The sequence below is a fragment of the Meles meles genome, chromosome 14 (assembly GCF_922984935.1).
Source record: "Meles meles chromosome 14, mMelMel3.1 paternal haplotype, whole genome shotgun sequence".
Lineage (NCBI taxonomy): Eukaryota > Metazoa > Chordata > Mammalia > Carnivora > Mustelidae > Meles > Meles meles.
The window spans coordinates 37,121,786-37,265,964 of NC_060079.1; the positions used below are offsets into that span (position 1 = coordinate 37,121,786).

The 144,179-nt window shown below is 34.8% G+C and overlaps 1 protein-coding gene across 5 annotated transcripts; it reads left to right on the forward strand.

Annotated features, from left to right (window-relative positions):
• Positions 1–9,307: 9,307 nt before the first annotated feature.
• On the forward strand, positions 9,308–109,125 carry PCDH17 (protocadherin 17). Of its 5 annotated transcripts, none has more exons than XM_045978230.1 (5): positions 9,308–14,304; positions 46,296–46,354; positions 46,488–46,660; positions 88,850–88,933; positions 104,411–109,125. In XM_045978230.1, exons 1-5 carry the CDS (start codon positions 11,737–11,739, stop codon positions 105,091–105,093), a joined length of 3,567 nt encoding a protein of 1,188 aa, XP_045834186.1. In that variant the 5' UTR covers positions 9,308–11,736; the 3' UTR covers positions 105,094–109,125. The 5 variants fall into 5 exon arrangements, with proteins under 5 accessions (XP_045834186.1, XP_045834187.1, XP_045834188.1 ...); XM_045978231.1 differs by having other exon boundaries at positions 46,491–46,660; XM_045978232.1 differs by lacking the exon at positions 88,850–88,933.
• The last annotated feature ends 35,054 nt before the right edge of the window (positions 109,126–144,179 follow it).

Below are 144,179 nucleotides of genomic sequence, written 5' to 3' on the forward strand. Positions count from 1 at the left end.
ATTACATTTGAAGTACTGTTAGAATGAGAAAGTTGGAAGAGAAGTCTATTTTATAGGAGGAAAGAAATGCACCAAAGTTAGTCACTTCGGTAGAAATAGCTCAATAAAATAGAAATAATTCAAGAAATCAGGAAAATACTATGTTGTTCAGCTGTCTTATAGAAAGAGAAACAAAATAAGGAGAAGAAACATGCAGAACAATGGAAATTGCTTATTTATTTTGGTATAGGAGTGGAAAGAAGCAAAAATGCAGAAGGACTTTGAGTATATGGAGGCAAGGTTTTGTAGAAGACTGAAGCACCACTCCTGGTTCCAGGTAGGAGGGTAGAATGAGTTTATGCAATAGATGAAGTCGTGAAGGGAAAAATGTATATTATTTATAAAATCTGAAATCAAGTGCAAGTATTAAGGACCCTCTGTGTTCTGCAGCACTGATGTTTCTTCCATGGTTTAGCTACAATGGAGTGCCTCCAAGGCACGTTGTCTTGTCCATTTTCCCATCAGCTTGTTCCCTGAAAATGTCACTTGTCCTGGAAATGATAGAAGCTGCATTCTGTGTTGACCTATGGGTTTGGGGCATGAACAAATGTGGCCTACTGCTGCTCATCTTGCTCTTTCTGCCTACAGGGTGGAGCCCAGGTGAAGGAGCGCTGGAGACCAGAACTTAGAATTAACAATGAACAATATATTTTTTTTCATTGTCCTTGAAGTTCAAAAATCAAGAGACTATTTCTATGTTGGTTTGTACATTTTGCATGGTAGTCAATGAGCTATTTTAATTAACAAATCTAGGCCTCTTCTTTTTTCCTTTTTAAACCCCCAAACCCCTTTCATATTTTTATGGTAAGAGATTTTCCTTATTTTCTCCATTCTCTCTTATTTTCTCTTTTCTAAGTTATGTTATTTATTATTGTGTTCTGTTAATGAATATCTAACACTTGTCATGGTGTTTACTTTTCTCTGATTTTGTTGATCTCCTCATTGGCCTCTTCCTCTGAGTTACAGGAAAATAGCTGAACCTTGTCATATAATTTTCCACAGCCTATGTTTTTGGCTTCTTCTCTCTAGAGTACATGATATTTACATTTTTCCAGGTCTTTTCCTCTTTTTCCCAGAAAAGTGGCTATGGGGAGCTATAACTTGAGAAGTTCCCTTCAATCAAGTCCAATCTCAACTGTATGTATAAAACACCTTCAGTTATTCAAATATGTCATTACTGCCCTTTCCACAATGATGAATGATTTTCTATATTTTTGCTTTATTTTTTTAAGATATTTTCAATGGCAGTTTAACAAGGTTTGAGGCAAGAGAGGAATTAGTGACTCTACATGTCACCAATTCACTTGGAAACTAGGACAAGATTTTAGACCTTGATCAATCATAAATATTTCTTTTAATACATGTACATATTTAAAACCAAGTATTTTGGTTTTCTTTCCTTAAATGTTTTTATTCTTTTTTTTTAAGATTTTATTTAGGCAGAGAGGCAGGCAGAGAGAGAGAGGAGGAAGCAGGCTCCCTGCTGAGCAGAGAGCCCAATGCGGGGCTCGATCCCAGGACCCTGGAATCATGACCTGAGCTGAAGGCAGAGGCTTTAACCCACTGAGCCACCCAGGTGCCCTTAAATGTTTTTATTCTTAATAGAAACTACTTGGAGTGATACCCTAAGTTACTTACACTGCTCGAGATTTCTTTAATCAGGAATCCATGGGGCATAAGGAATTCCATGGGTTGCTTCTTCACAAATCTTCCCTTAAAAATATGTAATGTTTTAAATCTATGTTTATAAACACAAATATATTGAAAATAAATTCCAAAGCATTCAGAAGATTCTTGGAAGTGTCCGTGACTCAAGAATCTAGCTACCAGGGGGCACTCAGCTGTTTGAGCATCCAGCTGTTGATTTTAGCTCAGGTCATGATCTCAGAGTCAAGGGATAGAGCCCTGTGTCAGCATCCTAGCTCAGCACAGAGTCTGCTTGAGATTCTCTCCCCCTCAACCCCTGCTCTCACTCTCTCCCCTGCCCCAAATATTTTTTTAAGAGTCTAGCTATGACTTTTAGAATACTGTTTATTTATACTTGTTGAAATGGCTGTCGTAAAATAAAATTTTTAATCCTTACCACTTTTATGCCCCTCTCTGATTATTCTTGACTGCTCATATCAGCTGTGCCCTCTACCTCTGACCAGGCAGAATTATATGTCCATTGTTCATTAATGAGAGTGAGAAAGATCTCTAATCTCAATAGACCCGTTGCTACCAAACCCAAAGGGTAAAGTGGAAGGGCTCCCCCCAAACAATCTTTTCCTTTCCTGCTGGTTTGTGAGATTCACTTGTATCACAATAGTTACAGTCAATTAAGCTTCCACTGCAAATGAAGCATCTGATCATAGTAAAGGAAGTTTCTACTTTTAAAAAAGTGAATCTTTTAATTATTAAAATATATCTCATAGAGTGCAGTGCATCACACAAACTCATCTCACCTCTCTTAAAAATTTCATGTCAGCAGAGCAAAGCTACTTTTTGATAATTTTCCAAAGCAGTTACTTCAGTGTTTGTACCTGAGTCTCCTAATCAAGTATATACAATTCCTATGAGTGTTCATGCAAATATTTATATAGACTGAATTTATAGATCACCATCAAATTTATTGGATAGGCATTCTGTAGCATTCAGCAGATTCTTGAAAGGATCCTTGTCACAAAATGTTTTAATTACCACTATTTGTTATTAATAGACCTTCAGAATATTATTAATTTATAACTATATAAGTGTCTGAGCAGACTGCAAATTACAAAAGCTTTCTATTTAGGCTTTTCTCTGATTCCTGTGCCCCACTCAAATCATACAGAAGGGGAAAATGGGCCATCCCAACTCATCTAATTACTACAGCCAATGTATTTTGGGATTTATTTGTGTTTTTCTAAGATGAGCTGGCTGATATCTACCTACCTATCTATCTATTTATTTATTTTTAAGATTTATTTATTTATTTATTTATTTGAGAGAGAGAACAAGAGCTGGAGGGGCAGAGGGAGAGGGATAAAGAATCTCAAGCAGACTTGGTGCTGAGCAGGGCTCCATCCCAGGACCCTGAGATCATGACCTGAGCTAAAACCAAGAGTTGGATGCTTAACTGTGCCATCCCAAAGCTAGCCAACATTTAGGTAAATACTCAAGAATCTACATTCTTTGAGTTTTCATAATATATTTGTTGTTGTCACATAACAAGTTTATACTCCAATATCTAGTTTTTTTGTTGAATAAAGCTATCTCACTCATTTACTACCAAGTTGGACTTAAGTTCTTCAGTGTTTAAAATATTATAAATCATTCTATTTCTTTTAGTAATGGCAACTTGTAAATGACCATGGCCTTTTTCTGCATATTTGGTTCTCCTCTTTTTGAGAAACAGATGACACTGACTCGGAAACCTGCGGGCCCTCTAAGAATCCGAGGTTAGAAATGAGGTTTCATAGCTCCATGAATCAATCCAGCCATGGTAATTTTAAGGATGATTCAGTCCAGTGATTTAACATTTAACGTGACTTTTAAAACATCATTTGAGTAAGAACAGAAATAATTTTATCAGGTATGCACTTGTTTATGTATGTTGTGGGGTAGGGGAGACTAAACAAAGGTGCTTTACCTAAAACAAAAGCCTGCGGCTTCCAGGGTGACTGACGATAGCTGTTTCATAGTGCTTGGTTTTCAACTGAACTGCTCCAAATTTTTAAAGATAAGAGGAAATAATATGCTTAGCTCACTGAAAAGAGGAATTTACATAAGTAGAACATAATTATCCAAGTAAGACCTTGTCGCTGAGACTTGGGAGGGTTAATGATTATGATGATAATTAAAATGCAGAGGATTTGTAGAGCACTTATTTGCTTTCTGAAGAACCCAGTGTACTTCCCGTATATTCTTCTCATACTTCTCTATGTGATAGCTATATAACAGGACATTCAAATACCTCAGAATAATAGACAGAAATGTGTGACCTGTTATACCAATAAGTGATTATAAGCTTTTGGGTTTTGCCTCACCTGAAAGGCAGGACCTCCAGTGACAAAGCTTTTTGAAACATTTCAGGTCATCACAGTAAAACTGACTCTGAGGAAAGAGTGCCACCTACTGAATCAAGTTGCCCAGGTTCCCTCCAAGGGCTGGCCTTGCAGCTTTAGAATTGTCCTAACTTGCTTCCCTGTAGGAAACAATGAGATTGCTGCACCATACATGAAGTACTAATTATCTATGCTTCTCGCTTAAGCCGTTTTATTTTAACCATCCAGCAGTCACATATATGAATTAACTATTTCATTCATAAACTTTTTATTTCTTTTAAAAAGTTGTATACGAGGATTGAACAAGTCTACCTTTCTTAATGAAGGAAAATTTCAAAACAAATGCCTCAATGTCGCTCTTTATGGTCGAAATGACCACAAGGGGGAGCCAGCATGTAACGTCTCATGGGGCAGGAGCATTGAGGTTTCATAATTAATTGAACCTTTTTATTTCTGGCTAAGTCAGGAGAGGACATGAATATGACATTTGAAATTTATGAAGCTCCGGATAGGTTTTCTCAGAATTACATTTTGCACAATGTAATCCAACTCCGCGTTTTAATTATATGCTAACTAATACATTAGATGTAACATATTTTCTTGTCTGATGATTCTTGTTTCTTTGTGGCCTCTCAAGTATTCGGCACACAACTTCACACACAATTTATTTACACTACACCAAATAACTTAAATTGTCAAATTTAAATATAAAAATTTTAAATTAACTTTGAAATTTGTCTCAGTATTTAAAAATAAACGTCCTGAAATATGTCACTGTTCAAATATTGATCATTTGTGACTAATGTATGACTATGTCCTTTTGACTAACATATTTAGAAATATATGTAAAATAAAATACATGAACACCAGTTGGAAATTTAGTTCATTTCTTGTGTGAGTTTCAAATTAATAGAACTTGTATGTTTTTGTAGAGTTAACCCTGTAACTTTATTTTTGACTTTCTCTAGGAATGCACTTTGTTTGTGTGGGAAGAAGTCACAAGTATACATATAGCATTTCATAACAACATATACATATAATAAAAAATAAAAGTAAATATTCTATTTCCTTATAAATATTTTTCTAATAGCAAGATTTTGTAGTTTTAATAAAAGCTAGAAAAAATATTCAATTTAAAATACTGTTTATTTGTGAAGATATTTTATATTTCTTATTTTGTTGTATAGGAGAGATTGAGTTCTCAAAAACTTTTAAAATTACAAAACATTTCTCCTGAAGCTTAAAAATTATAGTTCACTTGCATCTTTATTATAATTCATATTTATCATAAGAGAGAGATGTTTTAGTGATTGTCCTATTAGTAGCATAGATTTGTCAATTGTTAAAAGAGACGGCTTTGGTTAAAGTCAGCAAATGGCCAAGAGCTGTGTGTTAGAGGTGAGCCACAAGTATCTCGAAGACAATGGAAACTAAGAGAACTAGTTGTAAATGAAATACTATTACTTATTTTAGGATTCATATGTGATAGGGAAACTTTTCTTACTTACATCTAAGATAGTTAACTGTTAAAATTATTTTTGAAGATTCTCTATTAACAAATAAAAATATATGAAAGCAGTTAGTGAAATAATGGTAAGAAGGACAGAAAAGTAAACAGTAGAGAGGGAATTTTTTATTCATCCAACAGTGGTTATGTTGAAAATATCAGCATCAAAATTTCTTCTAAGTACTGTATTGAACTCAAGAATACAGCAAACAGGACAAGTTTTTGAAGAATGTTATAAGTGCTGCCTTTATGGCTGCAAGCATAAATTCTAGGAACTACAAATACAACTAGTACATAGCAAAATACAGACAGTCTCTCAAAGAGATAATTAAATAACTTAAATACCATGAGATTTCATTAAAAAGCATCTTTAAGATTATGTATGAATAATGTTAACTAAGGTATTGATTTAATGTAGAATTCCCAGTCAATCTTTCTTAGTGTATAAAATAGGCCATAATGCTTCTGTCAGTAGCTAGTCTAACATAATAATCATTTTATTTTAAAACTTCCTTGGACTATGGTATCTTATTAATTAAATAATTTTATGTTATATTTATATTAATTAAATAATTTTATAATTATTGATTACATGGTTTTATATTTATATTTTATAATTATATTAATTACATAAGTTTCTTTTTTCAATAAGTTGCATACATATTGTATTTTGATTAAATCAATGATATCTTTGGATGTCCAATATATGTTTAATGAAGAAGTAATAATACAGTCTTGGTTTAAGGTTGAGACTACCATCTGTAATCATAAATCATGATTATCAACCAGTCTCCTCTAGAGAAATGTGAGACTGTAGGTTATGCATAACACTATATTTTTCTAGATTCCTCAACCAGATCTCATATGCCATAGCCTACTATGGTATAGAATATAAAATAAAATCTTTGAACTATTTAATCACATGTATATCAATTTTTTTTAATGAACTTAATATTTTAAGCATACTTAAAAAGAAGTTACTTAATAACTATATATCAAACAAAATATTTGGGAAGAAAAAATAGAACTTATGAGATATTAAAAAATTAATAGTGATTATAGTTTTAAAAAGTGTGTCTTGTTAAGGGAAAGCAAAAGAATTGAAAATATCAGTTGATTCCATTTCCTTTAAAAATAAAATAGGGATGAGGCATAAGGATAAAAATTAGTTAGTTTGGGTACATGTCAGTCTTTAATAACAGAACTGAGCACTACAAGTTAAATAAAATATAAGTAGATATCTGATATAGTTCCATTTTGCTGCCTTTTGCAGATGCCCTGTGGCATGGTATTCTCTTTCTATACACTAGGGGGAAGTGTACATAATTACTCTGGAAAGGGTGGTGGGCAAATTCTCTATGAGGATGTATTAATATCACTGGTCTCTTCCCAGGCACTGTGTTTTCCCCCTCATTTGTGTAACGGCACATTTATTCAGGGCTAAACAATAAACCATGTTCCCCTTTCCTTGAATTTTTTTCCTTCTGTTATTGTAAACCAAATAAGGATATTTTATGACTTTCCCCGAATAAGTATATAATGCAAAAAAAGCCATAGGTTTGTCATATTAAAAAAAGTAATGATTAATAAAGGAGTATGTAATTACTACTTTTTACTTAAGTTAGCTGCTGCTTTTAAAGCATCAAAGCCTCAGCTTCCAATGTACACATATGGGTACAGAGATACCAAGCCTGAGGATACAAAGGTGAGGTTTCACAAAGCAGCATGTTTAGCCACTCACTCAGCAAAACAACCCAGATTTCTACAAAGCTCTAGCTTCCCTGTTTATCAAAGATACATGCACAAACTACCTATTTAGAAAATACAAAGACATTTTAGGATTTGAAGGTCTGGCTATAAAGAGCTCCTCTTTGAATTTTTAAATTGTTAAAGATATCTCTTAAGAGAGTGGTGAATTTTGGCTTCCGATCAGACTGTAAACTCTGACTACAAGTTATCTCATTGAATCCTCCAGGAAATAAATAGCTCCTTTACTTGAATCTTTAAGCAATTATCCCAACAACAATCATCAGAACTTTCTGTAATTGGTCTGGATTTGATTTTCTTTGAATCCTGAATGATTCATGTAACAGACTGGTACGTTAGTCATTCACAATTTATAAATGGCAACTTAACTTTAGTATTTATGAATTGCGATCAATACTCTAGCAATCAAAACACTCACCTTTTCTATTTCAATACTTCAATTTTCTTTTTCCTTCTTAACTCTTTCCTAGAACCGCAGGATCGGGAGCAAACCAGTCTTCACTTGTGAATTTATTTATATCACTTTGTGATAATAGTTTGAGAGAAAGGAATCTCTGAGATTAGAAACTGAAGTTGACAATGTAAATGAAGCAGGAGCCTCTGTGTGTGTGTGTTGGGGTGTGTGTGTGTGTGTGTGTGAGAGAGAGAGAGAGAGAGAGAGAGAGGGAAAGGTGGTAGTAGTAGTGGTGGTGGTGGTGTTACTTAGAAAACATGAATCTTAACAGATGCCCCACTGATCTGCCTTTCACTTTCCGCTCAGCTTTTATGCATAGGAGCTTTGGCAAATGTGATTATCTACACTCACTTGGTTGAGATAAAATGGTTCAGATAGCCATATAGAACTTCAATAACAAGAGTGAGTAACAAAACCGGAAAACTAGTGTGTGTGTGTGTGTGTGTGTGTGTGTGCCCGCGCACATACTTTGTGGGGTGTCCGCTTTACCTTAAATCTGGACTGAGCTGAGGGTGACTGAGAAGGGTAGAGTCCTAAGTATTACTTAGCCAGATTTCAGCTTTAACAAACTACAAAGATTGAATCGACAGTGAGCCTTTCTCCTTAAAGGAGAGTTTTCCCCTGGGGAGACACGGCCTCTCTTTCACTGGGCTTCTGCTTTTCTTCTGAAACACTTTCATAATCAAGTGCCTTTCCTTGCATGGGTGCCTGGGGACAGCGGATTTTTCTCCGAGGATAAAGAAAGTTACATATTGATTGCTGTTGCTCCGGGTATGTTTGCACCAGCTCCGGCTGAAGCGGGCGCGCGAGCGCCCTCGCATTCACACACACTCGCTGAAATTACACATTACATCCCCCCAGAAACACACACACACACACTCTCTCTCTCTCTCCACGCGCGCGAGTACACACACACGCGCACACACACACACACACACACACACACACACACATCCCTCTGCACCACATTTAGACAGATCCACAAGCAGCCAGAAGATCTGCTCTTCTCTTGTTTGGTGCCTGTGTGTGTGTGTGTGTGTGTGTAGAGAGAACCCATCGGGAAGACCGCAGCTACCTTATTCTGCAAGCACTCTGCGATTCAGTTTCCTGTATACATGGAGAAAAAAAAATAATAAATCTCTATCAAACTTTTTTTTCCTTTTAAGTCTCCTTTTTCTGGAGGAAGACGGTGGAGGAGCTTCTCCCATTAGTTTAAAGACTCGGGACACCCGGCGAGGAGGCCCTAGGCGCCGCCGCCAAGGTGGAGCGGGGGGCTCCGGTAGCTGAGCTGGTCTCCCATCTAACTGATCTAATCAATGACTCTGAAGAGCTGGGGCTCCTGGCTCCGCCCCCGCCAGTCTCTTTGCCGTCTCCTATTGGGTGTGGGCCGAGGAGGCAGGGCCTTGTTCCTCACGCGGATTGGCTGGCAGGGAATCAGTATCAATGTTTAAGCGGCGGCGTGAGGTGAATAGAGTCAGTCAGCAAGAGGCGCTGGGGAGAGAACTGGGACTGCGAGCCCCGCGGATGCGGCAGCGACGGAGGGCGGCTGGGGAGACGCTACTCCAACTGTTGAATTTTCACCTTTCATTTCCTCCGATGCTTTACTTGCGGAGATGGATTTATTTGCTTTGAAATCCGCACGTCTTTCGCAGGCTATGAGCTGATCCTGACAGGCACCAGATTAAAAGAGACCACCCGTGACAGAAAAGGAGGAAAAAAAAAAAAACAAAAAACCCTCCACAACGGACTGCACAATTAACTATGCACACCGGTGCTGGACTTTGTGAATAGAGAACATTGAGAGGAAAATCATGAACTATGATGCGGGGCTAAGCTGTGAACAGTCACTGGAATCCTGATTTTTTTTCTTTTTTTTTTTCCCCCAAGACTCTGAAAGATTTGGGGGTTCCTCACGCCTCATCAAAAGGAAAGGTTTTTTTTTTTTTTTTTTTTTTAGACAAATAAATAAAAAAATAAATACACCTAGCAAAACAGACGCCTTGTTTTCCAGACCCTCGGACCCCGGCAGAAAGAGGTAGAGTAAAAGTGCTGCTGCATTCAGCTACACCTTCCTCCTTCCCTCCCTCCCTTTTCTCTCGCTTTTTCTTTTCCTCCAAGACATGAATCTGGCTTTTCTTTCTATAGAGTGAGTCAGAGAGAAAGCGTTAGGAAGAAGCCGCAACTAATGTCTGTGAAGGGAGGACCATGAGGCGAGAGTGAATTCGATTCGTTCCACTGCTTCTGACTCATCGGGCAGATCGGAACACCTGCATTTCTGGATGTGTCATTCCCGTATGTCGAGGCGCCTCGAGAACCCGAAATAATGTGTAGACAGACCTGTGCCTAACATCCCCTCGGAGGTCGCTCTCGAGGGGGTGGGCGCCCCTGGCTGGACCGCCGCGGCCGCAGCTCCTCACCCCTGCCCCCCTCGAGTCGCCCAGAGAGACTGTGTGAGAGCGAGACTGCAGAATGCATCACGCCAAACCTTGATGTGTTTCTTTCATCCAGCCCACTCCTACTATTAAAAAAAAAAAAAAAAAATTGACGGGGGAAAAAAACCTCGCACTTTATTCGCTTCAAATATTCACCACTTTTATTCCTCGCCAAGGTTTTCCTTTCTAGATGAAGAGGACTGGGAGGCAGGGCTATTGGAAGGAGATGCTGAATAGAAAGAAAAGAGAGGCACTTGACAGCCCAGCCCTGTGAATGCAGAGACTGTTTCCCTTCTAGCGAGAGACAGGGAGAGTGTGTGTGCGAGGACTGGGAGGGTGGCTCCCCCTTCCTTTTTATTCCGCCTCCCCCTCCCCCCTTCAAATCTGCACATCCAACCATGAGTTGCCTGTTGATTTTCTTTCGCCTGGGAAGAAAAGCAAACTGGAATTAAACTGCATCGAGAGAAGTCCTTGCTCTCGCGGAGAGAATGGGATGGTAGCGGCGGCTACTGGCTTGGCATAGAGAAATCACAGAGTGTGTGTTCTACGAACAGAGGCGGAGAGAGCTATATACGCCCCCCCCCCCCCCCCCCCAATAGACTCACGCCGCAAACGCTGATCTGGCTGTGGCTTTCCTGACTTCGGGGGAGAGCCTTTTCCGAGGAAGAGAGGGAGGAGCCTGGTGGAGGGAGGAAACTACAAATCCGGACACTAGTTCTTTGCGCTGCATTTCCTCCCCTCCCTTTGACTGCTCCGAAAGGAGAGAGAGGAAAAAAATACGCTTGGCAGGGAGATGCAGTCCGCTGCCGCCTCTGCCTCAGCCAGCAATGCAAGATTAGATCTCTAAATGCAGCAAAACACTGCCTGAAAACCGAACAGCCCGCGAAGCCAGCAGACATTTCACCGGGCTCCGGCGAAGCTTCAAAATATACCAGATTCTCTCTCCGTTGCTCCTCATCCCCATCAATTTCATCCAGGAGACGGGAAACAAGTAAGGATTTCACTTTCCCATCTGCCTCAAGACACACCTCCCCGCTCCCTCCCCCACCCGATGTGAAGAGTATTCCGGTGCCCACCGCGGGAGTGGATTTGCAGCGCCCTAGCGGGAGCCAGGAAAATCTACCGATTCTTCACCACCCCTTCTAGACGCGATTTCCATCTTATCGCTGGCTTCATCGCTCAACTTTGAGTCGCCCCTAGTCCCGGCGGGAGAGACAAAGCCCCGGGCTCGCCCCCAGTCGCAGGGAGCCGCCGCCTTGCTCCGTGCCCCTGCAGCTTCGCTGCGCCGCCGCTTCTCGCCCAGTGCGGATGCTGTAGATCAACAGGTTCGGGGAACTTGAGCGGAATAAGGAAACCGCCGGCTGCCGCAGCCCAGGAGCAGAGGGAAGGAAGGACCCACAGACTTGTGGCTCGTGTCGCGCGCGCACGCTGCGCCCGAGCCCCAGGCTGGCGCGCTCCCACTCGCTCGCCCCTCCAGTCCGGCTGCTCCTGCCCCCACCCCACCGGTCTGGGATGTACCTTTCCATCTGTTGCTGTTTCCTCCTATGGGCCCCTGCCCTGACGCTCAAAAACCTCAACTACTCGGTGCCGGAGGAACAAGGGGCCGGCACGGTGATCGGCAACATCGGCAAGGATGCTAGACTGCAGCCGGGGCTTCCGCCCGCAGAGCGCGGCGGCGGCGGCGGGCGAAGCAAGTCGGGTAGCTACCGAGTGCTGGAGAACTCAGCGCCGCACCTGCTGGACGTGGACGCGGACAGCGGGCTCCTCTACACCAAGCAGCGCATCGACCGCGAGTCCCTGTGCCGCCACAACACCAAGTGCCAGCTGTCCCTCGAGGTGTTCGCCAACGACAAGGAAATCTGCATGATCAAGGTGGAGATCCAGGACATCAACGACAATGCTCCCTCCTTTCCCTCGGACCAGATTGAGATGGACATCTCGGAGAACGCAGCGCCTGGCACCCGCTTCCCTCTCACCAGTGCACATGACCCGGACGCCGGCGAGAATGGGCTCCGCACCTATCTGCTGACGCGCGACGACCACGGGCTCTTCGCGCTGGACGTCAAGTCCCGCGGCGACGGCACCAAGTTCCCAGAGCTGGTAATTCAGAAGGCGCTGGACCGCGAGCAACAGAACCACCACACGCTTGTACTGACCGCCCTAGACGGCGGCGAGCCGCCGAGATCCGCCACTGTGCAAATCAACGTGAAGGTGATAGACTCTAATGACAACAGTCCGGTCTTCGAGGCGCCCTCCTACCTGGTGGAGCTGCCAGAGAATGCCCCACTGGGCACCGTGGTCATTGATCTGAACGCCACCGACGCAGACGAGGGTCCCAATGGTGAAGTACTCTATTCCTTCAGCAGCTACGTGCCTGACCGCGTAAGGGAGCTCTTCTCCATCGACCCCAAGACCGGCCTGATTCGTGTCAAGGGCAACTTGGACTATGAGGAGAATGGGATGCTGGAGATCGACGTACAGGCCCGAGACTTGGGGCCTAACCCCATCCCGGCCCACTGCAAGGTCACTGTCAAGCTCATAGACCGCAACGACAACGCGCCGTCCATCGGTTTCGTCTCCGTGCGCCAGGGGGCGCTGAGCGAGGCCGCCCCGCCCGGCACCGTCATAGCCCTAGTGCGGGTCACTGACCGGGACTCGGGCAAGAACGGGCAGCTGCAGTGCAGGGTGCTGGGCGGAGGGGGGACCGGCGGCGGTGGCGGCCTGGGCGGGCCCGGAGGTTCTGTGCCCTTCAAGCTTGAGGAGAACTATGACAACTTCTACACGGTGGTGACTGACCGCCCGCTGGACCGGGAGACCCAGGACGAGTACAACGTGACAATCGTGGCTCGGGACGGGGGCTCGCCTCCTCTCAACTCCACCAAGTCGTTCGCTGTCAAGATTCTGGACGAGAACGACAACCCTCCTCGTTTCACCAAGGGACTCTATGTGCTGCAGGTGCACGAAAACAACATCCCAGGAGAGTATCTGGGCTCCGTGCTTGCCCAGGATCCCGACCTGGGCCAAAACGGCACAGTGTCCTACTCCATCCTGCCCTCGCATATCGGCGACGTGTCCATCTACACCTATGTGTCTGTGAACCCCACCAACGGGGCCATCTATGCCCTGCGCTCCTTTAACTACGAGCAGACCAAGGCTTTCGAGTTCAAGGTGCTTGCTAAGGACTCGGGGGCGCCCGCGCACTTGGAGAGCAATGCAACTGTGAGGGTGACGGTGCTAGACGTGAATGACAACGCGCCGGTGATCGTGCTGCCCACGCTGCAGAACGACACGGCCGAGCTGCAGGTCCCGCGCAACGCTGGCCTGGGCTACCTGGTGAGCACTGTACGCGCCCTAGACAGTGACTTCGGCGAGAGTGGGCGCCTCACCTACGAGATCGTAGACGGAAACGACGACCACCTGTTTGAAATCGATCCCTCCAGCGGCGAGATCCGCACGCTGCACCCCTTCTGGGAGGACGTGACGCCAGTGGTGGAGCTGGTAGTGAAGGTGACGGACCACGGGAAGCCCACCCTGTCGGCGGTGGCCAAGCTCATCATCCGCTCGGTGAGCGGCTCCTTGCCCGAAGGCGTTCCCCGGGTAAACGGCGAGCAGCACCACTGGGACATGTCGCTGCCGCTCATCGTGACTCTGAGCACTATCTCCATCATTCTCCTAGCGGCCATGATCACCATTGCCGTCAAGTGCAAGCGCGAGAACAAGGAGATTCGCACTTACAACTGCCGCATCGCCGAGTACAGCCACCCGCAGCTGGGCGGGGGCAAGGGCAAGAAGAAAAAGATCAACAAAAACGATATTATGCTGGTGCAGAGCGAGGTGGAAGAGAGGAACGCCATGAACGTCATGAACGTGGTGAGCAGCCCCTCCCTGGCCACCTCCCCTATGTACTTCGACTACCAGACCCGCCTGCCCCTTAGCTCGCCCCGGTCAGAGGTGATGTATCTCAAACCGGCCTCCAACAACCTGACTGTTCCTCAGGGGCACGCGGGCTGCCACACGAGCTTCACGGGACAAGGGACTAATGCAAGCGAGACCCCTGCCACTCGGATGTCCATAATTCAGGTAAGAGACTTTTAGCCTAACTGGGACTGTACTTTATTGCTGGTTTTTGGAGCTGTCCTGAAACCTTTGAAACAGGACAAAGCCACACTGCCAGCCGCAGTGAGAGGGAAACATTTTTAAGTGAAAATGGTTTACACTTTTGCCACCAAGTGTACAACATATTCTATATACATAACCCCTCCCATGTAAATAGTCTAAAATCTAAAAGGTGTGAATGTCTTACTTCTGCTGTATTTTAAAGTTTATTTTTGTAGGCTTAAAATGTTAGCAGTGTTCACTATTTAGAGTTTATTTTACTTTAGTTTTATTCATGGGTCTGCATTTCTCTCCATAACAAAGGATTCCCAGAGTAGGAAAGAAAACATTTTAGTTGAATTTGCTTTTTAATTCTGTTTTAAAAAATCTGATGCCAAAAATGAAAGAAATGTATACTCAAATACTCAGAAGTTAACTTTTTCAAAAACAAAAAGAGCAACTAGTCAGAATTCCAGAGCCTGAATCTGAGCTAAGTTTTCAGTCCTCCACCAGAAAAGTAAGTTTTATATTTTAAAAAGTGTTTTTAAAGAATATGAATCTGATTTATTCTTTACAGCAGAAACTGCATCATGATGTCTTAGCATAGTTTAAGCTTCTAATATGTGAATTATCCTCTGACGCTCTTTCAAAATTTGAATGAATGTAGGCTCTGGATAATGACCATTACCTGTCTATGAAAAGCTTATATTTATTTTGTCCTGATCTGTTTCTTGGAGTCATTGAGGAAAAAGAGAGTGCACCAGAAGGTCACAGACTCACTTTATATGGTTGAAAACTGGAGGCAAAGTTGGCAGTAAAGGCACTTGATGCACCAAAAAGAATTTCAGGATGCATTTAGTTTGTATATTATGTATTTTCAGTATGTCTGCGTGATATTTAATATATTTTAGATAGTATAATGCAAAGTTATTGATATATTTAAAAAAAAAATCCTAGATGACTGACCCACGGACATAGATTCTAACAATAGCTGGTGACTGTACTCACTCCCTAGCTTCTTTTATCCACTATTAAGTTGTGTCACAGAAAAACTTAATTCTTGCTTATTATAAATGCATGTTGCTACAAATTACTCTGGATGAGCACTACTTGAAATTCAAAATTGAGTTTAACTAAAAGTGACACTTTGGGAGGAAGATTAGTTTGGGGCAAATGAAGATAATTGGTTCATAATTTTATGCTTTGAAAAGCAAATACCTTTTAATGACACTTGACTCAGTAATGTTTTTATTATTAAAATGAATAGTAAAATTTCATAACCTTATCCTTTCTAACATAAGTATAGCAAATGCTAAAAAGTTAGTAAAATGTATTTTCTTATAATAGTATAATGCCCTTGTAAAACAGAGTCTTTTACTTGGTGCTACTGAATACTTAAGTATCAATTGTAATATTAAATCCCACTTTTAAGTGTGTCTACTGTATACCAGTAATCATGTTTTTTTGATGTCTATAAAAGATTGAGCAAGAAATATATTCCTTGAAAAATACTATGGTTTCTATGAAAGTCTTTCTGTGACTGCATACTGGTATTTATGATAATCTCTTTAGGGAGGTATGTTGAAGTATGTATTTATAGATCTTTTGCAATCATTTTATATATATACATATGTTAAATACCTTTTTTCTATTTTCACTATTGACAGTTACAAATATATCACAAGAGTAAATGTTTAATTTTCCATTTCAAGTGCTTTTAGTTGAATTCTTATTTAGGTTCCAGTAAAAATGAAGTTGGTATAGTAGAATGTTAGCAAGCCTGGTTCCTCGGTCAGATTAGTGAGGAACAACTTTGAATGGAAGTATCCAGAAGGTTTCAAGGGACAGGGGTACCTATATTGTATTTACACCATGCTGTTCTTTAAGCTCTTCATTGCTTGAGGAACGGATGATGGTGTTGGTGATGATGGTGATGATGATGATAATGAGGATGATGATGATGATTCCTCTCAGCAGTAAAACCTAAGCCAAAGCAAATCTTACATGTGCAGGGAAAGAGACAGAAAATTTAAAAAGAAAACAAAAGACAAACTTCCTTGTCATTCCCTTTCTTCTAGAATCTTAATCCATGCCATAAAAACACAGAAAAACTTTCAGTTTTTAAGTTCTTGACATTTTTTCCAAGGTGACTCGATGTTACATATTGTTCCTGCCCTAGAAATACCCTCGATTTAAACTGTCAAAACAGGCACTCCTCTTCCTCTTCTTTTTTTTTTCCTACTGAGTTTTTGCAGTCTTATAAAGAATGCTTTGTAAATTCCTAATATGTTAATTTCCTCTTAAATATATATCAGGTTCTTCTCAGTACCCATTGTTGACAACAGAGTTAAATAACTATAGTGACCCTCCTTTCCTCTTTTTCTTTAAACTAGCGTGCTGCAAACACTTTGTGCTGAAGTGACATGCTTAAATTCAAGTGCCCAGGTATCCATAACCTTGTTTTGAAGTGCATTTATTAGTGTGTATATTTAACACAGCCTGCTAAGGAAACACACTACTAATCTCACTTGTACTTCTGAAAGCAGTATTTTAATCCATGGAGTGCACTTGGACTAGCACCTACTAGGTCTGCTTTAGCTTTATTTTCCACCATGTTTGTGCTATTTAGAAGGTGCACAGTGTATTTCTATTGATGGAGTGAAATGTATTTCGTCATTGTTTTGAGATACACTGGTATGAAATTTAAGAATTTCAGGATGTAGAAAACTCATATTGCAGCTTAAATTAAGTTTTTTTTAAAAATATCAAATGATATTGTGTGAGTCACAGGGTCTAAATTTTAAGGTTAAGATCTGTAGTTTCTTGGGCATAAGAGTATTTTTATTAAGTGAAAACAGAACAATCATGTAAGCTGGTTACACATGTAATCAGTATGTAGAAATAGTGGTTTGTGAGAAGAGATTTTATTTCAAGGTTTTTACAAGTTTCTCAGATGATGTAAAGTCAGTCTGAGATGTGTCTAAATAATAGACTAGTGATTAAAATATCTTCAATAATGTGAGTCATAATACATTGTTATAATTAAACGTTTTATTCATTTTAAAGCTGTAACATTCAAATTTAAAAGTAGGATCACAGATTTTGTGGTAGGTAAGGGAAATAGATTATTATACAAATTTATAACAGCACTTTTCATGGGAGTAATTTTCATCTGAATTATCTCATATGTTAACATGAGAATCTAAAATCAAGTAGGGATCATTACTAATTGTCACGAGTTACTGCATATCAAGCCTTATCAAGAATTATTTGTTCAGTCTCGGAGTAACTTCTCAACAGGTGTTTTCAACGAAGGCCTAGCTGAGAAGAGGCTGGGGACTTCTTCACTGTTGGGAGAATTTCCAGTTTTGTTTGAACATCTGTGTTTTCAGATTTTTTTGTAGCATTACTGCAAGTCATTTTAATATGAACTCATAGAAGAAAATATATTGAGCCAGCAGAATAAGATCTACTAAAATAAATTTTAAAAAAGAACACATTCTCATGTGGTGTTTTATAGTTCAATTTCAAAAGATTCACATTAGGATTGACTTTAGACTTTTTATGCTAGGACGAGAAAATCCTTTTGATATATGTGCATGGCCTTTTCAATAAAAAGGAATTAAATGCATGGTAAATACAGTCAGTCCAAATATATAAAAATGAGATTGCAGCATAGAGGAATAAAGTAGCATAGCATAGAAAATAAACTCAGTATTTTAGAATGAAAAGGTGAAAGAAAAAGTATATCTTTACTAGCAACATTATCTGTTGTCTGTCTTTAGTCCCACATCTCTAACGCAAGAGATTGCTGACGATAGGGACTCTGATGAGCTCCCAAGATCGTGAACTTTAAAACTTCATATTCTAGTATGTTAGGATTTCAGTAACAAACATAAAATGTGTGAACAATTTCTTTCTTCATATATAATTTTGAGGTTAATTTTCTGCAATGTTGTTCTAAGATAGCACAATTTGATTAGTTATAAACCCTCATTTTCATAAACACTATATACATCTCTACTTATAAGATGGACTAAGGAAGGGGATGTCTCCCATAGCAGGCCTCCAAGAGTGTCTTCTCCACTTGTCTTTTTTTTTTAATTTTTAAAAGATGGAAGGATTAATTTCTGCTTTAACATGAGTACATAATCATAGCACATTTTTCTGTTTTACCATATATTAAAAATAGTATAAATAAGATACAATAAAGCTAAATTAAAAGATAATCAGCCTCAAGGTGTTTTGCGTTTCTTTGAAGAAGAGTTTAAAATTCAAATTATTATCATCATTTTTAATACATTGTTACTTTTATTCTTAGTTTTGTGTGCACCCATGAAAATCTCAGCTCCAATGTGAATTTGGGTGCATTTGTTTATTTTGCAATAAATGAAAACACAAAAGTATATATTTTTTTAATTATATGAATTCGAAACCTGAGAACCTTATTTTTACGATTAGTTGATACACCTACTCAGAGGTAATAACCTCTACATCCATTAGTTTTTAGTTTTCAACAAAATTTCCAAAATGCCAGCCAGGTAAAATATTTCATCATCCTTTCACCAAGATGATAATTCATCAGTCTTTTAAAAATGTAAGAGTAGGATAATTTTAAAAATTTTCTGAGCATATGAATGAGTTTATAATTTTACTTAAGTTCTATGAGTGAATTTTATAATCTCGATAAATATTATCATATCCAAGTCTACATAGAGGATTTTGGAATTTTAATCTCGGCATCTTCATTTTATTTAAGGCTGTATGTGATAATGAAAATTATTACATCATAGATAAGCATGTCCTAAAATTCCAATCTTAATTGCTTGAACATATTTTTTAGTGAAGAAAAAAATTTCCATGTTCTAAAACATTATCAATCACCTGTGACCATATTGTTCAAAACACATTCAAAAAATTAAAAAAACAAACATAATTCCAGAAGCTTTTCTTAATAAAGTTGAAGTTATATATTATTCACTTTTTTACAGTGCATATAGATTTATATATGAGGTTAAAATAAGTTGGCTCCCTTAAAATAATCTCAATACCTCATTAAAAGATTAAGAAATGCACATATTTAAAATTTAAAAAAACTTAAAAATCTACAGATAAGTATTTAATACTATTTACAAATATAATATTTATATTTTCTAATGTTTCATTACCACTATCGGGCTTCAAAGTTTTTACTGTTAGTGCTGCTTATGTAATACAATGTAATAGAAATATATCTATAAAAATAAAAGTTATAAATTAAGAAAATATTTTGTTAAAATTATTAAAGGATTATATGTACTTATTGCAGTGAAAGTTGGCTCTGAATATATTTATGAAAATGTGAATCAAAAAACTTCTTGGCAAAATTAAAGTATGTATATTCGTGTATCTATCTCTTTATATTTCCCATATCATGTATATAAATACTCAAGCACAGATATTAGCCCATTTTATACTTGTTTAGTTCCAAGGCAGCTCTCCTCTTTTCTAAGATGAAGTTAGACCTTCCTTTTTCTCTAAAAATATGGTAAAACTTGATGATTGCACTGTTTTCAAACTTCAAACATTTTCAAGTTCCTTGAAGTAGAACCAGTCATTCTAGAGCAGAGAATAAGTTGAGCAACGACTGGCCTTCAGTGTACAATTGGTTGGAGTTTATGTAGATGAAGAGAAAAAAATTTTCATCCAAGTTTCTGATTCTTTTGGAAGGATGGTGGGATGGTTGGAGATATTGTGAGAATATACATCTTGATCCTGGTGACAAAACAACCTCAGGGGAAAGATGAGGCCGCTAGAACCATGCTCATGCCAGTTAGGAAGTAAAACTTAACTCCCTTATGCTGAGAAGCCTTGCAATATACTCAATAGTGGGTAAATTCTTACAAATGCACCTGCTAATTATGATATTAGTCATTGCTCCAGAATGTATTCCCTTCAGTGATACTTCTGTTTAATAAATCCCACAGGGCATTATCTTAAAGTCGTATTTTAGTAAAGTCATTAGGGAAGGTTTTTTTTTTTTCCCCTGTACTGAATTCCTTTAACCAATGACTGTATATTTGTTAGAGAATGGCATGAAGTTCATTTTGCCCATCAATTTGAAGATACTGTGACTTCTGCCACCCACCTACAATACACTTTTAAAGTTCATCAGGCCTACACTAATCTATTGTCGACCTATGTTAGCAAAGGAGACATTGACAAGAGTTTCCTTCAGCGGCACACAGTATTTTACGGTTAGTCATAGCTTTCACCACCAGCTTTGACAGTGATATATTGCTATCCTCTGGTCTCCTGAAATAAATTATCTATAATAAAGAAGTCCTTAATGACATCAACATTCCCAGCTGTGACTAAGCAGAAGTTTGCTTGTGCTTCCTAGCTACTGTAGAAATTCAGTATTTTTAAGGTAAAGCCAAAAAAGAAAAAAGAAAAAAGAAAAAAGACACAAATACAGATGCAAAATTGTGGCTGTGTGGGTGGCATCTTTCCCTTGTATGCACAAAGTTCTTCTAGTGATAGACTGTAAAATTGGTTTCAGACAGTGTTTGAGAGAATCTATTGATATACATGTGACACACTTCTATCCTTTCTGGTCTTAGTGACATTCTGATTACTGGTATTTGTAGGCCTTGCCCTGGATCTATTCCAGGCAGTTTTATTGTAGTGAAATGGCTCTTACAGTTCATTGAGCATCCAGCATAACTGTGCTGAATATGATTGGCGCGTTTGCATATATTTATTCAAAAAATAAGGCAGTTAAACAGCATAATTATGGGAAAATGAATCATAACAATAAAAGACCATTTAAGTTAACAAGCTTTGTGATCAAAGGATAAATACAGGTTGGATGAATGAGACTTTAGATGTAACTAATCTACATAAATAGACTTTGGTTTGATTAGAGGAATGGAATATATTAAAATAATTTAATGGTATTAGAAATGCATTTTTTTAGTCATTTTGAAATATTTAGAGACATGTTATTTTCTTTAGATTTCTACTCAATAATATATTCAAGAACCATATATATATTGGATGCAAAATGGGCAAGATACAGATTAAGTATAATCATGTAGGCTTTTTTGGCTCTGGAATCCACCCTGTCTGAACAATATTATTATTTTTTTTAACTTATGTTTCTGATTGATTTTTAATTAGTGGAACACATTAAAAGAACCATATAAAAGACAACTTCTTGTTTACTTTCTTTATCAGCTGAAAGCAGCCTTTGTAGAATTTGAAAGTGAGAACATTAAAACTCTATTTCAAGTTTTCAAAGCTATACCTTTATAATTGTTTTTGTAGATATATATTGTTTTTAAGAGACACTGGTTACATGTTGTAAATTATATTAATACATAATGTAGATAATGACTTTATATTCAGAAAAATTCCAATGTTATTTTAGTGGCATATATATTTTTTCAAAAAACGTATTTAACTTACAAGGTGACTAAATTTCTTTCTAACAAGTATGGTTCTTTAGAGATGTTTTCTTCCATTTCTTTTGGTGGTAACTTTTAAAAAATGTAATTTAAGTATAAGTCAGCAATTGATATACCTCTTTACAGTATTTCTGCCTGAATCATTAATAAACCCTCTGAACAGTGATTGGATTACAATTACACCTAGGATTTTCATGCCATGAAATTCAATAAAACTCAAGTTGAAATATACACATATTTCCTAAATTCCAATAGCTTCCTTTTATAAAGTGACAATGCAACAGGTATTTTATTATAGGCAGAAATGGTCACAGTGGCTTAAATAGCTTTCTTATTTCTATTGCCTAATCTTATACTATCTGTGTCTTAGACAAATTCCTCAATATTTATTTGCAGGATGAACACTTTCATCAGTTTTGAAACCTGAAATGATAGTTTTTACCTTCAAGATATATTTCTTTTCTTTTCAATTCACAGACCCTAGTATAAATGACTTTGCTTAAAGCTGTTTATTTTATTTTTCACACAACATAATTTATCAGAGTAAACTGAGATTGTTTTATGACTGAATATTCAATAGATTTTTTGCCAGAGCAATTCCAATATGCAGAACTGATATCTATAAAAAAAATTCACCTATGATTACCATGAGAAGCATTTTCTTACCAGAGTGTACAGTGGACAATATGTGCTTTTTTTGCCAATATCTCCATTTCAGTAGATGATATGACAATAAGAAATTAGAATGTTTGAGATAAAATGTACTTAAAGTCTCAGCAAAAGTTACTAGGGAAAAAATATTACCATCTAGTATTGGGGAGGGGAAAAAGAGAGTTAGTTCCAAAAGGGGTTATTTTCCATCTCAGACCTGATAATTGCTTAATGACATATCTTTGTATAAAGATTTGTCATAAAAACTTTCCAAACAACCTTAAAAATAACTTGCTTTGATTTCCATGGTTATGTCAGCAAAAAATGGAATATTTTCTAAATATTGGTGAATTTATTGTGGTGTCCTCTTGGAACACATAAGTCTTGCTTTCTATTTTGCTTTTGCAGTTTTGCATCTATTTCAAAATAGTTCATCCCAAATCAACTTACTGCATTAAGAATATAAATAAGGGGAGTTATAAGTCATGAAAAATAAAAGAGAAATCAATCATTTATCTTTATTATTATTATTATCATTAAGATGGAATTAAAGACTACATACAAACTTACCCTCATGTAATTTCAAGGCAAGACACTTGATTGATTTATTTTTATTATTATTTTAAGCTTTGTGTGACCTCCTGTTACATTAATGAATTTTGTTTTGTTTTGTTTTAAGCCAGTGCCTAATGTCTAATTTTAATCTTGGTTGATTAAATCAGAATTTCCTGATTAAGAAAGTTTGGAGGCACACTTGACAATTGGAATCTTACTTGGCATGGTATGCCAGAAATATATTTGCAGTTTTAAAAAACAATGATAATATGTTGATGCTAATGCATGAATCCAACTGTAGAGAAAGATAAAGGGTTATTGAAAGCACGTGTGTGTGTGTGTGTGTGTGTGTGTGTGAGTGAAATAACAATCATTTTAACACAACACATAGATTGAAATAAAAAGTTTATAACTTTGCACTTTTAGCATTGGCAGATACACGGATAATAGTAATTATTAGCTACATTTCCAGATCCTGACCTTCTAGGAAAGCTACTATTTATCTGTAGATGATAATAAGGCAGGAAATAAGTGAATTATCCTATTACACAAATCCCACTCAGAGGAATTTCTTTTTTTTTTTTTTTTCCACTCAGAGGAATTTCTAAGGGTTATTGGCAAAAGCCTATTCTATGGTGTGGCCCTGATATCAGATGGGCCAATACCAACAAATGAAGCTATATGCCTAAGTGGAGAGAAACTAAACTAAAAGACAAGGAATACATTTAAGGAGAATTTCTTTTTTCTGATTTTGAGCAATAGACTTTCTGCATTTTTTTTTTATAATCAAGACAATTACATAGTAATTTGGGTTAGAATGCATGCCCAGTTCCCCATCTCAAAACCCAATTTGTTACCACCTGTGGCTATTTCTATTAAAAAAAAAAAAAAGAAACATAATTACTATGAGTCTCAGCAGTCTTAGAGTAAATTTTTGCAATTACAATACCTCCCTCGGGCAGATGTGTGAAAATGGCAGATTAATTCCTGCCAGGATCTTTCTGTTCCTCGTACATTTTTAGGTTTGGTGTTGCCTGCTTATTAGAGTGGCTCTGTTTGCTCTGGTTAAAGGTTATGTCAGTGTTTCCACAGTAAATCTCTAGAAATGAAGATCCACAAGTCAGCCATTAAATTTTGCCTTAGGCGAAAGTTGACATGTAACGTTTTAGCAAAGGGGTAGATAATATTTTCCCTCACGCTCCTCTGTTGCCTGGTTAAGTTTGAAGTACATGGTAGTAGGACCACTTGGCAGTGTTGAAGAAAGCAGGACAGACTGGAAGTAAAAATAATAAAAAAAGCAGTCTTTTGAACTGTAAAATAATATTTAATCAGCAGAAGTCAGTGCAAGTATTTTTTCTTCTATGCTTGATCCTAAAGCTGCTTAATGCATAGGAATTTTTAAAAGCTGTAATAAAGATATTGAGACTGGATGACGGGAGACTTAACACCCTATTTCCATTCGTTCTTTCTTGGGTTGTGGTACATAGACTTTGTTCCTGTAAAGAACTAATTGATCTACACACAAAATAATGAATATTATTAAATCTCAACAGTTTTAAAACTCCGGATCAATGTTATAACTATAGGCAAAGCTAATTTGTCAATTAGCAGCTTAAATAGCTGAATATTGGAGGACAGAGACCATATATACATCTTGCTTGTTGCTGTAGTTGGGAGAACCTAGCATGTTTTCTAATACATAGTAAGGATCTAAAAATATGGATTCTTTGTAATCCTATGATCACCGATCGGATATGAGCTGGAGATTAGATTCAAACCTAGAAATTACAGAGGTTAAAGTCTAAGATATTATTTATATATAAACATGCTGGTAAACAATTTATTTGAAGGTGGCATGTTTTGATAATTTTTATTTATAATTGTTACCTTCTTAATAACCACAATGAAAATTCTTATACAATTCTATTGATACTAGTACAAGTTCATGGGAAAAAAGTGATCAAAGTTCACAATTATGAGTATCAAGCTTTCAGTGAATTCGTTTATATATATATGTACACATGTATATATATATATATACACATATGTATATATGTGTGTGCATGTGTATATTATAGATACACACAGTATATTAAGAGCAAATGGTGTTGGAAAGAGTATTTGTCTTTTGTCCTATTCCTTAATATGCTTTATAAAGTATTAAAACCATACAATTCAAACGTTATGTCTCTTTGTTAAGGTTTTAAGAATCATATAGTTCTAGTAAATTATTATGAAAAATGTGATTATTTTATCTATGGGACATTTTTAATGAAATGAAGTTACAGATAAACCATAAATAGTAATTTTGGGACTATTTTTATTTGTATTTGATAATATATAATTTTATGATTTAATCACTTTTGTATCAACAATTCACCATATGATAATGGGAAAAGGATATCACTAAGGGCAATTATCAATGTGTATAATAAAAATAATCCAACCTACAAAATTTTTCTCAAAATTTCAGAATTTACTTCATGTAGGTGGTATGACATTTTTATGCACGTATTGAGGAAACATAAGCTAAGCATTTACTTAAGCAGTATGTTGCCCATTTCAGTATTGTTATTTAAAACACATCTACAACCTGCAGGGTTGTTCAGTCCATAATCAATTCAGTTAATAAATAACAAAATAATTTAAAAAGCTCTTGATTGAAATAATTTACTACCTTTAAGCTGTTCTAGGACTTAATTACTATTTATCTGAATTTTAAACCTTAACTGCAAAATCCATATCAAACAATAAGGAGGTTTGATAAAGTTTTCAAGCAGAATGAACTTTCAAACCATATTAAAAATCTAATTATCTCCACTGCCAGATAGTTGAGATACAAAGTGAAAGAAAAAATAATAGGAAGGAGCATTGAAATGCAAATTTAAGTTTAGGATTTATTGTCAGTTAACATTCAAAAATAAGAGAAAGGTTTTCTGAAAGATTATGGTGTTAAATATTATATAAGATAAACCAATAAATATCAAGTTCTCAGAGGGACATTTATACCTACATTTATCCAAACATTATAGTTTGAGCCCATCCATAAATTTACTCTGGAATACTTGGCATTTTGGGGAAAGAAGGCATAGCATCAATGGGTGCTGCTGTCTCCAGATGGGTCTTGCTTTCCTGTCACTAAGAAAAGCCTGAGTACTGGGAGCAGATACCCTCTCAGTAGATCAGAAACTGGGCCTATAATCGTCCGTAATCTGTCTGAATTTTACTCATTTCTCTGAATGTGCTTTCCTTGACCTATCATACATGCTTTCTTTTAAAAGGATACAGCTTAGAAATCTATTGGAAATCTGACTTCTAAACAATGTTGGAAAAACTGTGAATGTCCTACAAATATACCAGGTTTTGTGCATTTATATTAGTCTTCACATAAAACCATAGAATCTGAAAACATATTATTTGTTTAGAAATTTCAAAAAGCTGTTCAGATATTTAAAAATCATCAAAATACATAGTTTGAAACAAAAGGAATGGAATTATTATTTGTGTCTTATGCTGACTTGTTCTATTTGTTTTCTTCTTATTCTTTTCATCTAGTCTCTTTTCTGCACTATCCATTCAGAAAATATATTTTTACAGGGATACCTTAAGAACGTTGTACATTTGCATCTAATGTAAATATTTTTAAAGAATGCAGATATATGTATAGATAGATAGATAGATAGATACAGATATAGATATAGAAGAGCCCATGGTGTTGTTTATCACCTTAAGCTATTTAACATATTTAACTATATATATGTACATTCAGACCTCAGATGCCTATAGTTGATTCCTATAGTGGAGCTATAGAGGGGTGAGTTGAATTTGAGAAGGGTTGGATTAAATAATATTATCTTTAGCATTATTAAAATGCATTTAATACATGAGAAACTTGTTTATTAGTTAAAATAAAAAGCTTTTTGGATTTTCTTTCACCTAGACTTTAAGAGATAACATATTGATTTCTTTTATATAAAAGAAATGAAATAAACCTTTTCATAATTCCTTACTTTTATTCTTGGGACAAGAATGTGCTCTACTGAGATATAGTAGAGATAAAATCCTCCATCTGCCATTCCTGTAAATAAAACATTTATTTATTTATTTATTTTAAGTAAACTCTATGCCCAATTTGGGCCTTGAACTCACAACCCTGAGATCAAGAGTCTAACACTACCAGGTGAGCCAGCCAGGTGCTCCTAGAGCATACCGTTTTTTTAAACTACTTGATAAACCTTCCTTATATATTAAGCCTATGCAGGTCAGAGAAATAGACTAACGTATCAGTTTATAACATAAGGAAAGGAAATTTATAGTTAAACTTATTCAACAAATACCTTTGAACTAACGCGTTTCTCAGTGAGCCTCAGTAAAGTTGGGCTTCATTTTAAGCACTCATCATTTAACTAGAGATGTCAAATCTCCCAGGACACATCTGTTATTTAATGATATTAGAGTTTGGGTTTTGTTTGGTGTAAGTGTAGGATGTGATGGAAAGGCACTAAGGGTGGGAAAGGAAAAGAGCGCTGATTCAATATCCCCAGGTAATATGATATAAATAATTGGAAAATGGAGATATCATTTCAGTTGGTTAATTGTAATAAACCTATTATCTTGTTAGAGCATTAAGGTAGAATCAACATGTTGGGAAACAGATAAAAGGTGCATGAAAGCATTTAAAATTCAATCATTAGGTTTCATTGCACCCATCTGCTCCCAGGAAATATAATTGGAAATTTGATTCATTGACCTTTAGCTGCCATTTTGGACCACAGCTTCAAAAATCTATGTTTTCAAGTTGGACATTTGAAGTTAATTTGATAAGAGCCATATTCAGTACATTTTTAACCCAATTACCTCTTTGAACAAAATTTGAAAACATAAAATCAGGCTTAATGGGCTGGTGTATATTTGACAAAGAGTCAGCCTAGTTATTTAATCCTGGATATGGTTAAACCAACTGATGTTCAAATTCATTAAGGTTTCGATTAACTAGAGGGACTGCTGAACTTTTTTACTGTTATTTTATGCACGAACTCCTGCCTCTCATTAAATATTCTCTGGGTCCATATTATACTACTTTATGCTTACAACATCCAATTACTCTAGAACTATATACCATGACCCAAGGAAAAAAGGCAATATGTAGTACTTCAGGTGGTTAACCTGAATTTAAAAAATTCTTGCACCTCTCTCAATCTCTTTTACCAATATAAATGTGATGCCACAGAACCTTACCAAAATATTTCTTATGTCTTAACTCAGAAGAGTGATACATAATAAAATTATATGCCTAACATGAGAAATACATCATGTAAATTGATCATTATTTCTTGTCAGCATTTATGTACTGCTCTGCTCACTGAAGTTCATGTAACTTGGAAAAGAGTCATGATTAGACAGGTGTTTCTTCAGCCTATGGGATCAAATTTCTGAAATATTTATATAGTGATGAGCCAGATGTACACAGCTTAACCTTATAATCCCATTTCACAGCTTTTCCAAATACTTGGAAACTTGTTAAGTAGGAAGCTGATTATTTTGGCAGCATAGCTCCATTAATAGGATTCAGATCTTCCTTGTTTACAAGCCAGTGCTGCTAATATAATCTAGTATATTAAATCAACAGGGAAACTGAAAAAGTAGAATCCATCCAAGGGCTAATTGACAGGGACGTCTTTTCTAAAGCTTGTTAATGTGTTTTTTATTGACTTTCTAATATCAGAACACACATAGCACAGGTGAATGATGTAACTGTTTGGGATACTGTGCTACTATTGGTTTGGAATGAAGTAGTTATATCTCCAACTCTTTGTGCTTTTATTGTAATCTTGATATAAGCCACATAAGACCATGCATCTGCCCTTTACAAATATTCCTTTCAATATCATCTCAATTGGAAGGCTTAGTGTCATTTGACATGTGAAATTATTTTAAATGCACTCATCTTTTTTTTTTAATGAATAGAGGCAATACAGAGTAATGTAATAATGTGTCATGATTTTCATTATGCTTATTTATTGGTTCTGCAATAATAGACGGAGAGCTTATTGTTATGCTTTCAACTTGAGCTATTTATGTACCGTGCTACTAGGTGCACCATTTCATATTGTGATGTTCTGTCCTCTTAAGAAAAGGGGCATCAGGAACCTTAAATCAAATTAGACTGCAGGAAGAGTTTTATACCTTGTCTTTTTTATATTAAGTATATAGCTTTTATAAACTACCTAACTCTGCTTGAATAAACTCATGCTCCTTCACAGACAGGAAAAACCTATTTTTCAAACTATATGTGACAACCTGATTCGGTTTTCAAAAGAAGGGAGGAGAAGGCAAGCTATCAGAAGAGAGAAAAATTCTTCCTTTTTTTTCACTTCTTTTTTGGGAAAAATTATCTACTTTGTGTCTTATATTAATACAAAAATGTGTCTAATGTACATACAAGCAGGGCACATAATACTTTTTTCAAAAAACATAGAATTAAGTAATGTATAAAGAAGAGTTTCTCAAGGACAATTGAAAGGTAAATATATGAGATTTTTGGACATTTGGTTTTGTGCTCCATGACAGATATTCTAGATGAAGCTACTCCACTGAGACTGTGCTTCTAGACCTGTGTAGTTGAGATTCCGGCGCTGCTAGTCTATTGCCTTTTGGATTTCAGCTCCTCTAACATTGAACTGGGAATTTGTAGTCAGCCTCTAGGGATGAATTGGCTACATTTGGTTGCAAGGCCAGTTACTTCTTTCCTATTTGATTTTCACCAAGTCAATGGTTTCCCTAGAAGAGATTTTACTGTCGGGGGAATAACAGCCACTATTATAAAACTCTTAGATGCAAAAAATCCAAGTTTTTGCATTAAAATAACTTCAGATTTTTTTGTTCCAGTATGTGTGTCTTCAAGTTTCTTTCTTTTTTAATTTTATTTCCCCAAATTAAGTGATTATGTTTTTATTTATTTGTAGTCACTACAGTCATTTATTATATTTTTAGCCATTTTGTATTTTAATAATTTTTACTGCAAAACCTCTGCTAAAAAAATATACCTAAAACAGCATCTGGTGCGTTGTAAGAACTCATTACATATCTGTGGAGTGAAAATAGAGAAAGTTACATTTATTTTTTTTTCAATTTTTAAAATTTTTTATTAACATATAATGTATTATTAGCCCCAGGGGTACAGGTCTGAGAATTGCCAGGTTTACACACAGAAAGTTGCATTTAAAACGTTATAATTGCTGGGCACCTGGGTGGCTCAGTTGGGTAAGCAACTGCCTTCCACTCAGGTCATGATCCCCGTCCAGGATGGAGTCCCACCGGCTCCCAGCTCCATGGGGAGTCTGCTTCTCCCTTTAACCTTCTCCCCTCTCATGCTCTCTCTCACTGTCTCTCTCTCAAATAAATAAATAAAATCTTTAAAAAGTTATAATTGCTTATGATTAAGTACTCAGAGGTAGCTGTTGCTAACCTTTTGTTGTTAAGATCCACAGTCCCTTCTCTAAATACAAATCCGAAAGACTCGGACCTGAACTGATTTAAGACTATTTTTAACCTTTACTAGTTTCACTTAGTGTTAATATCAACATTTTTTATTGAAGAAATATTAAAATGTTTAAATTTGAGGTATTGTACCATTCTCTGCTGGGATAGGTAATACATGACATGTACAACAAAATGTCATTCTGAAATATGAAAGAGTTAGGGATTACAAAACATGTCTTCTAAGGGCCAGCATTTTGAATAAGGGTTCATAAACTGCTCTGTCTTCCCATGCTGTTAAGTACACACATAAACATGACACACGACTAGATTTTTTCCAGGTATATATAAACATTATATCTTAAGCTGCTTTTTGCCTAAAATTATATAAATATATCACAGGTAGACATCATCCCATGTCAATGATGTAATTTCATAGTACCTTAACAATGCTGGAATTCTGGACCAATTAATGGGTAATTCATTTAATTGGTTACTTGCTAATTGGCAGTTTGATGCTTTACACTGAGATTCAACTCCCAAGGTTCTTGGTTTAAAAAAAAATCTATCTGTAGATATCTATCTATCTATATCTATCTATCTATAGATAGATAGATAGCTTTTCTATCTATCTGTCTATATATATATATATAGCTTTTCAGTCCAGAGCAGGTTGCTTAACCTTTTTTTTTTTCTGTTTTCTTATTAAGTGTAATAATATTTGCTACTCACAGAGCTGTCATAAGAATTCAAGATGCAATATGATTATGCATAAAAAGGATATAATCAATACTAAATGTTGAATAAATATTAACACATGGTTACTGTTGTTGTTAATAGCAAATGACATAAAACACTGAAGCAGTTAGGGTACTGATATGCAGGCATATTTTCCATAAAAATAATATTTCAATTGGCCCAAATGTTAGCAATTGTTTAAGAGTACAATTTTATTCCAGAATACTTATGATATTAAAAATTAATTTTACTGGGATGCTAATTTATTTTATCGTAAATTTCCACTTTGACCTCTCTAAACCAGGTCTGGTCACCTTTGCTTTAAATGTTAAGTAAACATTTCAAAAAATGACCAATTTTTGGTAGACTGTCTTCTGAAGAAATAATTTCCAGATATTTAAAACTTCTTACACTACCAAAGTAAACTCTGAAGTGGAAAGATGTTATTAAATCTTCCTTAAGAATTGTGCTTTTTATGCAGGGAGACCTTGTGGGAAGAAAACTCACACCAGGTAGAAACTGAAGAAAAGTTTGCACAAAAGAACTGTTGTAATGAATGCCAGAAATTTAGAGACATATGATAACATCTGATTTCATTTACACTTCTTTTCATGTGAGAAAACTGAAGCACAGAAATGTTACTCACATATATACAGCTAGCTAGGAATAGCGAATTAGTGTCATCTGACTCAGAGTTTAGGGTTTCTGTTCCTATACCAGTTGGGATATCATGTTTGACATACATTTCTCCTGAGGTATCTATGGAGTATGAAAACATTGTATAGCATGAATAATTGCTACTTCTAGTTACTGCAACTTACTTCCTAGAATGCAGGTCAATTTGGAAAAGAATTCCTTAAGGCCTCCATATACTAAGCTTCAGAAACTCGGCTGGGACCTGTGTACATATGACACATTGCCTCAGGGTCTTTCAAAGTGACAATTGGCTGAAGCTTCAAGAAGTTCTGTAAGTTGATCCTATAGAATGAAAATATTTCCAAATTTTGGAGACTCCAGAAGCAGTCCAGGATCATCAGATTTGATCATGGAACTGGCTTTGATTCTTTTATTTGAATCAAAGTTGACCAGTAGACCTCATTGCTTTTATCTTTGTTTAAAATGATTCAGAGCTGAACAATTATAGGAACAAAGCCATTCAAGGGGGTGTGACCTGGTATCAGAACTCAGTAGGAAGCATTGATTAACAAGCAGTATTAGAATGAAAGTAATAAATCTGTAAAATACATCAGACAGTGATAAATAGGCTAGAAAGCAAAGCATAATACATACGAAAGGAAGATGGATCATTACAGTACTTACAAGTTTTGTATTTGAAATGGTGCAAAATTTTGAGTCAAAAGAAACTTCTTCCTCTTACTTACTCATATTGGGACCTCCGTCTAACCTTTCATGATTTCCACAGGCCTCAGTTTCTCCATCTGTAAAATAAAAATTACAATGGTTCTAGCTGGTGAGGTTGAAAAGAAGGAATAGATTTGGAGAGGTTGAGAAACAATGACAAAAATCACCCTGTAAAATACATAAGGAAGCGCAGGCGATAAAGGACCAAGAACAGAAGTGTTCTTTTTTCTGGGAAAGAACAGGTTACTTACTCTTATTCTAAGTACACTCTAGAGGAACTTGTAAAACACTTCAGGAAACTTAATGTGTTTAAGTGCATTTTGTTTTCAGGTGTTCCCATGATGGTACTGTTTCCATAGTTTTAAGTAGTTTGGAATTGAATATAAGCATTCTATGAATCACCTAACACTGAAATCCACTTAAGAAAAGATATGAACAGTTTTTTAATCAGGCACCTTCAAAATGCAAACTCTGTGAGAGAAGTCTGTCCCACAGAGGATGAAAATGACTTTTGGGTTTTTTTCCCCCCTAAACTATGACCTAATTAAACAGAGTGTATATGTGAAAATGCCTCATTAGTATTTTATCTACAGGAGTGAATGAGTGAAAATTGTAATTAAAAGGTTAAGAACTGAGACTTAGTTTTTCTAAGCCAGGAGCCTGCAACTTATTTCTGTTAAGAGTCATATAGTAAATATTTTGGGGTTTATGGGCCATACAGTCTCTGTCACAACTACTCAACTCTGCCATTGAAGCATGAAAGTGGCCATAGACAACATATAAATGAAAGGGCATGGCTGAATTCCAATACAGCTTGATTTTCAAAAACAGATAGCGGGCCAGAGGCCAGGGTTCACCAACTATTTTTGTAAGGCATTACTAACTGTTAACATTTCTTAATTTCTTTCCATTTGTGTATCTTTAAAAAAAAAACTGTACCATGTCAATTATAAAAAGTCTCTAACAAGATCAAGGTATTTGTCCGTTATTTCAAAATTAGATATGAAAGAATGAAAGCCTATTATCTCTGAAATGATTGTGTAGGTAAGACCGCTGCTTTTACTCAAGGAGAAAAAATTCTTAGAATTGAAGTCTCCAAGCAAAGAAAGCTGGGGATACTTGAATTAGGTATTAAGTGTCAGTCTGATAAAGAGTAGAGATAGTTCATTTCATTTTGTGCTAATGTTTAATTAAAAATCTGTTAACATTGGTAAAGACATTTGGCTTTATTTTAATTTCAGGTATGAATGCCAACCTAAAATAGACTCTTCCCATTGAATCATACATTTTGAATGTGATACTTCTTCCTATATTTCAGTAGGAAAATGATAAATATTCTAGTAATCTAATACTCAAAATTTGATTAATAATTAATTTTTCTTCAAATTTAGGAATGCCTTTTACTTTGTAATAGTCATTTCTGAGGACAGGTCTTCCAAAATCCTTGTATATTAGCTCTTAAATTTTCATAATTGTATCCTCACATTACTCTTGTTTTTCAAACTAGAAATTCAAATACAATGGATAATTTTTTTGAAAATTTAAAATTGTATATGAATTTTGTAATTTTGGAAAACATAGTAAATTATCTTTGAAACCCATGCAAAAGACCGGGGGCTTCAAAATTCCTCCAAAGTATTTACTAATTACTGTAAAATATATTGGTTGGTTAGCTGGTTGCCTGCATTATTGTCCCTAAAGAGTTAAAAATTCTCTATCAAGACTTGGAAGAAGGAAAAAAATGAGAAAGGTGTTGCATCACTCAATTTCACCTTGAATTCCTTCTATTTTTTTTAAATCCTATTAGGACCTGGAATATACCTATACAAGTGACTATTTGAAAGGCAGATGCAAAATCGGACAGGAACCTGATCTTATTGATAATTTTTTTCATTAGCAAAATGAATTACCTGAATAATTGACTTCATCTTATGATTAAAAATTTAATATTTGGGGGAGCAAGACTGGTGAACTCTGTATATCAAAATCAATTCATTCACAATGTTTTTAATTTGAGTGTAGTTTGAAAAAATAAGCTGATGAAGTGGATAACAGGCATACAGTTTGGTTCACCTTTTAAATTAGTTCTTGTTTTTTGGTATTTACATGATGATTGACTATAAGTAATACCTTGAATTTTTTTTGCACTTTAAAAGGTAAGTGTTCAGAAGTGCCTATTTTGGCAATTTATATGTCTGTCATGATGGTAAGTAATCATACAGTTAAGCCTACTGCATGCATTAGAATATTTGGTAATAAATGGCGATAGTTACCTTTTTATGTTATTGGCCAAAGGAAAAGAAATCTGGTTATTGGAGTTATATAAAAATGTTCATCTATTCAAATAATTTAACATGCAAGTATAGAAGGTAGAAGTGCAGACTTTTTCAATGAGTTGTCTTATTATTAGGGGTGTTAGTAACATTTTTTTTCTTAGTGTGTAACAGTAATTTTTAAAAGCACTTCAAGGCAAGTTACATTAATTTCTCATTAACAATTCTGAAAATATTGGGATGGAGCTTTATTTTTCTCTGTTTTTAAGAGAGGCAGTGCAGCAACTGACTGGTCCTAGCAGTCACCGGCAAGGGTTATTGTTCTGCAATGAATTGGTTATATGATGGGTAACTTTATGAAAGTTAGCTGTAGTTTCTCTGTTAAAGAAACCATGTAGATAGTAACACTATTATGTCTTCTAGGTCAGTTGGAAAGAATGAAAAATAAATATCACTAATACTGTTTTGTAGATCCTAATATAAGACAGAATACTCCAAGCCTCGTATCACAGAAAGTGCACAGTGACACAAATTACATAAATTTAGATTCAGTGCAGTATTGTTGTCCATATTAGCTAAATGAATTAGACTGAAAACTGGTTTGAATCTAAGTAAATCAATTTATGACAACTTCCTTTTACTTGTTAGCAAGTTCTTTAACCCTAATAAGATTTCAAGGAAATGTATCTTGCAGAAGACTCAGCATTCATGGGGATAATAAGTAAAATTATGAGTCACAAATTTGTCTCCCTCCCTTTCCTCTCTTTCACTTCATATGTCAGAGTTCCAGAAGTTCTGACTTCTAATGAATGTTCATTCATTGGCTACATAGATCTTTGACTGTTCAGAGAATCCAGTTGTAGGTATTCCCTCCAGTGGGATAATCCTTCCATATTCTTTTATTTTTTTAAGATTTAATTTATTTATAACAGAGAGCGATAGCAAGAGGGAACATAAGCACAGGTGAGCTGGAGAGGGAGAAGCAGGCTTCCTGCTGAGCAAGGAGCCCTAAATGGGGCTAGATCCCAGGACACTGGGCTCATGAGCTAAGCCAAAGGCAGACGCTTAGCGACTGAGCCACACAGGCACCCTTCCTTCCATATTCTTAATAGAGATAGAAAAAAACCACGATAGGAGGAAGGCAGAGCAGATTCTTCTAAGACAACATATCTGGCTGAGTACTAGCAAAAACCAACCAAACAAATAAGAAGCAGAAAGGAATTGAACTCCCGATCTCCCTCCCTCCTCCACCATTATGACCACTACCATCACTGGAAGAAAAAGAAAAAGATTGGGTATTAGTTAGGGTTGAGATGGAGAGGCTGATTGTACTAAAGAGATTGGATTAATTGGAGATGTTGAAGTTAGCAACTCAAATTTTGGATTTTTTTCTCCCTAAGACATCAACTCATGGCATAACTCTATGCCATTGCCAGTGAGAAAGCATATCTAACATTCAGTGGCAACTTGGTGGCCTGTGGACTCCGGGCTTTAGCAAATATGAAAAAGAATGTACAGTATTCTTTATTTTGTGTGCTTTTGTAGGTAACAAATAGCAACTTCTCTTACCTTTTGATTATCTCAATTTTCTTCTTTCTTGTCAGAGATGATTTTCTTTAAGATTCAAAATTACATAATTAAATTCTGGCACACAAGTTGTTATTAAAGTTATCAGTATCCTTTACAAAAGAGTTAACACTTGCAAGAGCTTTTAATATGTAGCCACATAACTTAAAAAAAATCATCTCAGTCATCCTAATTGAGCTGTAGACTTAAAATGTTCTCTTTACAGGATGTGGCTGTTCTTGTCCTCTCATTTTTAATTTAAAGTAATGCTAGTTTTTGCTAAATGTGGTAAGAATTTTTCATGTTTTTATTATACCTTTGGTTGCAAAACACAAATGTCGATCACATTATACTTGTATAAAATGTATTATTTTGAAAATCATTGATAAATACAGTTATTGCCATACCTCATGCTCTTTGAAAATTCCAAAGCCATAGGTGCTGTCAGATAACTTTATAAGTGGTGGCTTAAAATGCTGTTGCCTACTTCAGCAATGTAGAAAGAACCACACTATATATTCTGTTGAAGGCAAAGCTATCAGAAGCAATGTAGGTATGAAAAGGCTTAAAGTGAATTATTCACCTCTTAACTCTCGGTTGTGTTCAGTGTGCTGCAAAGAGAATGCTCCCTATCAATGTGAAAAGCAGTGCCTTTGAAATAAGGGAAAAGTTCAATTTGTTTGACTTTGTTTTCAACCCAATGGCATCAATATATGCAGTGAACTTTATGTGCCGAATTCAAAAGAATTTTGAAAATTCCACTCCCCTGTACTTCTGAAGCAGGATAACACAGATCATCTTACTATAGCTGAAGCTATAATGATATGATTTAACACAATACTCCACATCCAAACCCAAATTTGTTTATGAGAAGTAAATTATCTCAATGAGGACTTCAAAGAGTTAAGGACATACTTTGTTTTTCCTTAACGATTCCTATTCTAAATCAACATTTCTAGAATTAAAACTTTCTTCATTTTTGTATTGAACCTTTGGGAGATCCTTCTTGTATTTGACATACCTGTCTCTGCTTTCTAGTATATTGCAAATTTTAAAACATAATGTTGACACAAATATGTAAAACGTATACAAACATAAAGTATAAATATAATACTATATATATTTATACTTTGTGTTTGTGGGTTTTATTTTTAAGATTTTATTTATTTATTTGAGAGAGAGAGATCACAAGTAGGCAGAGAGGTAGACACAGAGAGGGGGAAGCAGGCTCCCTGCTGAGCAGAAAGTTTCATGTGGGGCTTGATTCCAGGACCCTGAGATCATGAGCCAAGCCGAATGCAGAGGCTTAACCCACTGAGCCACGCAGGCACCCCATGTGTTTGTTAAATATATATACATATATATATATATATATATATATATATACACACACACACTCTTGTCAGTAGAGTATGCAACTCTTGATTTCAGGGTCACAAGTTCACGTTGTACATTGGGCATGGGGCCTACTTGAAAGAAGAAAAAACAAACTGTTCCTTTGCAATAAATGCAGTATGCAAACTTCATCTGAAATATTTATGTTATAGCTGGGAATTGTGTGTGTTGTGTGTGTGTGTGTGTGTGTGTGTGCGTGTATGTACACACACACAATTATTGAGGTAAATGCTTTTAGAACCCAGTACAAAATGTTGCATCTCTTCTTCTTCAAGTGTCTAATCTGCTGTCAGTCCTATTTATTTATTTATTTATTTTTAAAGATTTTATTTATTTATTTGACAGACAGAGATTTCAAGTAGGCAGAGAGGCAGGCAGAGAGAGAGAGAGGAGGAAGCAGGCTCTCTGCTGAGCAGAGAACCCGATGCGGGGCTCGATCCCAGGACCCTGGGATTATGACCTGAGCCGAAGGCAGAGGCTTTAACCCACTGAGCCACCCAGGTGCCCCTGTCAGTCCTATTTAATGTATTTTTTATCTCAAATATTATAGTTTTCACTTTTAGAATTTCCATTTGGGTCTTTTTTTGTACCATCTATTTCTCTCCTTCAGGCCTAAGATGAAGATGATACAAAGGGAGGTACTGAGGGCTCAAAATTTAAGGAGACACTTACTCTCAAGTTCATGCTTTCATGTTCTTGACCATATTTTTAATGTTCGAACAGATTTTTAAGCTTCTTTTTGGTTAATTCCATCATATTTTTTATGCTTGGATCTGTTTTTATTGATTTTCCCCAGCCATGGATTATATTTTTCTAGTTTATTGCATACCTTATAATTCCTGGTCAGATGTCAGATGTGAATTTCACATTGTTGAATGCTGGATTTTTAAAATATTGACTAGGGCCCAAGCTAAATGTACATTTGTGGAGTGAATTCACCCACTAAGTCTCTGTCTCAAAGGCCTCATCTTTGATAAACGGACACAGAAAGTTGAAAGGATATCAAGGATACCAGCGTTTCCATGCCAAGGATTCTGGAAATTCCAGAGTTGTTTGGTTTGTCAAAAATTGTTTTCTCCATAGGAAATTTCCTGACTGCCCCATAACTCTGTAATGGGAAATATAAGAGAATACTGGAAATTAGCACCAAGGTATTTTGTATGTATTTATCATAGTGATTGCCCTAGTCACAGATTGAATTCTAGAATTTACTGAAATAGCATCTAGGACAGTGAAAACTAACCATAAAATCCATTTTCCTAATGCTTGAATTTTTTTCCTCTCCCTGTTGCGGGAATACTTTTGGGAAATAGCATTCTGGTATTTTTTTTCTTAGAAATTAATTAGAAATAAGACTCAAAGTGATAAGGTCTTTATTTTTCTCATCCCACAGTTTTCTCATTTTTTAGAAATCCAAATATTGTTTAAAATTGCTCAGACTTAACACGCACTTATCATTATTTCATGATTATTACAGTGCTGCATGTAGGATTTTTTAAATGTAAAAGTTATAAAAAGAATTGTATTTGATAACCTAGAAGTTTTCATATATTGTCTCATATAAAATATAAAACCACACATTTTAAATAGTATATCCTAATTTTGCCACCAAAGTTGCAAAACCACTTTGAAGATATTTTGCATATACTTTGGTACATCTTAGACACTAACCATTTCTTATTAAATGTCTTTAGAGTCTTTACAAAGATACTCTGTTCACTTCCGAATGCAGAATCAACTTACAAGGCATTTTCTGAATTTAGAAACTCACGGTTCTGAGGATGGATCCCAGTTCTTCACCATGTAGCCATGTTTCTTTCCTGCACTGAAATTTAAAACAACAACAACAACAAAACCTGTTCCTTTGTTGGGGTGCTTGGCTGGCTCTGTCAGTAGAGCATGCAACTCTTGATTTCAAGGTCACAAGTTCAAGTTGCACATTGGGCATGGGGCGACTTAAAAGAAGGAAAAAAAGAGCTGTTCCTTTGCAATAAATGCAGTCTGCAAACTTCATTTGAAGTATTTATGCTATGGCTGGGAAAATGGGAACTGCACACAAGAAAAACATCTTTGAAATAAATGAAAATTTAGCTAAATAATTCATATTAAGGTGGATGTCTTAGAGAACTTTTGCTTGGGTTTGCTAGTGTGGTTAAATAGATCTTTATATCTTGAATCCATTTGTAGTCTGTCCAAATTTCTACATAGATTTTAAAAGTTGGCTTTATATCATTTTAAAAGACAAAGTTCAGAAACAGTGTTTATTAAAGATACTTAATCAAAGAGCTTATAGTTTTATAATCTTCTTTGAGATGGAAGAATCTTCAGTGAAACTTTTTTTGAGTGTAGAGTTCTGTGTATTTTTAATCATGCATGCATAAGAGCTTCATGAAACCACCACCATAATCAGGAGATTAAACAGTTCTATCACCCCAAAAAACTTCCTTATGATATATCTGTAGTCAACTTTAAACCTTGGCATCCCCTGATCTTTTCTTTGTCATCATCATTTTTGCTATTTTCTTTTTTGAAAAGTTTTATAAATGGAATCATCCTGTATGTGATTTTTCGAGGCTGGCTTCTTGCACTCACCAAAATGCTTTTGAGATTCATCCATTTTATAACATAAGTGGTTTGTTTCTTTATTGCTACATAGTTTTTCATTACGTGCATGTACCATAGTCTGTTTATCTGTTCATCTATTGAAAGATATCTGGGCTGACTCCCATTTTGACAAAGAGAGCTCCTGTAAATATTTATGTACAAATCTTTCATGTGAGCCTAGTTTACATTTCTTTAAAGTAAATATCAGATTGCTGGGTCAGTTTGGCTCTTTTTTTTTCCTATGGATTATGCTTTTTTGGTATCATGTCTAAGAACTCTGCCAAATGTCAGGTCACAAAGATTTTCTGCTAAGTTTTCTTCTACAGTTTTATAGTTTTACATTTCCATTTAGACATATGATCCATTTTGACATACACACACACACACACACACACACACATATGTTTATATATAAATGTGAGGTATAGGTTAAGGTTCATTTCTACTGAATTATCTATTGAATTGCCTTTGCAACTTTATCAAAAATCAAAAAAAAAAATTTGGAAGGGGAGGCGAACCATAAGAGACTATGGACTCTGAAAAACAACCTGAGGGTTTTGAAGGGTCAGGGGTGGGAGGTTGGGGGAACAGGTGGTGGGTAATGGGGAGGGCACGTTTTGCATGGAGCACTGGGTGTTGTGCAAAAAGAATGAATACTGTTACGCTGAAAAAATAAATAAAATGGAAAAAAAAATCAATTGGCCTTATTTCTGTGGGCTACTTATGGGCAGTCTCTTCTCTTCTATTGATCTATGTGTCTTTTCTGTCTATACTATACTGTCTTGATTAGTGTGGCTTCTTAGTAAGTCTCAAAATAGTGTGATTCCTTCAACTTTAGTCTCCTTCAAAATTATTTTGCCTTTTATAGTCAGTTTGCTTCTTGTTATCAATTTTAGAATCTCATCTATATTTACATAAAATCATACTGTAAATATGAATATTATTATGTTAGGTGTATAGATTGTTTGAGGATCATTAACATCTTTACCATGTTGAGTCTTCCACTACATTGACACAATATATCTCTTCATCTATTTAGGTCTTCTTTGATTCATTTCATAATTTTTGTCATGTTAAGGGTATAGATTCTGTACTTATCATTTGAAAATATTTATTTGCTAAGCATTTGAATCTTAGGGAACTATGATAAATGTATTGCTTTTGAAATTTTGATTTTCTATAGTTCGTTGCTAGAATATAGAAATACTGATTTTTGTTTGATGACCTTGAATATGGCAACCTTAGCTTATTTATTGGTTCTAAGAAGTTTTGTTTGTGATTCGTTTTGATTCCTTTTTATCTTCTGCCTAAACAATATTATTTGTGAATACAATAACTAAAAAATTTCCCTTTCCTGTTTAATTTACCCTTCATTTCTTTTTCTTGCCCTATTGAACTTACTGGGTCTTTTCATACAGTGGTAAATAAAAGTGGTGAAAGCAAGGGTGAAAACTTTTAGTCTTTCACTAGTAAGTTTGGTGTTAGTTATACTTTTTTTTTTTTTTTGGTAGATGCTCTTTATACAGTTGAGGAAGTTTCCTTCTCGGATTTTGCTGAGAATTTTTATCATTAATAGGTGTTGACTTTTGTCAAATGCTTTATGTATTTTTAAAATTTCCATTTTTACTGTTTTAATAATACAAAATTCTATTTTGTCTCCTTTTACTATCCATTTTCAACTCAATTTTCTTAGCCACTTGTAAGTGGTTATATTAAATTAATCTACTTCCACAAATAAAGAACTTACCCAATTTCAGCCTATGGTTCAGTTTCAGTAGGTGCTTCCTTTTGGTCTTCCTCATGGATGTTTATATTTTTAGATCATGATTTGTTTTCTAGAGTTATAATAGGATGAGCAAACTGTAGAATGTATAAATATATATTCTGATGTACTTTAGGAATAGTTTATTATTGATTGCTGCTGACAAAAAAATTCTGATTTTGAATATCACTTATAAATTGACTGTAATCTGCTGAGTACTTTTGGAGAAATACACAGAGGCAAATAATCAAAGAAACCCTTCATATCATGCAGACTTACCCACTTTGTGTGTCTCTTTAAGTGATTACTTGCTTATTTCTTCATGTTTTCAGTACAAAGGAAAGTAAGGAACATCTAAGTTTTCCTGTTCAGCAAACAAAATAACAATAAATCAAAAAGTCAAACTAAGAAGGTGGACTCAGTTTGATAAGATACTTTAGATCTGTTTTGTTATGAGTGAATAGTCACTAAAAAAATCCCACAGCCTTTGTCTTTTATCTTGACTGAAATAGATTAAAAAGATCATCACCTAAGTTTTTAACGTTTATTTTGGAACTTTTCTGTAATGACCTACCAACTCCAGGTACTTTGAAAAAAAAAAAATAAACAAATTATATGTTTTCAAAGTAAAAGTTACTGCATTCAAATTGAGTTTGAACGGAAAACATTAGTTTGTATGATTAGTTTGTATGGAAGAGGATAGTTTTCAAGAATTACAAATATTAAAAAAAAAGAATTACAAATATTCATATTTAATTACTCTGCTGAAACCTAAAATGCCACAAGTGTCTGACCTCAAATTTTACTTTCTTCCTACACTTAAAAATTAAGATTTAGATATGTGCAAGCTAGAAATAAATTTTTAGAGTACATTATTGGAAAATATCTTAAAGCCCTTCTATTTCTAAATTAAATGATGCTGTGGTACATATGGCTTTTGTTTTGGGTCTGTTTTCATTTTTTTATGCAAATACATTTATTTTATATTCAGATTAGTTTAAATGAGTTTTCTGACACCCTTGGAGCCTGGATAATAAAAATGTTATTTTCTATATTAAAACCAGTGTGGTTTTTATAGTGAGTTAGTTATATGTTTGTTAAAGGCCAAATAGCTATTTCATTATGATAATTATAAACACAGAGAACCTCTCACATTTCTACCTATTTTACTGGATAAATTCAGGCATTATTAGTAAATAATAATAATAATAATAAATCTGCTGTTCCACTACTGATTAAGGTGCAAATTTTTAAAAGTTGTACTTTGTGAAATTCTGCAGTAATAAACCAACCTTTCTTTCTTACTTTTTTTTTTTTAAGATTTTATTTACTTATTTGACAAACAAGGAGGCAGAGTGGCAGGCAGAGACAGAGGAGGAAGCAGGCTCCCCGCTGAGCGGAGATCCAGATGCAGGGCTGGATCCCAGGACACTGGGATCATGACCTGAGCTGAAGGCAGATCCCAGGACCCTGGGATCATGACCTGAGCTGAAGGCAGAGGGTTTAACCCACTGAGCCACCCAGGCGCCCCTCTTTTTTTTTTTTTTTTCTCAATTCCTTTTTACCTCTCTTCACCCTCATTCCTCCACAGTATGTATACCTTTTTCTCTCTTTCTCTTTTCTGTTTTTCTTTTGCCTTTCTCCCTGCTTTATTTTTCTCATCTTTCTTTTCGTCTAAAATCCTTTTAACGATTTCCTCTTGTGTTTCTATTTTCATCAAAATAACATTTGATGGGGCGCCTGGGTGGCTCAGTGGGTTAAAGCCTCTGCCTTCGGCTCAGGTCATGATCCTGGGGTCCTGGGATCGAGCCCCGCATCGGGCTCTCTGCTCAGCGGGGAGCCTGCTTCTCCTTCTCTCTCTCTGCCTACTTGTGATCTCTGTCTGTCAAATAAACAAATAAAAAAAATCTTAAAAAAAATAACATTTGATGGCAACAGTCTTGCTCAGTGTTCATCAAGCACTCTGATGCATTCATGCAAACACACATACACATGCACATGCACACACACACTTAATTTAAAAACAGCTCTTCATTCAGTGGGGAAATGTATTGTATTTCTCAGTTTAAGTCCTGTATTTCATCAGAGCTGTTTAGAACTTTAGCAATAGGCAAACACTTCCAGATATTGTTCCTATTAGAACAGAGGAAGGAAAGTTTCCCAGTCTGTCTTCCTATGTCTAACTGAATAGGGATCCATAGCCTGTGATGCTCCACCTAATTAAAGCCATTAAATTCACAAGGTTACTTGCAATAGCACTTATAAAAACTAGAGTTTCCACTTTCACTTTACATTTTACTCTCTCCTTAATACCCAGGATTCTGTGTTTCTGAAGTATTCTAAGATATTCATGGCTTAGTCTTCAACTGACAACAATCATCGGTTACATGCATGTTTTTGACCAATTCAGCAGATCTTATTAAGTTAAAATGTGGAGTTTTTAAGTAATTGTAGTTTTAAAAATTGGAAAAAATTCTTTTGCAAACATTTTGCCCCAGTATTTTTTTGCCACTATTATTTAATTTAGTTTAATTCAATTTAATTTATTTTTTTTAAAGTAGGCTCCATGCCCAGCGTGGAGCCCAACATGTGGCTTGAACTCATGACCCTGAGATCAAGACCTGAGCTGATATCAAGTGGTGCTTAACTGACTGAGCCACCCAGGTGTTCCCCCACATCCCCACCACCGCTACTATATTTACTAGAAGATCGTTATCCTTAAGAATTGGTAGTTTGCCATTATGAAAAGAAAAATGAAGGTGCTTCACAGAATCTAAAAGCTAGTAAAACATGTTAATGAAAAATGTCTGCTACCAACTACTAGTTAAAGTGGATTAGAAGTGAGATATGTATTGACCTTATTTACCTTCATCTTTGCACTTTGATAAAGGTCAGTTGAACAATAACAGAAAAAGGTTATAGATTAAGAAATTTGTGAGAGTACTTCCTGTCCCCAAACTTTTAACAGTGAAACGTAAGTAGTACTTTAAGCTATTACTCCTAACATATCTTTTTTTTTTCCCTTCCAGTAGTAGTTCAAGACAGCCACAAAATCAAATTATTACATGGGAAGAGAAAAGGGTCCTGTTAGTTTAAATGAGCTTTATTTATAAGGAAAATACATATTGTACTACATTAAGCCTTACCTTGGGCCCTCTTCTTCTTGAATTGCATGCTCCTGTGTCACTGATACTTGCACGGTGGATGATGTTGTATGAATCCGTGGCTGCTTCAGAGCACAATGGTGTGATATGAAGTGATGCAGAAAACAGGAGAACCTTTGTCGCTGAGTCAGCTGCAAGAAGAAGTGATGTGTATGAATGTACAGTATAGGGAGATCTATGAAAGATCTAGTATCTTTCTCCCAAAAGACTCTGTTCCATGATACAAGGAGAATTCAGTTCTTTTTGGCAGACCTCCACATCAGTTTGGAAGCAGTAAAACAACCACAAAAGCAAGCCTGGTTTCTCAATGTCTTTACTCTCAATATTTTAAGTAACATTTTATTTGTTTTCATTTTACTTTGTTTTTAATAAGCAGAAGTAATACCCGTTTCCACTGCCTGCTTTGAGTTCAATGCCATAGTAAGAATGAAGATGAGAATGAATTATAGAGATGAGTTCAGCCATATGTGCCGTGCTTGTAATTGTTATTGGCAAAATTTGAAGTAAATGCCCTGTATCTCTCAATTGAGGAGTGAATGACTTTAAGTGATATTATATCAAGGAGGGCGTAGAATCCCAGCAGATGATGTAATTATGTTTAAAAATGAGTATTATTAAATAATTCACACTTTTAATATGGAGAAATTGGTCATTTTTCCACTCCTCCCACAAATGTTCGATCTTAATATCTAAGTAATGAAACAACACAGACTGTGTTATCCATCCTCGTGGTAACAGAGAATGCCAGTTATGACAGGCTCATTGTTTACTTTAACAGGTAATTTGTGGACCGGAATCATTTAATTGTTCTGAGTACATAATTACATGTCAGCAATTTCCAATTTAATTAAAATGTACAAATCTGAAGATTAAGGGAATTTTTGAATTATTAATCATTTTTCCACTAGGAAATCTTGTTGCTCTGCAGGAGATTTGTCCAGTGTACAACTATACGTATTTTTTTCCTTCTCTTTCGCAGACAGACAATTTTCCCGCAGAGCCCAATTACATGGGCAGCAGGCAGCAGTTTGTTCAAAGGTAAGGCCTATTAAATAACTTTCTCGGCTTCCCCATTTGCATTCGTGTCAAAATTGCTTTGCAAGAGACTACATTTCAGATTCAGACTCCTAGAGACAACACTTTCTCTTCTTTTTCTTTATATGTATTTCAGTAGCTCCACGTTTAAGGACCCAGAAAGAGCCAGCCTGAGAGACAGTGGGCACGGGGACAGTGATCAGGCTGACAGTGACCAAGACACTAACAAAGGCTCCTGCTGTGACATGTCTGTTAGGGAGGCACTCAAGATGAAAACTACTTCAACTAAAAGCCAACCACTTGAACAAGGTGAGTGAAGCCTTCCAATGCTTACAAAGTGTAAAGCTTAAGCAATCATTATAAACCTATTAGTACTGGAGTTGCAGTTTATCACGGTGGAATGGGCCATTGATAATAAATCAAAAGAAACAGCAAATCCAGATCTTGTCCCAGACAGAAAGCAGCTATTCAATTCCTCAGTAACAACAGAAAAAGGAAGGCCATGGATATTAGTCTGTAATCTTCTTAAAATGAGGACTTGACCAAAGTCACTAGATTGTTCTTATCTTTATGGACATTTGCTAACCTTTCCCATTTTGTGTTTATCAACAAGGAAAATAGGGCATATATTAGTTAGGTATGCACATCTTAATATACTAGCTTACAAGATTAAATTTAGTAAATTCACCACATTTAGGTAAAATGAAAACCTGATTGGAATTTTATAGCTCTTCCCAAGGTTTGTTTATTTTTAGCTTGAATTTTAGCCTCAGAGTCGTTGTTCAAGAGTCAAATTACAACAAAGCCAAAGTTTTGGCTCCTTGTTTGGATTTACATCTAACTCTGTAGGGATGTCAAATAAACACGTACTTGTTGGCCCTGATAGAGATATAATAAAGAAACACTTCCTAATAAATACATATATTTTTTTCTAAAAGTCTACCTTCAATTTTTTTGTTTTATTAGTTTTGATGTTTTTACCATTTCAAACACAAAGATATATTCCACCCAAAGAAAAGTGAGCAACTCTTATGTGTAAGACTTAGACCCTGTGATTGTGAATAGGTTTTTATGTCTTATCATTATAAAAAAGGAAAAGAACAACTGGATAAATCAATTTCAGAATTACAAATGCATTTATATTTGTTAATACTAGTTCTCAAAATACTAATAGTATTTAAATATTCTAATGTTTATTATTTCAGTTTTTTAATGAGAAACTACTTTTAAACTGTGTTGACATAGTCATTTATTCTTCTAAGATATTTATTGGTTGACAATTAAGAGAAAATACATTTTGCCTGTAGTGCAATCTGTCATATTGTACATACTTCAGCACATATCATGTCTATTCATTTCTCAGATCATATTGAAATTTTAATACACACATTCACACATATATAAATTCAATACAGACATAAATGTGTATGTTCAGTATAATATATATTTAAATTTCTGTACTACAATTATGCTTTTTTTTTTTAAAGTTGGCCTCCCAAAAGGCCTTCTTTTGATAGGTTTTAACAGCCAAATACATCATAGCAAGTTTTTGTCTAATAATGCAACATTATGTTTTAAATTATTTTCAGTAAAAGGTATTTGAATGCTTATGGAATATTTATAATTCCTACAAATTTGAATATTCACTTGAAGTGACTTAAGTGATCGTGATGGGTTTTGATTATGTCATATTTAATATGTTAATTTTTTAGACAAAGTTTAAATAATGTGTTGTTGGATCTTAATATGTGAATACAGAACCTAACATAGATTCATCTATGTGTGTAATAAAGTGACTGACAGATAATGCATTGGCTACTTTTTGTAAAGCCGCATAGAGTAAGTAAAGAGTTTGCATTTATTATATTTTTGTGGGAAACTTTGTTAACCAAAAAAAGTTTATATGCTGTTCACATTAACTCTTTAAAGTTTTTTAACCATGTGAGTGACGTATTTGATGGGAAGAGGTAAGGATCCTTATAGAAAAAGGAAGAGGTTTTATTCATGTCTGAAGATGTACTTTATACTGAAAGTCTGTTTTTTTCAATTTCGGTATCAGAAAATAATATTTTAGGAAGGTAGCTGTTGTTCTTAGAAGAACATACATTTGGCATATATTTTAGTTAACGTTACACATGAAACAGTTGCTAGTGTAAGAGTGAGAATGCTAATGCAAATGTCTCCTCTAAAACAAGTAGTTTCCACACATCCTTATTAATAAATATGGGAAAGATATTAGGAATCTGAAAGCCACACTTAGATAATCTGTAATAATGAATTACAGGGGAGATATTAACCTCTACTTTAAAACATGATTTTGGAGGATTAACTAAAGTAGTATTTCTTGATTTGTTGACTGTTTATTCATTCATTTATTTGATAAATATCTATAAATCCTTGTAATACATGAGGAGAGTTAGATTCTTTAGGAACATCAAAAATAAATTTGACTTGGAGGGTGCCTTCAAGAAACTGTATGTAACTAGTAGAGATGAGAGATCTCTCTTTCCTTCTCCTCTTTCTCTGTCTCTTGTCTCTCTCCCTCGCCCCCTCTCTCATCCCTCTTCCCTCTCATTTACCTCCGTCTGTCATCTTATCTATCTCAATGTCCATCATCTATATCAACTTTTTTCTTTTCCTTCCTTCCTTCCTTTTTTCCTTCCTCTTTTTATTTCTTCCTCCTCTTTTTTCCTCTTTCTTTCTTTCTTATCTATGTTTATATCAATATCCATTTACCTATCTAGATTGGAGGAGGACATTAGCATTTACTGAGTTTTTACTATTTACTATAAACAGTGCTAGCTGCATTTCGATGTTAGCTTATTTAACCTCCAACTCTCAAATACTTACCATTTTTATCTTGCATTTAAGAAAACTGAGCTTATGGGAAATTTATTAATCTGCTCAGCAGGTTGGAATATTATCCTCGCTCTAGATACAGCCAAAACTTGTGTCTTTTCTACACAACTTTGTCTCCAAATGGTAAAATTTGTTCAAATAGACAATCTGATCCACTTCTATGACTAGATACCAAATAAATATTGAAGGGTAAGTTAAAACCCGAGTTCATGTATGCAAACCTTAGGGGAAAACATCAAAATAGCTCATATGCATTGAATGAATTATTCAACACTTAAAACTTATTATCCTATTTATTTTTCATTGCATTTATAAATAGGTAAGTAATGTTATCTCACATTTAGTAGATATTAGGAAATTTTCCCAATATTCTATAGCTGTAAGTAGTGAAGTCAGCATTAGAAATAAAATGGCATGCCTTCAGAGCCCCCTCCTTATCTAGTGCTTTATACTATTCACATAATGAACAGTTTACTCAGAAATAATTTTAAAGTTTGAAGAAGCAATCAGACATTGTCTTGGTCAATATACGCTGTTAATTTATTTGAAAAGCATCATGAGAAGCAATGCCAAATTAATTCAATGCACACTTATAAAAAATAATTTTCTTTACAGATGAAGGATGATGACAACAGTATTTAAGCAATTATCTCATGTCAGATTTCAAATATTAAACCCATTTTTAATACCTTTAAAATCTCCTAAGAAACAAAAGTAAATTTCCTCTTAGCAGAAAGAAACCAAAAACTAAACAAAAAGAAACCTGCTTATGAGTCTTTTTCTCTTCTAAAAATTTATAGTAGTGCCTTAAAACATTTCAATTAAAAAAAAACAGTAGCGTATTATAGTTTACATTTTTGTATTAATTTAGTTGGCTTCTTTCTTTGTTTAAATTTTTTCTATTAAGAAAGATAATGTTCTATTTCTAAATCAAAATATTCCTTTAACTGAGAAATTAGAATCAATTGCAAGAATAATCTTCACATTTTCAATAGAAATTTCTGTGCTAATAATGGTTTTCCTTTGCAAAAGACTTAGGCCTAAATACTACTTTTTTCTTCTCTTTTGCACAGATTTTCCCCATTAGTTCTGTTCCTGATTACTGTGTTTTTTTCTTCTATCAGCTTAATCATCCCAAATACACATTAGTATATGTTACTCATTATTTTAGCAAAAATATTTGAAAGGGTTCAGTACTTAATTGAAGGAGTGATATAGGGCACTACAGCTGGGGATAGATTTAAGGATTTTATATTAATAAATCCTCTAATAGAAAGAGGTTATTTTAGTTTCTCTTAGTGGAATTTAAAAGATTCTTAAAGAATGTTCTTAGTTTCTTTCTATTTGATTGCATTTTTGTGCCCTTCTCTATTTGTCAATTAGATTTTCTTCATGCTCCCTTTGTCAAATATGAATGATAGGTAGGTAGGTAGGTAAAACAATCCACTCTGACTTCTTTAAAGAAGTGCCTGTATCTCTGTATTTCTGTCCACTACAGAAGTCTGGTAAAGTATTTTGCTTGTTAGCAATAACTTTTTCTTCTTTAAAAAGATTTGGTAAGCCTTCCCTAAAACTCAGTAGTCTGTACCGTTGTCTGTACCATTTCCCAAATAATACATGTGCAGTGTTCAAAATGCTGTCTGATGATTCTCTGAACTCCCTATTGCTGGCTTAGGACTGTTCTCAATTTTTTCAAGGATAATCAGTCTTCTGCTATCTTTATAGTTGACTGAAACCAAGTTCTTGAATTGAAGCCAGACACTAGTGGAATAGCATCGCACATTGAAGCGTTGACAGCCTTTGCTGCCATGGCAGTGGAAGCATCACCATCCGGAAATCTGAAGCCCCTGTTAGGTAGCCAGCTGTTGGTCCCTTCCTCTGTAACTGGCTTCCAGGACTTTCTGATCCTCAGGAGTTGCTTCCTTCAAATTCTTTCTCATTTCTCCTTTTATTTAATTGCCTTATAATTTCTTTCTTTCTTTCTTTCTTTTTTTTCCTATTCAGTTCTGTGCCTCTGCAGTCCTTTCTCTTCCACTAGAAAATCTGACTTCTTAAATTACATTCTGGGTTCAAAACGTTTCACAATGGAATCCCTGATTAAAATCTAATAAAAATAAAATCAATGGAAAGTTGAGAATAATAGAAATACCAAATAAGCCAGGTTTGCTCCGGTGAATTCAGTTTTAAAACTAAATTACATTCTTAAGGGTTGCCTTCCCTCTTCCCAGAGGACATTCTGCAAAACTACAAAAACTAAAGCTAATGGATTTTTGTTGTTGTTGTTGTTCTGGTTTTTTTTGTTTGTTTGTTTGTTTTTAAGTCAGTGCTTGAATTTTGCTTGTGGACCTCATATTCAAACAGGTTTAGGCTAGTTTAAAGGACTGCAGTATTTGTTATGTGATTTCAGTTTGGCAAGGCTCTGAGCCCCACTCTTTCACATCTCCCTCCCTACTTTACTGCATAGTGACTGCAATTTCACAATATTTCTAATTATGCCTGGAAAGGAAACAGTTTAAAGTTTCCACAACCTATACTTTGCTGTGAAGGAATGACTTAAAAAAGAAGTAGTAAGGAAATGGGAGAATAAAAGGTGAAGCTCTTGTCCACCAAAATGGGGGTGGAACCATGCATACAGGATTTGGGAAGGGCTTATTGAGGCAGGATTAGGACACTGAACACAAGCTTGACCTACTTTGCAGTTTTCCCTAGAACTGACCAGGAGTAGGAAAGTAACAGGATGGTACTTTTATATTCATTCTCAAGCTTCCATTCTGTTTTCTATGCTGCACTACGGTTACTGCAGCTCTGACCCTTCCAATCCATCAGTGTCTTTCCCCAGACCTTCCCATAACAGGCAATAGCAAATTGCTTCTACAAAAGTATGGACATGGACGTGATGGCGACATCCAGCCTCTCAGCAGCCATCTCGCAATCTCTGAAAATAATTTTTAAAAGAAATGCTGCTGTAAACTTATTAATAGTCAATTTGTCTTAGGAAGGAAATGGAAAATTACTGCCATATACAGGGGGCGAGAAGGAACTGTTGAATATTTAATGCCAGGAAGAAATCACTTAAAATTTTTACACACTGCTGCTTTATGATTCAAATATATGGCATTTAAGAAATTGTATGATTTGCCAAGAATTATTCTTTTCAAGCCCAATAAATTTTTTTTATTGGACTGCATTTATTTGAGAGCACCTTAATACCAACTTTTTCATCCTCTTGTGCTGTGTTTTAGGACTTGCAGAATTTATCTGGCTTTACATTTTACTGGATAAAATATTCCCCAAACTGTGAGCAGCTTCAGTTTATTTTTGATTACCAAACTTTGCAAATGTCCCATAGTTCACCTAACTTTAAAAGTTTCAATGACATCTCTTTTTCTCGTATGCAAACATCTGCTTCTAGAATCCAGCAGCTGGTATCATGAAAATAGAGAGATTTTATCACCCTCACATTTGTTCTCATCGTAAAGCCTCCCTAACAAGTGTTGCATGATTTACTATAGACTCAATGTGATTTTGAGATTCTCTTGCTTTTAGTAAGCACAGCAGTGACTTTTGCTAAAACACTCCAATTTGGGAATGTTGGGTCAGTATTTCCCAAACTTTTAAAAAATCATTTTGCCTTGGGGACAGGGACACCCTTCCCAGCCTTAGAATCACTGTATCTTTCAAACACTTGGATACAGCCAGAGGTTTTTGCTTTAATGGTTTTTTAGAAGGACAGTATTTTTTTTTCACTTTTACAATTAAAACTCTGTAGTAATATTATGAACACTTCTATGAAAATTAGAGTATGCCCATAACTTATGACAGCCTAGAATGATTATCAGTTCATCTGTTAATTAAGAACTGTGAGAAAATAATGTTAATAGGTCTTAAGCTTCTTCCAAATATTTTCCATTATTTCATTTGAAACTTATGTTCTACTATTGCAGGTTCTCAGTTCTTTTGAAAGCTATATTCAAAACACTAGAGTAGAAAGATTCCTGAAGTATAATTCCCGTTTTGTAAGAAAACAGACAGATTCAATGACTTTTTAATAAAGTCTTCAATTAGAGGCAGAGGTAGTACTAATTCTAGGTTTATAATCTGCTGGACTGTAGCTCTTTGCATTTTTTCATACCATTCCTATAACACATAATAGAGACCTTCGTGTCTCCAAAAAGGTATTTCAGATTTGTCATCACACTTCATTGCCTTATGAATCTAAATACGTAAGCACTTAATGCTTGATTCTTTCATATATATTGAATAGATATTTCATATGTTTATATGTTATATATATTAAATAAATATATTGAATAGAAGCTCCAAAAGGTTAAAAAAATTGTTTCATACCAAATATAGGCATTGACACTACTGTGTTATTTGTCACCAAGTCCAAGGATTCATATATTTCCTGTCTGGGGACAAGATCTACACTAACTGTGTATCTCATAGCTCTGGAAGAGATTTTCATTCACTCATTTAATTAATCACTATTTTTCCTTTTAATGAACAACTGTGCCAGGGATAGAAGATGAGTTAATGCACAGGCTGGGTTCTCAAGGAGCTCATACTGTAGTAAGAGAACTTGACATATAAACCATGAGGTTGGTACAGTGAGAGATATACCCTGAGTATTCATGGAGTCATGAGAAGGAAAATCCAGCCAGGATTTGGGAGAACAAAGAAAATTCTTGGAGAAGGAGACATTTGAACTGATTGTTTCTTCAGAAAATGTGTGTCTCACCTGGCCCAATGACCTTTGGGAAGGGAGGATGACAGGGCACTCTCAGAAACACAGATGAAGTGAAGCAACATGTTGGATGCATGTGAGTCGGAAGGTGTGAGACTCAGAATGGGGCATGTAAGACTGAGACTCTGAGAAGCTCAGTGATGGGACAACTAATGGGAGCCATTGGAGGTTCAGGAGGTAACAGTTCAAAGTCTCATTTAAAGAGATTATTGTTATGTCAATGACTGGGGAGACAGGGATATGCTTAGGAAGCTCGGGAAGTAATCCAAGGCAAGGCAAAATGAGGCCCAGAGTAATAAAGAAGTAGCGAGAATGGAACTAAATGAAAGATTAGAAACTCCTTTTAGTATATGACACTACTTTTATGATTATAATTAATTGCTCAGCATTCATTTAAAATTGATTCTGGAATAAAAGATTCTAAAGAAAAAAATAATTTGATACTCAAATAAATGGAGTAGAACTTGAATTATTTAAGTATGTTTCTGTGTAATTTATACCGCATATATTCAGTTGGCACATAAATATTTGAAACTTTCAGCATTTTCTCTAAATGAACAATGTTTATTTGCGTGCTGGAATTGACTTGCTAAAGAAACTTCACCATTCAAAGATGATAGGTAAAAAGAAAAACAAAAACAAACTTCAGCTAACCAGATCTTTGGGAGAAAGTTTAGAAAACAGTGACATAGTGTAGACATGGTGTCATAATGAATCTTAGCATCATAACTTGGGTGACCGAGTTCAGTTTACTAAAGTGGCAAAGATAGGGTGAGGTCACCACTGGGAAAATACTTGGGAAGTAACAAGAGTTTAGATGAATATCAGAAGAGGCGACTAGAAATTATAGTTTGGCAGTCAAAGTAGAAGTTAGGAGGTGTAAATTTGGAATCCATTGACATAGGATGATACTTAAAGTATGTAAATAAATGAGAAAGATAATTGCAAAAAAAAAAAAAAAAGAATCCAGGAGATTGGAGATTCTGGGATTATTGTAAGGAAAGCATCCAGGACTAATTCCTAAAGAACTTAGAAGTTGGGAAGGGAGAAATTTCAATAATTGAAGTAAAGTTGGATAATACTGCTTTTGTTAAAAACAGTATCTCAGATACTGAGATAGTTATAATTTATGATTCAAGAAATTAGTTTGGTGTAAAGTCCTATATATGTGACCTGGCACCATGGGCATAAATATATAATTTCCAGAGCTCACTCACTTTGAAGGAAGAACATTCATTTGGAACCAAATGTTTTGAATTTTTAATGTAATTCAGTAACACTTTGTATAGCATCATTATGTATCATCATATATCTTAAGTGCTATGTTGTATATTTATTCAACAAATACTCTTTGGGTTTCTGTTATATACCAAGTACCCCCCCAAGTGTTGAGGATTGAATAGTAAGCAAAACTTACATTTCCATTCACAGTGAGCTTACATTCAAATGAAATTCTCAAGTGAACCCTTTTGAAACTCACAAAACCCATTTTCACAGAACTGATAGTCTAGTAATGGAAGTAAAACATACACCCAAAGTATAGTAAGATGTAGAAAATAATGTGCTATTGATTAGGTATATACAAAAGTGTCTAAGAGTTTCAAAAGGAGGAGTAGAATACTGATAATTATTTAATGAAGATTTCACACAAGAGATGAAATTCGAGCTAAGACATAAGGGATGAAGGGATGAAGAAGCTTTTTACTTTCAGAGGTAGAAGAAACAAGTACATAAACACATACATGGGATATGGAAAGTATATATAACATTTAGGGGATAATGAACAGTCCAATGTATCCGGAGGAGAAGGGACAAAAGGAAGAAATGCCAATGAACATAGGAAAGAGGTGGTCAGTAAGGGAGGGAGGAAGTAGGAAAGCCGTATCACCACAATAGCCAGAGATAGACAAGAACAAATATTTTGATTCTTTAAAGAAATCCAAGAAAATGAGGCTCAAGGAATAGCTGTGGAATCTGATAACTGACAGATCCCTCTTGATTTCCACGAGAGAAGTTATAATGGAATAATAAAAAAAAAAGAAAAAGGATTTCAAGATAGACCATGAAGTAAGGTTTGGAATTGGAGACAGCAATTTCTCTGTTATTTCAAGACCAGCAAATAATGGAATAAGGGGAAGAAAGGGGAAATAGTAGGTAAGAAAGATGGTATTATGAATGGAAATGTTTTAATTATTTAGGGTAACTAATTCTTAATATACTGAGACAGAGGATACAATTAAAAGGAAATACTGGAGGTTTGGGCTAGATGCAGAATATTCATTGGAGCATAATGGAGATGCTAGCTTTAAAGTAAAGATAAACTCTTTTTCTGTAAAAGAAAGAAAAGAGAATTAAATGAAAAAGATAAATAGCAATGTAAAGGTAAAGGGGAATTCATAATAGGTGGATCCAATCTTCTCTATGAAGTACAAGGCAAGTTCATCAGTCTCATTATTTCGCATAAGCATTTATGTTATATAAATAACCCCAACTTTGTGAAAAGCCAGAGGAGATCAGGAAATACCAAAATACTCTACTCCAAGATGTGTACCTTTAGATGTTCCAAAAACAGATATAGCTGTTATTTTATATTTATAATTATTTAAAAAAAACAAGAAATGGGAATGTCATATCACAGAATAAATGTATATATTTGTATTTGATAACTGTATAGCCAAATATATTAACATATTCAAACTTGCTTCTCCTATACTTTCTAGTCTCATAGCTTGAGTAAATTTTTGAAAGCAGATGTTTTGTTATGTATGCTTAAAATTCTTAGAACAAGATGCTTTCCAGAATTAAGAGTTTTTCAGATTTTGGAAAGGTGATGTAATGAATAAATCATATATCATGTAATCAATCTCCCCACTGAAATCTATTGCAGTACTCACAATCAAACACATTAAAATTTATAGTAAAGAAGTCTGAATATTTACACAAAAAGGACACAAATAAATAGCTCATGCCAGTTCAAGTTAGTTTTTACCACCATATGAGTAACCACCATTTCCAGATCTGAAATATTTTTGGATTTCTAAATTATGGATGAGGAATTGTAGACTTGTGCTTAATTTGCATGTTGGGGATTTTGCTTCCTTACATTCTTGACAACAGTTATACTGCTGATGACTCAAGTAGTAACAATGAAAAAAATTATTGTCTACCACCTGGAGAAATTATTTAATCCAGTTTCCTATTAGATCAGAAGAGAAACGTACAGTTGGGGTCTTGCTTCACACCAAATATAGAATAAAAGTCTATCACCCCTGTAACAGTTTTAATGTGATAAATATTTACTTTGGGAAGCTAAAAAATAATCTGGAACCTGAAAATATTACTGCTTCATAAGCTCCTTTCAAGTAGTATTTTCAGAATTTGCAGACGGATAACAAATGCACCCCGCTTCTGATACAGGATATATTTTTGAAACAAAATACATATTTCATGGAGATTGATTTGTCTGCCCTGGTTTTTATTTTCTTTGAAGTTTTGAAAATTCATATTGAGGGATGAAATTATTTTATTTTGGGTTCATCCTAGTCATTGCCTTCCTAATATTAATTACTGTGTTTATTACATAATTTCCTTTATAGAGACATATGATCTTTTGTCCCTACAAAGTAACATTATTTACGTATTTAAGAGAATGTTGGCAAGAAAACTTTAGAAAATTTTAATACATGCAGAATGACTTTGTGATATACATAAGCATTGTTCCACACTGTTGGAAAACAATAGACAATAGTTTGAATCTTAAGCAAATCTATCTGATAATTTTTTTTTAACTCATGGAGTTGTATTGTGATTGTTTCTCAGGAGCGGATTTCATAACCATTAATTAAAACATGAGTACATTAATTCAACAAATATTATTTTAGCACTCATTTATTTGACACTCTGCCTTCAAGATGTTTAGACTTTGAAGATGTCAATCTTCCATCCATCTAGCTGTAATTCCATTAGTTAAAAACAATGTTACAGGGGCGCCAGAGTGGCTCAGTGGATTAAGCCTCTGCCTTCCACTCAGGTCATGATCTCAGGGTCCTGGGATAGAGCCAGGCATTTGGCTCTCTGCTCAGCAGGGAGCCTGCTTCCCCACCCCTCTCTCTGCCTGACTCTCTGCCTGCTTGTGATCTCTGTCTGTCAAATAAATAAATAATTTTTTAAAGATTTTATTTATTTATTTGACAGAGATCACAAGTAGGCAGAGAGAGAGGGAGGAAGCAGGCTCCTTGCTGAACAGAGAGCATGATGTGGGGCTCGATCCCAGGACCCTAAGATCATGACCTGAGCCGAAGGTAGAGGCTTTACCCACTGAGCCACCCAGGTGCCCCTAAATAAATAAAATCTTAAAAAATGATTTTATAAAGCAAACAATGATTCATATAAGTAAAATTAATTCTGGTGAGAAATAAGTAGGCAATAACTTCACATATTAGATGTGCTTTAAATAGGTTCTTGAAAGTGGAGTAGAACTATAAGATACAGGGTGAATTACATATTTGAAGCTGGAATAATAATATAATCAAAGATTTAGAGATGTGACAAGTTATAGCAGACTCCAGGCATGGCAAAAAAAAAAAAAAAAAAGGAAATATTCTTATTGGAATATGGGGTGTAGAGTTATAATTGAAAGAAATTGGACCAGATGAATAGGTTAGGGTCAGATTTTCAAAGACCTCTAGTGCCATACTAACGAGTTTGAATCCTATTCTACCGGCAGTTGAAAACTCTGAGTGGAGTTAACTGATCACATTTTTGTTTTAGAGTGATCAATTAACAACAGACCAGAGGAGAGTTGGAAATGAAAGGAGCCCAATGGGCAAACTGATCAGTCATCAAGTTTCAAAAAGGCAGGGGCATGTTTAATTCTCTCTAGTTTTTATAACATGCCATGCAATTTAATTGATGTGCCCCCCAAATTTTATTGAAATCATTCTGAGCAATATAATTCAAAAGGAAGATAGCGCAATTCAAAATACTCTCTATTTATTTTTGTTAATAAAAGCAAAGACGATTTTTCCCTTTCCCTTTTATTTTGTGGTAGAGCTGGCAACCCAATGCTAAATATAAATCCTAACAAAAACCATTGAAAGATTATAGGTATTTGACTAGCTCTGTGAACTTATTCAGAAAACAAAAGATTACTAGTGATAAGGAATTAAAAAGAAAAAAATTATTGAACATCTATATATGGCAAGCACTGCACTAAGCACTTTTTATTTTTTTAAGAGAGCAGGAGGAGGGGCAGAGGAAGAAGGAGAGGATCTTTTTTCTTTTTTTTTTTTTTTTAAGATTTTATTTATTTATTTGACAAGCAGGGATCACAAGTAGGCAGAGAGGCAGACAGAGAGAGAGAGGGGGAAGCAGGCTCCCTGCTGAGCAGAGAGCCCAATGTGGGGCTCGATCCCAGGACCCTGAGATCATGACCTGAGCCGAAGGCAGAGGCTTTAACCCACTGAGCCACCCAGGTGCCCCGAAGGAGAGGGTTTTAAGCAGATTCCACAGCCCAGCACAGAGCCCCATGCAGGCTCGATCTCACAACCCTGAGATGCTGACATGAGCTGAAATCAGTTTTAGTATATGTGCTGCCGAAGCGAGCACAACATGAGCTGAAATCAAAGTCCAATGCTTAACCAACTGCCCTACCCAGGTTTTCCTGTACCAAGCACTTCTAAACAAATTTCTCCTAATGATGAGATGCTCTCTTATCTTCTGTAGTAAATGAAAAACCTATGTGTCAGACAACCAAAGGAACTTGCCCACGGTTGAGGCCCTAAGTAGTGTAGCAGTTGTCTGTCTGATGTCATGTCTTTCCACTCCAGTCCCTCCTGCTTATTTAGTCTTCAGTAATCATGTGCAAAGACTTCCCAAGGCAGTTATGTTGCATGTATTAAGCTCTAGGATCCGTGTTACTTTTAGAACTATGACAGACGACTCACAGATATTGATGTTACATTCACAAATTTAATTCCACTTTATTAATGATCTACAATTTGTAAGACACTATAGTCGCTATGTAGTAAGACATTTCACAGTTCTCTAGGAATTTGATCAAAGGTTTTGCTCCATTAAAACGGAGCAAAAAAAGCTCGAATAAATTCCATTCACTTCATTTTTTTCCTCCATCCCAAACCTGCCAATATTTTCTTTCTACTTTCATAATCTCTTCCCAGCCAGCTCCCTTCTAATCCCCATAAGGACTATCACCGTCTATTTACTCATCCTAGTCAGAAACAGGTGAAGACTCCTTTACTTTCTCTCCAGTGTCCCACTAGGTGTCACTAAGTCCTGTTGTTACACCTCCCAACCCTACTTCCAGGATATTTCCTCCAGTCCAGGCTGCCTCCCTTTTTTAGATCACCCTCCCAGGCACATGATCATGGGCTTCTTTTGTGGTCGCAGAGTAAACTACCAGCCATTAGCAAGACAGTAATTTCCTTGAGATGTAAATTTAATCATTGCATTCTTCCTGCAGTGATTAAGATCCTGCAGTGATTTCTGTAGAGTACTAGGGAAACAACAACAAAAGAAACAAAACCAAGAAAATGCCCACATTACACTTTTAACCTTGGCCTATAAACCTTAACCTGGTGTCACTCTCTCCTGCTAGTTTACTATGCACCAGCCAGGGAGATCTTTTAGTTTCTTTCATTTCTCAATAAAGTGACTTCTGGTGCTGAGACCTTTTTTGCGCTGATTTGTGTCCCCCAGGAGTCTGCAAATTCTGTGTTGTGAAGGACACACTTCTCTTATTCTTGATGTATTCTCAATATATCCCCAATGTTTATTTACAACACACAAACACACACACACACACACAGAGTTTATGGAGGATTAAAACAAGATCAGGAAGAAGATTTTAAAGAACTTGAAGTCACAGGGTAAATATTAAAGGATCTTGATCTGGTAAATCACATGAGAGTGAATTAATCTTTAGGGAAGCCAGTTCTGTTGCAGATAGAAACAGACCCAACAAACATTTAATGACTTCAAAGAACTGAGTTATGCACATTTACTTAAATTATCTCATTTACTATACACAATTTTGAATAATTTTATAAGATAGTTGTAGGATAACTTTAGAGTATATAATTGCCTTTTCCATTTCGAATAGAGAAATAACCAGTCTAAGGTCATCAAGCTTTTTTGTGGCTCTCTGATTACAATTTCGTGGGCCTGTTCATTATCTCACAGTGGCAATTGCCTATGTGAGAAGTAATGAAGTTCTCACTAGTCTAGGTGATACTGAAAATGAGAAGGAGTCATGGGGGTTGCCAATATTTGGAGACTAAAAGCCTCAACATCTTGGTAGGGAGTAAGAGAGGGTCATGAAGTTTTTTCAAAATTAAAAACTTCCACCAGGTCATAACGATAATATTGGGTTATTCTATAGTATTGGCTGGCTAAAACGATGTGCAGAGAAAGCCAATGATGCAATAGGAATGAGTACAAGAGAAATGAAACAATGCAAAAAGAAAGCACAATCTATTTGAAATATATGATGCTCTACTTGAAGTATCTAACTGCAGGCTTAAAGATTAGTCTGTAATGTTGAGGGAAAAGGTAGATAAATTTGGGTTATCTTTTGAGTGTCTGTTATTGATACTGGACTCTAAAGTATATATAAAAATTAAAGCGTGTGGATAAACTGACATGTTCAGGAATATAGTAAAGTGAATTGTCACTGGGAAACACAGGAGACAAATTAGTAAAATGAAAACTTGTCTTGAACTTTCGATGAGTCATGTAAAGATTCCTCAGAGCTCAGAAGTGGTTTGTCCTATATTACTAGATGCAGAAGTCATATTTACAATAAAAATTATTAGATTTGAATACCCAGGAAAGTGGTATTCATTTATTTGTGAGCAATACTGATACAGTCAGCCATATCCATGTACTGATTTTTTTAAAAATCAGTAATTAGATAAGTCTATTTAGAGTGAAAGAGTGGGGAAAATAATGGTTAAAATGAAAGATTTGCCAAAACAAATAATAGACAACACCAAGAAAAGGAAGAGCAGGAAAGTACTCCTATGTGGAAGAGTTTCCAAACAGAGGTGTAAGTGCATCTCTTCAGAACATGATGCGAAAGCCTCTTGAGTTTACACTTTAGTAAGAACATATATTTAAAATAGTAAGGATTAAAGAAACAACCCTCTAGAGGCCAGAGTTTTTCCAGATTTCTTCCTTGCATTTTACTGAGGATACCAATACTATTTCTGCTCCTCTTTACTTCTATAAAATATCGAGATTTTTAAAAACTAGGCTACATAGAACTCCATAGTTTAGAAAATACATCTCCTAGATTTATTTTAATTAGATATTTTGCTTTTCTATATGTTTGATTACTAAACTTATTTTCTGTTTTATACCCACACATAAATGTATGGAAACATATATGAGTTTACACATATGTATTACTTATCTTCAAAATTTGAAGGGCAAAGCTTTAATTTTTTTTAATTACACTTATCCTACATCCATCATAATACCATTAACTTCTGATATACATTGTAACTGTGTCTGGAAATTCTGCCAGGTTACTAGATACTTTCCCTTGAAGTTACAAAATGTTTAAACAATATATAATAATATATTTTCACATAGATTTATTAGCACAAGAATATTTAAAACCCATTAACAATCTAATAATTTTCATGTTCACATGACAATGTTTTATTAAATATCATTTACAAATTATTTGAATGTTGTAAAGAGTGAAAGAAACAGCATTGCAAAAGCTATAAGGAAACTTACTTGTTTTAGATTATGAGCAACATGTTTTATAAATAGAGATTACACATTTTGTCTAATTTGTTTTTTGGAACTATGGTGTTAACGAATATAAATATGTACATTCATTTCAGTATATGTATTACTTACATGTCATCAGTTCATTTAAACACTGGATACATTTATTAATACTATTAATGTTTGAGTGATATGCTATCATTTTCTTCAGATGTAACCTGTCTTTCTCTGATATCAACTCAATAATGTTAAACTGTTTAAATTCACTTTAATAATGTAGCACAGCCATTAATTCTATCTGGGGGAATCTATCTACATCATAAATTACTTTAAAAGGAAGTCAGATTTCTACTTTGGTTTGATTCAAAGACAACAGAAATTCAAATTGAGCCAATAGTACTTTGCCATATAAATCCTTATTGAAATCTTCACTGATGAATAGGAATACAGATAGTTATTAGTATGTTAACTATAATTTGCTTCTAATTTATTTGAGGGAGACTAAAAGTAGCTTCTTCCCTTGGTGTTGTAAGTATCCCCTTGTAATTATGCTTGTGCTGTTAATGTGCAATATCTGTTAAAAATATTGGAAAAGGTAAAAAAATCTACCTAGTAATAATTATACTGATGTATAAAGCATTAGTGATATTTCAAAGTGGCATACATTCTTTTTTATCTTCTCAAATGTAGTTTGAAATAGATGACTCAACATTTATTTGTGCTAGACACTGTAGTAGGCACTAAGGAATAAAATTATATACAAAACAAACCTAAGTCCTGATCTTTGGTAGTTTACCCCAGTAAATGTTTATGCCAGTCAGTCAAATCTCTTGGAACAACATCTAGTTTGACTTTTTGTTATTGAAGCATACAAGTCTGAAAAACATACCTTAGCTCTACCATGTGAAATCAACGAATATATGAGAGTTGACTTTAAAAATTGGGAGGAGCAAAAGTTTATCTTATCTGCAGCTGTGAAAGCTGTAGATTGGAATTTTTATCTCTTTCCTGTAGATAAAAATATTGAGGAACAGGAATTCCTGAACAGAATAAGGACATACAGTGAAAACTAAGGAAATTTTAATATAATATGGACTTTAGTCAACAATAATGCATCAATATTGGTTCATTAACTGTGACAAATGTACTTTATGGATAGAAGATGTTAATAATAGGGCCAGTTGGATGTGAGGTTCAGGGGACTCTGTATTAGCAATTTTTCTGTAAATTTAAAACGATTCTAAAATTGAAAAGTTTATTTAAAGTATTTGATTATTATTATTAACTTTGCAAGAAAAAGTATTATTATTATTATTAAAGTATTATTAACTTTGCTAGAAAAAATTGAGGAGATAAAATCATGCAGAATGTTAGATGTTAACCTAAGAATTTGGGCATTTTTAATGATCTGTAGGAGCCATTAAAAATACTTGGGTGGGAGCATAACAAAAGTAATGCAGCTGTGTAGGGAAACTTTCTCTGTGACTGCACAAACAAACTCTAGAAAGAGAAAGGCAGCATCCAAGACACCAGTCAGGTTCAGTACTTTCAAAGTGATAAAGAGCAGAACTCATATGGTGGTCAGTGTGAATGAAAAGATAAAGTTTTGACACAGTACAGATAAAGTAATTAACAGTACTTGGCAATTTATTGAGTATGAAGTCTATCAGAGAAAAACAATCTGGGTGATTTCGAAAAGAGATAACATAATAAACTGGATATAGAATAGGAAAATATAATTTTAAACTTAGAAACTACAGTTGCTGTTAGGTAGGGCAAAAGAAGATATATTTGAGTTCCCAAGGCTAAATGAAAGTTTAATCATTTCCTCCAGGAATGTCCTGTGTTTAAATAATTTGAAACCTCTTGAACAGAGAACAAGGAATGTTTGGCATTTTTGAGTCTAGAATGTCATTGTGGTCTGTTTCACAATCTTTGTAATGTTAATTGTATTCTTACTTGAAATATTAATATTTTCTCATAAGTGCACAGTGAATCATACTCTCAATACATAAACCAAGAATTGGGAGTAAAATAGGAAAATTTCTAGCTGCCAGGCTATCACTTAATCAGTAATCTCTAATATGTATTCAGAATATTAATTAATAGTTCTAATAGAAGTCTAAAAATGGCACATGGCTACAATTCCAAATTCACTTGATAAAATGAAATTTTAGGTAGTTAACTTTTATTTTATTCTCATTTACATTTCTACTTTTGATTATTAAAAGTAATTTTATGTTCCATATCTCACATGTGCAAAATAAATTACTTCTGAAACTTTTAAAGGGTAAATGGTTGAAATTATCAGATTTGAAAGTGACCCACAAAACACCAGTAATGAGAGAGAGAGAGCTGAATTTATTCCCATTGTGTGGAACAGTCCCCTTGATGTCAATGGATTTTCCTAAGAACGTTTTTGTAGTCAATTTGAAGTGTTCAAATTAGAAATAACTATTAGATTAAACACAATCTCAATTGGAGTTAAATTTTCATTTTATAGATTGACCAGCTCTTTAGGGTCATTCTTACTAAATAAACTACTTTTCATTAAAAAAAAAATCTAACATTGCGTCATCAAATGAATAGCTATGAAATAGTTTTCTGGGCGGGGAGAGGGAACTCACATTCTATCATTGTTGATTTGTACAATGCTTTTCATTGCATTTAGTAAAGTGTGACTTATAATTTTGTGATTAAAATAGATAAAGATGTATAATTTGACCACCAGTTTGCCATGGGTACCAGAAAATGATAATGGAGTTTTTGTCACATAAGGGAACAGATACCACAAACTATCCTTTGATGAACTGTTCTCTCAAACCTCACTGCCTTGCTGTCTAAGGCTGACACTGAGGAGGGAGCTCCCTCAGGGGTGTAAAGTCCTGAGACTGGATAGATTTATTTTTTTCCCATCAGCTACAATATTTTCAGGATGGTTGGAATACTGTGAGAGTATTTTGGTCAGGATAAACTGTGTAGAGGTTGACTGGTCATTGAGATTACCCACACTGCAACGAAGTACAAACATCTTTGGAAATTTTTTCTCTGCTGAGAAAAGCTTAATACAATCATCCCCCATTTCCAATCCATTTTCTCTGAAATTTTCAGAAGTCATGAGCTTTTCTCTTTGGATCATTAAATAGTGCATTTAAAATTCTTTAGGAAAAATTGTGTTTACATATAGCAAGTATAATAAAACTTTATACTAATCAACACATACATTTTTTATTTTTGTCTTGCATTTTTTTATTTTGTTTTATTTTTTGGTGAGGAAAAAAGTAAGGCTAGTGACTATTATATGTAGACTGATCTGTCTTTAATACAGATTTCTTTTTGTTTTTGTTGTTTCACAAACACCTACTGACATTTAAGTATCAGAAGTGTTTGCATGAGTATTTAAAGAAATGCCATACATTATAAGGTTATTTTAATGTATCATCAAATACATGGAAGAAGACTTGAAACTTTTTCCATCATTGTAATGCATGTCATATCTGGAATTAGTAGATTCATTTCTGGTATTGGCTCAGTAATACCAGTTGCTTATCTCTGTCTTTCACGAGGACCTTAACTTGCTAGGTCTTTAGTACCTTACCTGTAAATGAAATGACCCAATTAGGTTTTCGCTATCATGCCTTACCCTTTACAATGCCATATGTATACAGAAATATGGACTCTGAAAAGTTTTGCCACTGTAAGATTGATTTTCCAGCCTCTATTCAAATTTTACCAATTATTTCCTCAGTATAGAAATATGATTAATTCTACATGTGTAATATCAATAACTAAAAATTCATCAAGGGGGAATTGATTTGCACTGTCCCAAATTTTCAGCAGTCCTGTTGTTGCTCATAATAAGGATGGATGATGATATATTAATAATTAAAAATATTTCTGGGCAATAACATTCATTCACTTAGTACTTTTTCACTATCTACCCAAACTTGGCTATATTGTAGAAGGTGGAGACAGGAGTTCTTGTGGAGAAATATACATTCTAGTCAACATGCAGGTCATGGAGGGGGAGGAGCCATGAAGATAGTGAGAGAGTACAGTCAGATTGCTCACTGGGGAAGAGAGTTCTAAGCAGTGAATGACCAGTTCTACCTGCTTATCTGGCATATTGAATGAAAAGCACAAAGACTCTGGACTCTGGGAACCAAACTGAGGGTTACAGAAGGGAGGGGGAAAGGGCAATGGGGTAAACAGATGATGGGTATTAAGGAGGGCGTGTGTGGTGATGAGCACTGGGTGTTATACATAACTAATGAATTGTTGAACATTACATCGAAAACTAGTGATGTGTACTATATGCTGTCTAATTGAACATAATAAAAACAAATAAATGAATGAATGGCATGGAAATATAGTGGGGGAGGGGAGGAAAAGCACAATGTCCAACATGGCTGGGGCAGAGGAGGTGAGTTTGAGGTAGAAGGAGGCATTAGGGAAGAGAAAAGGGGTAGATAGTACAGCACCATATAGTCATGGAAAATGGAAAGGACACAATTTCTGTTTTATTATCTTACGGATAATGCTTATGATCTGTTAAGGAGGGCACGTATTGCATGGAGCACTGGGTATGGTGCATAAACAACGAATCTCGGAACACTGAAAACAAGACAAAATGAAATTGAGTGACCTAAAAACAAAAAAAGAAAGAAAGAAAGAATCATCTAAATTGGGTTCTCTTACATTAAAAGATCCAACTTTGTGGGAATTCTAAATTGTAATTCCCTGGAGACAACCTTTGTAAACATGTTTGTATGTTTCTTTAGTGCCTCTGACGTATTTTGTGTGTGTGTGTGTGTGTGTGTATGTATTGTGTGTGTGCGTGTATGGGTGTATACACACACATACATATATTGCAATTGGAGTAATCCCAAATATATAATCTGTGCATTTCCCTTGACACATAGCATTATATCTTGAGCAAATCCCCAGCCTATAAATCTTCAAAAGCATTAGTTGCATCAACTCAGTATTCAAACTCAGTGTTCAAAACTGTGGTTGAATAAGTCTTTATTGATGCATGCCTCTATTTGGGGAAAATTATATATCATAAACATATACATATACTTTATAATTACTTTTATAAATAATGGGCTAGTTTACTTTACTCTTACAAATAATGTACTGTTGAATTTATAATAATATCTCTTATTATTTCTTTAAGAATTGATCCTAGAAGCAAATTACTATTTCAAAGAACATGAATTTTTTTCAGGTACCGAATAAAAACTAAAACTCCATAAGATTTTTTTTAAGTTTTTATTTAAATTCCAGTTAGTTAGCATTAGTTAGTGTATTATTAGTTTCAGGTGTGCATTATAGTGATTCAACATTTCATACAGCACTCAGTGCTCCTCACATATGCCCTCTAATCCCCATCACCTATTTAACCCATCCCCTCTCCTACCTTCCCTTTGGTAACCAGTAGTTTGTTCTCTACAGTTAGTAGTCAGTTTCTTGGTTTCTCTCTCTCTCTCTTTTACTTTTTGCTCATTTGTTTTCTTTCTTAAATTCCACATAAGAGTGAAATTTTATGGTATTTTTCTTTCTGTACTGACTTATTTCACGTAGCGTATTACTCTCTAGCTTATCCACATCATTGCAAATAGACATTTTTCCAAAGAAGACATACAGATCTCCATAGGAATTTTAAAAAATTAACAGACTATAGATTCCTCAAAATTTTCACATAGATAATTAGTCCCATATCCATAAAGGGGATATTCTTAAGAAGGAAATATAATTGGTTTTTCATATTCCATACTTAGGTTTCAGAAATCATACATGAAAAAATAATTATTTTAATTTTTAGACCAACACCCTAACCATATTCATACTAGGTTTTTTTTATACTGTTGGCATTATTTGGGCAAAAATGTTTTCACAGTTTTAAGAATTACTGTAATGTCAGTTTAATGCAATAAAGAGTTTAGGAGATTGTGCTCAAAGTTTCTTTATCCAATTAGAATGTAAGGAGATCGTTTAACAAAGTAAGAGAGTTCAGGTTTTGGATACAGCAGTTTAGAAAACCTAAAATTATTACCATAATATTCACATAGGAATATACCTTGTTTTATCAAATTATGCAACTGAAACTGAATGGAAAAAACAAAAATGAGCAAAATCATGAATTTTTAGTAGGTGAAATAATATATTTAGTATGTAGCTACAATCAGAGAATATGACTTCTGAATAAAAATGAAAATTCTCATGAGTTAAAAAAATGATTCAGTGCATGAGCCATATTACAAATTCTTTATAGTATCATTTATGTTTGATGATGTGTGATGTGTAAATTGTGTAGTCTTTACTTTGTGCCAGATAGAATTTTCAAAAAAATCTAACCACAGCATGCTCACTAATTGCATTACTCTAACTAGTTATATTGTATGCCCTTCATTTGACAATATAACGATATAACCTTTGAAAATGGTATCCCTTGTGATTTTTAAATGCAGCATCAACATTTTGGCAGAATCGTTTTGCAAGTTATGCATTTGAGTTAAAAATTATATCTTCTGAAAAATGGCTGCATTATACTGTTTTTTTCATTTGCTCTTGCTCACTGGAAGTATAAGGTGTTAATTCTTTGGTGATTATTTACCAGTTCATTAGTCAAAAGTGTTTCCCAAAATTGTGTATGAGGAAATTATAGATATTTAATTATTTTAGCCAGAATTCTATTAAAAATATATAGAGAGTAATGCAATAAATTTTTTGTTCATTTTAAATTAACTTCATTCAAAAAATAAATTAACTTCATTTACTCATTAACTCATAACCATCTTAATACCACTTCGTGACAATTTATTCTAATAACTGTATGATTTATTATCCAAGTGGCTCATTTTTTTAGGGTAAAAGTGGTACCTTTAGTATTTTCTCTGCGAGTGGTGTTTGAGGGCAAATCAAAGCCTACCATAAAGGGGTTTTTAATGTAATAAGATAAACAGTGATTGTGCAGGAAAACTGAAATATAAGAACAATGGAGAGATAAATGAAACAAAGAAAAGCAAAACGTAAAAATTGATATTGTTCTAGTTGGCTCCTCTGTGATTATTTTTTAATGTTAAAGCTTTTAACATTTGCATTTTAATTTTTAAAAAGAATAAAGCTATTTTTGTTACTCATAGATGGAGTGTGTACACATCAATTAAAAGTTTAATAGCTTTACGAATAGCTTTACTCACCTCCCTTGTGTATTTGAAGTGGAAATGCTTAGTTTGAAGGAGAATCCAGGAGAAAGAAAATTATTTAAAATTTAATTCATAGATAAGACAGCCAATCTAGAATAATTTTTGTTCCTCCAAAGTGAAATATATCACCCTTACATATTTTACTTTTTCCTAAGTCAACAAACATGTTAATATTATGCCAACTAACAAAGGTATTTATTTTTAAATTAAAGGCAAATCTATATTTGAATGCATATGAGACTATGACTTTCTATTTTGAATGTATACTAGAGCTTATTAAATTTTAATACAAGTAAACCAATTTAAGGTGACTTATGGTTTAATAAATGCCAGTGAGAACAGGAAGTTAAAAGGCTTATAAAATTCAGGAAGATAATTTCAACTTGATAATATTTCATGGTGCAGGCTGATAAAAATTTCTGTTACTATTTCTTTTCATCCTTTATTTTATGGTATCCAGACATTGATATTTAGCATTTTCATGCTTTGAATAACAGTCCTATGCTTATTATTAAATTGTCTGCAATTTTATGGATAAATAAATGAGAAATTCTCCTTTTCTCAGCCATGCCCAGGGAGCACACTGCCAGCTTTCATTTCTATACAAAGACTGAATGTTACTTTAACTACTTGCTCTCTTCATTTATCAACAGTTAATTTTATCTGTATTAGTTAACCTTTACTTTTCACTTTTGTAATATTGTTAATATGTTTTGAGGTTAACTAGGCTGATATTTGGCAATCTTATTTACAATGAAATAAAACTTTCAAGGCCTTTTATTAAAATGAGTTAAGATGTACCATAAATTAGTCCAGCTAGTTTCTTCCATGATAATTTAAATATTTTATTTAATGTAAAATAATTACATCTGGGAATTCTGCAATGCTGTATGTATTTCATCTCCATTTATTAGACTACATCTCTAAAAGTGACAATGCTCAATGAATTAATATAATCTAGAACAGAAGGGAGAACAAAAATCAATTTGTATTTTCACATTCACTTATTCTAGATTAGTACTTTGTTTCTCTTTACTCTTTTCTTTTTCTTTTTTTTTTAAGTGTTCTTTTCATGTTGTTCCTTTCAAAGGGGAGGGGAAAAATCCTTATTTAATTTTTCTAGCTTATTTTGTAAAAGTAAACCTCATTTTCCAAATTACCATTCCAATTAAAAAGCCAACATTATGTATATATAAGCATGCATATTCATCAGGAATATAATCTATATGAAACAATATCTGATTTTTTATTTGAACTTGTTTTATTTATTTATTTTTGAAATTGTTTCATTTGAACTTGTTTTACAATCAAAGCATTTCATGTCCACTTCTCTAATAAGTAAACTCTTAAGAGGTTTAAGGATTTTTTCAATTAAAGAAGCAGAGACAGTGGAATTTCCTAGCTTTCCCATAGCCAAAAGAAATCCATGACACAGTTTGGAATAGAGAATAAGGTTCCTGATTCTTCATTACAAGGGTTATAACTATTGTCAGTACTTCCACTTTAAGATATGTCCACAATTTTCAAATACCAAGAAAACTACTGCTCTTTAAGGAAAAGGGAGCACTTGAATACAGATCAACATTTTTTCTGCTTCAGTGTTATAAACTCATTGTGAGTTAAAATAGTATTTGAGGAAAAAAAAATTTAAGGAAGCTGATATGTTCACTTACTTTGATAAGTCTATCAAAGAGTTAGGACACAAAATATATTTTCTCAAGTAATACTCAAATTTTCAAATTCAGGTATACTAAAAAATTTTGCATTGCTCTTTCATATTTTATCTTTTTAAAGTTTAAGCATATTATTAGAAGAATTACAGGTTGATCAAAGTAGGGATGGATCCTATATACTTTGTATGGTAATGATAAGTTAATTGCTTAAAATATTCTGTATCTTACTATTTCAAATATTATTGTGGTGATACAATAATTTAACACTGATTTTTTTAATTTTTACTTATAAATATGCTTTATATAAATATGTTTTATATAAATATGCTAAATATGCTTTTTTAAAAAATTTTCAACTACTCAGAAATATCTTTTATAAGATGGATTGAATTATTACACAGCCCTTCACTTCAAATAATCATTTTGTTAATTATGTAAGTCTTTTTATGCTACTTTCTCACACTTTATGATCTTTTATTATGTTTGGAGAATATAGATCTTGCAAAAAAAAATTAAAAGACCACAGTTTTATAAATCCCTGATTTAAGAAGAAAATCTAAAAACCTATTATGTTTTTAAGGTTTCATATTCTATATTCTCTTACAATAATTTAAGCCATGTCTTCAGAGGCCAATTAAAGTCAAAAGAGTTCGTAAAAATACTTCCAATTTATAAACTGTGGATACATAAATTTTAGAGACCATATTGCAGCACTCAGTGAAGTATATTTTTTAGTCGATCTACACAAAGAATGGCATAACAGGAAGGTGCAAATAATCGATGGCAACATGTCCTGAATATTTCATAGCCAAGTTCTATATATTTTTTCTGGGTCAATTTAGATGCAATGATATCAGTCCTACTTAGTGATGTTTCAGAAGTTGTATCTTGACTCAGTTATTAAGATGTAGAGGCTAGAAGTAGGTAAACCAGTCCAAATATATGACTCTACATGCTATGTTTCCTCAGCCAAAGGTGTTTATTGCTCAAAATGCTTGTTGGAGAAGGGTTCTTTCTGCAATATTTTTGGAGCACAGTATAATTCCTACATTATAATAGCTACTTTTTTGTGTGTAAAATTATGTTCAGCAAGGCCTTGCATACTTACCATCATAGAAAGCAGTTGTTAGAATTCAAAAAGTAATGAATATGAAGAGGTTTCAATGAGAATGCAGGACTATCCTGGTGTCAGTCTTCCTCTTCTAGGCAGTGATTCCTTGTGGAACTAATATTCTATATTATAAGAAAAGTGTCATGAGGCATTAACTAATTCAGATGTTAAAAAAAATTTATAATCTTCAAAATGAAGTCTGTGTGAATTTATTGTTGAATAAACATACTAAGTAGAAGTTTGTATCTATGATAAACAATATAAAGGTAAATTTTATTTTGTTTTATATTATCCTGAAATCTCCTGAAATCCACATGTGATTATTTTAAGGTTTTTAGCCTTTTTTTTTTCATTTTGTTTTGCTGCAAACCAAAATACAGTCATGGTATATGGTAGTATAATTGTTCCATTTTAATAGGGTCTATTTTTTCCCCAGTCCTCAGAGAGAACCAATGTAGGCCATTGCCAGATGTATCATTCTCGAGTATATTAATCAAGGATCTGAATCAGGATGGCAACTCCTGTGTGTCCAGAGAGCTGGGTCAGGATGTTTCTATAATTCCCTGATGAAGTGTAGAAAGATATTGGCCTTTGTGCCATATAGACTTTAGTGTTTTGTATGTTATTAACCAGTTGATTGCTGCTTAGCATACCTGCTAAGTAGGACACACTCTTATTCTTGTAAGTGAAGGCCTCAATTATCCAGTTGACTGTAATTTTTAGAAGAGGTTCTTACTGCTTGCAAGAAATGAAATAAACTGTTTTTCTTTTCCAAATAAGTTAAAATTGAGTGTATGCAGAAGAGAAAGTTGAATTGCCTTTTCTCTTTTGTGAGGTACCCAGTATAAAACAATGCCTCTGGGGTGCCTGGGTGGTAAAGTGGGTTAAGCAGTGGACTCCTGGTCTCAGCTCAGGTCATGATCTCGGAGTCCTGAGATTGAGCCCTGTATCCCGTTCTGAGCTCAGCCCAGAGTCTGCTTAAAACTCTCCCTGTGGCCCTTCCCTCTCTCTTATATGTGCCCTCTCTCTCTCTCTCAAAATAAATAAATAAATCTTAGGAAAAAAATGGTTCCAAATATATTGATAATGTACACCTTAAAAAATTCAGTAGTTCTCAAAAAGGAGGGGCATGATCACATTCAGTTTGCAAATTGTCACCTCTTAATATCAATACTAGCTTAGCTCCTTAGTTTTGAGATGCTGTCAGAAGCATTTTGTCATATAAAAGCATACAAGATAAAAGGAAGATTGCAAATGAGAAAGAAAAAAAAACAGGAAAGGAGGAAAGAGGAAAGGAAGGAAAGAAAGAAAAAGGAAGGAAGGAAAGAAGGAAGGGAAAATACTGATTTCTGAAGATAAGTTATGTCTTCAGGGGAAATTGTATTTACTCTGATCATTTCAGTAAAAATCAACCCATTTTTAAGGTATAGTCTGCTGATTATCAGTCCTGTCCCCCAACTAAGCTTTTCTGAAATAAAGTTAATTTTGGATAGGAAAACTGGGCCAGATTTAAGAATTATGGATCAATGCAGTAGAATACCTCTTTGCCATGTATCACATAACTCTTTACATATATCATCACTGTCCTCACAGACAGTAAATTAGTAATTTAGATGTCATTCCCACATTACTAAAAAAGGGATTATGACTTTGCAATTATTCTTGTACTTTAAGTCTGATCAGGATATCTTGGTTCATGTAGAAGTTAACAGTGAAGAAGAAAACCTGAATTCTGGTTTATTTTTGCCAGTTGTCCCTTTAATTCCAGATTTCAGGATCCTGTTGAAGGAATAGCAATGCCCCGTCTTCTTTCGAGATGAAGTTCAAGTGTATTGATAAATGTGAACACAGCTTGTAAACTCTGTACTTATGTGATATTATAACAGTTGTTCTTACCAAGAAATAAGAATAGATGGTTGATCTTTATATTTTATTTGTCACTATTACCTTGGTTTTCTAAACCAGTTACTTTTAACTTTCAATAGACCACATCTTACGAGAATACTATTTCATTCCAGAACACAAAAGGAACACTGCAGATGGCATAAAATTATTTAAATCCTCAGTTTTCGAGGAACGAATTCTTCTTAATTTGTAAATTTTCAGTAATTTCATATAAACTAATTTATTTAGCCCTAACACTGTAAGAAAGAAAATCATATTAATTGAATAGAAGAACCGAAAATAGAATAGCATTAGAAAATGTCAGTGTTACTTCAAATAGATTATTTGAACAGAAGAAAATACAGGTTTGTACTTTTTTGCAAACCAAAAAATAAGGGAAATAATTTGACTGTTTTTAAATTTAGAATTAATTCTTGCACTCAGTCTTAAACAGTATCATGCAAAATATATACATATTTCAAAGCACTCATGGTGAGATTTAAATGTACTGTTATCATTTACATTAGATGAAGGAAGTTAGTGTTTCTCGTTTTTAAGCAAGATATAAGATTTTATGCATTTTGAGTATTAACAATAGAAATTAGAAAAGAATTATAAATTGAAATTCACAGTGAGGAAAAAATGTTTTCCTTCTAAATGGCAGTGAAACTACCCAAGATTTTATCTGTGTTAGTAGAAGAAAGGAGTCAAATATGAAGGTTGGCAGTTCTCTCATCTATTTAAATTCCTCCCACGTCCATAGTTGATTGACACTCTCAACAAACTGATAATTGCCCACTTCATTTGTTTTAAATAATTCTCAATTTTTCTGGATTTTTAAGTAGACTTAAATCATTAGGAAATACTTGTATCAGGCGAGATCATTGGTGTGGCTTTTTTCTTTTTTATCCTTTATTTATTTACTCATTATTAATACTTTACGTTTTTAGAGCAGTCACTTGCTTTTTTTACTGTAGAAGATTCATTTTTTCTGGAGACAATCTTCCATTCATTTCGACACCTGCTCCCATTTTTAGAGCCCCTCCCCCCTTGAGGGCATGCACTTGTTTTCATTAAGTTGAAAACCCCTGAATTCAGGTTGGTTTTCTGCTCTTTCTAGACCTTCATGCTAGGCAGAATAGTTCTTATTTATTCATAAAATAAAATTATTTTATGCACATTAGCCATGTTGCAGAACAGCAATTTAGCAAATTTTTGCATGAGTGTTTCGTGCTAGAAATCTAAGATGACATTCTTTATTCCTGATAGAATATTAGTTTTATAAGCTATCTTTACAGATTTATGTTAATGTAACATGTACTATATACAACTCATACAGAAAAAAAAAAATGCAAAGATTTTGCCAAATAAGCAGAATAGAGAAAATGTTGTTAAGAAGCCAACCATTTCTTATATCCAACATGAATAGTTCTGTTACCATGTTATTTGCTATTAAGGTTTATTATAAACACATTTCTACCCAAAGTGAGCTATGAACCACTTGTTACCAAATCGCAGTGCTTGGATATGAATGACCACCTTTACATGTTCTCTACATAGAATCAAAAGTCAAATATCCTCGAATGTTTTTTATGATTATAGAATACTGATCATGAAATAAAACAGAGACTATATGTTTTTAGCATCCCTATCCTACAGCTCAAAACAAAAGTGAATTGTTTTAAGGTTGCCAAGGAAGTTGGAAAGGGGGTCAGAAACAAAATGGAACCAAGACTACAAGTCTGCCGCACTTCACATTAAATGAATTAAGTTGTCTTCGTTATATGAAATCAAATAGATCATAATCCTACATCTCTTTCCATCATTGTTTCAAATGTGTTAAAACATACTTTAGTATTCCAGATATTCTTCAGTTTCTTCCATGAATAATCAAGTCATAACAGTGGGGCTTCCAAATTCCATGACAGTGAACATCCATAACCTTGAGAAAGCAATAAAATGTATTATTTTGGTGTTAACAGTGTGCATAGGAATTTCATCAAGTGGATTTTTACTTTAACCTGATATATTTTGTGGCATCATTGGCCTATAAAATGTTCTGAATTGATTGAATTGGTTATATCTTTATATATATGCATAAATATGGAAAGTATATAAAAATACGTATAAGAAGAGAGGGTTTTTTGGGTTTTTTTGTTTGTTTGTTTTGCTTATTCTTTTTAATAACATAGGTTCAATCATATGCTTATTTTAATTACCATTACAGGGAGCTACTCATGGGAACTAACTTTTCTTGTTGACCTTAGAGAGAAATTGAGATTACAGAACGTTTACCTATGCAGAGGCACAATTGTGAAGGAAAATCAGGTTCCAACATTGGTCTTTCGTGTTTTGGAAAGATCATATTGCTTTCTCTTAATCTTCCAGGGAAACAGCAGGCAATTATTTCTGCTTATGTTACTGAAAACACCAAAGAGCACCATATTGTGCTCGCTTCGGCAGCACATATACAAAGAGCACCATATTGTGTTTTGAACAGTTTACAATATTAATTTTGAGTACTAGCTAGTGAAATGAATTCACCTGATTTACAGAAATCATTAATGTGACCCCTTCAAAAAATATTCTAACATATTGTCTCTCACTCAGATGCTGATTCATTCAGGTCATAGAGATATAATAATCAGAGATATTGCCTTATAAAACGGCCTTGAATACTGCCAAAGCTAGTTTTCAGAGCTGAAGGACGCAAATGAGCAGTCACCTTCACGTTATGTAGCATATATTTATGAGGGGGAAAAAAGTGATCTTTGGCACCATGTGGAAAGTCAGAATACAATGTACCAGCTAATCATTTCATGTCAACCGCTAAAAGGAAAAAAAAAGTAGAAAAGCCTTGACATCTTTATTTCCTCACTCTGATTCAGTTCTGTGTAAACAGAGCTCCCTTTTGACAACTGTTTAGCTCAAGGCGCAGATTTGAAGTATTAAAGATAATGGCAGATTTATTAGATTAACTTTTGCCAGGATCTTTTAGTGTCCTAGATAATTACTAGCCATGGTACATTTGAATGGTTTCGGCGTGTATTATTGTAATGTGTGCATTCCCTTGTAGGCATTGATGTTGTGTCAAAAGAGATATTAGAGAGTCTTTATTTAGTTATGTTTCATTGATTTGTGTTTTTAAAGTTTGTATGTGTGTGAAATAATTCATATCCCTGGTTTATTTCTTCCCCAAATTAAAGAAAGAGGTGAGGTTTCCTTTCTATTAATTTCCTGAATTTTAAAGAAACTATTCTTTCAGTTATCTTTCTAATTTTAATTATTGATCTGTCATTCTTTGATTACTCAAGTGAGCAGCACCAGAATTGCTTCATCAAATTTGCACATTATATTTCTCCCTTCTGTTTTGTATGATTAATTCATACAGTCTCTTTGCATACTTGGATTTTCATTCCAGATCTAATGCCCTTTCATCCTTCTTTTATTTTTATATTTGTTTTTACAACAAATATATATTTATATGTTTTATATTTTTATATTTATATTTTGTTTTTTATATTTGTTTTTACTGTTTTATTTATTAAATTTTTTTTACAAGGCATATTTTTATCACTACATTTTACAACTTCTAATTTGCTTTAAAGGTTTTTGATTAAAAAAATAAAGGTTTTGGTTAGCTTAATATTTTGTATGGATTTTCCTAACAGTCCCTTATTTTTGTTTGCGGCTGTGTGGATTTTTCCCACAAAAGCAATTAAGATTTTCTTTCTTTCATTTTTCTTTTTCTCTTCTCTTCTTTTCTTTCTTTCTTTCTTTCTTTCTTTTTTTTTGAAAAGGGGAGTGGGGCAGAAGGACAGGGAGAGAGGAAAAATCTTAAGCAGGTGCCATACCCAACACAGAGCCCAACACAGGGCTCCATCTCACGACCCTGAGATCATGAACTGAGCTAAAATCAAGAGTCAGACACCCAATCAAATGATCCACCCAGGTGCCCCAAGCAGTAAAGATTTTCTACTGCATTTTTCTATGTATGCAGATGAAACAGCTTTTAATTCAGTCAATAAATATATGATTGTTTTCCAATTTTAAAGAATAAAAATTCATATTAGTTTCTAGAAAAAAAATTAACATTACTGATCCCAAATAAGATTTTTATTTGTTTTATTTTTTTAAATCACTTTTTCAGAAACAAATCACAGGATGTTAACCTTGATCTTTCTTTACTTTCTGGGTAGATTATCATTTGTCATGATGTATCCAGAAAAATCTCTGTCTACACCTGTTGTTCAGGCATAATCATTAATAGTGGTCTCTATCACTTTCAAAAATACCCTTGCTTAGACAGTATGTCATATGGTCACCTGTTATTTATGGGTGACTACTACAAAAATGTAACATAAAAAGAAAAATACAGAGATACACAGAGTGAGGAAAAATAACTATACTTGGGATCAGGAAAGTAATTTTTATTTTGCTAGTAACTATTCTGAATTCCAATTTTCTCACCTGGAAAATAAAGACATTTTATTGCATGATCTCTAAACCTCTCATCCTTAAAGTATAAATTATGACACATAATTACATTTCCCTTGAGATTGAAACTACACAAAGACTGTGTATATATATAAATAATAGTTGCAAAGAAAGAAGTTTAGATGCTTGGTTTAAGAAATGACCTGATTGTGGGAGGGAATACTTGCTTTCTATTGTTTGGTGTTATAATGAAGTTGTCCAAATATCTTTGGAAAAATATAAACGGAGTGTGTCAATGTGATTATTATTCTGTATATGAGCAATAAGAGACTTGAAATAGGATTTCAATAGGAAATGTGATTATTATTCTGTATATGAGCAATAAGAGACTTGAAATAGGCTTTAAGAAGAGTTCAGGCAAACAATTCTGAAAACAAAGTTCTTTCCACAATGTTCAGTAAAGAGCTAAATAAGATGTAATTTTTCGAGGGGCACCTGGGTGGCTCAGTGAGTTAAAGCCTCTACCTTCAGCTCAGGTCATGATCCTGGGGTCCTGGGATTGAGCCCCTTATCCAGCTCTCTGCTCAACGGGGGAGCCTGCTTCCTCCTCTCTCTCTCTGCCTGCCTCTCTGAAAAAAAATCTAAAAAAGATGTATTTTTTTGAGTCATCATTTATTTGAATGGTAATAACCATAGGTAAATAATGAATAGAAGACCAAACAGGGACGCCTGGCTGATTCAGTTGGTGGAGTAGGTGACTTTTTATCTCAGTTGTGGTTGTGAGTTTAAGTAGAAATTACTAAAAAATAAACTCTTAAAAAAAAAGAAGGGCAAACAAAAAATAAACCTTCTTTGTTATTTTCTCCCCATATTAATATATGGCAGAAAGAATTGTTAAAAATGGAACTTAATTGATTTAAAAAAATCAAAGAAAAACGAGAACTAACTTCACTTTTCATAGTTTATCCAATTAGTTTGTGATGGTAGTACTTTGAATCCCTGACTTTATTTATTTATTTATTTACTTATTTATTCATTTACATAATTGTATAGAAGTAGAGCATGGGGAAAAAACCTGCAGGGTAGCCATGGAACATCATTCTAACCTTCAATCTGCTTCAAGTTTGTGTGGCCTAGGTCAAATCCTTTGCCCTTCTGGTATTTCTCAGATTTTTCCACAAAAGAATCCCTAAAGGTAAAGGACAGGAAGTGCATACGTACCTCTCACAACTGCTAGAGGTATTGGATTCTCATTTCTAGTTTTAAAATACCCACAATTTTGCTTTCTGCTTTAAAATGTTTGTTTTAACAGGGAATTCGTGACTTAAATTGCTTTCCATCTAGTCATCTTATTCTTCAGGAAAATGTATCTTCTCTATTTTTGTGTATCTTGAATACATTTTCCTCTTAGAGAAGCATAGAGACAGAACATCAGTGTTTTGGAATTCTGACTCCATTCATTCCAAAAGTGCCCTAGAGGGAAAAGAATCATATATTTATGGCTTTTTCACCACCACTGTGTAAATTATTACCACCCCCAAAAGATTATGTGTATTACTCCTTATATGCTTGAAGTTGGACTGAGAAGTATTATATTGCGCATATTAAAAACAAAAGTGACAACAGGAATGGTATGTTTTGCTTTGTAATGCTCAGACATTGAGTCCCAACATGAGTGGCCTTCACTTCAGCAGACTCCACATTTACACTGAGTTTATGTGCAAATTTTATTGTACTTTCTTTGACTTGCCAGCACTACCCTGCCATTATAACTTAATGGCAGCCTTCAGTGAGTGGTTTTTGTGAACTCTTCCAAGTGCTTGGCATGCATGTGCGTGTTTCCTCCTCACAAGGGCCCAATGAGGATATCCCCATTTTGCAGATGAGGAAGGGAAAGAATGTAGAAGTTCAGAACAAAGGCGGTAAGACGTTAGATCCAGCTATGGGGTCTGCCAAATTCAATCTCAGCCCTTCCTCCTTATTCTAACTGCCAAGTATTATTTATAGCTGAGAACGCAGTTTTAAAGATCGAAATTTTCAACTCCCCACCCAGAGCAGAGAGCTAGAGTCGGAGCTGGTAGGACTCTCATAGCCTGCATTGTGCTCTCCCGGTCGTGAAAGAGCTCAGCAGTGTCAATGCAGCTGCATGTAGCAAGACAGGCAGTGCCTGATTTATAAATGACCCACATACACAGAAGCACACTCTCCCCTCCTCATTGTCTCCGCCACATTCTGAACCCCTGCTGCTGACTGTGCCTTCAAAAAGTGGGAAAAGGAAATAGCTCTTAGAAGCAGGCACAGCCAGGGATGCTGGCAGGCTCCCATGCGACACTGGCCTTTCTGTCTCTCTGTGAAAGTGTGTATGCATCTGTGTGAATGCAGGTGCACATGTGCATTGGTGTGCTCCTCCCTGGCCGTGGTTTTAGGTCCCCAGTTTACTTTGATCAATTTCCACATATGAGACTGTTAACTGTTTTGTAAATGTTACTTTTTTTTTTTAAGATTCCATCTCCTTATTTGACAGAGATCACAAGTAGGCAGAGAGGCAGGCAGAGACAGAGAGAGGGGGAAGAAGGCTCCCCGCCGAGCAGAGATCCCGATGTGGGGCTCGATCCCAGGACCCCGGGACCATGACCTGAGCCAAAGGCAGAGGCTTCAACCTACTGAGCCACCCAGGCGTCCCAATGTTACTATTTTTGTAAAGACATGGACTCCTTGGCAAAGAAATTCATTAAAAAGGTCATAAAAGGTGCCTTATTTTTTCTCTAAATTTTGAGATTTGGGGGTTTATTAAGTCACATGAGTTTGGATAAATTTAATCGGGTTGCTTTCATGTTTGTATGTGCAACCTGTACCAGATATGCACTGTGTGGCAGGAAAGAGAATTTTCTTGAGGGAGGAAAAATCTTTAGGTAATTTGGGAGCATAGCAAACTTATTGAGGGAGTAAATAAACCCGGTGGGATATTTCTCAATTGGGAACACAAGGGAAGTCTAATAAATTGAAGGGTGGGAGAAAGTGTGTTCAATGGAGGGAAAATACAGAAGAGAGAACAAAGGAGATTGGAAGAAAACAAACTCTTACTCATATATCCTCCTAGAATCACTCCGGTGTCTGGGATGGAGGGAACGAGCTCTGTTCCTCTTCTACTTCCTATTATGTTTTATTGTTCCTTGTTGCTAGGACTTCAAATTAAAGCCAGAGTTAGTATTCTTAGTACTATAGTCAGCTACCCTACAAGTTAAGCAGGTTTTTGTAAACTAAACTAAGAATCTATTTCACTATGGCTTTTTTATGTAATAAAATAATTTTGAATTCCAAAGTCAGAAGAAGGAATAAACTCTCAGAATAGAATGCATTTGTACCTGTGGCATATATCTAAGCTCAGTAATTTTGATTGCACTGTCCTCTAGTGATGTTTGCTTTCTGTCGTAAGAAGAATGCTGACTTGCCTTTTTTTTACTGTCTTTGTTGTTGTTGAAGTAAGGAAATTCACAGAGAATTTTCTGATAAGATTTTCTTCTGACTTAGTTGGATGTTTTAATATTCTTAGATACCTGTCCTCTGACTTCAAGACTAAAATGACTGAGAATTCAGCTACATAGGTTTGAAATCCCTGAAATTTAATCATAATCCAGCCTGTACCTCTCAGTGTACCATTTTGTTTTGACATCAAAGTAACATGGATTAAATAATTTCCTCCTCTCTGTAGCCATCGTCAAAGATAATGATGATTACATGGCCTATTATGCCTTCATGGCTTTTGGTAAGCATTACAGATTATAAAATCTGCTCACTAAAGCAGTCTAATAGTCAGCTGAACTTTTGTAGAAAACCCAAAGTGTATCAAGTATTGTTTCCTTTTGATTATAGTTCTGAGAGTATAAATCAGTTTTTAAAATTTAATTTTGCATTCTTTTTCTAGGTCGTCATAATGATTGAGATCCAAATAGCAAGGAAAAATTAATTTAATAGCTCTTTGCTATTGTAAAGCCCAGCTCAGTGACTCAAATCCCTACCAAGAATTCACAGAAAGCTAAGATACAGGCATGGTACTTAGAAGACATTATTTGAAAAAAAGTCGCAGTGTGTAATTTGCTATGCTGCAACAAAGCATGCATTGATTTTTCATTTAAAGAAACTGAAATAACATGGCAGAAATATTCTACTGTGAACAGTATAACAAAACAATATGAGATAAATTTCTTGCATTTATGTGTAAGATACTAATGTCAGTTTTTACACACTGTTAGATTCAATCACTTTGAGAGATATATAACCTGGGTCGATGCTAGGCTTTGCATTTGCAAAGGGCACGCAAATACTCAGTAACTGATACATACAGAGATAAAACCTATTTTATATATATATATATATATATATACTTGAATATATATACACACACATTTTTTCATTTTTGAGTAGTTCCAAATAGACCAGTTATGAGATTTGGTTCCATTTCTTTGTAGAACTATTTGATATTTAGTTATTTAGTCTTTTCCCCTCCCACAGCATTTGTTTGATTTCGTGAAGTAGAGTGCTGCTGTAAACTGAAGGGATGTGTCTTTCCAAAATTCATATGCCGAAGCCTAATCTTCAGTATGATGCTTTGGGTAGAAGATTAGGTCATGAGGGCGAAGCCCTCAAGAATGGGATTCATAACCTATAAAAGAGGCCCCCTTCCACCATGAGGACAGAGAGAAAAGACAGCTTTCCACTAACTGAGACAGCTTTCCACTAAGCCCTCCAAACACTGAGTCTGTAGGTGGCTGGGTTTTGGACTTTTTCTTAGCCTCCAGAACTGTGAAAAATCAAATTTCTGTTGTTTATAATCACCCAGTCTATGGTAGTTTGTTATAATAGCCCAAAAGGACTACAGTAAGTGTTTCCAGAAAAAAAGATGACTTAATATTAATATGCTGGGACATAAAACCCTAAAGAAACACAATGATTGTATGTGTATATACTAAATAACTTAAAAAGAAATGCTTTTGCTAATAATGCATATAACTTTTGCTAATGTACAGTATATTTTGGTAAAATTTAGTATCATATATTTTTTTAAGATTTTATTTATTTATTTGGCAAAGAGAGAGTATAAGCAGGGTTGAGGGGCAGAAGGAGAAGCAGACTCCCCACTGAGCAGGGAGCCCGATGTCGGGCTTTACCCCAGCACCCTGAGATGATGACCTGAGCAGAAGGCAGACTCTTAACTGAGGCACCCAGGCTCATATTTCTTAAGGGAAATATATTTCTGCCTTATTTTTTCCACTTAAGTAAAAAATCAAATCAAATGCTGTCCATACAAGCATAAAAAGTGACTATTTTAATGTTTATTCACTCATTTCCAAAAAAGTGGAAAAATTTATTAATACATGCCTTCAGATAATGGCTAAGTCAGTTTCTGACTAAAAATATATATGTATTTGAAGCCATATTTAATATATTAAAATATGTTTTTCTCCTTATAAGATACTTTTTTATTTGTTAATCCAAATTCCCACACACGTATGTGTACCTACCTACAGTCACATTTTGTTTAAGAGCCTACTAGGATGCGTGGAAATTTTAAGTGAGGTTTCCATACATATGGTATTGAAAATGTGATTAGTATACAGAAAAATCAAAAGTAATAGAAACTAAAGAGAGAAGTCTTAGCAATCTTAGAAAAGAAGGCAGAGAGCTATTAATTTGCAGGCATTTAAAGAAAATACTCTATTTCCAAACTTCATGGGATTTGCATAATCTTACACGTACACACACACACAGATATATTTTTCCTGGGTGATTTCAGTTAAGCCGTATACTCAGCAGCATCAATTTTACTAGCACATGGACCTGTCTCTTATGCCAAATTTAATTTATTTATGAACCATAATATAGAAGACAACATTTTAATTCATTCATATCAATCTTGTTTTACTTTTCTGGATCTACTTTTTAATTTGCCCCATTGTCATTCTCCATAGCAATTTTTTTTGCCATCTGGGCATTTTATATTTTGAAGGTTGTTTGTTTTTATTTTTGTTTTGTTTTGTTTTGTTTTGTTGATAATCTGTATTAGTTTCCTAGGGTTGCTGTAACAAAATACTGCCAATTGGATGGCTTAAAAAACCAGAAATTTATTTTCTCACAGTTCTAGAGACTAGAAGTTCAAAATTAAAGTAATAGCAGAGCTGTACTCTCTCACAGCTCTAGACAAGGATTCTTCTCTGCCAACCTTGGTGGTTGCTAGCACTTGTGGACAAATCATTCCCATGACCGCTTCCATGATCCTATGGTATTCTCCTTGGATGACTGTCTCAATGTCTCTTGTTTCTTTTCTTAAAGGGAGGCCAGTCATAGGATTTAGACCCACCCTAATATTAACTTAACTGACTTCATCTTACATAATTATGTCTGCAAAAACCCTATTTCTAAATAAGGTCACATTCTGATTTTCTAGGTGGACATGGATTTTGGAGGAGCAGTATTCAACCCAGTCTACCTTCTGGACCCTGATATTCACTTCTGCCCCATTTACAAAATCCATCAACCCCCTCCCAATAGCATTCAAACATCTTAACTCTTTCCAGCATAACTCTTAAGTCCCATATCTCATCTAAATATCAACTAAAAGAGTCTAACATCTCAGCATCTAAATCAGGTGTAGGTGAGACTCCGGGTGTGGTCCCTCATGAGTGACATTCATCTTCTTTCACAGACCTATCAAACTGCAAAAGAAATTATTTGTTTCCAAAACACAGTGTTGGACCAAGCATTGAGTAGACATTCTCTTTCTAAATGGGAGAAAATGGAAGGAATAAAGGGGTTATAATCTAAAAGAAGATGGCAATGATAAAGGCAAATTCTATTAGATTTCAAGGCCTGAGAGTAATTCTCTGTGTTCTGGTGCTCAATGCCATAAGTCCTCTTGACCCTCTGGGAGAGTAATCCACCCTTCCTGGTCCCTGTATCTGTGGCTGTACTTTAGCATAATTTTTCCTTCATTTTGTCTCATCTCTGTCCTTTTCAGTCCACATTAGCAGTGTTACATAAAATTCTCAATGACTATTTGTCTTCTGTGGAGGTTAAAGGGATCCACACTATTAGACAAGCATGTTCTCCACAGATCTTTCTCCTGACTTCTCTTATGATGATGGTTGATTGGATCCATAAATCACACCTTAATTTCTATAGCAAACGGCTGTCTAGCCACACCCTTGCCTTTGTTTCCTGAGCACATTATCTGGATAGGCAGAGAATTTTCCAAACCAGTATTGGTTCCTTTTTGCTTGAAAGTTCATTCCTTAATTGATCTCTTTGTTCTCACATGTACTATAGCCAGAAATGAGAAATCAGGCCGCATCTACTACACTTTGCTCAGAAAGCTCTTTAGCTAAACACACAAATTCATCAGTTATTTTTCTCCTTTTCAACCAGCATTTTGTCCAGGTTTCCTGCCACTTTAGAACAAGGATTGCTTTCCACTGTCCAATAACATTTCCATCTGAGACCTTATGAGAAACACCTTTAACATTCATATTTCTATGTACTTTCTGTTCTTGATGGTAAAGCCACATGTATATCCTTATATCCTCAAAGATGATAGAAACTTTCTCTCTAGCTGTTCTCACTTCTGACTGAGCTCTGAGCAGAATCATTAAGTTTTTCCCAGTAAGTTATTTCCCAGTAAGTCTATATTTTTTCCAAGAGTCTCCTTAAGGCAATCTAGGCTTCTAAAAATCATGCATCTCAAAACTCTTCTAGCTTATTACCATTACCCACTTCCACATTTTTAGGTATTTGTTCCAACAGCACATCACTTCCAGATACCAAAATCAGTACTGGAGGGGTGCCATAACAAAATACTATATTGGGTGGCTTAAAATAACAGAAATTTATTCTCTCCCAGTTCTGGAGGTCAGAAGTCCAAAATCGGGGTATCATCAGGATCTCTAATGACTCTAGAGGAGGGTCCTCCCTTGCCTCTAGCTGCTTCTGGTGGTTGCAATGCCAGGCTTAATACTCTAATCTCTCGTATCGTCACATGACATTTTTCTCTGTTTGACTGTCTCTGTGTCTCAGTTTTCTTTTAAGAACATCATATTTTGGATTAGGGCCCACTCTAATCCAGTATGACTTCATCTTAAGTAATTACATTTGCAAGGACCCTCTTTCCAAATAAGGTCATATTCTAATGTTCCTGGTGGACATGACTGCTGGGGGACAATATCCAACCCAGTACGCAGCCTATAATCTCTTAATTTCAATGAAATATATTTTTTTCTGAACAGAAGAGTTCTATACTTACATGATTCTTGTTATATTATTTTAAAAATAAATGCTATAACTTGAACATATCTAAAATATGTTAGATATTGATTACTGAGTTTGAATTTTTATCAAGTGAATGTAAAGTGCCTTTTGCATAGTAAAATGGTCAGTGGATAGAAAAAAAAGTCCAGGTTAGTAGGATTGAAAACTTAAGAGAATTGTGTCAAATGCAAAAAAGACAAATGAGTCTGGTAACAAAATAAGAATAAATGAGGGTTGTAGACTATAAACTTTTCCTCATATGTCTTTGGTAAAAACTAGGTTATTGCTTCAGAATTTTAAATTGAACATAGTAAGAAGGTGGCTTACAGATTAATTATATTTTTCTGTAAACCAATATTCTGTATATTCTGTATTTTCTTTTCTGTGTTAAATATCACAATAGGCATCATTTAAACATGTGCATGAGGGAAACTTATTTTCAGGTGTTTCCATCTGTTGTGGGAATATACTTTAAGAATAGGAGAGAAACATACACAAATTAAACACAAAGCCAGGGGAGAAAAGAAAAATGAAAGAAAACATCTGCAGGGCAACAGTGTGGAAAAATGTTTGAGCTGCGTGTTATTAACTACTCAACCTGTTTTACATTGGAATCCTGCATAATTACATTCCAGGGGAGGGGCAAACAACAGATGTTGAATAAAGGTTGGAAAATAGAAAATGAGACTATTTAAAAAATAAAACTACTTTGCTCACCAACAGGCTTTTTTTTTTTTCTGGCAGGACTTTTAGATGGCAATCGATTTCATATATTTACTGTGCATTTAGATGCAAACAAAGTGTTCTCTTTTTTTGCCTAAGAAACTGATAAATTATACATCCATAAGTTAGAGGTTCTTAAAAAGCAAAACAAAAACAAAATCCAGCATTTCTTTGAATTTTATAAAAATAACATTTATATGTTGGGTAAAAAAAGAAAAGAGTTGAGATTGTTACAGAAATATATGTATTTCTCATTACTGAGGTCAATATGTTTTTAAAAATTGACGGTTTCTAAGTGACTGAATAAAGAGCTAAGTTTCGAATAGGCTGTTGTTTCAAATTCCAGACAATACACATCGAAATTTCACTAGCAGTGAACATTTTTATTAAAGCCTTATTCTCTAGAGATATTAAAGAACAGACAGTCTGCAACTGATTTGGTGGCCTGCTTCTTTACATCTTCTAGCCAGTATTACAGAAAAGTTTTCATTTTGTGTAGGATAAATAAGTTCATCATCAGAAGCATATTTTTCCCATTGACCTAGGCGTTCATATAGTTACTTTGCATTGTTTCTCTCTCATCTAAACTGAAATACTCTCCTGAAGTAATTTTCTTCCAATGACACTAAGTTTTACATATCTGGGGAAATACCAATGACCATATCTTTTAGGGATTGATCAGTTGAACCGATTTTAATATAAAAATTGCAATCAATAGAGAAGGATTCGTGATTCAATTGGCCCTTTTTTCCCACTTGGTTTTTCTATTTGTTAACTAAAAATATTTTATTTTTCAAGCATTCCCGACTTTGCTTTCCTTTGCTATCCTCACCCTACACACCATCACAACTAGACTTCAGTCTGTTGATCTGCTTCCTCCAGGTGAGCAATTTCTTCATCTGCTAGCTTTCTGCTCTGTGATCCGAATTTTACTTGTTAGATGATGGCACTCGTAAGACTATACACACATAAATGCAGAACTTGTAGACTTTATTTCTTTAAAGAAAAGTGGCATAGTGAATAAGTAAGTTATTCTATTATCTCTGCATCAGTACTATTAGTATTTCAGGAAAAGCTGCGTAACATTAAGGATTGAAAAGAGAATCTAACTGTTCATCTATATCAAGGTTTTTCATGTTTATTGTTCTTCGGTGAGTTTAAGTGCTCCAGTTCTTAATTACTTAATGTAAAAAAAAAAAAATCACCGCTTATTCAAATTTCACTTTGGAGTGAGTGTAGGAAAAGCTAGGGAAGAAATTGGTGGACTGGAGAGACAGCTGGTATAGGAAAGAGGTTTGGTTATTTTCCTTGGATGTTGTGGATACAGAACAAGCCATGTGACTGTTGTAGCCTGAAGAAGAATGTGTGTTTCACCTGAGAAACTGGGTCCACAAATTCTTCTTTCACTTTGGACAAGCAATTACACTCCATATTAGAAGTGTTATTTTATGGAAATATATCTAAGGCTTCTTTACACATTACTTTGTAAAATCTGTACACATCACTCTGATACAGAAAACACATTGAAATTTGAAATAACTAGATGGATTAAGTGAAAGACAGAAAGAAGTATCTATCTCAGGTGAAATTTTAGTTCATCACACTATATTTTTCTATGTCTGAAGTGTATATAGTCCAAGCCTGACTCATTTGAATGCTTTTGAGAGATTTGATTGGTTTCTGTGCAGTTTAATTTCTACACAAGGGACACAAGCCAGTGGAGAAAATTATTTTATCAGAATTTTGTGGTGCTTGAAAAATATACATGTGTGTTATAGCAATCTAACAATTACTGTCATATTTATTTGTGTTGCTTTACCTCATGCCAGAAAAAGAGAACAGGTTGCATTATTTCTGTATGGAAATGAATGGAAATGGAGAGAAAATACAAGTAAAGTCCTTAAACAGATGGTGTTACAGTGAGGGGAGTTTTACTTATTTCTGATTTGGGGGAGTGAGGGGGAAAGTTTGACAATGTGAGTTCATGTGCATATACGTATACTGACACATCTATATAAAGTCATCCCTGTTAGTGATTTCACATTCGTTAAATTAAAATCAGTTGGTAAAAAGTTTTATTTCTTAATTCTGTAAAAATTAAAATTAAATTTAAGGATAACATTTATACCAAAGAAACATTTTGGCTTTTAGAATGTAAATTTCCTCACATTATTTTATGTGTTCTTAAAAATTTCTTTCTCTTAATCTGACATTGACTTTCTGCTCATGTGCACATACATGCTTCTGGTGCATGTTTAGTTGTGTGCACATAAACACCTGGGCACACACTTGGACTTCACCATGACTCTCTACTAATGGGAAACACAGGGTCATCTGGGAGCTAGAGCTGAGTATCAGAAAACTCAAAGATTGTTGTAAGGTGGATTAGGCCTTTATTTTTACATCCACTAAATAGTTCCAGAAGACTTTTGTCCTTAGGTAAGGCTCTTTCCATTCATTTCCATTTGGTATGGCAATGTGTTTTTTCATCATGGGTACAAAGGGTGCATATATAAGGATATGTAAACTTGCCTCTTTAGTTATAGTTCTTTATTGATAAAGTTATCTGACATATTAAAATTTATCTTATTTCAAGAATTTTTTTTCACTTAAAGTATTAAGATAGTGAAGCTCGTGAATATTTTCCATCCACGTATGTACTACAATAAAACTCTTCAGTTTAAAACTCAGTTACTGGAGTCCACTGATTATAATCTTTTCCTACTTTTGCACATATATATTTATTTGTTTTTTAACATACTAGAATGATTGTATGTAATATAATCATTTTGTGTGTGTTATAAAAGAATCATACTTTTTTTTGTTTAAATCACTATTATCTCTCAAATATATGGTTCACAGGATACCACCTTTATGTTTATGGATAATAAGTAGATCAATGAGTTATATGCTAGACTGTGAAATTTTAGAATAAGTGATTAAACTTACAATGAATCATTTATATTTGGAATTTTATGTAAAATTATGTGCAGATATATGTTTTTAAACATAAAAGCTCGTTCCCAATAGATAAGAAGTTTTTATTTGCCAAGTAGTTCTCACTTAATAGTTTTTCTATTTTGCTATACTTTTTACAATGACCTTATTTACCATAATAATTAACTACGTAATTTTCTTTTGTGATCATGTATGTTTTTATCAATTCAGTGAATAAGCACTAAAATACCTCTTTTATTAGAAATTTGCCAAATCAAGTAGTTAAATTCTATTCCATTTTTTATTGGACCTTAGATTTTAATACTAATTAATTTTAGATGAAGGAACATACTCATCTGAACCAGAAAAATTAAAATAAGTCACTTAAAAATTTAAGCTTAGGGTGACACTCTCTTAAATTCAAGTCGTTCTCTCTTTTGGACAGATTTGTGATCCCAACTTTGTGGCCACTAGCAGGTTTCACATTCTCCAGTTGACTCAAGTAATTACACCATTCTAAAGGAATTTTAGGGTCCAGTTAGAAGGTTGCTGTCATTTTCCTAAAGATTGCTATAAAAGAAAGTGTACAAGGGGCGCCTGGGTGACTCAGAGGGTTAAAGCCGCTGCCTTTGGCTCAGGTCATGATCCCAGGGTTCTGGGATCGAGCCCTGCATCGGGCTCTCTCCTTGGTGGGGAGTCTGCTTCCTCCTCTCTCTCTTTGCCTTCCTCTCTGCTTACTTGTGATCTCTCTCTGTCGAATAAATAAATAAAATCTTAAAAAAAAAAAGTGTACAAATTTGACTTGTTCAAATTGAAGTTCATTAATTTTTTTTATGCCAGAACTGCCAAAAAAATTTTTTTGGACCAGATTATGGAGGGTTTTGGACACCAGATTGAGTAGTTCTGATTACAACAGTGCCCCTTATCGACAGTTTTATTTTCCATGGTTTTGGTTACCTGGAGTCAGCAACGTGATCTGGAAGCAGATGATCTCCCTCTGACTTATCACCAGGAGGTCAATAATAGCCTTACATTACATCATTGTGTCTACGTCCCTCACCCCACTTCTCATCACATGGATATTTTATCATCTCACATTATCACAAGAAGGATGCATACAACACAAAATATTTTGGGAGACCTCATTTCATATAATTTTTATTACAATATATTGTTATAATTGCATTATATTATCATCAAATGTTGTTGTTAATCTCTTAATGTACCTAATTTACAAAATTATTTTTTTAAAAAATAAATTTTATTGTAGGAATGTATGTATAGGAAAAAAACACAGTGTATAATATATAGGGTTGGTACTATCCATGGTTTCAGGCATCCACTGGGGGTCTTTGAATGTATCCCTGTAGAAAAGGGAGGACTTCTGTATAACCTTTTTCAGTAATGACCATGGAAATTGTTAGGCAGCTATTCAAAAATAGCTTTGGCAGCACAAAGGATCACTTCTTCTAAGATTGAGCATACGTATTTTTAGGGAGAAAAATTCAAATATAGCATGCCTGAAATTAAAAAAGACTGTCTCAACGAATTCTCCTTGTGATGTCAATATGAATTTCCTCTTAGATTGGATTTAGACTACGAGTCTGAAAATAAGCTGTCATATATTTATTTCCCTCTTAATATTATCATGGGGAACACACTTCATTTTTATCATCTGTTCTTTGCTCCAGGTATGGTTGATTATCAATTAAATCACAGAAAGTACTCTCCAAGATAAGAAAGCATTTAAAACATCACTGTAGACACCTCTCGATGTTTATACTGCATTATGTATGGATAAGCTTTCATATCCTTTAGAAACACGTTTTTATCTTTGCTCTGGTTCAAGGGCTGCATTCTCCAATAGCTTTTTGACTCTAGGTTTGATTACATATCAGGGAGATACAGAGGGACATATCTCCTCTCTTTCTATATATGAATTTCCTGACCTCTTTTCCCAATTTCCCCATTGCTTCAGTGAGCTTTAATGATTACAAAATATTAAAGCTGTTACATAAAAAATGGCTTGTCATTGCCAGTAAAATCCATTATAAGAAACACTTCTGTATATTTACTCTAGAACATGGTATTGAGTGTATTGATTTTGCTTAAATTTTCATTCTTAGGATGACCCAATCATACGGGATAAAAAACATCAGCTTCCAATAAACTTACAGTTTATTCATATTACACTAAAGGTAATACGAACAGAATGGTTTTAGAGAAGTAATGCCAAGAACAGGCTTTCTTTCAAATGTCAGTTATTTTTCCTTTCCTACTCCTTGTGTGTTTTAAAACCATTTATAATAATAGCAGCAATAATTGTGGCAGTATTAGCACTTTGACGGTGGGAATTGTTTTGGTAAGATCAAGGTCAAATTGTATAGGTTCAAACTATCTGTATTTCATTCTAAAGTTACCTTTGGGACACTATCAATTTTAATAACTCTTTAAGACAAACTTCATCTCACAGAGGTATTTTTGGTGAAAATATATGTTTATTGTCATCTCTGTGTGTGTGCATATAATACATTTCCACAAATTTATTTTGTATTGCTTCTTTCTTTAAATACATGATGTTTTTAAAAGTACTGATCAGAGCGAGGTACCCCTCTGTTCTTTCGGAACCATGTCCATATAATTTAAGGTAACTGAATTGAAACTTTAGATCTATCTATAGAGTAGGGTTCTATGAATTTAACAAAAAGCTTTTGGATACTAGAATGTCACTGAAAACATAAAAATATAAAAATCTTTCTGGAAAATCTATCTTTGGGGACTCCCAAATCCTATTGGCAGGTGTTGATTACTAAATAATAAACAAGAGAGGATTAGTTGCAACTGAATTAACTCTATTTTCTGAGAATGTTAAAAATGACACCCGATTCTGTGTACTTGTATCTAGCAATTGAAAACAAACAAGAGCAGGAAATAAGATGAACAATGGGATTTAAACTGGTAAATAATTATACATCCCAATAGAAATCAGATAGCAAGTCTGAGAGAAAAATGCTAATAAGACTATCTTGCTCACTTCTTGCAAAGAGTTTGGCTTAATAGGCATGTTTTCATTGACCTTCCTTACAGGATTACCACTTTGCTGGGAGGATGACTTGAATTTTAGATGTATTCATCCATGTCATCAAAAATGGTGTCATTATCTGAGATGGGGTTAGCTAACACAGGCAATAAAGGCATAAGAAAACATCCTCTTTAAAGATGAAGAATAGTAGCATATTTAAATAGTCTTGGGCCTGAAATTCAGAGTATTTTTTTTAAGTTGCTATAATTTTAAATTTGTCCTTGTAAACCAAACAGCTTTCTCTATGCATACCAGAGCATAAGTTTATCGCTGCATATAAATCAGGTTCTTTTGGAAGCTGAATTAACCCTTTCAAGACTCTAACATTATAAGGACTGATTAATTAATTCATATGTGATGATAGCTGTCAGATAAAGAATGAGAGAGAGACACAGCTGACTTAAACTGTAAGAGAGAAACTGGCACATTTGACACAATGCAGTAGAATCAAAAAAGGACAAAAGGAGAAACACAGGAGTGAAGAAAGAACCCTTTAGATGCTGAGGCTTAGGTTTTTAGAGCACTCACTGTTTTCCGTAATTTAAAAGTATAAAGAGGCCATAGACTTTAATTTCAATAAAGGTGTCACTGATTTTAAAAAGTCCCCAAGGGGAAAATATTCTGACCTCTGTGCTTCAGTGGATGTATTCCAGGCAGATGCTTATCTTATTAAAAATTATAATAAATAAATAATAAATATAGAACTTTATAAGTTCTCAACCATAAGTAGAGAACTTTGAATTTTTATGTAAGTGTGGTACTTAACAGACAGATGAGATGAGACTTTATTTATTTATTTATTTTTAAGTAAGCTCTAGACCCAATGTGGAACTTGAACTCATGACCCTGTGATCAAGAGTCACATTCTCTACCAACTGAGCCAGCCAGGTGCCCCAGAGCTGATGTGACTTTAAATCCTATATATCTCATAGCAAAAGAGAGCCACTATGTATAAGTTTGTTTTCACATCCTGGAATCCTTGTGAAAGTCGACATCACAGCTTCATAAATGAAAGGGTTTTTTATTGCTTGGTTTGGTTTTGGGGTTTGGTTTCAAGTTTTTATTTACAAGTCTAGTTTCAGTGGTTTTGAAATATGTAATTTATATGGAATGGTCTTGCTTATTACAGATTACCAATAGTATTTGGTATCTTTTTAATGTAGTCTTCCTTTACATCAATGACAGCATTCAGGTGTGAATAATGAGTGTATTCTGTGTGCTCAAGGAATGGAGCATGAAAGAAAATACCATGGTATCAGTATCTTGATCCTCAAGGGATAAAAGGATCTCATTGAGGCAGAGAGATTAAAAAATAAAAAGAATAAGAATTAGGGAGCTAATGCTAGAATACATAATTCCGTGAGAAAATGGTGGCATTATCTTCATCCAAAATAGAAATACTTATTTTGGACAATGTTTTCAGGAATTTCCTGTAGTAATTTATTCTTCATGATATCCAGAATCAACTTTGAAAAGTTTCTGAGATTCAACATCTACCTTATTTGCGGCTTTTCTCCTTGTAGGAATACTTATTACCTCTTTCCTAGTTGCCAAAAGGATCTTCTTTCTTCCAAATCTTTCCTCTTCTGGCCTTTTCAAAGACTCATTTAATCTTTCAGATATGTGATTATATGCAATTTTATGGTTTGTTAATAATAATGGCAAATTAGAGGAAGAGTGAGGAGAGATAAATAGATGTAGGAAGAAGAAATATTTTTCTAATGCAGAATTATAAAATACAAGATTTATATAGTTAATAGAAAATAACAGTTGAGGTTTTGAAGGGTCAGGGGTGGGAGGTTGGGGGAACAGGTGGTGGGTAATGGGGAGGGCACGTTTTGCATGGAGCACTGGGTGTTGTGCAAGGAGAATGAATACTGTTACGCTGAAAAAATAAATAAAATGGAAAAAAAAAGAAAATAACAGTTGAATCAACATACATTAAGACTTTCTTTAGTTTAGGAGGAGTAGGATGAGATGTGAGCACAATGGGGTCACAATGAGGTCAGAATGACTATGCCAGTGATTAATGTCATATCCTTTTGTGCTCCACCAGAGATATCCTGGTTGGGGCCCAAACTCTAGCTGTCTGTTTACAGAAATAATGCTGATTTGAATGCTGCTTGCCCTGTGGCTCATCTCAGTTTTGTATGTTAATAAATGTTGTCTAATATCTTTTCAATCAAGCACCTAAATATTTCAAGAATCTTCTGAGACATACCATACATTGCTCAGATATCTGTAACAGTGGTCCATGGCCTTCTTCATTACATTTGTTTTTATTCAGAGAGTTTTCATTCTCTTTTAAATCCCAGTGAATTTTCTGTAAATTATTTTTTTATGTTTTGGCATTGCAACATATGTCCTTTGACTTATAAAGCTGGTCTTTTACTACCCTGTGAAATGCACAGTCCTGTGTGGGTATTATTTCACTTTCTAATCCCTTCACCTGGATCATCCTTTTCCTGCTCTTCACTATTTATTGAAACCCTGATCATCCTTTGAATTGCCATCAAGCACCACTTCTTGTACAAAGCCTTTCACAATATTATAGTCTACATTTTCCCTATATTTCTGTTGCTTGACACTCATGTGACATAATTCAAAATGTAATTGATCATGAATTATTTCCCCTAGATGGTTTTAAACATATTTTCTAATTTCTAGTCAAAATGCAAATGGGGAGATAAAATCTTACCAGCTGGAGAATTTTAGAAGTGAATAGACATAGGTTTATTTACTACAAACCTTTACTTGACACAACCTTATCATTCTACAACATTCTATTCAAGATGCCTTTGCTCAAAAACTTCCAATGCCTGAAGCACAAAGTTGGTGTTTTATTCATTCTTATCTTCTGAATGCTTGAACATAACTTCTTTAAACTAACTACTAGCTGTACATCTAATATTGTCACTGAGTTTGAGCTGTCTTTCCTCTGGTGGCTCATTGGAGTTGTACTGTTTTTCCTTGAGACGCCCTGTCAGAGTCCTTTTCTCAAAACAAAAGCAAAAACAAAAAACAAAAAAACCAAAGTTTGTTTCATTACTGTAGTAAGCTTCAGAGCCAGTCCTCCTCAGCATACCAGTTAAGAAAGTGATGGCTCCATTCATCTGTGCCTTCACTTCCAAGCATCTGATGCTTCCCCGGGTGATGGCTGCACCTACAGTATGGGATTGGGGGAAGGGGGCAGCTAAAAATTGAATGTTAACACCAGAGCAATATACCAGGGTACATAATTATATATTTTTGCTATAGATTCCCAATGCATGGTTTGGATTCTTGTTTTTTAAATATTCTTCATGTGTGCACATCAAATCTCCTTATATTCTTTTGCTTTCATTCCTTAACATAAGCTTCCATTTAATTTAAGGTTTCTTCATCTCAGAGCATTATCTATGGGTTGTTAATATATATGCCAGAAAATTCACTCTGGTAGACATGTTATTATGTCCAAAGAGTCACAAACACTTAAAACCGTCCCTGAAGGCGTGCAGGTGCACTGAATAACAAGTGCAAATGCTCCAAGTGCTCCAAATACCCAGCTGCAATTGGATGCAGTTGAATATGATATAGGCCAGTGGTCTCTGTGTCTGAATGCAGCCGTGGCAGTACATTGGAAAGCATTGTGCAATGCAGGTGCACGCTAGAGGATTGCTACTTCAAAGCTACCACGGTTTGACTATTTGATGGTATTATAATAACTTCCTCTTCAAAATGTGCTTTCCACCTATCAAAAGCAGACAGAATGGTATTTCACAACGGAGGTAAAATCTGAAAGCCTGATTGGCAGTGGATCACCCTAAAAATATATATACATTTCTCTCAGAGTTTTTTACTATGGGAACTGTGTTTCCAAATTCTGATTCCTTATGGCCAATTATTAAGAAGTAATTTTAAGTTTCTGGAATTGTATGTGTTGTGTTTAATCGTTGTATCGCTGCCCATGTAAACAGGCATCCTCATAAGATGAGCACATCAGCATATTATAACAAGAGACATACTCCCCCTTATGTTAAAAGAATAAAAGAAACAAAAACATCCTATATATGTGTGTATTGGTGTATCAGTTATTCAATTAGTAAAACAAGAGGTTCCTGTGCACAAGCAGCATGGGAAATACAATGCAACAGACAAAAGATCACTTAGCTGAAGTAAAGTGGCTGGTTCTCTGATGCCCCATTTTCCCCAACCCTTTCCTTTTTCTTTGCACGAGGGATGCACCAAGCTTATTAAAAATTGTGCTAAAATTAAGCCTGGCTGTCATGTGAACACTAGCACGAAAAAAAAAAAAAACATGTGATAAAATTGTAATGTGCTCCTTTCTTTCTTATTCTGACACAGGGAAAAAAAAGTTTTGAGACAACTTTCCAACACTGTCTCTAGAAGTAATATTGAAAGTGAAATTTTAACTCCTCTCCTAGTCAGAGCGAAATCAGAAGGTTTATTTTTAACTAATGGGCTAGTAAATGGGACATAGAGACCATAAATGGAAATAATTTGAATGAATATAGATTAAGGTGCAGTTTATATGGAATGATTCACCTTCTCATCATAACAAGTATAAGGAGTTTATAAAACGGTAAAGTAAAGCAAGTGAATAATAATCAACTGCCAAAAAAGGAAAGAATTGTTTATGTTAGAAAAGTGTCAGCTCACAGGATCTTGTGAATTATGTCAACTCACTGCAAGGAAAATTTTATTAGAGATCTGTTGGGCTGTATTCTGATGAGATTTCTCTTTTAGCATTGATACTTTTTATCTGATATGTTCAAATATATTGGGATTAAATTGTAATTTGTCGCAATCATGAGGGAGTGTGTGTACACGCGTGAAACTGAGAGTGTGTGCTGAAAAACAGAAAAAGACAGCAAAAACAAGCTGTTTTTGAAAGTAAAATCTTTCAATAGAAAACTGGTACCCAGAAACTTCCAGTCGAAGGTCTTGGCTTGTCATTATTTGCTAGTGGGTAATCTGTGATGGGGCCCTAGTTTAGCTTCTGTAGAGTTAATCTCCAAAATACCAGTGCCAGCCATAAATAGAGATGGGTGCCTGCTCTTTGCTTTTCCAGACAGCTAATTAGGTGTTATGAAAGCTTATGCTGGTGAAAGGAGGTAAATTAGAAATAAAAAAGAAAAATGAGAACAAATAAAAAATGGGCTTCCATTTATAGAGTTGTCTACTTAGAAACAACTCTAATTTTAAGATGCTGTTAGAAACAGTAGCAACCACCACACTAAGAGAACAAAACTATTCCTATTTAAAGCTGTTTACAAAGCATAAATAAACCACTTTGTTGACAGTCAAAAAGCAGAGCAAATTTCTCTCTCTCAAATGCCCTTACCCCACGGCCACAGCATTTTAGAACCTCCTCATTGATGCCCCGACTTGTGGATTTTGGTTTTCGGATTTCTATGACACAGACGTTTATTTCTTCATTATAAAAAATGAAATCAGATGCATATATCAAGTTCTTAAGCTAGAAACTATATGCATGTTTTTGTATAAATATGTGGGCTCCGGAGGCAGCAAGCAAGTGAAACTAAGGGGAGGAAATCCTTTTATGTTTTCTAATAGCTCCTTAAGTAGTAACAAATTAGTTGCCAAGTATCTTTCTTTGGGTAGTGTGGTAAAGCACTTTGAAGACAGGGAAAATAAGCTTAAATTCTGATTTGTGATAAATTCCTGCCTGACAGTGAGAGAGACTAGAATAAATAGGTAGTTTTACTCTGGACTAAGAAATTTTACAGAGACTGGCTCCTTGACACATTCCCTTTGTAGTGAATACCACTGAGTCATAATGCACCAGGATTATTTCCCCTGACTTTTCCCCAAATAAACATGTTTAGCTAAGGCTCCCTTAATCTTTAGTAGTCCTTGCTGATATAAACAGGGCTTTGGCTTCAAATTTTAATCTTATGCATAGTACTCTTTGGCACTTCTTACCTGTTGTTGAGATGGCTGTGCACCCCTAATGATACATCACGTTACAATGTGAAAATCACATGGTAAACACTGAGTTATGGACACCTTTGTAAAAGCTTGCTAAAACCCAGTAATGTAAGGGCAGGTAGTTTGATGTCTTAACTAAATGTTTTCTTTCCTCACAGAAATGTTAACTTCCACAATGACAGTTCCTTTGAAGGCGTATTCTGGCACCAAATGATTGCTTGCCTCCTATTGCTAAGATTAAGTTATTAAACTGCTTAGTCTAGGTTAAAATGGCAGAGCTTTCCTATATGTCAGCAAATATGCATATGCAGATTTCAGACATCTTTATGTCTAAATCAATTTGAATTACATAGAATTCTAAAATCAGGGGTAGTCAAGTTGTTGATTCAGTCATGGATTTCATACCTACAGTAGGGCAAAGGGAAAGATGAAAATGTCCTTGGAGATTTGAAATAAAAAGATTTATACCTGTATATGTACATTATATGTAATGTTTTATATATAAAATATGTGTAGACATATGTGTGCATTTTATATGTATTTATGTTATCTTCTAAACTGTGAATGTAGAACTCTCTTGTGCGCTTGATGTATCTGTATTTCTCTTATGACAGTTACTGATAGTAAGTTTTTAGGAATTCATTGGTTATACATTTGAGTTTTAAAATTTTGTTTGGACTGTATCCTGTAGAAAGCTCAACTGTTTAAAAGATTTATCTGACAGAGAGAGAGAGCATAAATAAGGGGGAGCAGCGGAGGGAGAGGGAAAGCAGGCTTCCTGCTGAGCAGGATGCTGGGCTCCATCTTGGGACCCTGGGATCATGACCTGAGCTGAAGGCGGAAGCCAGACGCTCAATCGACTGAGCCACCCAGGTGCCTGAAAGCTTATTTTTTACACACATACACACACACATATAAAAGTTTGTATATGGATGTGTGTGTGTGTTTGTGTTTGTGTGGTTTATTGTACAGCTGAATTGCAAGTACTAGAGTCATTTGAGTGACTTTACGTCTTTTGCAAAAATATAGTATAATTAGGATGAAAATTAAAATAATTAAGATGAGTGTATTTAGATCCCTTTCTTTGAGAGCTTGTGTAATAGATGTGGCTATAGGAATATAGAAAATTCTTAATACTGAACAAGTATTTAAATTTATCAGATTGTCACGTGATCCTTCAAGGAATCATAACTTTTAAAACTGAGACACTGTAAACTTTCCCTATAGACAGAACTGCCCAGAATCCCAGCTGTTGGCCTTTAGAATAGTTTTCTCTGTGCAGTATAAGTATGCTTATCTCTCAGTCTCATCCACATACCATTTGGATTATGCTATCTTTTTTTGGCAAAGAATGCATTCTATGAAAAGCGTCATCATGTTATATTGAGGAAAAGGTGAAAATGGGCATAAATAATCTCTTTGTAACCCAGATTGGTCCAGAAGAAAAAAAAAAAAGTGTATCTTGGATCCATTATGTTTGCCTTGATTTGGTCTATCCAGGGTCTATGAATTTGTTTTCTGATACAAATATCCAATCTATGCTAATAGCTGCTGTCTACATAATTTGCTGCTTTCTCATTTCTGTGGCATATAATTCAACATACCTAATCTGAGATCTGTTGTCCCTAAGGCACAGGAAAGAGTTTGACCTTGTAGCTCCAGGTCTGGAGAAAATACTCCACACTATTATTTTTATGATACATATTTAGTTTATTGAGGGATCTTAAAAATATATAATAGAAGATACACATGATAGAAATCCTCCTGCACAACTGCCCCTCCCTCCTTTTTCTCTCCCTTCACTTAGCTTTCCTTCTTCCCTCTTTTTTCTTCTATATTTCTCATTTTGTTAATGTTTATGTCTGGATAGTCATTCATTATATACTACCACTGTCCCTTTTTTGTACCTACCTATTCATCTATTTATTTATGTTCCTTCAGAAATAATTTTACTTTCTCATAAATTCTTATTTGAACCTTGGCAGTAATAGTTCATTTTTTGGTCATAGTTTCTGCTGCTTGTGCAAAGGTATCCATTAGATTTTCTTCACTGTCTGGGAACCGCTACCGTCGAAATTACAGTCTAATAAGAAGGTGAACAGCTTATAATGTGTCATGATCAATACTTAGAATTTGCTCCCTAGGTTGTGACATAAAGGAGTCAAGTAAAAAGCTGTAGATTTTCAGCTGTTAAATGCAAACAATCATTTCATGTTGATGGTTCCAAATTCAAGGTCGATTTATACTTTCATACATCTGCATTATTTTGTCTCTTTCACTCTCTTCTTAAATCCGTATTGAATTCATGCAGTGCCAGGCTACCCAAATTGCTGAAATTGAAGGCTAGTCAATATTGGAATATAAAACTATGTTAGCATATTTCAAAAAGAGTATGTGGGTTATAAATTTTTTTAAAAGTTGTGACTCTAAAAGACACAGAAGTATTATCAAATGAAACAGATAGTGAAATTTTCTACTGTATTTTTGGAGGATAAAATTGGTTGAATGAAATGATACGTATTTCTTTTCTAACACAGACTGACACAGTTGTAGAGGTTATGTTTATGATTCCCATTCAGAATAGGTAAAGAAAACAAACACCTGATGTTAAAATTTTCTGACATCCGTTTGTTTTTTAAATGTCTCCTCGACTTTAAATCCATACGGAAAGTCTTCCAAGAAAATTTCTATGTCTAGATTTTTCTGCTGCTCTTTATGTCCATCTGCCTAACAATCTTCCAAGGCACAGATACTATTTGAGTCTCAGGGGTGTGAGTTTTTGAGTTCAGTTTGAGACTGCCTTTCACCATTCTTACCTGTAGTGCATAATAAACTGAACATACTTCATTCATTCATCTGTAAATATATTTTTTGAAAACATGACAAAATTTAAAAAGTGGCAAGCTACTTGAAATCATTTTTAACATTTCACAGGTATGAATGACACATGGGATGAAATACCACAGTATTTTTGTTCTGTCAAGACACTATTCTGACTCCTTTCTAAAAAAATTTAATCTCATAAGAAATTATTTTATTTAAAACCTTTTGAAATAAATCAAGTTGTGGTTTATTTTTTTCCTTTTTTGGATAAGGAATTATTTATGTGTTTTAAATATGAACTCAAGATTTTATATATGACTTTACAAAGTAACTGTATAAATTTACCAGTGCTGTTAAATTCAGTGCCTTCTATTTTAAATACCTCTCATGTATTTGTGGGGAGAGGGGTGCCCTGCACAGGACACTATGAATTTGTAGGGATCCTCTCACATCAATTAAGTAGCTATCCCAAGTGTTCCTAAATGTGTAGGGAATTCTATTCCCATCACACAGAGGTGAATTGTAAATATCCTCTCTTGGAAAAAAAAAAAGTCCCTGATTTAAAAAGAACCATTAAACATAAAGGGAAACAATTATTTGTAGATGAAAGGGACAAGTGGGAAGATGCAGTTCAAAGTTATAGTTTAAAATATTGGGATGGTGGAATTACGCAGCTGTTGTCATAATGAAGGAATTTTCTTTCATATTTTCTGTTCAGCATCTTTGAAATAGGGATCATTAAAGAATGCTTTATTTAGATTTTCTCTATGCCTATTGGCAAAAGAGAGAAGCAAACATCCTCACGGAAAACATTATCCTTTAAAATAGGAAATCATGAGTTGTCATTCATCTGAACTATATCTGTTGACTAAATCCATTTTCACCTACTTACACCAAAAACAAAAGCTGGAGTGAAGAAAACTGATTATATGATCTATCCCCATATCTAATAAAATAGGAATGTGCACTTTTTTGACAAGTTTATTCATAACACATTCTGATAGAAAATTCCATTTTCTCCTCCCAGTAGGAAAAGTAGGCTCTTAAAGGAAACCTTTTATTTCATGACTGTCACCAAAATAACAATTATAAGCAAAATAGGGATAAAACATGGGAAAAAAAAAAAGGCAGCGGCTTAGGACTTGGAAGTATGCGATCTAGTTTTTAACCCCATTATTTGATTTGAAAATTAATCCTGGTAATCCTTTTTGAAGCTCACTGATTCCAGGATGGGTTATACAGAACAAAGCCTAACTGATATCCCCAGGAGATTGGTTTACAGTGATGTTCTATTCTACTGAGAATGATTCTCCAATGGCCACTTTTTACTTCTTCCCAGGCTATGGGAATTCATTAATATCTAGAGAAAAGACTTAAATAAAACCATTGTCTCAACCAGCAGGTTTATGCAACCATCCTGAAATGTTTTAATTATTGTTTTCTTTCCCTTTTTAATTAAGAGACCAGAGGTCAAACAAGCCCACTGAGAGCTGATCACAGCCTCAGTAGAAATTTAAAAGCAACCCTAATGATTGCATTTGCTGTTTTCTTTTTTTGTTTTGCAGAACCAGAAGAGTGTGTTAATTGCACAGATGAATGCCGAGTGCTTGGTCATTCTGACAGGTGTTGGATGCCACAGTTCCCTGCAGCCAATCAGGCTGAAAATGCAGATTACCGCACAAATCTCTTTGTACCCACAGTTGAAGCTAATGTTGAGACTGAGACTTATGAAACTGTGAATCCCACTGGGAAAAAGACTTTTTGTACATTTGGAAAAGACAAGCGAGAGCACACTATTCTCATTGCCAATGTTAAACCTTATTTAAAAGCCAAACGTGCCCTGAGCCCTCTCCTCCAAGAGGTCCCCTCAGCATCAAGCAGCCCAACCAAGGCATGCATTGAGCCTTGCACCTCAACAAAAGGCTCTCTGGATGGTTGTGAAGCAAAACCAGGAGCCCTGGCCGAAGCAAGTGGCCAATACTTGCCCACTGACAGTCAGTATCTGTCACCCAGTAAGCAACCAAGAGACCCTCCATTCATGGCTTCCGATCAGATGGCAAGGGTCTTTGCAGATGTGCATTCTAGAGCCAGCCGGGATTCCAGCGAGATGGGTGCTGTTCTTGAGCAGCTCGACCACCCCACCAGGGATCTGGGCAGAGAATCAGTGGATGCGGAGGAAGTCGTGAGAGAAATCGATAAGCTTTTGCAGGACTGCCGGGGAAATGACCCTGTGGCTGTGAGAAAGTGAAAAAAAAAAAAAAAAAAAAAAAGCATTGGCATTTTCTTGTCTCTCCTGTTGATTTAAAAATGATCCCTCCTGGTGACAACCCATTTTACAGGGATGAAGAAAGACCAATGCTGCTTTAAGGCTTTTAGTGAACATCTGAAGTGCCCACAAGTATGTTCTTTTCACTGCTGTTTCTTTTTCAGAGATAACAATGGTTTTGTTTTGACCAAACTTATATTAGGACAGAATTAACGATGCTGAAAGAGAAAAGAAAAAGAGAGAAGAGAAAAGAAAGAAGAAAAAGGAGGATGAGGAAGCAAGTTACCTTTTGACAATCTGTTAGGAAGGTATGCAGTGTGAGAATTGAAGTATTTCTGATCACTCTTAAGACTGTCCTCCGTGATTTATGCTGACTTAACTGTTTACCTATAAACCCCATACAAAGCAGGGTCATAATTTGTGATCTGTGGTGGATTTCTAGCAGTCACCACAGGCTTCTACTTAAAGTCCCGAAAAGACCTTGCAGTAGTCCAAGCTACACCAAACATTAACACATATTTGTGGTAAACATTTCTGTATAAAGTTACCTGCCACACATACAAACACAAAGAACATTCCATATCATTAGTCAAAAAAAAACAAAAACAAACAAACAAAAAAAAACAAAAAAAACCTTGGTCATTTGTAAGACACTTCATGTCGTATAAAAGTTAAATGTAAAAAGATATAGTCCATTTGTCCTGCACACACATAGACTAATTCACTTCATTAATGGAGAAGAAATTTTAAAAGGTTTAAAATGCCTCTTCAGCATTTTAGTGTCCAACAAACATATAAATAATGATGGATATGTTTTAAATTTGACCTGAAAAATAGTTACCATTGAATGATAATATGCAGAGGAAATTAACATGATTAATACATTTTTTTCATTTGTGGACACTAAAATAGCTCAGGAAAGTGAAACTGTCTTAGGCATACACCAATCACATGACCATTTAAATGTGCAAATGTAAGAAGATTCAATGTGTTTACATCAAATGACATATTTTTATTGATTTATTGCAGATTCAGTGCATATGAGCCAAATTGTTGAGTGTATAAGAGCTATATTGTGTATTTTATTAAATTAATATATAGTTGTGTTGCAAAAATATTTGGGCTTATATTGTAAATGGCAAGTGTTGCCTCGGTAGCTGTCGAACTCTATGAGTTTTGTTTTTTCCTGCTTCCTTTTCCCCATGGAGTGTGGGAAGCAGTGCCTCAGAGCAGAGTCTCTTGTTTAATGTATAGTCTACCAAGTACTACAGTACATAATCTGTTCAAAATGTGTTTGAGTGAGCCAATGGAGCTAACTGAAAGGTCAAAAAAGACATCCGTCAGTCATGGTTATGTGCAAGTCCTTGTAGAAGCTTTTATTAAAGTCACGCTAAATCACAAGAGTTACATTTGTACCGATACCTGAAACGTGTTCACGTTTTTTCAGTAACATCCAGATTCTGCCTATGTAGATATCATGACGTTGATCGGTTTCTCAAAAGTATCTTACGTGGTTCAAGATGTGTGTTCCCATTATATTTCAAAACCATGAGAAATGCTTTAATGCATGTGTGGTACCAGAACTGGTTCCTTGCATTGTGTAGTGTGTTTCAAGAGGTCTGGGTCTTAACAAAATGTTTTTCCTTTTTCTCAATACTCTTCTGCCTCTTTTTATTGGTGTCCTTGGAGAACAATACACCTTCTCTTCCTTCATCTGGTTACACCTTTTCTTGTGACATTTAGCAAGTTTCAAACTTACTTCCATATGAGGCTAGGAAACCTCAAATTTCAGGAATTGGGAAAAACAAAATTAGCACTTGCAGAAGTAGCAGCAGATGGGAAAATGCCTTGATTGACATTTTCCTTCAGCGTTTAAAATTTTTGGCATTTTACAGCTTCATGACAAACAGTTTCCAGCCCATACCTTAGAAAATGTGGTGCTGAGTTAAATAAAGGCTGTTTGTGCACTGGAGCAGAAAAATGCGTTATTTGCAAACTGGTGGAGAATTCTGTGCCTTCTTTTCTGGCCACCAAGCCAGTGTAGAAACAGCATAAATGTCATAAAATCATTATATTAAAAACAAAAGCAAAAGCAAAAACAAACATTGAACTGAATTAAGTTTTGTAATTTTAAACCTCAAAAAATTCAACTGAAAATATTTCTGTCAAATGTCGTCAAGATTTTAGACTGTACCTCGTTTGCAAAACAGCTCTGAAAGGGAAGAGTGGACAACTCCCATCAGCCTTATTCTCTCGAGAACTGTATTTGGTTCCTAGTAACAGCCTTTCCAAAGCTCTACTCTTGGTTTTTATTACTCATAAATGTTTAAATTAGAAAAGAAGGGATCTTGTACACGTGAAACCTAATTGACTCTCTATATTTTGGACAATTTATGTATCTGAAATGTGTTGTCTCTGTTATATGATGTTATTTTTTTGCCAGGAGACTACAGGTTGATTTAGCTTGATAGCTGAAATTTGATGGAAAACTAATTTCCATTTAGTCTTACCAAGTGTTTCCTCTCTCTGACTAGACAGATAGCCACGTAGTACAATCTAAGGCAGTGTGTAAATGAAATCAACAAAGAGAGTAGGCTTTATTTTTAAAACATTCTTAACGCTGAGTAACCAATTGTTCAATTTATTTTATGTGTCTGAAGACATTAAAACACTATAAGATTTTAAGAATTGGTTGTGCCAATGTGTGAGGGATTTACCTTTAGGCTCTCTGTCACTGGTGATTTACTAGTGTTAGCTGTTTAACACATTACCTGTATTTAGTAGTGATTATTTATTTACAAGTTGGTGGTAATTCAGCAGTCAGGACTCTGAGCTTTTTCAGTTGAGTTGAGGGAATCTCGCTTTTATTCATTTGGCTGACGACTGCCTTTATCACAGACCTCTGGTGCTTGGCTTCCGTGGAAGTCTATGAGATGCCAAAATCCCCCCTGTAGAGAGCAACTTGCTCTGAGGGGTGATGCATGATCAAACAGTGATATTTCAAGCAGTTTTGGCACAATTCAGAAGATGGAAAAATTGTCTTAATTCACATCCTTCAAATACTAACACCTCAAAAAATCCCACACATTCAAAAAAGAATAATTTGATAATACTTTGTCTTTTAGGTCCTTCAGTAACTGAAGTCAAGCACAGAATAAGAATTTATAGAAATTTTTGTAAGAAAGTCAAAAAGTTCTAAAAACTGTTCACTGGTGAACTAAAAACAATCAGTAACACAACAATCTTTTCATTAAATGTTAATGAAAGATCTTTTCATCGAAGTTAAAAGTAGTGAGAATCAGTGTTAGTTATACCTATACCAAAGTAAACATTAAAGAGACATATCATGCAAGTTTAAAGAATGCTTTCATATTATTTCTTAACCTTACATACTTATCCTTATTGCAAGCAATATACAAGGATTGGCTCACCACCCCTATGAATTAATTGAATTCCTGGTTGGGAAATTGACTTTGTTTCATTTTCCCAAGATCTTGTAAAACATGACTTCCCTTTAAAATATATAGGCAGTGCTCGATATAAAAAATGACACCATAAAAAAAAAGTCATGTAGTAATAAAGCAGTATGCTTTATTTGAACTAGGTTAAAAGCTGTTTGTTGCCTAATGGAGTAGAAGTTGCTGAGGTCAACAAGTAGACTGAGGTCTGGCATAATATATGCCCACTCATTATTGTCTAATTATATTCTTTTGACAACAGACAGCATTTATCACAGCATTAATTCAAATGAGAGTTTTGGCTATCAAGATGTGTTGATTTGAAACATAATTGAATGAGACCTGATTAAAGTCTGACTTTCCTGGCCCCAGTGTTTTGCAGGTTGGCTATTCCCATATATCAACCCCATCACTCCATAAGGTTCTTAGCTGCACCAAGCAACTGGTGAACAAGGACAACAACAACAAAAGCAGCATACATTGTATGGATTTATCTCAACGCTATTGTTTAATGGCTGTGTTTAATGTGACCTATCTGGAAAATGAGGACTCCAAATAAAAAGCTATTACTAATAGTGGCGTTGCCTTCCCTTGAATTCGTTAACACAGAAGTGGTGTGTTATACACTGTGTACCACAGGGACGCTCCATCACAACTGTTCTGCTAGTTATTTGTTTACCAGTAAAATAAGATTTCTTAAAAATTTATTTAACAATAACCTCACTACGTCTCAACAAGTTAACAATCTTTCAGATAGCTTCGATAAGGTGACTGGTCAAATAATTACCATGGAGTCATGACCTAGACACTTGCGGCTTTTAATAGCCACAGTTTGTTTGAGAATAATTTAGTATGAGAATCAAAAGGACTTCAGAAAAGTGCTTTTTAAAATCTTTCTCATACATGATTGATGAAAACACATATTTATAAATAACATTTTAAAGTAAATACATATTTATCATGGTATCTTAAAATAATAAGCCTCTCTTTCTGCTCATTCAACAAACATCTACTGAATTGCTAGTGTGTGTTTGCCCTTGGCTACTATGTCCCCGAAGTAGAGAGTAAACAGAGGAGAGGTCCCTGGGTCACAGTCTCGCGGGAGAAACAAATAGGTAAGTTCTAATACACCTTGCTCTTTATATAAATTGGATTGGGTTGTTTGCATCTTTCCTTAGTTTCTCCACATACCCCTTATTTCTACTTTCTCATTCTCAGTGAATGGCATCTCCTAAATATATATTAAAAAAGAAAAGAAAACAGAACAATTTGCCCATTTGGATTTTTCAACAGCATATTATATATCAAAGAAGTGTGCACGGCTTTTCCACATTACAGAAGATCTTTACGGTTTAGATTTATGGGATAGACTAACTGGCTTATATATTCATTCTTTTACTCATTTATTTGCTGAATTCTGTTTCTTTTTTATTGAACATGACTTAGTGCTATACAAGGATCCTAAGTTCAAAGAACTAAGCAGATGACAATGATTTTGCCCTCAGAGTACCTGTAGTTTGTGATATACACTAACACAGGAATGTAACTTATGCTGCCTTGACACTAGTTATTTTTTAAAATGAAAATAAGTTCTTGCTTAAGAATAACAAAAACCATATGTCTACCACGTCATTTATCACTTTCAAGGGTGAGGGAAGAGCAAGCTGTTAATTGGTTCTCCTGAACCATCTGACCAGGGTTGGGGGAACTCTGAGTCACCCAAATGAGGAACCCTATAAGGCAATGCTGCAATTAGAAGGAAGTCATGAATAGAACACATATTACAGGTTTACATCATGTCAATAAGCTATTAAGTCCCTCAGATTACATCTTTTTAAGTAAATATGCCCACAAAATACAATTATTTGACAAGGGCACAGAACAATTCTTTGTAGGATTTGAAGAGAATGAATTCTTAAAGGTCACTATAGCATCAATATAGCACACAGAAATCGATCAGCAGGTTAATGGACCATCCTCAAACTCTTTATATATTACGTGCTTTTGGAGAAGGTTGCACATGGTTCACTAAGGAAATATATCATTTTCTGTACATTTTAGACACTAATAGTACTGAACAACCCATTGCACACTAGGACTTAAATTCTCAGTATCCTTAAAAGAGGGTGCAGACTCTGTTATTGTATCAGAAAGAATTACCAAATACTTCAGAAAGAGTTGTCAAAAAATAACTTTATTTTTTCAAACTACTTTAAATGGTAATGAGTAACTTACAAGCACTGATTGAAAGAGGGAAGATTTCGGTGAGATTTTACAAATTTTGTATCACAGAGGTTAACTTATCACCCATTAGGTCGAGAGAGGTATTCTGATTTTTGTCTTAAAAGTAAAACATTTCACTTTGAGAAGACCAAGTTATTACTTGTTCCACTCCCTTTTTTTTTTGATACATATTACATTATCTATATCATATTATAAACTATATATTTTTTTAATTTCTTTCTCTCTTTCTTTTTTTTTAATTAATTAATTTATTTTTTCAGCGTAACAGTATTCATTGTTTTAACACAACACCCAGTGCTCCATGCAATACGTGCCCTCCCTGTTACCCACCACCTGGTTCCCCCAACCTCCCACCCCTGCCCCTTCAAAACCCTCAGGTTGTTTTTCAGAGTCCACAGTCTCTTATGGTTCGCCTCCCCTTCCAATTTTCCTCAACTTCCTTCTCCTCTATAAACTATATTTTGATTATGATTTATATATATATATTTTAAAGATTTTATTTATTTATTTGACAGAGAGAGATCACAAGTAGATAGAGAGGCAGGCAGAGAGAAAGAGAGGGGGAAGCAGGCTCCCTGATGAGCAGAGAGCCCGATGTGGGACTCAATCCCAGGACCCCGAGATCATGACCTGAGCCGAAGGCAGTGGCTTAACCCACTGAGCCACCCAGTCGCCCCTATGATTTATATTTTTAAAGTCTACTTTCACAATATTTTTCAAAGATCACTAATAACAAACAAAACCAAATTTGGAGGTCTTTGTTTACCTTATACAGATAATCATTATATATATATATATATATTTTTAAATATTGGTATTCACTAATTGTATGAAAATTGTGCTTGCTTCCCTAAGGGTTTACAGGATCGGACCAACCAAATAAAAGAACAATTACACAAACCTAAATTAATACTGATAAGTTCTGTTTGTCAAGAACTTTCCAATTCACAGCACTTTCACAAATTTACAAGATAGTAAAGAATTAAGGATTCTGAAACTCAAAATGGTAAAAGGACTTACCCAAGGGCAATTAGCTAGGAAGCCCTAAAACCATACTTAAACTTAAAAGTTCAGCACATCTTCTTGTTTCAGATTTTGTGAATTCTGCAGTCTTGCCCTATTTAATATCTTTTGTCTTTAGTATCTTAAATTCATTACTCGAAAAAATTAAACCATTTCAGTGATACACATTTCCCTTTAAGTTGACAGGCATATAATTTTTTTTTTAATTTTTTTTTTTTATTTATTTGACAGAGAGAGATCACAAGTAGATAGAGAGGCAGGCAGAGACAGAGAGAGAGGGGGAAGCAGGCTCCCTGTTGAGCAGAGAGCCCGATGCGGGACTCGATCCCAGGACCCTGAGATCATGACCTGAGCCGAAGGCAGCGGCTTAACCCACTGAGCCACCCAGGCGCCCACAGGCATATAATTTAGATAGTCTTTATGTTAATAGTTTATAACAGTATTAAATGATTGGTAGAGAATAGGGATTGTAGTCTCCAAGAAAATGAAAAGACATCATAAGAATCATGCCTTTCTTAAGATTGCTCTCAAGTTTTTGTTGCTATCTATAAAGCTGTTTCACAACATTGATGGTAAGTTCTCCAAACTATTCTAAATGAATATTATGGGATATTAGTTTTTCTGTGAACTTGGTATATAGAAAAAATGATAAGACTGCATTGAATCCCTTTAGTCATGAATTTTGGCATATAGTAAAATAATAAATAATTGCTTTCTTTTAAATTTAATTTTTTTAAAGATTTTATTTATTTATTTGACAGAGAGAGATCACAAGTAGGCAGAGCAGCAGGCAGAGAGAGAGAGGAGGAAACAAGCTCCCCGTCAAGCAGAGAGCCGGATGAGGCACTCGATCCCAGGACCCGGAGATCATGACCTGAGCGGAAGGCAGAGGCTTAACCCACTGAGCCACCCAGGCACCCGTAATTGCTTTCTTTTAAATAGTCACATAAACTCTAGTAATACTAAGGAAACATTTAAAATATTACATTTATATATATATGGAATTAATATGCACGTAAAAAAGCATGAGCGTTGACTACTTTCAAAAGCTAGTGTCACAAAATAAAGGTGAGAGGGAATTTAAGCAGTAGCAATATGGCTAAGTTATGAACAACACATTTTTTTTTTTTAAATCTATGACTTGCCACGCCCACAATGGATAAAATGTTGTATCGTTGGCTCCTTCAATGATCAGATGAAAAGAGAGACTGCAGGTGTTATCTGAGTCATTTTCAGTTAATCAAAAGTGAAGTTGTCCTGATTCTGCCTGAATTTAACTTACTAAAAGGTTTACTATTTTTCTACAATTTACAGGAAACCAATTTTATTTTCAAGAGGTCCAGAAATAAATTTTAATAGACCTTTAACACTAATCAACTAGTTTATATCTTGAAAACCTAAATTCAAATAGGTGGGATATAATATTCATTCATTTTATTGATCTGCTGAATATCTCAGTATATCTCTTTAGCAATATTAAATCATATTTTGATATTATTCTTTCTTACATTGCAGTCGAGAGACTGTATTCAATATAATAATTTGTCTTGAGATAAGATTTTTTTTAAAGATTTTATTTATTTATTTGACAGAGAGAAATCACAAGAGAGGCAGGCAGAGAGAGAGGAAGGGAAGCAGGCTCTCCACTGAGGAGAGAGCCCGATGCGGGACTCGATCCCAGGACCCTGAGATCATGACCTGAGCTGAAGGCAGCGGCTTAACCCACTGAGCCACCCAGGCGACCCTTGAGATAAGATTTTTAAACTGTTATCCTTTCCCTTTTAAAATTAGATTTTTGTCTCTACTTGTAATACCAAACATTATAGTATCAAATAGCTGGCTTACATGTGGCTATTCTCTTATTTTCATTCTTATTTCACAATTTTATCTCAAAATCATCTATTTTCCCATTTAAAAATATATATGCATATATATCTTCATGGTTATGGATCAATAATGGAGATAGTGATGTGTTTCCTAATAATTACATCAATGTGGAAAATGTCCAAGTTGCTTTTATTAACCTATAAGAAAACTGATAATATTTTTAGATGTAACCTACATGGAATGTTAAAATGGACAAAATGCATAGTAAAATATAACAGAAATATGTAAAGCAGTAAATAAGTTAGGATGCAGGATCTTAGCTAAAAATCTTTATGTGAGACTGCCTAGCTATTTCATTGAATGGTTGAAAAAGAGAAAGTGGATCATCCCACACTATTATTACTAATTCCTATATGCTAAGAAATCCTCATTTTAATATCTCATGTGAAATGGTTGGCTTTGATTGAAGATAAGAAAAGACCCTTACCTCTGAGGTTATGTGCTTATGATTTCTCAATCTGCATTTATCCCCCAAACACCTCTGAAATTCAACTACTATACATATTTCATCATTTCTTTCATTTTGGATAACTACTAAAATTTACTTTGTGTTCATAGTCCAGAGGAGGAAATAAATAAATAAATAAATAAAGGGGTCAAATGTGGCCTCTCTGGTGATTTTCCTCCTTAGAATGTGACATCCCAATTCAACACTAATTTGTGGAGCATGTATAGTGTTTTTGAATACAATGGAGCATACAGATTTTAATAAAATATGGTCTCTGTCTCTATAGAATTTAAAATACACTGGGAAATGAAGGTATTTTCCCGAATACAGATTACAGTTGGTACTATGAGAGAAGTGCAAGTTGCAGTAGACAAAAAAGGAGAGAGATAGGGAGAGAGAAAACAAGCCCTTTCAGCTGAAGAAAAGAGAGATGGGAGAGGGAATTGTTGCAGCTTCTTGGAGAAAGCAGTGTTTGGGTTGAGCATGTAAGGTGGGACAGGATTTTGGCAGTGGGGATGTACAGGAAATGCATTCTGGAAGAAGACAGGCAGTGTGTGCAAAAACATCTAAATGGAGACGGAATATTTTCTGATTAGAAAGTTAGAAAGTGTTAGAAAGCTAGGTTAGGTCAAGCCAGGAATTGTAGTGAATGTTGAGCTTAGGCGATATCACTCGAATGCCTAGTCCAAAGAAGAGGAGGCTCAAGGACACCTGAATTAGGTTCACAAGCTGGGAGAGCTCTGTGAAAGGTTTGCCAAGTGGAATGCGAATTTAGGAAAATAACACTGGGACAGCTTGCTGTGGCCTGGTGATCCATTCTTTATAAGATGCTTCCTAATAGCACCTTGTTCTTGGGGCAGATCCAACTATTTAGAGGCAATGCCAACTTTTCTGAATCTTGCAATTCTCAGCTTCAAGCCCTCAGCAGAGTATTTATGTGTATATTTCCAACTTCCCAGAAATAATTCTTCCTTTGAAATCTGTATCATGTTGGAAGTTTTGGGAGACAAAGAGAGACAGGAGAGAAAGACAAAGATCAAGAACATGGATGATTTTCATCCTCAGAAAAGTGTTTTGTTTTGTTTTGTTTTTAACATTTCCAGATTCTCCAAGCATCCCCTCGTTATCTGTGGTGTGAATTCTGCCAAGTAGAATCGTTCTATTCTTAAGAACTTTTGTTAGTGTCTGCTGTCCCAAGAACCCTCAGGCTGATAGAGGTATCCTTTCTTATTGCTTGCATGATGTTCTATGCTTATCAGCAGAGGAGCTTATAATAATTGATTATTTAGACACCAAATAGGGAATAATGACTTTGATTAGTGATTTCCAACTGGAGGGCAGTTTTGCCACCCAGAGTTATTTGGCAGTATCTAGAGACAATTTTGGTTGTCAAGAGGTAAGGGAGTTGGCTTGCTACTAGCACCTAGCAAGCCACTAAACGTCCTGTAATGCACAGTTCAGACCCCTACAACAAAGATTCACCCTATCAAAAATGTCCCAAATGCCCAGGTTAAGAAATCCTGCCTTGGAGAGAAAGGATGGAGTTAAGAAAAGAAGAGTGAACAACATTGGGCTTTGACTAATGGTCATTAAATACTAAGTGGATTGACATGTCTTCTTCCATAGTTTTGAGAAAAATCCTAGAAAGTCGTCTACATTCCTTAGCATAGGGCTTATGTTCATTCAACTTCTTGCAGGTACAGTCTGCTTGGGAGGTAGTCAGGGCCAGTATCTTTCTGCAGCTGCAAATATTACCTTAGACTGTAATCAGTACCAGTAATACAGATAATTGAGGAATCCCCGTGGAATGAAAAGAAAAGGTGTTGCTTGGGATGGCCATTTGCTTCACTCCTCCTGAAGTAGTCTGAAACTGATTTCCTAAGAAGGGCTGGTAAAACAAAATCCCCTAGCTGTAAAGGGAGGGAAAAGAGTCTGCCTCTGGGGCCATCTTGAGTCTACTGGTGCCTTATAGACAATTGGCATGATCAACTTGTCCTTCAACCTCAAGTTATCTGTCCTCAGTGTGTATGTAGAATCTGTCTCTGCAATGACACTGGGAATTTGGGGAAGTCAAATACTAGAAAAGGTGATGATGGTGGAGGCAGATCAAGGAAGGGCAATGTTTACGCAGAAGCTAGGTGACCATAAATGTGCCCAGACGCTGTAGAATGAATGCCTCCGTCGGTCTCTTAGGCATCTTCCTACCATAAATACTGATTTTAATTCTTTCAAAGTAGTATGTGGAATGCCAAAAAATGTCAGATTGACTTTCTAAATGAGGTGAGGGGAAGGTTAGTGCAAATGGTTCCTTAAAAGTTTTATTTCTCTTGACACATTCTGTTTTACCCATCTGTAATGCAAGGTGGGCGGTTCCAATGCACATTTTATGAATTTGAACTTGAAATGACTCTGGTTTAAAAATAATAATGATAATGTGTTAAAAGGGTGACAGGAACTCCAGTGGCAAAGTTGAAAGTCTGCACATTGACAGGCCAATTAATATAAATAGTAATTACCATAGCCAATCCACATTTGAGATTTTATTTGGTATAGATGTGCATTAAGCGTTAAAAATAGTTATTACACACTGTAGTGAGTGCTGGTGTTACCAACAGACCAGGAAGATGTTGAAAATCACAGCCTCCCACCTCAGGGGGCCTCCTTCCAGTGGAGACTCAGTCACCGACCCAGCTCACATACAAACTTGCTGGGTTTTATTTATGCTGGAATTTCTCCATATTAAAAAGCAATATAATTGCTGAAATACCACTACTGTTCAAGCTAATTTACTTCCTAATGGTCTATTTGCATAGTGGAATTTGCATTTTATTTCACAGCAAATGTTATAACTCCACCTGCCCTGTTTCAGATAAAACACCAAAACTAAGAGAGAAAACTGAAATGGTTAAAGAAGAGAATGAATATAAGAACCATCTTGCTCCTCTATCTTTACTTGGCGACACTGAACCCAGTAGCCGGGAGAGGACAGGAAGAATCCTGGTATTTTCTGCCCTCACAAGTGTTCTGACTTTTTGTTTCAGTCTTCTCTGTGTCTCTGCTGTTGGAGTTCAATAAAGGTAATTTCCACAGGTGACGCTGAGCCACATAAAGTTCATTGTGAGGGTATATTCATTTTGAGAAATGTTAAAGACAAGTGAGGAGTTACAAGCAGACATCGAATGTCTTACCGAACTTCGACATCACTCCTTCTCGCCTGACTTTTATTGGCCTTAGACAGGGGATGGAAACTGTACATCACAGACTAATACAACAAAGCCCTGCTTTCTGACCTCCTTCTGTGATCAAGAGCATGAAATTTGGGAATATATTTTCCTTTTCGTTAAAGCACATGCATCTTTATATATAAGTACATTATTTTTTTTTCTTGCTTCAAGGTTCACATCCTAGGGTGACAGCTGCCATTTTTAAGGTGACTCATTACAGTCATTTAGAGAGTCCCCTAACAGATGGATAGGACTTTGTTTCCCAGGGAACACTGACAGGTTACAATTCTCCACAGCTTTTAATCATTTCAACAAACTATACACATCTGTCAATTACCCTATTTGGTAATGTTAATAATACGGCAATCTGAGGGTGACAAAGTGCTGGATTCAAAAAAGAAATTATTCCATAACGTTTTTGCATAAAGAAAAGAAAATGTAGGTCAAAATACATTTGATAGCCTATTTTCTTAATCTGTAGGAAAGGACTACTTTTACTTTCTGTAATACATTTCATGTGTAGGTTATTATTCAAAAGCATCCTTAAGTGCTTCATAAATAAAAGCATTAGGGAGAAAACAATGAACATATAGAGAATAAAACAAAAAATATTTTAAAGTACATAATTGAGCAAAGTCGTTTTTTCTCTTTGAAAACTTTAATCATTGCATAATAAAGGCTCCTGCATGAATGGAATTGGAAGTATTTCCAGTTACAAAGGTACAGACAGAAATAGAGGATGTTAGTGTAAAGTCATAGGGTGAGCAGCTGAACTGCCTCAATTAGAGCTATAATCGTCTCCTACCACTCTAGCTTTGTGACCTTATATCAGGAGTGGGCCAAATCCATCCCTCCAGCTTATTTTCATAAACAAAGATTTATTGGAAGCCAGGCATACCAATTCACTTCTGTATTGTCTGTGGCTGTTTTTCAGGATAGCAGCAGAACTGAGTAGTTAGGGCAAAACCGTATGCCCCGCAAAGCAGAAAAAGCCTTTACTATTTGGTCTTAAAGAGGAAATTTGCCAGCCCATGAATTATGTAACTACTGTATATTTCATCTCTCCATCTGTAAAATGGGAATAAATGAGGCAATTGTAAAGAAATTGTAAGAAATAAGTGAGATATTCCATAGCAAGTTTAGAAGCACCCTGGACACATAGTAAACTCTCCATGAACACCATCCATTGTTGCCTCTGACTCCTCTGGGTAACATAAATCTATCCACACATAGCCACAATACAGAGTCTGAAAATCTTGTTGACGGGTCTTTCTCAGACAAACTATTCTAAAACAAAACACAACAAAACAACAATAATGACAAAAAGGTTCAAGGGGTTACTCGGTTTATTGTAGTTTCCCAGCTGTTACCAGCAACTATATTCCTTGCACATTAATAGCAAATAAGCCACATAACCACTTACCACTATTTCACCAGAACCCTGGACTCCTTTACCTTGTTTGCTACTAGCTTTTAGAAGTATGCAGTCCATGGTCAAATGCTTCTCAGTAAAGTTAAACAAGTGGCAGCTGGCACCATACAGCTCCGTTATAATGAAAACATGAGGTGGCTGCCATTACACAGTCCTGCACTAATGAGAACAGTGGGAGGCTAGCATTACAATGGTCTAATGAAAACAGGAAATGGCTGGCATTAAATTGGTATAATAAAAACAGGGGGTGGCTAGCATTACCCTGGTAGAATAAATAAATTAAGAGATGTCAGGCCTCCCCAATCTCATCTCTGTTATATATGACCATGGTACCCACAATTTAGACCAGATCCACTCAAAGTCAAGGCAGTGTTGGATGAAAATAAGATTTTTTTCATACTGTGCTTCAGAAGTTTCTTCTGTTTCAATTTGTATTTCCCTTAGGCCAATGCAAGCATGTTGTAAAATAACGATATAATTTACATTGAAAATTTTTTTTCCTCTTAATTAAAAAAAAGTAACATTTCTGACTCAGAAGAAGATGGCTAGAATAAAAGGCAACAAATTCAAAAGGAGTTTCTAATTTAGTCCTTGCCTTTTCTTCTCCTTTTCCTTTTAATATCCAATGGTGACTAAAGACTCAGAGTTGCATAAAATACACGAAAAAGAAACAACGAAACAAAATAAAATGCTGAGGAGGAAAAAAAAAAATTAAGCACAAAATCAATCATTTAACTAATGGACTTTTCCCCCTAAACAAAAGTCAGGATTTCTCGTCCATTGGGTGATTTTAAAAAAAATTATTAGTATAGACAGAAGACTTGTGTATAGCTCTCACACAATAGATTTACAAGAATCTTATGTTTTATTGTAACTCACAGAGCCAGCTATATCTGATTCATCCTGGTCTTTTTAATCTGGGTTGAAAACAGAGCAAGTTGGCACAGTTCAAGGTCAGCACATTAAGACAACACATCTATCCTATCTATCACTCCCTGGCTCCAACCCCCATAAAAATACCTACGTTAGGAACTTTAAAAAAAATGTTTACATGTAAAAATACATTCGTATATATACTTACAAGTTATTCAGACCAGAACAATGCCAGACGTACTCCTGCGCAAAAAAGGATGGTATATTTCTGCAGGTCCACATACACTGAAAGTTTTTGATTGCCAGTGTAGAAAACAAAAAGAAATATGCTGGTAAGATAGGTCATAAAATAGCAGGGTGATTCAAAGAAGGTGGAAATATTATAATAAAATAAAACCTCTTCATCCAGTTTTATACATTGACATTTTGGGTTTTTTTGCTCCATAATTTTTATTAGTCTTCTCTAAGACTTCTGCATTAACTTAATGCAGGATCTAACATATACTAAAGAAGCAAGTGAGTGGAAGGGGAAAATAATATTCTGTTATTCTTACCATATTTTTGCATTTATGTAAGATGAGTTCTTTCTTCGTGAATACACCTTTATAAGAAACAACTAAAATTGATACTATTCAGTTTTAAATAATCATGGACAAAAAAAGTCAATTAACATCCCTTGCTTTTTTTTCCCCAAAGAGGTGGAATTTATAATGTAAAAGCAGTAATTTCTGTCACATGTTTAAAGCCAGAATGAAATCTATGATGCGCTGAACACTAATACATGGGTTGCATAAAATCTGTTGCCGGGCTTGCATGGGATTCACAGACATGGCTTAATCGAGACACAAAGTGATGTGTGCCATGCATTCAAAATTAGCATCTGGCCCAGGGCCACTAAATTTGGCATCCCAAGAACTGATTCTATCTTCTGCCAAGTTTCTGCAGAGACTAGACTCACTGAATTCTGAATCACAGCCTCTAATTTCCCCTTCAACAGACTCTCTTTGAATTGTGGGACCAGAGAAACTTGCAAGTGAACATAAAAATTGAATGTGAAATATAGAACTCTCCAAAGAAGAACATTCTGGATAAAAGATGGATACAGAACATGAAATATTCCCAATTAATCAATTGTAATGTGGACTGCTTACTAGCCAGCTCACCCTCCATTCAATTTGTTTGTTTCTTACACAAACAGAGCATACTGCAGGCTGTCCAGACTGCCAAACTCCAAAGAAATACTTGAGAGCTTATGAATTTTGCATACCATAAATTTACTTGACAGGTCTCATCACATTGTAAGCAATATTTTTTATTAGCCAACTTTGTGGAAGAAATGGCATTTTGCCCTAATATCAAACTAACCAATTCTGTCATGGTTGGCATCTTTATTACATTATTAAATACATCAGTCAATACCACCTGGTGTAATTGCGTCTTGTTATGTAACTCAGATGGTTATAAAAACTGTGGAATTTTTTTTAAGTCAAATCAACAGGCAGACAAAAATATTGTTTTATTGAAATTTCAGAAAAATATGTATCACCACTGCAGCTATTTCTGACAAAGTAATAAATAGACTTTTTCTCAGATAATACTCAAAATCATTTATAGTTGTGTTCCAGTGAAAGTACTATGTTAAGCAATTGATTGTACCTGATTTCAGCTTTGGGCAACATATGCAAACCATGAAACTGAGCGCCAGGAAATTACAAGGGGATCACAAATGCATGAGGTGACAAATGTGAGAAGAACTTGAAAAGACTTGCTTTGAATTGAAAAGGAGGAAGGGTAAAAACACATAAGAGACAATAGAAGAAAAAGAAATCGTCCTTTATTTTTTACTAAAAAAAAAAAAAAAGCAACTCTAAAGAAAGAGTTTTGCATAACTTTTCTCAGAAGTCAGGAAAATTATTTTTAAATAAGTAGAAATAATGTGAAGGGCGGGAAAATTCAAGGAAAAAGAATTTCAAGTGTTTAGTTTCTTTTCTCTCAAAGCTCATGAAAACAGCTTTAATGCCTATGTAAAACAATGGCATAGGATTAAGTTAAATTTCCCTAGGCAAAGTCAGCATTGTTTTAAAAAATATCAGTATCTAATCTGGAAAAAGCAATTTAATTTCTGATTTTCCCCAAATCATGAGACCTAACACCTGTTCCATTGTGTTTTTCGAAGGGAAGTAAAATATTCTTATATTCTCATCCAGAAAGAGCAAAATTCCTATGAGAAATTTCTTGTATTTTTAGCACACCTGAACTTTTAGGATTTCACAAGAAGAAATCTTGGTAATAGCCCACACTGGAGCAATTTATATGTGACTCCCTTTAAATAAAAATGAAAAGTTAATGAAAGATTCTTTAATCCAGACACAATGCATAATATAACCATGCACTTTCGATAGTATTTTATAAAAGTATATCAAGTATAAAATGCAATCTTCTGAAAATACAAAATATAATTTAGGTTTAAGAGATACACATTTTAATAATACTTCTACTCAATAAAAATAGTCTTTTTAATATCTTTTAAGATCAAATTATCCTTTAAAAAAGTCTCAATGTATATGCACTTGCAAGACCAATCCTAAAGTCAAAAATTTTTTAAAATGACTACTTGAGAAACGAATAATCCTGGAAATATGCCCCTTTAATTCGTACAATGCTTTCATCTCTGCCAACAGAAAAACACTACTGAACATTGGGGGAGGGGAAGAGAGGGTTATGTCATAAAGTAAAATCAAAGCTCCCATGCCTTACCAAACAAAAACAGACCCTGCATGTTATTGTACTTTTAAATATCCACTGATAGACTCTACTGAATCCTCTGATAACATGAGTCATTTATTGGAAAGCCCATATACTAGATCTCATTGAACGTTAGATTTTTGTTTTTTTTCCTTTATCCCCATTTCAGTTTCTTGGCTTAGGCTTGTCTTAGGAAGTTACGCCTGTACGGTGCTCAATACTGTTTCATTTCAGAGATCTCAAGAAATAATAACTAAATCTGACATACAGTTCACAATTTAATATTCAGTACTTGAGAACTTACTAAATCCACCTTTGGGAGATCAGTATGTTAAGAACACAGTAAAATGAGGGTCTAAAAATAAAAAAAAGCTTTTAAAATGGTTTTTATGTTTTTATTTTTGATATTTGTTAAAGGACCAAATTAGGGGCACCTAGGTGGCTCAAATGATTAAGTATCTGCCTTTGGCTTGGATCATGACCCAAGCCTCAGGAGCCCTGAGCCCAGCTCCCTGCTCAGTGAGGAGACTGCTTCTCCCTCTCCTTCCCACCCCTTACTCATGCTCTTTCTCTCTCTCTCAAATTAATAGTCTTTAAAAATAAAGGATCAAATTGATTATGAAGACAAGAAGATAATTATTGGATCTTCTCACAAATATGTTTTTCACAAATATATTTTGTGTTCATAATATTTTTATTTTGAATTATATACAAAGGAGTGCAATGTTTAATTTCATGTGTCAATTCCATGTAATATCTATCTATCATCTCTCTATCTGTATCTTATTGGTCCTGTTTCTCTAGAGAACCCTAACTCATGCAAGTGGTGTACCATATTATCAGTCCTCAGGACAATTTGTTTAATGGTAGTTTTGCTTTAGGACAGTTGAAGAACATATTGGGAAATGTTACATGAATTAATTTTGTGTCCAAGGCATGGCATGAGTCGATTCTCCCAAACATCTTCATCGAAAGAGTTACCACAGAAAGGAACTGCCTAGCTGTTTTAAAGTTTAAGTAAAAGTCTGTAAGTTTAAGTAAAAGTCTGTAAGTGAATGGAGGGATAGAGAAGGGAAGGGTAAGTCTAGAAAGAAGGGAAGGGAAAGAAGGGAAGTCTAGAAAAAGGAAGCAGTACATACAAAATCATGATGTGAAAGATCATGACTTGTTTACAAAATTATATTAGTAGGAAACTATGCTATGATGACTGATAGCTGCCAAAACATATCAGCCCATTAAATGATTTCTTGGCAAGTAGAGGAAGATTTTTCAATATTTCCTTGGAACATCTATACTTCCTTAAAGTAGAACACATCTAAAAGTCTTCAGCTATTAATAAATCTTTTTGCATTATTATGCTAGTTAATTGTGTATAAGAACAAATGCAAAACTAAATATGACTTTCATACACTGATAGTCCTTGACTGAAAAAAAAAATCTACAAATCATTTACAAACAGGAATACAAATCTAATAAAATTCAAATTACCCACAATTAATTTAAGATGGTGAATGACTGTTTCGTTGAAACTAAATTGCTATTTGAAACATGAACACGAATATGGCACACTGTTCTGTTAAGGGACTGATTACAGGTGGTTTTGGTTTAGGCATTGCTAAACTAGGGTGCATCTTATAATGATCCAAATCTCCTACCACTTTCCTCTTTTAGACCTGTTGTAAAACATTCATTAGTATACATACCCTGATGTCTTTTTAATGAATGCTTTATTTACATATTAATTGTCTCTATTCTTTTCTCTTTAGCCTACTGCCATATAGTGTTACATGCGTCTTAATTTAATAACTAAAACTTTCTATGATTTAAAAAATGAGAACCTATACTTTGAAAGTTCTAGTAGAAAATATTCTGATACTCAAGGATATGTCTGTGTATCAGAGAACATCTGGGCCCCGATTAAGGAAAACTACTACGGAAAGATTTTTTATGTTGATTATTTATTATCCTAAGACCTTTCTAGTCCAAATTCTTTTTGTTCTCCTTATCCTACTCCTCATTATTTTTCGCTCTAGAATATAAGCTTTAAATTTGAGATGGCAATAGGGTATGCCATGGAAACTTAATAATATATGTGCTACTACTACCATTAGTAGTTGTATTTGATTTCATGAATATAAGTAGAGTTTATGTCCTTATTTACAACTCAGTTGTGAAAGCTAATCATTGCCATCCAGGGAAACTCCATAACATGGCAACAAGTTTAGGGGAAGTGATAATCTTCCAAATGAAGAAAGGTCAATGAGATAAAACACCGTTTAACAAATCTTTAAATTTCTCCATTTTGGCAAAGCTCCTAACAAGGAAGCAAGAAATGGCATTGAAGTGTCTCATTCTCACCTTGATGAGCCCTTAAAATGTAATTTACTGTTGCTCTCAATTACTGTATATTCCACAAGTGTTGACTATTTTTGGCTTAGAGCAGCCTCACAGTCAAATGATGATGAATGAATGTAATGATCTGTAATGTTTTAACAGAAATCTAGTGTTAGAGCAAAATAAGATATTTAGACGAATCTGTATGACTCCCACTTGGAGTTTTAATAAACTGCCAAAACAATGTGCTAAAACCAGAGTGAAAAAGTTACTCCAAGAAGACAGATATTTTCCCAAGGAAAACAAGTGATTTCCTTCAAAAGGAAGTGATAATTTGGTTCGTTTCCAAATGTGTTATTTCTATTAATTATCTAGATTCTAGGTCTTCCTTCACATTGTTAAGAAACTTTTTGACTAGTGAAGAATTCCAATGTCCTGATTATGGCAAGCATTCCCTAATACACTTTGATTGAAACCATGTTTTTCTGAAGGTATATCATATGTGTCATATATATTTCATAATATATATGTGTGTGTGTGTACACATATTGGTTGTTTAAGGTCTACATGGTGTCCAAAAGTAAAACAACAAAACAAAGCAAAAACTAACTAAAAAACATTGGCAGGGAAGATGATACATATGGATGTGGGTGGCAGTGTTTGAACAACAGATCTGGTCGTCCCCAAGGGAATATTTTAGGGGGAAAAATATTTATACCAAACTAGTGCATTGTGTTACATTGAGTGAGGGTTTCTACCAAATATTTGTATGCTATCAAAATTATAACCCTTGCCATTTTGGGCTAGGCGCCTTTGGATCTTATTTGTGAATTTGAATTTGAGAATTCGAGATGTTGCCTTGTTCTCTCTCTGCCCGACACATTTAAAATTTTGTTTCTCTTGTACAGAATTAGTTTAAAAATATTGAGTTTGTATTATTTATGTATATTGAACAACCTGAATAACTCTCTGAATGCATTTTGCCAGGCCCAATCACTTGAGCTAGAGACAAGCAAGCAGAACAAGTATATTTAAGACTCATTATGTAGTACTATTACTTTTCTTAATTTTTAAAACTAAAAAAAGACTACTCATAGAGAGAAATATGATATAATTCATAAATATCTAGTCTCAGTGTTTGCTTGCCTATAGTTATAACTTTTTAGGTAGAAATTCTCAGGAATTACCATGCTCTACTTTTGTTTTTTGTAGGCCCCTGTTTTGACCTTTCCTCGTTTCAGTTTTTCAAGTCTTTGTACAGTTGTATGGATTTCTTCATTCAGAAGGTCATGCATTTATTCAATCACTGTTTACATTAAGCCTACTAATTGTCAGATACTTCTCTAGGTCTTGGGGATAAAATTGTGAACAACAGAAGCAAATCCCTTCTTCATGGAGCTTAGATTTTAATATGCCCAGATAATAATCAAGTAAACAGTCCACATACTTTCCGACGGTGATACAGGCCATGAAGATAATAAAATGAGTAATGTAATGGAGAATAATCTGGGGTATGGAAATTAGATAGCTGATTAAATTGGCATCTCAGAGAAGGCAGTATTTATTTGAGCTATTATTAGAAAGGAAAAAAAAAACCTGAAAAATAATCCGCAACAAGAATGTTTCTTTCAAAGTTAGAACAAGTTGGCAAATTTAGAAAAAAACAAAATATGGCAATGAATTGGAAGTTAGTGAGCAAGGAGGCAACTGATAAAATATATCATTGAAGAAGCAAAATAGTAAGTAGGTCAAACCTTAAAATGGTCAAACCTTAAAAATGATTTGACTTATAATTTAAAGTATAGAAAGATAGGGGTGCCAGGGTGGCGCAACTGGCTAAGCCACCAATTCTTGGTTTAGGCTCAGGTTGGGACCTCACAGTCTTGAGATCGAGCCTTGCTTTGGGTTCTGCGCACAGCTCGGATTCTGCTTGAGATTCTCTTTCCCTCCCTGCTCTCACTCTCTCTCTGTCTCAAATAAATAAATCTTCAAATATATATATATATAAAGGTCATTCAGCTTTAAGATGAATGATTTGTTTGGCATTGAGAATATAAACAAGGACATTACTCTGTTAGGCTACTGAGGATCCATGGGAGAATGATCATGGCCCAGGTTAGAGGAGTGTGGGATAGACTGAGAGACTAGACAGATCTGCAATCTGTTTTGAACATATAACTGATTGACAGAGTGGATGAAAGGAAGAGAAAATCATGAGACAAAGAAAATAAAAAGATTCAAAGATAATTTTCAGGTTTTCAGTTGAATAACTGAGTATATTGTGGTATTTTCTGCAGGGGAAGATAAGGACAGACAGGATTGAGTCAAGGGTAGTAAGAGTTTTCAATATGTTCCTTTTGAATTCTACTTTGAATTATTATAGTTAGCCCAGTAAAGACAGACACCAATTTAAACACACCATCGTCTAACAATGAAGTAGAGAATGTTATCAAAGTGCTACTCCCCCGCAAAAGCAGCAAATTTAGGTGGAACAAAAACTTCAAATTTCTCATCGCTATTTAATTGTACAAAACTTTACACTTCTGAATATTATTTAATCTTTCCTGAAACATTGAGAAAGTGTCTAATTTAAACTGATACCTAAATTCCCCAGCCCCCAAAAGGCTGTATAATTTATTTATATTTATCTGTATATTTATCTTACTCATAAATATCCATGTAAAGAACTTACAAAGAAAGTTTTGGAAAATAATAAAATAAAAAGTAATGTCATGTTAAAGTGGTTTTTATTCAAGGATTGCAAAGATGGTTCAATATTAGAAGATTCTTTAACATAATCTTCAATCATAAGAGATATGAGAGAAGAAACAGTATCATCTCCTTAAAAACTGAAAATATATTTTCAATAAAATTCAGTATGCATTCCTAATTTTTAAAATGTCAATGCTGATATGATGGATAATCCTTAATATTACAAAATGTTGAGCCATGAAACTTTGCTCCTAAAGTCAAGAACAAAACAAAATCCTGTATGTCCATTCCTATTTAAGTCTGTTTGATGTAAAATCAAATGAAATAAGAAAAATAATAATGTTATGCTGAAAAGAATAAAAGATAAAATTAAAATTAAAATTAAAAAATAATAATTAAGACATAAGAATTGAAAGAGAAAGATATGTTAATTGTGTTTGCAGAGGGAATAATACCTAGAGAAGCTAAAAGAGAAGAGAAAAACCTCAAAAAAACCCCAAAATTAATATACAAAGTAAAATTATTTAGTAAATATGCATAATATAAAATAAATAAAAATTAGGAGACATAGTGGAAGAACTCATTTGTAAATGTGGAAAAAAAAAAGGCTAGAATACTTTCAGGGGTACCTGGTTAGCTCAGTCAGCTAAGCATCTGTCCATCTCTGGTCAGGATCTCAAGGTCCTAGGATCCATGGAGCGCCCTCAGCATGGCAGGCTCTGCACTCAGTGGGGAGTCTGCTTGTTCTTCTCCCTCTCCCTCTGCCCCTTTCCCTGCTTGTGCTCTCTCTATCGCAAATAAATAAATTAAACCTTAAAAAAAAAAAAAGAAGAATAGAATATGTTGGAAATGTAGGAAAAGTCTAGGAGGAAAAAATAATTGGACTACTTGTAATATTTCCAAACGGACATACTATGCTCTTTCATGGGACAACTCAGCTTCATAAAAATGTTCACTTTACCAAGTTAATATTAAATGTAATTCAATACCAATACTTTTATTTTTTTCACATGTAAGCCATTAATTCTGTAGGCCAAATGGAAAAAAGGTACGTTTCTTAACTCTGAGAATTGTAAGAGTCTAGAAGTAATGATACCATACTGGGTGTACTGAGAGCTCTAGATCTTTGATCTTGGTTTCAAAACACCACTCCTAACTGAAGGAATCAGGGCTTTTTGATGAAGGATTTAGAACCACCTAATGTGGTTCCTGTTGACTACTTTCAGGACAGTTTGACTTTCCAAACAAATCATGGATTCTAGTAATTAGTGTAACATATTGAATAAACAAAGTCCATGAGACCATGGTGATATGCAAAAAACCAAAGAAATAAGAGAAAAAAAATAGTTACCATTGGAGGTATTCCTGTCAAACCAACTTTGAAAATAGTAATTATGTTAAAAGAATTAAGCATTTACCCAGACCACTATTTTTTAATTTTTTATGAGTAACTTATTTTATCCCCAAAGTATCAGGGAAGCATTTATCTACAGAAGAATATGAACAGATAGAAAAGAAATGATAAAACTGATTAAAATAATTTTAAAATCTGCAATGAAATGATTTATTCAAGCAAGAATCATTAAAAGATATTTCTACAATGAAAATGCCATCTCACAGATTAGTTTCTACTTGCAAAGGGGGAAAATATCTTTTCAGTAGAGGTCTTGTGGTCACAACATTAACTGAGTGATCAAACTTGGCATTACTTAGTGAGACAGCATCAAGTCATGGGCCTCCCAATTAAAAATATATATATATATATATAAACTGTCCAGAATTATGCATGATATAGTTTTATCCCAGTATTTTATTTGGATTTAAATAGGATCTCAGGACTAACATTCACTTTACAAAAAATGCCAGGGACAGAGAAACAGATTCAATGAAGCCATAAGAAAAATCAGATAAATTCAGCATGTGGGATATTTAAAGGTAACTGGCTTGATTTCTTTAAAATTCAATATCCTGCTTAAAAAAATTTAGTGAGACTTTCTGTCAAAGAGAGGCCAAAGAGACAAAATAATCAAATGCAATGTGATTATGTTTTGGATTTAATTTGTATTTAGAATTAAATGTTAAGATGTCTGCAATTTGTTTGTAAAAAAATTCAAGATAGATGCTAGATGGTAGATAGATATTAAGGAAATAATGTCAAATGCTTATTACTAAATCTAAGGATACAGTGTGTAATACATTATTCTTTGAAATTTTTTCTGTTTCAAAAAATGTAAGATTTGAAGTGGGAGGAAAAAGGACAGTGAGAAAGTTGGAGATGAGAAATAAGAGTGGTCAAACAAGAAGCAAGCCATGACGGAGTTACCAGTTTAATGCCTGAATTCCCATGCACTATGAGAGCTCCCCTAGTACCTATTTCATGAATAAAAAAATGTTTATTTCTCCTTTTCTTTTATAGTAACTAGTAACCTTGGGAACTTCATACCAAGTCAAAAAGGGCTGTAATTTCTGCATCATAAATGGATTTTAGACAAACAGTGCATTGAGTAAGACAACAACCTGGTAAATAAAAACAAGTTATTATTTAACAAAATACCTATATTATTCATTTTACCTAAAAAAAAACAAACAAATCTTTTGAAGGATGTGGAACAATATAAAGGAGGTTTATTTACGCCACTAAAGTGGTGACTTAAAAATGTATATTAACAGGAAGTGTTAATGCTTTCCAGGGTCTTGAAAATAACTGGTATTTTTGAATAAACTTTTATAGCATTTAAAGTTTGATAAAATGATTTTGCACAAACATATTTGTTGGAATAGAAAGAGCAGACATGATGGTGTATATACTTAAAGCCTAATAATATAATAAGCAATATTTGTTCTCATAACTCTCCAGCTGTCCATCTCTTTCCTAAACCTTCTATTTCTCTAGTGTTATGACATAAAATGGCAAATGCTAAGTAAAGGTCTACTATGTACTGGGCACTGTTAAAAGTCCTTTATCATTTTCAGTTATTTATTCCTTGCAATGTTCCTATGTAGTTATGTATTATTATTACCTTAACTGTATCAATGATTAAAATGGAAGTTTAGAGATTCTATAACTTGCTCAAGGATATGTGAATAGTAAGGGTAAAACCACAAGTTGAATCTAACCAGTGATACTGAGGAGGCCAGACTCTGAACCACACTGTTTATGGAAAGAGAGGCAATGTAGGATTCACTTTATGATAACCAGTTTCAACTAAGAGGCCAATATAAGGAGAAATGATAAATATGAAGGCAGGTTTGGGTTTGGGGTCTGGAACAGATTCTAATCAGATTCTCTGCTTGAAGGGACAAAGCCAGAGAATTACGGAGAAGAACCCAAGGGCAGCATAACTCAGCCCTGTGAGCTCAAGTTGGAGAGCTGCAATGCCCAGTGCCATTTTGTAACTTTCTAACGTGATGGACCATAGTGTCATGTACACAAAAAAGGGGATTGTTGTCACTCTTCATCAGAAGACTAAATCTGTTTGACCTTAGAGGTCTGAAAACCTGGAGGGCAGTCTTGAAAGGAAGCAGAGGAGGCGGTAGCCATCTTGCTTAATGCGGATTTTAGAAAACAGGATTTTACAGTTCGGGGAGGCTTCCAAAAACTTTTATTCCTTACAGCCACTGTATTTTTGCATTTGAAGTTGAGATTTAGAGTTGGGGTGGTACTTTAAGATTAGTTGTAAATTAGGGTTGGACATATTCTTCACTTCACCCTCCCTTTTTTTGGCCAAGTATAACACATAATAAAGTTTGTAAAAGGTCAATTAACATTTCTCCTGTCTTTAAATATTATGTCTCGAATGTAAAAAGCAAATCTGAATAGTTCAGGATTATCAGGCTACGTTTCTTCAATAACAGAATGTGTGCTTACTACTCACAATTTTGCAATAATCACTTCATCTCCAGTTTGCCTGTGTAGACACAGCCAGATTAACTTTTATGGGGTGTGAAATCAAGCAAACTGGAACTAATTGAAGCGTTAGTCAACACTGCACTCAAATTGAATAAAGCAAGATTAATATGGCTCAGGTAATAATTGAAATACACATCTCATTCCAGATAATCTCATCTTCAAAGTAATCAGTGTATTCTATGTCATAATACATGGTGAGCAAATATGTTTATGTATACATATATGAATGTAAGTGACCTTCATCTCTCTATAAATATGCATACTTATGTGTATAAATAAGTTATCTAAATATCTGACTATACCATAAGCATACAGTACAGCGGAAGAATAGTTTGGCATAATGTCAAATATGACTTTTGAGTCAGATAGCTTTGGGTTTGAATCTTAAAACTGTGACTTCTGGCAATTCATTTTCTACAAAGTAAAACTGTGATATCTATTTCAGAGCTTACATAATTATAAAGCACTTGATACAATGTTCAGAGAGACAATGAACTCAAGAAATGGTGCCACATTAAGAAAATAAGGCAGTGACTCAGTCAAATAAAACATGTAAACCTGTATCTATTAAAATATATTCCGTTATTCTACCTGTCATAGATAGAGGCCGGCATAGTCCGGCCAATCTAATAGTTCTCAGTGGGAGACAATTTTGCCTCCCAGGGGACATTTGGCAATGACATTTTGGATTGTCATGATGTGAGGAAAGAAGGTGCTATTTGAATCTAGTGGCCCAAGATAACACTAACTATGCTACAATACAGAGGACAGTTGCACACAACAAATAATTACCTGGTCCAAAATGTCCATGGAGCAGACTTGGGAAATGCGGGTTAATCCTATTGTATTTGGAATTGGTAATGATCATAGTTATCATCAATCAATAATTCAACATTTATTGAGTGTCTATCACTGACGATGCAGTGTTTACTAGAAGGTGAGGCTCTTTTCCTAATGGTGATTACAGTTAGGTTTCTGTTTTTTGTTTGTTGTTTTTATTGTTTTTCCTCTCCCTCTTCCAATTTAGATCCATCTTTTCAGAACTTCCAGAAAGCCATTTGTGACCTCTCTAATCTTCACTAACATTCTCTGCAGATGTCCACAGTACTACTGGTTTGTTTCACTTACTTCAGTAGCTACTTATATACTACCGTGGGTTGTCTCACTGAGTGTCTGAGGTCCACAAATTTTATCTCTACCAAAAAAAAAAAAAATCTTAATTAGGAATCACAGCTATTTTCCAAAATCCTCATTTGCTGATTAATTTACATAGTAAGTATAAATTCTCCACTCAAGCACTTAGGTGTGCAAAAATCTTTTTTTCCCTCTGACAAGTCAATTTTTATAATTTGTCATTTTATATGATTATGAAAAAAAATAATGTCACCAATTTAGGATAATTTCAATTGCTTGAGATTTTCTCTACTTATTTCAGGATAAATGTGATCAATGGCAGCTCCACACCTCAGCCTGTCCCTAAGAAGTGGTCTAGATTCTGGGATATTTATGTGACTGGAGGGGTGGAGGGGAGATGTCTGAATGCCACATGGATTCCTTATCTCAGATGAAAGACATAGTCTGCTTGTTCAGGCCACATTCAGACAGAAGAAAGAGAGGGCTCTCCTTGTTCCCCACTGAGGAGCAGAGAGATTCCATGAGGCCACCCTATGCCCACCTTCTTGTAAACTCTACTCCCCTATGCCATGGTTGCCCTTCTCCACGGGTGGGTGGGCACATGATCTCTTCTCAGGACCTACCCGTGTTATTTTACTTTCCCCTTCAATTCTGCTTCTCTTTCACATGATTTTCAAATGGCTTATTTGTGTCTTATGTGTCTGTGGTGGGGTGGGGAGGGTATAGAGGATTGGTAGCAAATATTTGTCCTGCTTATTTCCTAGTCTTTTTCTACATCTGAAGTGCCACTTTTGAAGTGACAAAAAGCCCCAAAATGTATACATTCACTTTGGGGTCAGCTTTGACAGCCTGCCCCTGAGCAATGGATAGAGCCCAGAATAATCAGAAGGACGGGAAAATCTGATCTTCAAATACGCTGCAATGCCCCCTGCATCCTATGCAGCACAATAGAACGACTCAATAATAGCTACTCCCACCACCATTATTCATGCAATTACTTTCTGTGTTTTACTTCTAGAATCTTCTCTACACCTGGAGTTACCAGTTTGTCTTTCTCCTTTCAAAACTGACTCTAATGTACATTCTGATACAAAAGAATTTGCACATAAATTATTTCATATCTAATGAAACAACTGATAATTTTCCATTTAAAGTGAAAGCCTCATTTAGTTTCTCTGTTTTTTCAAACAGTAAATTTCTAAAATCAGAGCTCTTTATTAACTACATAGGAGCAGTTAGCAAATTGTGGGAATGCAGTAATCAAGGGCCTTTATGGTTATATGTGTAACAGATACAAGCATTTATACTTCTAATATCCTCTGTTCTGTGAAATAAGAAAACACTTGAATTAATTTAATATGCAAATGTAATACATCTTAGGCAATGTAGTAGTTACTTTGTAAATGTCCAGTACAAATGTGAAGCTGAATGTGGAGGAAGAGACACGATGGTAACAGTTCTCTTATTTGAATATGTACTTGATGGGTGTTCCATTTCTGCATTCTCACTACACCCATCGAGGCTGTCAAATATTTGAGTACTACTCTGAATCTGTCCATCCCTTTGTACAATCAATTTCATTTTCCTTTGCTTCCTGGGATAGTACCAATTGCCCATCTTTGCACCTCCAAACAAACCAATCCAATCTCCTGCAATTTTTCACCTGATGCTAATCATAAGCAGAAAAATGAAATCTTCCTGTTAATGTCATCGTTTGCATAGCTATTAGTATTCCAGTGCATCATGGCATCACAGAATGAGAGAAAAAGTAACATCATATTTTATTCAATCAAGAAACAATCAGTGTCAAAAGCCTGATGTCCAAACCTAACCTTTTAATTATAGCTTTCTTCCATATGGGATTGTACTGTGAGGCGCAAAGGCTTATCCTTCAATAAAAACAAAGAGGCCTTGCACTATACAGGAGAAATCCACAAGAGAACCACCTTGGAATACAAGAACAGAAATTATGTGAGTGTTTCTCCAGGGAAGCGTTGGTCCTGCACACTCCGGAAATCAAATATTTCTGTGAGTGTTCACTGAGGATGTGATTGCCTGTTTTACTGCTAGATTAGGTCAATGCTGCCATTGCAATCTGCTATCACTTTACCAGCAAGGCAATTTCACACAATTAATTTCTTTCTTTAAAGGAAGCAATAAAGGACAGGCAATTGGAAACCTTACAACTTATAACTAACATCTTTTCCTAACTAGTGCACAGATCTGCAAATTCAAATATCATTCTTTCTGTATGCTTACGCAAGTCCATTCAATTTTTAAACGATGATGGGGTTTTCAGGGACTCATTGTGAACTTCCTATAAAACAAACAAATAAACAATAACAATAATAAAATAGTGTTTGAAAAGCAGAGAGCTCAGACTGACTCACAGATTTCAAATTCCTCTGAAGGTACTTGTGTATTTTGGGTGGATTTAGGAGTAGATTGTAATATATGAAGGTAGAAAAAAAAATCACCCAAAAGTAACATAGTGTGAAGACAGAATCTCATATCTAATTCGTGGGTTGGCAAACATTATATGAATTGATTTCATAATTATTTTCAGTCCTTTTTTTAAGTTAAAAGGCCACTTACAGTTTTTCTAAACTAAAGTTTAAAGTGCTATAAAGTATAACATAAGCTCTCCTTTTTTCTTATGTGGACATACTTTGCTTTTTGGACATCATTTTACTGTCAATACTTACATCTGTTGTTTAAAAAGCTATTCGTGGTGCAATTGCTTTTTAAATGCAAACCCATATGTGTGATCTCTAGAGGAACTGGTAAATTTCACCAAATGGGCATTCCTAAATTACACACCATCTGTAGCTAGTGAAGAGAGGACTAAACCTGCTCAGCTGTGATTTTGCACCAATGTTTCCATCATTTTGATTGGCTCTAGGGAAATCATCCGTTTTTGGCATGAACTTTACTAACCCCAACAGGTTATTATGGTCTGCTTGAGTTGCATTGGCTCGAAGAATATTATATTTTTGGCAAATGTTAGAACTCATTTGGCTTTTTGTTTTGGTTCCTTTACCACATTTTACCATTATGGCTCAAAATTCCTTTTTTCTTTTTTTTTTTTTTAAGGTTTCAAACTAGTAGGGAGATGGTTGTAAAGATAATTCTATTGTCTACATAGGGTTATTTAAACCATTGAAAGAAAAACAAACAAGCCCCAGACTGCACATTCTAACAGTTGAATTACCTTAGTAAAAATCACCGCATTATACAATAGGCTAAGAGATCATATTAGAAAAAATATAGAGCAGAAGGTAATCTCTAGTACACATTTTTACCAGGGTTTCCCTGCAAATAAAGAAGAATATTTCTTTTTTTTTCAGTTTACAAATATAATGTTTCACACTTAATTTCTTTTCTAGCTAAAGGCTGTTGTGGGTTCATATCTATTAAATGGTATAAAGTCCCCAAACATCAATGTACAGTAAAACACTCAACTGACATTCTAGGTATTCCTTTGATGATTGTCGTTGAACTTTTACCTACAAAAATTCAAAGTTAAAGATTTCTGTCACATAGGATTCATCCTAACAGTTTCACTTCTTCCCTCTTGCTTTTAATCAATCCTAGTGTTCTTGTAAAGATGTTGAAAATGAACAAAGTCAAAACATGAGCAAAATGTGTTTTATGACTGTGTATCACAACAATATGCAGGATGTTTTCCTGCTCCTTTTGTAGCCATTCCTGATTAGGCCCTCTTAGGTCCTTTCACATCAGAACAGATGACTGGTGTGTGTATAGAGGAGAGAAAGGTCCTGTGGCAGAAGATCTGGCAGAAGCTTGGGCAGTAGAAAACTTAACATGGATCCCTGTGAGAGATGTCAACACCAGAAAAGTGGGAAAGTAACAGACTGAAACATACACGTGTAATTAATATGGCCTGATAGCAGGTAAGAGACAAATAGAGAAGAAAGAAAGGAGACTGCATCAAAAGTCAAGGAATAAAAACTAGTATAAAGGGCCAGGAGAAATGCAAGCTTGAGATTCAACACTACTTAGAAGCATATCATTTATCTGACGTCTTTTAGAAATTCTAGTCTTTGACCTCTCTTTGAATTTCTCTCAGTTTTCAAAGTATATCTATCCAGGGTCAGTGCAGAAAACTGACCAGGATTACAATAGAGTAATAGAGTATGAAGAAAAATTCTAACTTTAAAAATTTTAAAACCTAAAAAAAAAAATTGTCCCAGAAACACATATCAAAATATACTTTGATTTTTCCATCTTTATTTTCATCTTCACATAGAGTGGCTTCAGTATACTTAATAATACTGCTGTTACCTCATGTATGATTTTAAAAATTATTGAATAAATTGCATAGGAATACTTTGATGTAATTTTGGTTGAGAACTGGCAGAAAGAGCAAATGAACATTTTCAGGATGTGCAGCAGATAAAGTTTTAATCCATGACCTCTTTCTTTCAGTTACAAGTAGTGGGTCAATGACATAAGGTCACTTTTCAATCAGGAAATCCTGGATCTGTAACGTAAGCAAAACCATTGGAATTTCTACTGGAAATTTAAGATCTTATAACAATAATTAGCAAATCCTGCAATTTTGGTTTTGGTCATTATTAAGTTCACTCATGGAAATTTCACACTTTATATTGTCCATATATTAAACAAAAAAAACCTCATGCAGAAAAAAGAATGTAGGTTATTTCCAGTTGTTATCATCAAAGATTCTGGAATTATTTCCCACATAACGTCATTAAGGGGGCAGTCATTTACTCTAATACACACACCCACACATAAGGGAAATATTACATTATTCTGTCTGACTTAAATTATGTTGAAGCTGGATATGTAGAAGCTAGATATTCATGGCTAAATAGAACATAGAATAGAGAAATATTTAGAACAAGGCTGTAATAGTAAAGAATCCTGTGGGAGAAGTGTTGGAAAGAGAGAGAAACAGGACCTTGCCCCTTTGAACACAGATCATGTAGCTGACCTCTCAGGATCAGAGCCATGGGCAGGAATGAAAAAGAGGAAAAGAGGGTGATAACAATATTCTGATCTTTTGAAATATGACATTTGTATTCTGTAGCACTAATGACCAGTACTTGTGTAGGTCTGTTTTATAATCTCTCCTAAACTATAAACAGCCATTCAAAAATAGTTGCATAGACCTAAATAAGCAGCAAGTGAAAGAAATGCCAGCTAAGATGGAGGAAGTGAAGTCATTCATTTGTTTACTATCTTGCATAAAGGAAATTATGGGTATAGTAGTAACCACTTAAAATGTGTTTGGCCTCCTTTGGGAAGGATCTCAGAAAATTCAGATTTGAGAAAGTATTATTGAAAAAGCAAAAATCTAGGTGAAAGAACACTCTATTCTTGTTCTTTATAATTATTATTATCTTTTTTTCTGTACCTAGTTTCCACTATCTCTTTGGTTTGATTCTGTGGTCATTTCTATTGTTAGAAAGTCCCAAGTGTGAGAGAAAAGGGTGTGGTGTGCATGCTGTCGTAGACATAAATAACAGAAATATACATTTCTATGTGGTGTGTGTGTGTGTGTGTGTGTGTGTGTTTGCATGATGAAGGCTTAAAATACACTTTCTAGACTTTTAGTTTCCTTTTTTTTTTAAAGATATTTTATTTATTTATTTAACAGGGAGAGTGAGAGAGCACAAGTAGAGGGAGCAGCAGAAGGAGAAGGAGAAGGAGCCTCCCCACTGAACAGGAAGCCCAATGTAGGGCTCGATCCCAGGACCCTGAGATCATGACCTGAGCCAAAGGCAGATGCTTAACTGACTGAGCTACACAGGGACCCCTAGTTTCCTGAAATAGAATTGCTGGAAATTGTCATAGTAAATATATATAAGTCCTTTTCAAATCTCCAGTGGCAGAATCACATCTAGAAAATTATTTTCAGTTCCGGAAACAAATTAATAAAAATAACATGAAAAATTGGAAAGCACTCAGAGAGAAGTAATCAAGATATTAAAAGAATACAAAATTGTCTTTTGTGGCCAATGACTGAACAAAGAGGTTGGAAAGGGTGAAGGATGACTAAACATTAAGCTATTGTCAGTATTTGAAGTATCTAGACCAAGAACATTCTATTATGCTGCACTATTGGCTAAACCTAAGAACAAAAGAAGACAATATACAGAGGTCTATTTTAGTTATTGTGTGTGAGACATTTACGACACTGAGACCTGTCCAAAGGTAAAATACGTTACCAGTCAACAAAGATATCTTAACCCGGAGATGTTTTGTCAAGTTTATTTAAAAGTGAAATGAAAATATGTAATAAACTAAATTTACAACCTTTTCTAAACCTGAGAAACTATGATTCCATCATGGAACCACATGAATCGGCATCATTTTGAGGTGTCTTTCTTTGATTCCTTAAGTCCTACACAAGTAGGACTTACACAAGGGTGTCTTATCATGCAGTAAACACTTTGAAGGAAACAAGTGGGAGAGGGGTATGAAAAAAAAGTTTCTAGTTTACTGTTTTATCTCATATATTATAGAAATGCTGACAGAAATATTTGAAAGATCACACTTGAATCATAAAATTGAAATATGTATATTTTGTAAAAAGTCAAAACCAGAATTTCATAAACAATGAAGTTTTAAGATTTTAGTAAACAGCACAAATATTTTCTCTTATAAAACGAACCGAGTTCAGTATTGAATTCTTTCCTAAGTGATGTAATTTTTTATCTAGGCCATTTTTAAATGTGTTAAGGAAAACATTTGGATTTCTAAGGAATCGCCCTGTCCATATGTTTCCATCATGATATGCATTATGGTTCTCACAGAGATTTTTTCCCATTATTTTTGCTTATTATACTTATAGAAATATTTATCTCTGATGTCCAGGATACAGGATTGTTATTATCTACAGCTGCAGGCTCCTAGTGATTGACATTTTAAAGCTATTATATAACAGTAGTACATAAATATACTGAATTTTGCTTCAAAATTAAAACTACATTAGCCTGGAAACAGAAACTTTACAAGTACTTATTTTAGGATTTACAAAAACAAACAACAGTGTTTTGCATCAGGCTCATACTAGCTTGTACCTGGTAGTGAGAGAACTGATTTTGTACATTTTGTCTCAACTGCATGGTTAGTGACATCATATTAGTAGCTTTAAATGAGTCACTGTGGAAGTATTTACACCATGGAAATTGGCAAATGTCATAAATCAGGGCTTTTTTCTTTGCCTTAAAACCCAGTTATTAAGCATTTATTGACATACTGCTAGTAAAACTTAACCATATGATGAAAGATTTTTATATATTGAAATTTATGTCTCAAGCAATAATACTGTCATATTTTAATTATATGTCTACTTGTTATTAACAAGTTGTTATTAACAACATATCATCTTTTTGTAAACTGAACTGTAAGGTGACTTATCTAAATTAATTAAGGATATATGTCTAGTCATCCTTTTCTTTATATGCTAGGATTATACTTATAATGCTTTAAATTATATACAATGCTATCAGAGAAAATAACTTAAATGTAAGTGAGAGAATCCTGAGTAAATCTACTCAGGAGGAATACTACATTTCCCAGGAGGAATATTACATTTCTCAGTGGAAAGAGTGCCTATGTGAAGAGGGATAAATTGCCATATATTTATTTGAAAAAATGATCATCATCTTTATTTAAGAAATCTCATGGCTCAGCTATTTGGAGTAGAAAATCCCAGCTGCACCCACCAAAGCAAGTTCAAAGTATCCATTCATGTCTTGAGAATTTATGGATAAGCTAACAAGAAGTACTTTGGTGTTTCTCTACCTAGAAGACAAGCTTTCCTAAGAGAAAGAGGTAAGGGAAGAAAGCTAGCAGAAAAACAAAAATAGACTTATCAAAATGGAGTAATTTAAAATACAATATGGCTTTTCTAGCACTCGGATTTTTTTCTAAGCTCAGTGTTGAATCCATCAGTAAGACCTGAGAAAACAGTTGCTATTGGAATTCTGAAATGATGTTGAGGAAAAGCAGTATAGCTTTAATAATCCTCCGCAGACAAGATAGAAAAGAAAGAGTTTCCCTCTCCTCACCATAATAACCAAACAAAACTGAAACCATGAAGATGCACTTGTATTCATCAAAGAGAGAATTCTGTGAACAGGTGACAAGTAAATGTACTTTCTTATAAGCAAATCTAAATCTTTGCTAAATCCCAGTCTGCAAGATATCCCAGAAGGTTGGGTCCTACAGTACATGAAGAGCAAGAAGCAATGAAATCTGGGTCACAGTGGCATGGCAAAACATATCACCAGCTCAGAGAAAATCAGCCAAAAACATTTGTTGGCATGTTTTACCGGTTATCCAATTTTATTGGTTAAAGCAGGGAGTTTCATTTTTATTTGATTAAATCACAGAGTCAACTGGTCAACAAACTAAAAAACAAAAGTAAAAAAGAAATCAGAAACAAATTATTGAATTTACTGCATTTTTTTCACCTTTAGCAAATTGGATGCCATGGATGCCAATGAATTAGGCAAATCTTAACTGTTCCCTTTTCAATCAGTCAGATATAGGCAAGGTGACAGTGCTGGGGTGCCTGGGTGGTTCAGTTGGTTAAAGCGTCTACTTTGGCTCAGGTCAGATCTCAGGGTCCTGGGATGAAGCCCCCTGTCAGGCTAGCTGCTCAGTGGGAAGCCTGCTTCTCCCTCTTCTTCTCCCTCTCCTCCTGGCTCTTGCTGTCTCTCACTATCTCTGTCACTCTCTCTCAAATAAATAAATAAAATCTTAAAAAAAAAAAAAAAAAAGAATGAGGCTCCATGCTCATAACTAAAGTTCCAAAAAAACCAACAGTTGTTTTTCTGTGTGTGTGTATGTGTTTGCATGCTCATAGAAATACTGGTTTCATAATACCTTTTGCAATCAATCTTCTATATATGAGTAATTATCACCAACCTTAATATCATTTTTAAAATACATGTCACATATAAAAGATAAATGCACACATGTATTAGGTAAATATGTAAAATAAAATTTAACATATTATTTTGCAGTAAGTTAACGGGAGTTTACGGGAGACCATTATTTAATACTACTCTGGATAAGGAGAGTTTTTCACCTTGCTTTTTTTGGTGAACATTTTCTTTGGAAGGGTCAAAGATGAAAAACTCATATTTCCATCTCTCTGGTTGTCTCTTGAGACAAAGGCAAAAGGAAGCAATAGAAACAGAACATTTATGCTCTACAAAAGAATTTAAAAGCCTTATTTCGTTATCTGGAAAATTGAAAAGACACCAGGGTGAAAGTGAAAACGAAGAATATGAAGAACAATTACATGAAGGATTTCATGATATGCTATCCTTTGGCTCTTTTTCCTCTTATTTTTATGTGCTTGTATGTGAGTGGTTGTGTGTGTGTGCATGTGTGTGAGTGTGTGTGTACATTATTTACTTGTTTTTTCATCTTGGGGTGCATCAGGTAGAATTAGATCTATACTACATAGTGTGTGCAAATGCAAAGATACATATATAACATATTTTCTCCCTGCTTGTCATTTGCTGAATAAAGGCTGTTCCTTGGAGACTCACTCTACCTGGTTTCCTCAGCCTAGTGTCAACAGGGATAATCCTTAAACATAACGATGAAATTGAAATCTGTAACTCTGCTAAATTTTGCTTTGCTTTCCTAGATGCTCAGGACCTAAGCAATACCTCCAAGGAGATCTATGGCTTAAAGCTTACTATTGTCTCATACTCATTAATTACGTGTACGATTAAAATATACCTCAAATTTTATTTTTCTCTCTTTTTTCCTTTTTTTTCAGGTCTAGAATATTAAATAATTTTCAATAAGAGGTGATCCAAATTTTCTTCATCCTCAAAATAAAACAAGAAATAATATTTAAAATGTATTTAAAGACTTTGAGATGTTATTGAGCATTTTATTTGTCCTATTAACATGAGAATATATTAAAATATTTCAGAAAAATGACTTGCACTCAATGCAGTTAAAGTTTTCTTAATTAAAACTTAATTTTTAAGAGCAATTTCAGGTTCACAACAAAATTGAGAGTAAGGTGCAAAGATATCCCCAATGTTCCCTGTCTCACTCGTGCATAGCCTCTCAACTACCAACATCCCCCACCACAGTGCGTACATTTGCTGAACTGATGAACCTACACTGACACATCATCATCATAGTGTAAATTACATCATAGTGTAATAATAAATTACATTATAGTGTAAATTACAGCTCACTTTCAGTGTTGCACTTTCTATAGGTTTTGACAAATGTATAATGACATGTATCCATCACTATATTTTCATAGGGAGTATGTCACCCTAAAAATCATCTGTGCTCCTCCTCCCCATCTCCTGGTGACCCTTATCTTCTCACTGTCTCCATAGTTTTTCCTTTTCCAGAATGTCGTATGGTTAAAATACAGTATGTAACTATTTTGGGTTTGGCTTTTTTTACCTAGTAATATGCATTTAACTTTCCTCCAGGTCTTGTCATGGCTTGATACCTCATTTACTTTTAGCACTGAATAATATTCCATTGTCTGGATGTACCACAATTTATTGATCCATTCACCTACTGAAGTACATTTTGCTGCAATTATAATTAAAGCTGCTAAAATCCGCCAAGTGCTGGTTTCTGTGTGGAATATAGTTAACACTGAAATATCAAATAATCAGCCAAGTAGCTTGGTTTTATTATAGCAAACAACCAATATGCATAACTTAAAAATGTCTATACATTCAAACTTTTATAATTTTCCTTATTAGTTTCTGTTCAAGGAAAATGATGGGCAAATAATATTGGTTATTTACTTACAGTGTATGTATAAACTCACTAGACTTAGCAAATAGTTATAGGCATTTATTTACTTATTTATTTATTACTAACAAAGAGTGGCTTGAACAGAAATGTTTTGTTAGATTCTCAATTTTTAAAAGATCGTATGGATTTAATATTAACATTTTCTTGGCTTGTTTCTTATTTTCAGCTTTCTCTCCTCATTGGCTGTTAGAAGTCTAACAATTTAACAAAAAATCGCAAAATGTGACAAATAGCTCATGACATTTGAATATTTGAAAACCAGTGGTACTATTCCAGTTAGTAATTCATGACTCAATAGAGAGTTGAAGGCCATGAGCATATCTATTTTTCTCTAGTATGACTATTTGTGTCCCAAGATATATTGAGTGAAATACATGGTTTTGTTTTCATCTTGTTGCCCCAGAAAGTCCATGTGAGGGTTGCTAACACATTTATTAGTATCTCTGTTACTCCTGATTATAAAAGAATATATGTGCATCTGGAAAAATTGACAAAATATAAAAAATTATGAAAGGATTATCTGTCTATAAAAACATCTAACAGTAAACAGTGTTATGTTTATTGCTCTGTTCTCTTGATTCCAATTTTCTACTTATTTCTATGTTCCTAGCACTCCTGACCAAGGCACAATTTGATCTGTGTAAAGTATGAGTCCCATCTTATTCTAGTTGAGTTTTGGGGTTAATTTCATTTTTTTAAATTTTCATTTTGACCAAATCCATTAAAATATAATCTTAAGGGAAAGCCACTGCTATCTTAAACTGAAATAAAGAAACTTGTTTGCTCCTGAGGGTTGAATGCAGGGAAGATTCAGTTACAACTGAGGCAACAC

Excerpts from the sequence above, each read along its gene's own strand:
- PCDH17 (XM_045978230.1), top strand. The coding sequence starts at position 11,737 with ATGTACCTTTCCATCTGTTGCTGTTTCCTCCTATGGGCCCCTGCCCTG. Across the intron at positions 46,355-46,487 it reads AGGCAGCAGTTTGTTCAAAG|TAGCTCCACGTTTAAGGACC; the intron begins GTAAGGCCTATT and ends TATGTATTTCAG. Across the intron at positions 88,934-104,410 it reads TGTTGATCTGCTTCCTCCAG|AACCAGAAGAGTGTGTTAAT; the intron begins GTGAGCAATTTC and ends TTTGTTTTGCAG.